Source organism: Gracilinanus agilis, chromosome 2, assembly GCF_016433145.1.
Source record: "Gracilinanus agilis isolate LMUSP501 chromosome 2, AgileGrace, whole genome shotgun sequence".
Taxonomy (NCBI): domain Eukaryota; kingdom Metazoa; phylum Chordata; class Mammalia; order Didelphimorphia; family Didelphidae; genus Gracilinanus; species Gracilinanus agilis.
In genome coordinates, this window is record NC_058131.1 from 49,480,000 (window position 1) to 49,608,923 (window position 128,924).

General features: G+C 39.8%; 3 protein-coding genes across 5 annotated transcripts; 1 reads left to right on the plus strand and 2 right to left on the minus strand.

Moving 5' to 3' along the window:
- Positions 1-13,666: 13,666 nt before the first annotated feature.
- SPATA33 (spermatogenesis associated 33) lies at positions 13,667-42,860 on the minus strand. Its single transcript, XM_044659383.1, has 3 exons — positions 42,803-42,860; positions 17,634-17,711; positions 13,667-13,890 (listed from the first exon to the last, which is right to left on the minus strand). Exons 1-3 carry the CDS (start codon positions 42,858-42,860, stop codon positions 13,667-13,669), a joined length of 360 nt encoding a protein of 119 aa, XP_044515318.1.
- A 431-nt stretch (positions 42,861-43,291) lies between these two features.
- Positions 43,292-66,132, plus strand: CHMP1A (charged multivesicular body protein 1A). Its single transcript, XM_044660522.1, has 7 exons — positions 43,292-43,371; positions 46,811-46,830; positions 55,804-55,881; positions 56,568-56,714; positions 61,354-61,482; positions 63,018-63,205; positions 64,155-66,132. Exons 1-7 carry the CDS (start codon positions 43,365-43,367, stop codon positions 64,174-64,176), a joined length of 591 nt encoding a protein of 196 aa, XP_044516457.1. The 5' UTR covers positions 43,292-43,364; the 3' UTR covers positions 64,177-66,132.
- A 3,662-nt stretch (positions 66,133-69,794) lies between these two features.
- On the minus strand, positions 69,795-113,830 carry DPEP1 (dipeptidase 1). 3 transcript variants are annotated; one of them, XM_044663164.1, is made up of 11 exons: positions 113,793-113,830; positions 82,573-82,759; positions 75,049-75,181; positions 73,878-74,010; positions 73,435-73,585; positions 72,782-72,851; positions 72,382-72,558; positions 71,285-71,369; positions 71,119-71,194; positions 70,394-70,529; positions 69,795-70,294 (listed from the first exon to the last, which is right to left on the minus strand). In XM_044663164.1, the coding sequence occupies exons 2-11, from the start codon at positions 82,671-82,673 to the stop codon at positions 70,130-70,132; spliced, it is 1,227 nt and encodes a 408-aa protein (XP_044519099.1). In that variant the 5' UTR covers positions 82,674-82,759; positions 113,793-113,830; the 3' UTR covers positions 69,795-70,129. The 3 variants fall into 3 exon arrangements, with proteins under 3 accessions (XP_044519099.1, XP_044519097.1, XP_044519098.1); XM_044663162.1 differs by lacking the exon at positions 113,793-113,830 and adding an exon at positions 91,524-91,611; XM_044663163.1 differs by lacking the exon at positions 113,793-113,830 and adding an exon at positions 91,529-91,599.
- Positions 113,831-128,924: the final 15,094 nt, after the last annotated feature.

Consider the following 128,924-nt stretch of genomic DNA (forward strand, 5'->3'; position numbering starts at 1 on the left):
CATGGACCCCCAGTCAGGATTACACAAGATCTGGCAGCCTTGGAATATGATATTCTGGAAGGCAAGAGAACTAGGTCTACAACCAAGAATCATCTACCCATCAAAACAAACTATATACTTTCAGGAGAAAGTATAAGCATTTAATAAAATAAAAAATTTCCAAGCATTCCTGAAGAAAAGACGAGAATTAAACAGAAAATATGATCTCCAAATACAAAATTCAAGAGAACCATAAAATGATAAATAATAAGAAAAAAATTAAGGCTTCAATAAGGTCAGATTGATTATACTCCTTTAGGAAAAAATGATATCTGTAACTTTTTTTTTTAAACCCTTGTACTTCGGTGTATTGTCTCATAGGTGGAAGAGTGGTAAGGGTGGGCAATGGGGGTCAAGTGACTTGCCCAGGGTCACACAGCTGGGAAGTGGCTGAGGCCGGGTTTGAACCTAGGACCTCCTGTCTCTACGCCTGACTCTCACTCCACTGAGCTACCCAGCTGCCCCCTCTGTAACTCTTAAAATTGTTTTCATTATCATAGCAGACAGATGAAATACACATAGGCAGAGAGTGTGATATTAAGCTGTTTAGTATGATATTTAAAAAATATTAAGGGGAAAAATAGAATTGTTCTAAGAGAAATGCAAAGGAAGAGGTAAAATGGGGTAAATTACACCACATAAATAGGTGCATGTGTGGGTGAGGGGAAGATAAGGGTGGTAACAGGTAATACTTAAACCTTACTCAGTGGAATTGGTTCAGAGAGGGAAGAACAGTCAGATTTATTGGGGCACAGTATCCCATCTTTCCCCATAGGGAAGCAGAAAGGGAATAAGGAAGGATTGTGTGGGGAGGGGAATAGAATAAGGGAGGGAAAAGTTGGGAGGGGGTGATTAAAAAACCTTAAAGAGAAGTAGAAGGGGAATAAGTAGAGAGGGGGTAGGGAGGGGAGTAAAATAAAGGATGGAAGAGAAGGAAGTGATTAAAAGTAAAAAGCTGGTGTGGAGGGAAATAGTGAAAGAAGAAAGGGCAGGATTAAAAGAGGAAATCAAAACAACAGGGAATACTCAGATGGTAATCATAACTGTGAATGGGATGAACTTGCGCATAAAATGTAAGGGGAAGCAGAGTGGATTAAAAATCAAAATCCAACCATATGTTGCTTAAAAGAAACACACATTTACACAGGGTAAAGGTAAGAGACTGGAGCAGAATTTATTGGCCATCAACTGAGAAAAAGAAGACAGGAGTAGCAATCATGGTCTCTGACAAAACTAAAGCAAAAATAAATCTGATTAAGAGAGATAAAGAAGGTAATTACATCCTGATAAAAGGCAGAATAGACAATGAAAAAATATCAATACTCAACATATAAACACCAAATGGTATAGTATCTAGATTTTTAAACAAGAAACTATTGGAGCTTAAGGAGGAAAATAGATAGTAAAACTATACTAGTGGGAGACCTCAACCTTTCCGTATCAGATCTAGATAAATTGATCCAAAAAATAAATAAGAAAGAAGTAAGAGAAGTGAATGAAATGTTAGAAAAATTAGAGTTAATAGATATCTGGGAAAAAGTGAATAGTGATAAAAAGGAATATACTTTTTTTTAGCAACAAATGGTACATATGCAAAGGTTGACCATGTACTAGGGGATAAAAATATTACAAACAAATGCAGAAAAGCAGAAATAATAAATGCAACTTTTCCAGATCATAATGCAATAAAAATATAATTAGTAAGGGTTCACAGAGAGGCAAATTAAAAATTAATTAGAAATTAAATAATTTAATTCTCTAAAACTGGTGGGTTAAAGAAAAAATCATAGAAACAATGACTGATTTCATTGAAGAGAATGACAATGAGGAAACAACATATCCAAATTTATGGGATACAGGCAAAGCAGTACTTGGAAAAATGTATATCCCTAAGTATTTGTATTTAAAAAAAGAGAGAGAGAAAGAGATCAACAAATTGGAAATGTAACTAAAAAAACTAGAAAAAAGGACAAATTAAAAATCCTCAGATAAAGAACAAATTGGAAATTCTAAAATTCAAAGGAGAAATTAATAAAATTGAAAGTAAAAAAACTATTGAACTAATAAATAAGACTAGGAGCTAGTGTTTTGGAAAAACCAAATAAAATAGATAAAGTATTGGTTAATAAATAAAAAAAGAAAGAAGAGAATCAAATTAACAGTATCATGAATGAAAAAGGTAATCTCACCTCTAATCAGGAAGAAATTAAGGCAATTATTAAGAGCTATTTTTGCCCAATTATATGACAATAAATATGGCATTCTAGGTGAAATGGATGAATATTTACAAAATTATAAACTGAGTAGATTAACAAAAGAGGAAATAGAATACTTAAATAATCCCATATTAGAAAAAGAAATTGAACAAGCCATCAAGGAACTCCCTAAGGAAAAATCCTCAGGGCCAGATGGATTCACAAATGAATTCTTTCAAACATTTAAAGAACAACTAATCCCAATACTATAAAACTATTTGATGAAATAAGCAAAGAAGGAGTCTTACCATACTCTTTTTATGACACAAATGTACTGATTCCCAAGCCAAGAAGACCAAAAACAGAGAAAGAAAACTATAGACCAATTTCTTTAATGAATATAGATGCCAAAATCTTAAATAGAATACTAGCTAAAGGTTTACAGCAAGTTATCACAAGGATTATTCACTGTGACCTGGAGGGGTTTATGCCAGGAATACAAGGATGGTTCAATATTAGGAAGACCATCCACATAATTGACCATATCAATAGCCAAACCAACAGAAATCACATGATTATCTCAATAGATACAGAAAAAGCCTTTGACAAAATACAATACTCATTCCTATTGACAATACTATAAAGATAGGAAGAGAAGGGCCTTTCCTCAAAATAATAAACAGTATTTATTTATTTTTAAATCTTATTTATTTGAAAAATTAATTAATTAATTACGTTAGAAGATTTTCCCATGGTTATATGATTTATGTTCTTTCCCTCCCCTCTTCCCTCCCACCTTGCAGAGCCAACAAACAATTCCACTGTGTTATATATGTGTCATTATTCAAAACCCATTTCCATATTATTAATATTTGTAAAAGAGCCATTTAAAGTCAAAATCCCCAATCTTATACCTATTAAACCATGTGGTTAATCACATGTTTTTCTTCTGTGTTTCTATTCCCACAGTTCTTTCTCTAGATGTGGATTGCATTCTTTCTCATAGGTTGCTCTGGATTTTCCTGGATCATTGCATTGCTGCTAGTAGAGAAGTCCATCACATTTGATTGTTCCATAATGTATCAGTTTCCATGTACAATATTCTCCTTTCTACAATATTCTACTCCTTTCACTCTGCACCAATTCCTGGAGGTTGTTCTAGTTCACATAGAAATCCTCCAGTTCATCATTCCTTTCAGAGTAATAGTATTCTATCACCATCAGACACCACAACTTGTTCAGCCATTCCCCAATTGATTGACACCCCTACATTTTCCAATTTTTTTCTACCACAAAAGCATGGCTATAAATTAAATTAAAAAAATTTTTTTTAAATATTTTTGTGCAAGTATTTTTCACTATTATCTCTTTGGGGTACAAACCCAGCAGTGGTATGGCTGGATCAAAGGGCAGGCAATCTTTTAAAGACCTTTGGGCATAATTCCAAATTGCCTTCCAGAATTGTTGGATCAATTCACAACTCCACCAGCAATGTACTAGTGTCCCAATTTTGCCACATCCCCTCCAATATTTATTATTTTCCTTTACTGTTATATTGGCCAATCTGCTAGATGTGAGGTGGTACAGAATTGTTTTGATTTGCATTTCTCTAATTATCAGAGATTTAGAACACTTTTTCATGTGCTTATTGATAGTTTTTATTTCTTTATCTGAAAGCTGCCTATTCATGTCCCTTGAGCATTTGTCAATTGGGGAATGGCCTGATCTTTTGTACAATTGACTTAGCTCCTTATAAATTTGAGAAATTAGACCTTTGCCAGAAGTTTTTGTTATATTTTTTCCCAATTTGTTGCTTCCCTTCTAATTTTGGTTGCATTGGTTTTGTTTGTACAAACCCTTTTTAATTTAATGTATTCAAAATTATTCATTTTTACATTTTAGAATATTCTCTATCTCTTGCTTGGTCTTAAATTCTTTCATTTCCCATAGATCTGACAGGTATATTATTCTATGTTCACTGAATTTACTTATCATTTCCCTCTTTATATTTAAGTCATTTACCCATCATGAATTTATCTGGTATAGGATGTGAGATGTTGATCTAAACCTAATCTCTCCTATACTGTTTTCCAATTTTCCTAGCAGTTTTTGTCAAATAGTGAGTTCTTGTCCCAAAAGCTGGGATCTTTGGGTTTATCAAATACTATCTTGCCGAGGACATTTACCTCAAGTCTATTCCATAGATCCACACTTCTGTTTCTTAGCTAGTACCATATTGTTTTGATGACCCCTGCTTTATAGTACAGGTTAAGATCTGGTATTGCTAGGCTTCCATCCTTCACATTTTTTTCATTCATTCCCTTGATATTCTTGATCTTTTGTTCTTCCAGATGAACTTTTGTTATAATTTTTTCTAATTCTATAAAAAGGTTTCTTGGTAGTTTGATAGGTATGACATTGAATATGTAAATTAATTTGGGTAGGATTGTCATTTTTATTATATTAGCTCATCCCACCCATGAGCAATTAATGTTTTTCCGATTATTTAGATCTAGTTTTAATTGTGTGGAAAGTGTTTTATAGTTGTGTTCATATAATTCCTGTGTTTATCTTGGCAAATAGATACCTAAATATTTTATATTGTCTAGGGTGATTTTAAATGGAGTTTCTCTTTCTAACTCTTGCTGCTGAGTTGTGTTGGAAATATATAGAAATGCTGACGATTTATATAGATTTATTTTGTATCCCGCAACTTTGTTAAAGTTATTGATTATTTCCAATAGCATTTTAGTTGATTTTCTAGGATTCATATTGTTTGAAAAGAGTGATAGTTTACTTTCCTCATTGCCTACTTTAATACCTTCAATTTATTTTTCTTCTCTAATTGCTACTTCTAGCATTTCTAGTATGATATTAAATAATAGAGGTGATAATGGACATCCTTGCTTCACTCCTGATCTTATTTTTTTATTTTTATTATTTTTAGCAAAGGCCCATCTATTTCTATACTTTCTAGTGTTTTCAATAGGAATGGGTGTTGTATTTTGTCAAAGGCTTTTTCTGTACCTTTTGAGATAATCATGTGATTTCTGTTGGTTTGGTTATTGATATGGTCAATTTTATGAATGATTTTCCTAATATTAAACCATCCTTGAATTCTTAGTATAAATCTCACCTGGCCATAGTGAATAATCCTTGTGATAACTTGCTGTAATCTTTTAGCTAGTATTTTATTTAAGATTTTTGCATCTATGTTCATTAAGGAGATTGGTTTGTAGTTTCTTTTTATTTCTGTTTTTTGGTCTTCCTGGCTTGGGAATCAGTACCATATTTGTATCATAAAAGGAATTTGGTAAAACACCTTTGCTTATTTCATCAAATAGTTTGTATAGTATTGGGAATTAGTTGTTCTTTAAATGTTTGAAAGAATTCACTTGTGAATCCATCTGGCCCTGGAGATTTTTTCTTAGGGAGTTCTTTATGGTTTGTTCAATTTCTTGTTTTTTTTTTTGTTTGTTTTTGTTTTTTTTTATATGGGATTATTTAAGTATTCTATTTCCTCTTTTGTTAATCTAGTCAGTTTATAATTTTGTAAATATTCATCCATTTCACCTAGATTGCCTTTTTATTGTCATATAATTGGGTGAAATAGTGCTTAATAATTACCTTAATTTCTTCTTCATTAGAGGTGAGATCACCCTTTTCGTCTTTGATACTGTTAATTTAATTTTCTTCTTTCCTTTTTTATTAGATTAATCAGTACTTTATCTATTTTATTTGTTTTTTCAAGTATCAGCTCCTAGTCTTATTTATTAGTTCAATAGTTATTTCACTTTCAATTTTATTAATTTCTACTTTTATTTTTAGGATTTTTCATTTTAGTTTTTATCTGGGGATTTTTAATTTGTTCTCTTTCTAGTTTTTAAGTTTCATGCCCAATTCACTGATCTCTTTCCTCTCTGCTTTGTTGATATAGGTACTTAGAGATATAAATGTTCCCCTGAGTACTGCTTTGGCTACATCCCATAGATTTTGATATGTTGTCTTCCCATTGTCATTCTCTTCAGTGAAATCAGTAATTGTTTCTTTGATTTGTTCTTTTGCCCATGAGTTTTGAAGAATTAGATGATTTAGTTTCTAATTAATTTTAAATTTGCCTTTCTATAAAGCCTTATTAATTATGATTTTTATTATATTATGATCTGAAAAAATTGCATTTATTATTTCCACTTTCCTACATTTGTTTGCAATGTTTTTATGCCCTAGTGCATGGTCAGTCTTTGTATATGCACCATGTGTTGCTGAAAAAAAGGTATATTCCATTTTATCCCTATTTATTTTTCTCTAGATATCTATTAGTTCTAATTTCTCTAACATTTAAATTCACTTCCCTTACTTCTTTCTCATTTATTTTTTGGATTGATTTATCTAGTTCTGATAGGGGACAGCTGAAGTCCCCCACTAGTATGGTTTTACTATCTATTTCCTTCTTGAGCTCCATTAGCTTCTCCTTTAGAAATCTGGATGCTATATCATTTGGTGCATATATACTGAGTACTGATACTTCTTCATCATTTATACTGACTTCCATCAAGATGTAATTACCTTCCTTATGTCTTTTTTTTAATTTTTTTTAAATTTTAAACCCTTAACTTCTGTGTATTGACTTATAGGTGGAAGAGTGGTAAGGGTAAGCAATGGGGGTCAAGTGACTTGCCCAGGGTCACACAGCTGGGAAGTGTCTGAGGCCGGATTTGAACCTAGGACCTCCCGTCTCTAGGCCTGGCTCTCAATCCACTGAGCTACCCAGCTGCCCCCTCCTTATCTCTTTTTAATCTTTGCTTTAGCTTTGTCTGAGATCATAATTGCTACTCTCGTCTTCTTCATCTTGGTTGCAGCCCAGTAAAATCTACTGTATCCTCTTACCTGTACCCTGGGTCCTTCTTTTTTAAATTTTAAATTTTTATTTTTTATCAATTGTGTTTCTTGTAGATAACATATGGTAGGATTCTGGTTTTTAATCCATTCTGCTATTTGTTTCTTTTTTATGTGTGAGCTCATCCCATTTACATTCATAGTTATGATTACTGTCTGTGTATTCTCCTCCATTTTGACTTCCTCCTTTAATTCTACCTTTTCTCTTGTCCCTCTTACCCTCTCCTCCAACTTTTGCTTTTAGTCAGTCTCCCTCCTTTCCCCTCCCTAATGTTACTCTCTTCCCATCTCCTCCCTTCTTATTATTTCCCTCTTAAACAACCCCCCAACCTCTCCCTCTTTAGTATTGCTCCCCTCTCCATCAGCCCATTTATTACCCTTCTACTTCTCTATAGGACATGATACAGTTCTCTGCCCCAATGGATCTGATTGTTCTTCCCTCTCTGAGCCAATTCCAATGAGTGCAACATTTAAGTATTACCTGTTGCCAACCTCTTCCTCCCTTCCATTTTATTTGTCTTCTCCCCTTCTTCCCCCATGCACTTCTTTTTTGAAACATATATTTACCCCATTTTATTTTTCCATTTCCCTTTTTTATCCCTAGTTTTATATATATATATATATGTGTATATATATATATGTATATATATATATTGCTATATCATCCTATACAGTTTGTCACTGTACCCTCTAAGTATACTTCTTCTAGCTATTCCAATGATAATAACAATTTTTAAGAGTTACCAATATCATCTTTTCATAAAGAAATACAAATCATTTGGCCTTACTGAGTCCCTTAACTTTTTTTTTTCTTTCTTGATTACCTTTTGGTGATTCTCTTGAGTTCTGTATTTGGGCATCACATTTTCTATTTAAGTCTGGTCTTTTATTCAGGAATGCTTGGAAATCTCCTATTTTATTAAATGACCATACTTTTCCCTGTAAGAATATAGTCAATTTTTCTGGGTAGTTGATTCTTGGTTGTAGACCTAGTTCTCTTGCTTTCTAGAATATCATATTCCATTCCTTCTGATCCTTCAGTGTGGATGCAGCCAGGTCCTGTGTAATCCTGACTGTGGCTCCATGATATCTGAATTGTTTCTTTTTAGCAGTTTGTAGTATCTTTTCCTTGGTCTGGAAGTCCTTGATCTTGGCTATAACATTCCTGGGAGTTGTCAATTGCAGATTTAATGCAGAAGGTGATCTGTGGATCCTTTCACTCTGTATTTTAATCTCTTATTCAAGGATATCAGGGCATTTTTCTTGGATAATTTCTTGTAGAATGACATCCAGGATTTTTCTTTGGTCGTGATTTTCAGATAGTCCAATAATTTTAAATCATCTCTTGTGGATATATTTTCCAGGTCAGTTTTATCAATGAGGTGTTTCATATTTTCCTCAAATTTTTTCATTCTTTTGCTTTTGTTTTATAGGTTCTTGCTGCCTTCTAAAGTCATTTGCTTTGTTCAATTCTAATTTTTAAAGACTGAATTTCATCCCTAACTTTTGGTTCCTCCTTTTCCTTTTGATCTATTTTTCTTTGTAGGCCATTGTTTTTATATTTTCCTTTCTTTGCCTTGGTTTTGAGCTGGTCAATTCTGGCTTTAAGACACTATTTTCTTATTTTATTTCATGTGCCTCTGTTTCCAGATGACTGATTTTGATTTTCAAGTTTCTTTCCCAATTTTCTTCAACCTCTATTAATTGTTTTATGAATTGTTTTTTGAGTTCTTCCAGAGCTTGAGTTCAATTTGCTGAAGTTTCTAAGGTTTTTCTTGCTGTTCCTTGGTCCTTCTCTGTTCCATTTGTTCTTTTTTTCATTACCTGAACAGAAGCTGACAATCATAATTTCTTTCTTTCTTTTTCTGTTGTTTACTCATATTTTTTCCTTCTTTCCCCCCTCCTAATTGGCTGTATTCTTATTCCTCTGTTTGCTGGAACTGTGAGTTTGGGTTTTTCTGCCTTGAAGGGGCTTCTTCTCTGCTCTGCCTCTGATAATCTAGATTATACAGATTGAGCTGACCTATTGTATTAATGTGTCCTGAGGCCAAATCTTCCTCAGCTGCCAGCAGAAGTTGAAGGTGAAGTTGAAGGTGTGGAGGCTAAAGGTAGTTACCTCTTCTTTACTCCTCTCTCTTCCAATCCTCTCTCTGCCAGCCACAGGGTCAGAGCCCTGAGCTTCCCATGTGGTACCAAGGTACTCTGTTGTGGTTCTTGCCTTTGCCCTAGGATCCTATAGTCAGCTGAAGTCTTACTGTGGGTCTCAGGGAAGTAGGTGATGTAGGGGTGTTGAATCTTTCCCTCATAGCCAAGAATTCAACTTTATTTGTGTAACTTTCAGGTTGAATCAAGTAGGAGAGATCTGTGGCTCTGTCTTATTGTTGAGTTTTGATTTCTGTCTATTTTGAAGCACTTATTTTGCTTTTGGTGTGGAAGGAAAGTCACAGAGGACTTGACTTCTGCTGCTTCTAAGCCTCCATATTGACTCTGCCCAACCTAAACAATATTTATTTAACACTATCATCAAATATCATCTGTAATGGGGACAAGTAAGAAGCCTTCCCAATAAGATCAGGAGTGAAGCAAGAATTCCCATTATCACCACTATTATTTAACATCATACTAGAAATGCTAGTGGTAGCAATTAGAGAAAAAAATAAATTGAAGGGATTAAAGTAGTATTATTTTGGCGGTTTGTTCAGTTGTATATTGAAGATATAATAGCCTATTATTAGTCTATAAACAGATTTATTTGTTGGGAGTTGATGGTTGACAGTTTGTGGACCAGTAATTAAAAAGACTTGACTAGAGATAAATCTTCTATAAAAACCTGTTTATTATATTTACTTCTGTAGGAATAGTGATAGGAAAAGGAAATTGGAGATGTTGAAATAAGAAGTTTAATAATTGTAATTCCCTAACTCTAAAATTATCTTAATTAAACCAACCCCCAAAATTTATCCCATGAGGGATTTCTTTGTGATCACTAAGAGTGATTCCTCTTATTCTGCTCTATCTAACTAAATCCCCAAATATCCATCTTTTTATCCTATACTAAATATAACCTTATAAACAGAGAGGAATCAGTCAGATTTCTTTTCCTGATGCTCAGATGAAAAAAAAGAGTCTTCACAAACTTTTTCCACTTAGACAAGCTTATTATTTTTACAAGGTTATTATTTTTACACTTGACAATATAAAATATTTGGGAAACTCAGGAATTATATGAACACAACTACAAAACACTTTTCACACAAATAAAACTAGACCTAAACATTTGGAAAAACATTAATTGTTCACGGGTAGGAGGAGCTAATATAATAAAAATGACAATTCTACCTAAACTAATTTACTTATTCAGTGCCCTACTTATCAAACTACCCAAAACCTTTTTTATAGAATTAGAAAAAATTACAACAAAATTTGTCTGGAATAACAAAAGATCAAGAATATCAAGGGAAATAATGAAAAGAAAATGTGAAGGATGAGTGCCTAGCAGTACCGGATCTTAAACTGTACCATAAAGCCAAAACAATATGGTACTGGCTAAGAGACAGAAGGGTGAATCAACGGAACAAACTAGGGGTAAATGATCTCAGCAAGCTAATGTTTGATAAGCCCAAATATCCCAGTTTTTGGAACAATAACGTACTATGACAAAAACTGCTGGGAAAATTGGAAAACAGTATGGGAGAGATTAGGTTTAGATCAACATCTCACATCTTTTATCAAGATAAATTCAAAATGGGTAGGTGACTTAAATATAAAGAGTGAAATCATAAATAAATTAGGTGAACATAAAATCATACACTTTTCAGATCTTTGGGAAAGGAAGGAATTTAAGACCAAGAAAGAGATAGAGAACATTACAAAATGTAAAATGAATAATTTTGATTACATTAAATTAAAAAGGGTTTGTACAAACAAAGCCAATGCACCCAAAATGAGAAGGGAAGCAACAAATTGAGGGAAAATTTTTATAACAAAATTCTCTGATCAGGGTCTAATTTCCCAAATATATAAGGTACTAAGTCAAATGTACAAGAAATTAAGCCATTTCCCAATCGACAAATGGTCAAATGATATGAATAAGCATTTTTCAGATGAAGAAATCAAAACTATCAATAATCCCATCGAAAAGTGTTCTAAATCCCTCCTGATTAGAGAAATGCAAATCAAAATAACTCTGAGGTACTACCTCACACCTAGCAGATTGGCCAATATGACAGTAAAGGAAAATAATAAATATTAGAGGGGATGTGGCAAAACTGTGACACTCATACATTGCTGATAAGAGTTGTGAATTGATCCAACCATTCTGGAAGGCAATTTGGAATTATACCCAAAGGGCTTTAAAGGAATGCATATACTTTGATCCAGCAATACAACTACTAGGTTTGTACCCCAAAGAGATAATGAAAAATGGTTATACAAAAATATTCATAGCCACACTCTTTGTGGTGGAAAAAATTGGAAAATTAGGGGATGTCCCTCAATTGGCAAATGCCTAAACAAACTGTGGCATATAATGGTGATTGCAATAAGGAATGATAAACTGTTTGATTTCCAAACAGATTTATTTTTGGAAACATGGTAAGAGGGGAAGATTAAGGAATTAGGTTTCCCTAGCTCTAAAAGGTCTAGCTAATTTCCCCCTTCTAGAATCTGACATATTTTTAAATAAAATAAGATTTAGTTTTATCCACATGGAGATTTCTTCGTTTGCTTCCACACTCCCTAAATCCCTACTCTTTCTGTCTAAATTCCTCGGGCTATCTGACTACCTGACACTATTAGTCCTCCCGGATTACTTTTATAGGATAAACAGGTCTTCTGAGTAGCTTCAGGATGAACCCTTTATGTTAGGGTTCAACCCTAGTAGGGTTAGTCCTAAGTTGGCTTCAAGCCTTTCCACCACAGGCAGTTGTACAGGTTTGCCGGTCACAGATCTTCAGAACAGTTGGGAACATGTTCTGTATGTAGGAAACACTGTTGAATCTCAAGCAATGAAGGGTTTCTCCAGACAGGAACACCAGAGTTGTTCAGGCGGTAAGAAACCAAAACCTTCTCAGCTTTACAGAGATAGAGAGGAAGTTCCAGCTCCAGAACCGTCCCAGCAACAGGAAGTCTAAGAGACTCCCACTAACTGCTGGTGTCCATCTTTATCTCTTCCCTGCATTCCAGAATTCAACATCACCAGTTCCACAGCATGCAATTGGGTCCAGCAAACCTCTCTTTGCAAAATCTCTCTCTTTCATCTGTTTGCAACCCATTCCTCTTCTTCCCTTTTAACAGTACAAACTTAAGACTTTCCACTTATTCTCATAAATGAGTTAATATTAGCACATAATTTGGGCACATTACCTCTCCTTTTATGCTAAAATTCAAGTATTAACATTTAAAAAATAAAGAGAAACTTTTACTTTCTGTCTTAGAATCAATACTAAGTATCAGTTCCAAGGCAGAAGAGCCATAAGGACTCTGCAATTGGGGTAAAGTGACTTGCCCAGGGTCACACAACTGGGGAGTATATGAGGTCAGATTTGAACTCAGGACTTCCTGTCTGCAGGTCTTGCTTTCTACCCAATGAGTCATCTAGCTACCCCTAAAATATTACTATTTTAATTACTAAGTAAAAATAGTTAATTCATATATTTTTATTTATTTATTTTTAATTCACATAATTTTAAAGGATCCTTTATATAGTAATATTTATGAGATTATAAATACCTATGTTCAGATCGAGTAATTTCTACCAAATAAACTGCAACTATTATCTCTAACAGTTTAATCTAACCTTGATTGAAGGAAAAACTTTCATCTCTTTTTCCCTGAAATTTCACTTGGATTGTCAATAGGATTATATATAATTTGTATATACATATATGTATTGTATATCTATACACATACATGTACATATATACACCACAAACACTTACAGATATGTACAGTTTTGCTTGTCTTGCCCTTGAGTGGTTTCCTAAGTGCAATTTCTGGCTTGAATTGACCTAGTAAAAATAACTGTCCATGATTACATCCTGCTAACGGTATCTAAAGTTCCTACACTGGGGGCAGCTGGGTAGCTCAGTGGATTGAGAGCCAAGCCTAGAGACTGGAGGTCCTGGGTTCAAATCTGGCATCAGACACTTCCCAGTTGTGTGACCCTGGGCAAGTCACTTGACCCCCATTGCCTACCCTTACCGCTCTTCTGCCTTGGAGCCAATACACAGTATTGACTCCAAGATGGAAGGTAAGGGTTTTAAAAAAAAAAAGTACATTGAAAGGCTTATTAACTTATTGTTATAAGTTTAGAGCACTCTGATCTCCCTGTATAGCCTCATTACCAATCTATCCACTTTCAACATTCATTTCTTTATTTAACAAAGCTTCCCAGTTCACTTCTCAGGGAGTCATTCCTGCCCTTTTCCAAACTGTATGTGATGCTGGGAAAAGCAAGACTGGGGTGGCTTGCAAGAGGAGAAGCAGTGGCTGCTGTCACCAGTTTCCAAGGAAGGCATTGGTGTTTCAGTGGACCATTATTTAGGTTTCGGAGGTTCTTTTCGAAGGTATGCATCAATTGTGCTGGGGTTCCTGTGGCGGTAGTAGGGACCGTAGTCTATCTGATCCTTAATGGTTCTTTGTATATCTTGTCCTAATGCTCCATCGTGTAACCTCTCGTTGGAAGCTCGAGTAACGACAATGTGGGGAACGATAAATTTGTTCTCGTCTTCCTCTGGATTTCTTGACTCAGAAGCCATTTCTAAAAGGAGGAAAATGGGGGAAATCCAAGCATTACTCCAACAGAAAGCTCCAATCTGATGTAATAAAGTCACTATACCATCTTAATAACTGTCTTTGCTTTAAGCTAGTTGTGTGTATTGGTCAACTGTTGAGCTAATGCATCTAGGGAGAGGTCTCTCATAAGCTTGGACCTAAAGGTTATCTTGAAATTGGGGTAGTCACTCCTCACACACATATAACCTACAAACCTGTGAGCACTAAACTGGGAAGGAAGCCAGATGAGATGCTACAGTACTATGTTTTTTATCACTAAATTGTTTTACTTTTTATTTTTAAATAATGTTATATTCCCCCAATTACATGTAAAAACAATTTAACTTTAAAAAAAAATTTAAGTTCCAAATTGTCTCACTTCTTCTGACTTTCCTTCTCTCCCTCTCTCCCTCCCCTCTCCTCTCCCTGAGACAGTAAGCAATCTGATATAGATTTTACAAGGGCAATCATATAAAACAAAAAATTGTTTAACTTTAAAAATAATAACTGGTAAGGACTGATTGAGGTTTCTAAGTTGATGAGGCTTCTGCTTCAGTGTACCTGTTCATAGTGGTGGGGTTCCTGTGCCTAATAACTAAATGAAAATTACTAAAATTGTTTGACAGGTTAGCCATGTTTTCCCTCTTCCAAGCCTTTGATCACCTTGCTCCTCTCATCAGGAATGCCCTCCCCCTTCTTCTCCATCTCCCAACCTTCTCCTCATTCTTGAAAATATAACTGAAATGCCAACTCCTTTACCAGGAAGATTTCCTGGATCTCCCCAATTGGTAACAATGCCACCATCTCAAAGAGCACTTTGCTTTGTTCTTTTCTAAATGCACATGATAGATGGAGTCAAAGGAATCCGGTTCAAATCTTGCCTCTGACATTTCCTCTTTGGGTGACCTTGGTCATTTAAACTCCCTGAGAGTGAGGGGGCTAGATTAAATGGCTTCTCAGATGAGATCTAGGAGCCTATCTATGGAATAGAGTCAAATTAATAAGAATATAAGGCATTTCCTAATGGACAAATGGTCAAAGGACATGAATAGGCATTCCTCAGATGAAGAATTAAAACTATCTTTGGATAGAAGAAAAAATGTTCCAAATCACTCTTAATTAGAAAAAATCAAATTAAAATAACTCTGAGGTACCACCACACACTTTTTAGCCTGGAAAAGTTGACAAAAAAGGAAAATGATAATTGTTGGAGAGGATGTGGGAAAACTGAGATACTAATATATTGTTGCTGGAGCTTTGAACTGATACAACCATTCTGGGGAGAATTTAGAACCATAGCCAAAGAATCATCAAATTTTCTTTTGATCCAGCAATTCCACACTAGGTCTGTATCCCAGAAAGGCCAAAAGTTGGAAAAAAAGGACCTCCTTGTACAAAAATATTTATTGCAGCCCTTTTTGTGGTGGCAAAGAATTGTAAACTGAAGGAATGTTCGTTAATTGGAGAATGGCTGAACAAGATGTAGTATATGATTACAATGCTATAAAAAATGATTAACAGATCACAAAAAAAACCCTGGAAGACTTATATGAAGCAATGCAGTGAAATGAGTAGAACCAGGAGAATGCTGTATATAGTGTAAGATTAAAATCGTGAGACTGGCTGCGAACTTTATTATTTTACTAATCAGAAAGGAGTAGGGGGGAAGGGTAAAGGGGAGAGAGAGAGAGACAGAGAAACAGAGAGAGAGAGAGACAGAGAGAGAGGAAGAGAGAGAGAGAGAGAGGAGGTAGATAACTTAGAAAAAGTTTTACCCTAATCAGCTTCCCCATTTGGCTGCTTGTCCTGTAGCAGCTCCTGCCAGCACCAAGAGGGAAGAAGAAACAAGCAGCATGCTTCCTGGTTCACCACTGTTTTACTCTCCTGACTACTCCCTCCATGCTGGCATTGCATGCTGATGACTGATGTAAGGGTGCTGGAGACATTTAGGATGATGCCAGCTGCCTAGCTTAGGTTGGCAAAAGCTGTTTAGGCTGCAGTCAGGGAATGCCAGGCAGTGGTGGATGCTGGGAAGGTGGGCACAGCTATTTTTCCTTACACAATCCCCACTTCTGATTCTCTTCATTTGGTTTACCAGGAGATTAATGTGTCAGGTCTCCCCAATGAATCATTCCACATATGGAATCTATACATTTAAGATTTTCTCACTAGGGGGTATAAAACATTGCACTGACATAGAGGGAATTATGACAGTCTTGATAATAAAAGGGAAAGGGAAAGAAAAAAAGAAAAAAAAAGATTATTAGGAGCAAGAAAAAAAAAGATTATTAGGAGCACTGACAAAAAGCCAATTAAGGGGCATTCCCCTTTGGCATAAGAGTTTACAATCAGAATAAATGTAGGTTCAACCCCCTTCAGTTAAGTTCATTACATCCAAAAGTTTACTTTGGAACTCTTGATGTAGTGTGTGATTTCTGCAAACATCCTTATAATATCTTCAGAAAATCCTCTTTCCTGGTCCAGGGTGCTGGCGATTTTCTTTTCTTAAAATTACTTTAAAAGATCTTAAACTTTGGAATTTAGGATAATTATACAATTCCCCCTCTCCCTCCTCAGGAGGGTATTGAGCAACACTACAATTGCTCCAGGATGCATGTGTAGAAGTGGAATCTAGAAATCCCCAAACTTGTAGCCTAGCGTGATCTAATGACCCTCCAGTTTAGTTAGTTTGAAGGTGAAGACCTCAAGTTTGACTTTGTCACATGAATTTCTCCCTAGGGAAAAGCCCAACTTCACTAGTCTCAGACTAACAATAGATCTTAAAGTAGTTTAAGTAGAGATGGCTTAACTCTTAAAAAATCTAAACTCAGATTTTAAGTATCTCTTTTTGTCCCAGTGGTTTCTCCCCTTAGGCCAAAGTCCTTTACCAAAGTAGCTTAGCCCTTTGACTGGATCTTTCCATTTTGTATCCTTGTTGTAAAGGGTCAGTCTCTCACTATTGTTCCTATCTGGGACTCCTCATTTTCTTTATTATCATTGTAAAGTCAATCAACTATACTCTCCTATCCTCAGTTCCCCAGTTCCCCTAAAAGGGTTTTTAAGTTCCCCAAATTCTTTTGTTTCTCAGAATTGTCCAATCTTGCACAGTTGGCATTCCCAGAAGTTCAGTGACCAGAGTTGTCAGAGTCTGGGACTCTGTGTGGGTTTATAGTGCACAACTCTGTGAGGAGGCCTAATTTAGCATTGAACTCCTATCCATAATTAAAGAGTGGTTTTTCCTGACTATTTCTGTGTTTTTTTCCAGCTTAACACATGGCTAAGTTATGAATCAATTCTCAAAAATACAAACAAAAAAAATAGGAGAGAAAAAAATTAGATAAAAATATCAAATCCTATGTGTATAAAAATTATGAGTAAAAATTAAGATTATAATAGGTCCTTGATTCACCAGCAAGGCCAAATTGAGGTAGTTTATATCCTACAAGCATGCAGGACAGTTGCAACAATATTGCACTTACCCATTGTTAGCTAGGACTAAAGAAAATTGCCATACTACAAGAGAAAAAAAGGAACAAAAGCTTGAGGTAAAAGGGAAATATGATTCCCTTCTCTGATTTTTCCTTTAATCACAGGGCCAGGGAAACCAAAGTGAAAGCTAAGCAGAGGTACTTGTATAACTAGAGGCAGGAAAGTCCAGTGTCTGGGTTTGCTAAAACTACTTCCCTAAATCCCTGGGACAAGCCCCTCTGCTTTGGTATAGATCCTCACCAACCCCACAGGGATCATTGATCTCCCTGACCTTGTGCTTCTTTGCATTGTGCAGTAGCTTATCAGTAGTCCTTTCTTCTGCAATCAGACACAAAGATAACTAATTAAAGTCCCATAATATTTAACAACCAATGGCAGGTTTCCATAGTCTAAAGCTTTTGAGTATGCAATGTTATTATGGCTAAAATGTATTGCAAACTTATCTTTCAAAATCAAAATATCAATACTGATTATATATACTAAAGTTAAAAAAATTAAAAACAATAAAATTCCAATTAGGATGAAAGAAAAAAAATCAGAAAGAAAATCATATTTCACATCCCATTAAACAATGAGTTGGCCAAATAGAGGCACAACAAAAGGATTTCTCACAGCTATGAACCACAGTGTGAGTGTACATAATTTTTTCTCCTGGTAAAAGCTTGATATAATCTTTGCTCCAATAGAATTGACTAATGCCAATTCTAAACAGTATCACAATTTCCAAGATTAGAAAAGCCCAATTGGTTATAGTAGCAAACAAACCAGTTCCCTGTAACCATAAGAGGTTCTACAATGTACCATCAGATATCACATGAGGCTCTACATCGATTTGCTGAGTGTCATTTAAAATCCTTTGAAGCTCATGGATATTTGTCACAATTTCACCAGATCTATTTATATAAGAGCATCAAGATTGATTAATAAGGGCACATGCACTCCCAATGTGGTTGTAAGCATGTCAAGAGCCAGCTGGTCTTGTATAACTGAGCTAAGGAGTCAGTCTACTCTCATAGGAAAGAGATAGCCTTAGACATTCTGGAGATGGCTTGAACTGTGTCTTGAGTCCATCTTTCAACCTCAGCCAAGATATTTCTAATAGTCTATCACTGCCATCATTCCAAAATTTGGCAGAAGTGCCCAGAAAAACCTCTGTACTGCTGATGAGGATGCTACTGAATTTAGTCTTGATCTCTTGGTTTTAGAATGCCACCAAGAACCTAGATTCCTGGCCATGGACTTGTCTACTTGGCTAACATAGTGGTCATGCACAGATACTGGTGGAGTCACATAAGCCAAATCACAGGTACCATCTACTCTTGGAGAAGGGTAGAGTAAGCTGAAGAGTTACAAATAGAACTGTCTAGGGGGTGCCAAGCCCCATGGGAAATCCATCTTCAGCTGGGATGAGACCATGACAGTTGTAAAAGATGTCCATTGCATTTCTTAGCTTTACCTACTAGGGAATGGAATGATGAGGTTGCACTTCACCTTGTCACCCATATATCTACTACTTAAAGGACCCTTACCTCTTTTCACACACAAATCAAAGGTAGGCACATGATCAATCAGAGGTAATGGTGCTCCTAAGTATCTGAAAACCACTTCTGAAGACTTGTTAAAATCAACTGAGATTTTCAGTTCCTTAAATTTCTCAAAGATCAAAAGGAGCAAAAGGAGCAAAAGGCTTTTTAGGTAACATGTGATCTTCCTGTGGTGCAAGCTGTGGTAAAGCCTCATTCCTATGGATAGGAATTGTTGCCCATGACAAAACAGAGTTCTTATGGATCTGGTGTCAGACCCAGCAAGCATAAGGACCAGTGGCTTTGCCTTGGAAAAGAGTTTGTCCAACTTGACTGTGGGCTTTTATAACAGTATTATCCCTAGTCCAATCATAGGAAGAGGGTGCAAATGAAGATAATATAACAGAACTTATGGCTAATAACCAAAACATTATAACTAATAAAAGTAGCATTGTGTAACAGAATATCTTAGATTAGATTAATATTTTATAGCTTCCAGTGAGAGAATCTTAAATGTATAGATTCCATATGTGGAATGATTCATTGGGGAGACCTGACACATTAATCTCCTGGTAAACCAAATGAAGAGATTTAATATGCTGGCCTCCCAGAGGATCAGAAGTGGGGATTGTGCAAGGAAAAATAGCTGTGCCCACCTTCCCAGCATCCACCACTGCCTGGCATTCCCTGACTACAGCCTAAACAGCTGTTGCCAATGTAGGCTAGGCATCTGGCATCATCCTAAATGTCTCCAGCACCCTGACATCAGTCATCAGGAGAGTCAGGAGGGAGGAGTCAGGAGAGTATAACAGTGGTGAACCAGGAAGCATGCTGCTTGTTTCTTCTTCCCTGTTGGTGCTGGCAGGAGTTGCTGTAGGACAAGCAGCCAAATGGGGAGGCTGATTAGGGTAAAACTTTTCCAAGTTATCTACCTCCTCTATCTCTCCTTTTCACCCTTCTCCCTTATTCCTTTCTGATTAATAAAAAATAAAATTTGCATCCAGTCTCATAATTTTAAGTAATGTCAACATTACTTAAAATTATGTAATGTCAACAGTAATGTCAACAAAGTACTACGCATTAACTGTGAATGACTTTACTATTATCAACACCACAAGAATCCACTACAACTCCAAGAAATTCATGATGAAAAAGGCTCACTATCACCATAAGAGGAACTGATGTTGTCTTAATGTAGACTGAAGCATACTATTCTCACTTTATTTCCTTTATGAATTTTCCTCTATTATAAGCCATCTGTGTCGTCTTTTACAACAAGATGAACATATGATAGCACATATATAATCATATTACCTTTCACCTAGGGGAGGAATGAGGGATGGGAGGGATGGAGGTAACATTGATCACAAAATATCAGAAAAGGGTTATTATATCTACATGTACCCTGGAAAAAACCCTAACAAAAAAAAAACTCACACTATCTGCAAAGTTCAATAAAGCAAAGTACAATAATACAAATAAAATAAAATATATGCCTTCCACCCTAGTCATATCTTTCCTGATTTAAATAGGCTGCCCCCCCAATCCCTCCTTTAAATGTTCTTACCAGGTCTTGCTCCCCTTCTCAAGCTTCCAGCAGGGAATGCATCACTTGCACTGGTGTTAGATGTCCCTCTTCCTGTGCTTGTCCTTGAAATGTCTTTGAAAGGAAACAAATGAATACATAATCGGAAGATAGATAAATAATTGGATCAAGGGCAATGAGTAGTTTGCTTCTTCTGGTCACTGAGAGCCACCATAGAGAAGCCAATCAAGGCAGAGATAAAAGAAATGGGTTATTTCTTTTCATAAACACATGGCTATTTGTATGGAAACCGTGTATGAAAAAAAAATGGTAAGCCATTAGTAGAGAGGGCAGTAATGAGTACAAGTTACAGAGTAGCATTAGAGATAGGCTTTGATATAAAGAAACCTTCCTAACAACCAAAACCTACATAAAAAGGATGGATAACTAGCTATCAGGTAAATTAAAGTGGGGATTCTTGTCTAGCTATGGGTTCAATTAGCTGACTTTCCAACTCTGAGATACTGCTTCCTGCAGGAAAGAACATGGTTTTGTCCACAGAACCGAGAGTTCCTATTTCATTAACTTGCACAGAGACCTCTAGTAGGTGACTCCTCCTTTGATACTGAGAAAAATTGAGAGAATTGAGAGGATTAGGACACCAAGTGGTAAATTAAGGGAACTGAGTAAACCATACTGACTCCATCTTATGACAATTCTAGAGTTAATTCAGTTCCCTTTCTATTTAGTTATGGGTCTAGTCCAAATTCTGTCCTGTGGGAAAACTTTATTCAGTTGTGGGAATTGGGAAAAAATCTTTTTGCATTATTTGAATCTGACCCTGTGTGGCTAGGAAATTGAACCACATGTACCTGCTGTTTAGAAATCCTTGATGAAGGATCTAGATTATTGTGACCAAAAATGTGGTCTGATTCAAAGATGGCTGCAAGGAGTTCTTTCATAATTGTACATCTCAAGCAACCCATATGTCTCATCAGAAAACTGGCTTCATTATTGATCAGTTAGCATTCCATGTTCCTTTGACTGTTTATAGATACTTAGGGAGGAGTGGAATGCATCTTTTCCTGAATTCAGAGAACTGCATGTTCACTCACTGGGCCCCCCACCCACTTGGAAATTACATAATCTTTCTTCCAATTAGAAATCAGACTACCTAATGTTGTATTTTTCCTTTTAATTAATTGGTTTTATTTGATGAATGGTTTTTAATGTATAAAAGTCTGTCTCAGGGGCCTGATCCCAATTTGTTGGGCAATTGCCATGCATTACTTCATAAATCCATATGCTCAGAAGATCGAACCTTTGTTTATTACTCAGTCATTTTATCAGCCACAAAGCCAAATAAAAACACTTTTGCTATCCATTATCTGCCATTCTTTAAAAATACAAATTGTAAATGAATTTTATAAGCCTAAAAGGATTACATGAATGTTATTATTACAAATATTATTTTTTGCCTGATGATTTCATTGATTTGGGAAACTGTCCATGTGAGAACTTCCTCTAACTGAGGCAGATGAGTGACTTTTCCCTAACATATTTTTAGAGAGTGACTTGGTCTGTGAAACATTAAGTAGATTGATTATGGCTATACAGAAGGAGTCAGAAGTAGGACATGGACCCAGGAGCTCCTGACTGCAAGATTAACCTTCTATTCACTTTGCTACATTGTCATGATTGGAGAAAGTTTTGGAGTAGATTTGCTCCTAATTCTCAATTCTCATCAAGGCAATTCAACAAACATTTATTAATTGTATGTAGGAAGCTGCCCTAAGTCCTGGGGATACAAGGACAAAAATGAAAGGAACTTACATTCTAGGGGAGGCATACAGTGTGGACACAGATAAATCAAATCATTCGAGGAGAGAGAGAACAATCACCCACAGAGGCTTGGAAAAGGCTTCAGGGAGGATTCGAATCTTGAAATGAGCTATGAAGGAAGCCAAGGAGGTAGTATAGTGAATGTATTCCAAGCATGTAGGATGCCAGTGTGCGGCATCTGGAAGATATTGCATCTGGAAACATCAAGTAGGCTCACTTGGCTGGAATGTGGGAGGTGTGAAGGACAGTCATATGAAATATCTTGAAGACTGAAGCCATACTATGATGAGTTTTTTCTTAATTAACAAAACATTTTAAAACCCTTACCTTCTGTCTTAGAATTGATACTAAGTATTGATTCCAAGGCAGAAGAGTGGTAAGGGCTAGGCAATTGGAGCGAAATGACTTGCCTGCAGACACCCAGTTAAGGAAGTGTTGTGGCCAATTTTGAACCCAAAATACCTCCTCAGGTCTGGCTCTCTATCCATTGAGCCACCTAGCCACCCCTCCACCAAAGCTTTTTATATGGGGTAATGACATGGTTGGAACTGTGCTAAAGGAAGATTATTTTAGCAGTTAGGTAAAGACTGAATTAAAGGGGAGGGGTCAGGAAGCTTGAGTAAACTAAGAGACTATTATAAAATAGGCGAGTGAGCTCAAATTTGAATGGTGGTTATGTGAGTGAAGAGAAAGCTACTGATGTGGGGGGATGTTGTGGAAATGGAATTGATAGGCCTTGGCACCTAATTAAATTGGGGAATAAAGAGTCATAGGTAATTCTAAGGTGATTAGAGGGCTGATTCATTGTGAGGGGATTGTCTTGGCCAGAAGTGCCAGTTTTTTAAGTAAGACAAAAGTCTATATTATCTCTACTCTCTAATCTTTAGTTTCTTTTTACTTGTTTCTTCACTGCTGCTTATGAACATGCTGATGTCTTCTCCATTTGTAAAAGATCTTCCCTTGATCTGACCATACATACTATTTCTCTCTTTCCCTTCTCAGAAAAAATCCTTGAAAAGTCAGTCCATCTACATTTCCTATCCTCTCACTTGTTTGCAACCTCACTGGAGGCTGGTTTCTGACCTCATCATTCAAGGAAAATTTGCTCTCTCTCCAAAGTCCATGTTATTGCACCCTACCCCAATCAATAAATTCAATTGGCTCCCTCAGTTGGCTCTGGGATCAAACACAAAATCCTCTTTTTGGCCTTCAAGTTAACTTTATAATCTCACCTCTCCCTTCCTACCTTTCCATATATGCCTTATACTTTACTACCTGACATTTGGAGTCAAAGGACATGCAAGGCTTTGTTATCACCCATGTGACCTGGAGTAAGTCAGTGTGACTACTCTTTGATCCAGTGTTTCTGGCTTCCTGGCCATCTCTTGTCCCATGCCTGCAATGTTCTTCCACCTCATCAATGCCTACTGGCTTCCTTTAAATTCCAAAAAAATTCCATCTTCTTTGGGAGCCTTTCCTATCCCCTCAATTCTAGTGTATTCTGTTATTTCCTATTTATTCTGATCATGACTTGTTTGTACATGCTTGCTTGTTGTCTTCCCTACTAGACTGTGAGCTGCTTAAGGGAAGGAACTATCATTTGCTTTTCCTTCTGTCCCCAGTGATTAAGACAGTGCTTGGCACCTGGTAGGTGCTTAATAGATGTTTATCCACTATGATCCTAGTACTGACTTTAATACATAATTCTTCTCTGTCATTTAACTACATGTAATCATTATATGACCAAAAGCAAGTAATCCCCTTGCCCCAAACTCCAGTTTTTGCCCAAGTGGAAAAACATTCCCAGTATTGCTCTATTTAGCAATCATTTGGTCCAACTCTTTCATTTTCAAGATAAGAAAAACTAAGGTTCAGAGAAAGCTAAGTGACTTGCTCCCGGTCACATAGGTGGTAACAAAGCCTTGCATGTCCTTTGACTCCAAATCCCATGTTATTTCTTGTCCTGTTGCCTGACTGCTTTCTGCAAAATAGAGGAACTCCATACTGCAAGAACTATAAGGACCTGTAGCCCTCTTCATACATGCCTGAAGAATGTCATTGTTGAAGGCCATCCTATTAGAATATTAAGGAAAAGTATCAAACGGCCTTATGACTTGGAGGCATCACAATTTATTCAGTTGTTTCAGGGATGAGTCATAATCAAGGACATAGGTATGTGATTAGGAGTGAAAAATAATGGATGGACAGTTTGAGTGGGGTTTTTTTGAAACCAGATTTTATTGTATTATGTTAGGAAGCTTTTAGTGATGAACTCCCTCTAGACAGTCAGATGGGATAGTGGATAGAGTACTGAACTTAGAGTCAAGAAATTTGAGTTGGAATCCTTCATCCTATTACTTGGCTAGCTGTATGACCCAGTGGGTGAATATGGAGGAGCTAAGAAGTTGTGTTCTGTCCAGGTTTATACGGCTAATATGTGTCACAGATAGGACTTGGCCAGATCACTATGCCTTTCTTTCAATGAAACATTAAAAGATTATGAGGAAGGCTTCCCATCTGTAAATGCTCTATGGAAAATTAATGGAAGGATATGGATTGCAATCTGCATTAGCAGTGCACACATAAGTCAGATCACAGATTCTTCCCAGGATCCCTATATATTGGAGATTTTGGCTTTTCAACATTGGTCTTTTCAGTAGTATTAACAGAAAGAGCAAGCATAATAATATAATGTGTTCATTTAAATGAACTCTAACAATATGCTGATTCCCATGTTATCTTTTTGATGAAATGGGAAGTTTCCCTGATAGAACTGCAAGGGCAACTTGTCATTGGTTAGTTGGGTTGACCACACCATTGATGGCCCTTGAAGCAAGGGAGAACTTACCCCACAGAGATCCTGAGCCCAGGAGGGTGGAATATGACCACCAAGGCAAGAAAGGCCACTGGGGCCCTTTAGAGAAGTGTGTTGCTTTGGCCATGTGTTCCCTATGAGTGGGGATGAAATTAAATGTGAAACTCTCAGAGTAATGTTTGGTTTATAATCCCAATATTTTTAGGACCTCCAGCAAGAGTTAGGGGTTTAGAATAAAACCATGCCACCCCACCCCCATTTCTATATTTTAAAACCTTGTGTGTGTATAAGTGGAAAATTTTGTTCCTTTGAACTACATTCCCCAGAATTCCTTTAGTATTTTCCAAAATTCCTTTTAATCTCTCTACCACATTGCATGGTCATGTTTTGTATATAGTAGATTGTAAACTCCACCTCTCTCTCTCTTTCTCTTTTTCTGCATGCTTGGCTGGGAAAGCTGACTTTTTACTCTAGCTTTTTATTTCCTTTTTACTTCAAGTTGTTATTAATAAATTTTATTAAATATAATACTTGGAGCATTTGAATATTAATTTTACTTCTCGTAGGTGGCTTATCTACTCTTGAGGCAAGCTTCTGGGCAAGTCCAGGAAGTAGTGATAACAAGAAGCATAGGAGGAAAAAGCCCCCACAGGTTTGATAAGCTAGCAGGGAGGAAAGGTTTTGGAAGAAAGTAACTCATTTGGTATATTTCACTTACTGAACCCTGAGATAAAATCACATGCTCAAAGACTGTAAACATCAAAGCCCCCTCCTGACAAGAGGTTGGACAGGGGATTGGGGGGGGGATCTTGCATCAATATTATTATAAAAAGTCTGTTCTTACATGCAGGTGTTGAATTTTGGCAGTGGAGTAATTCTGTCATGCAATTGTGTGATGCTAGGTGAGCATCTGCTATGCATTTGCTGTCTAGAGCCAGGGGATGTCCCTTTTAAGAAGCTCCAATAAACTTGCTTTTACTTCAGTCCTAGACTCCAGAAATTATTGGGTGAGTGGGGGGGGGTCCACTGTTTGAGACCTCCGTGCCACACAGTTGGGGGGCTGTTCTGGGATTCTGAAACAATACAGAGCTTCAGTTTCCCCTTTTTAGCACAGTTTAAGACATACATTAGCCAGAGTTTTATGGCTGCTGGCCAGAAAGGGGGGAATTGGGAGCTGTTTGCTTTCTTTCAAGCCTGGAAGGGAGTTTTGGAGGCTAAAGTAAAACCAGTGAAAGATTTGGGAATCTAGATTTGGGCTGCAACAGCATTTGTAAGTATGAATGGGCTAACAGAAGGGGTAGGAAATAAGTCTTGTCTTTTGAAAATTTCTCTATATGTGTGTGGGGTGTGATGCAGCCTCCAGCTGTGGAAAGAGTTGAGGGGGGCCCTCAGTTTTCAGTACTCTGGGAGGGGCCTGGCCAGAAAATGGTGAAGCGAGTGTTACATGTATACAAGAGATCCAGAAAAGCAGGAAGAAGCAAGAAAAAGCCTTTTTGAATAGATAGCCCTAGGGCAGTGATGGCAAACCTTTTAGAGATATAGTGACCAAAATGCAACCATAACCCACTTATCTATCTCAAAGTACCAAAAAGGCAATTTAACCTGAATACTGGGGGTTTAGTTTAGAAAAAAAACACACAAACTTATACATTAACATCTTTGTTTTAAAAAAAAAAAGCACAACAGAACTTTCAATGATACAAACAACTTTTTATTGAAAGATAAAAGTTTGCATTTGGCATGAACAATTGTTTGAATGAAACAATGTTTGAACAATTAATATGATTTTTGCTGTTATATTTAGCTAACCTTGACTTATACTTTGTAAGTTTGAGAGCAACACTTACAACATTCAAGTCATCTGTTAGTTTGTTTCTGGTATTAGATTTGATATAATTCAAAGCTGAAAACAACCGCTCACAATCATAAGATGATCTAAACAAAGTAAGGAAAACAATCCCAGGTGCTTTCATTGACTTAAAATTATTTGGCAGAGAATCCCACACTTTAAGGCTTTCATTTTCAGAACTGTGTTGTTCTTTGCCATCCCTTCTATCTTCTCAAGTGTTTCACACAGGTCATAGAACTTATTTTTCCAGATAGCGCTTTCTTGAAATTCCAATAGCTTCATTTCTAGATTTCCTAAATCTAACCCACATAAGCAGGAAAGATCAAGTTCTTCAAATTTGGCTTTATCTGGAGAAGTAAGAAAACACAGGGTTGTCTCCATCTTAACAGAAAAAATAAGAAAATACAGGGTTGTCTCCATCTTAACGGAAATGTAAAAAATTCTTACTAAAATTCACCTTTGCAACTGCTACAATGCTAGAAAATTCCTTGTAGATTTGCTGATGGCTTCTAGGAATGTCTGCAAATGTGGTAATTTTTTCTAAATGCATTTTTAGATTTGGAAAATATTTCAGCTGCCCATTTCAAGGTCTCTTTCAAAAACCTGCAGTTTTCTATCAAATGTTTTGATATCACAAAACATCGTTTTTGCTATTCTCTCTGCACCTGGGAGTTGTTTGTTCAGTACATTGAAGTGTAGGATAAAATCTGTAAAAAACATGAGTTTGGTAAACCAGATTACATCAGTGAGCTGTGGATATTCCTGCTCTTTTTCATTCATAAACAGCCTAATTTCATCCAAGCAGGCTACAAATCTCTCCAGGACTTACATGAGCCATGATATAATTCACCATTTTTGTGACATCTTTGAGAACATTGTCAAATATTTTGTTGCCTTCTCTGGCACAACAAGCTTCTTGATGTATAATACAATGGAACTGAAAGACTTGATGTTTTGTTTCTTTAACTAAGAACTGTATGAAACCAGATGTTGCCCCCACCATAGAAGATGCTGCATCACTAGTAATTGAAACCACTTTTTCTGGTCTGGTGTTTTTTTGCTTCTTTTTACATTGTGAGCTCCTCAGGGGCAGGGAGCAGTTAAAAAAGTGAAATATAAATACTGTCAATAATAGTAATACTGTTCAAGATTGCATGTATTTTTAAAATTAAGCCAGCAATATCTTACTTGGATGGTTGCATCATGGTGTATTTCATGAACACTCACAGCTATGTGAAATTCTGCATACACTTCTTTCCAATAGGATTAGAAAAGAAATTCTGTGGTTTAACCTTTAAGATCATATAAAAATCAGTATTGTGTGATGTTCTTATAGATAAGCCTCTAGTGGGCAACAAGGCAGGGCCAGTGGCACGTACAGGGCTAGCACCACAAAACCTGTGCTGTTGCCTAAGCTCTGCTCCCCTCCAGCTATGTGCCATGCTGTGAGCTATGCTCCCCTCCAACCTAGCTCCTCTTCAATCTTACCATGGGAATCACCTTCACCACAGACTCAACAAGTTATAGTCCAAGTAGTACCCTCATGCAGCATATGAGCAGCCCACATTACCCCACATAGGGGAGGGAGGAAACACTCCCATTGGGCTGCTGGGCTGAGGGGCAGGTGATGTGGAAAGAGGGAAGAGAGCAGCCCAGCCACATCTCCCTCTGGCTTTCTAGTAAGGAACTCTGACGAACTCTGTGCCAGGTCCACGGCATGCTGGGTCCACAGCACGCTGGGTCCACAGCACGTGTGCCCACAGAGAGGTCTCTGTGTGCCTTCTGTGGCACGTGTGCCATAGGTTTGCCATCACAGCCCTAGGGTATCTTAGGCTTGTTAATAAGGAGGTGAAATTGAAAAACCCTGACTGAGTGGTTTTCTCCCAGGTATCAGACTCATCTGAGAGCAGCCTGTGGAGCATGTCTATGCAGCTTTCCTCTGTTTGTAGAACTGCTTGAGTACAGCTGACCTGTTACTGGCAGGAGAACCTCATTCTCTCGAGGCATTTTGGGTCGATAGGAAACCCATGTGGCATTTGCAGTTTGAGGCAGCTATTTGCCAATGGAGGAGTGGCAGGAATTTTCAGGTTTAAATAGACATTCTGATCTTAGAGACAACCAAAGATTGATATGGGAAAGATGAGTCAGAGACACTCAAGTAAGAAACATAGTGGAGAAGATAAAAAAGTAGATGAGATCCCATGAGAGAACCCTTTAGGGATCAGATTACATGCCTGGGAGGATTCACCTAAATTTGGAAATTTTGATAGATAATTTTTATAAAATACTGTTGTTTGAAGTATAACATGATGCCCCTAGATAAGAATGATGATGAAATGTTCTGGCTCAGATTTGAGTCCTCAGAGGATAGAGTATGTAGATTGTTGAACTTTTATGTGAATGCAAAATAGCCTAGAGATGAAAGATGTGTGTATGCTACCCTCTGGCTGCCTGAAGTGGAAACATTTGTTTTAAAAAACTAACAAGAGAAGGAAGATTTAGGATTGTGTAGGGAGGACAAGAAGGTATAGGATCCACTTGAAATTCTTCCTATTCCATATATGCTTCCTTCTCCCCCTTCTATTCCTCAGGCATTGCCACCTGCTATTTCACAAGCACACTCCTACTTGAGGAGAATATACTATACCTGCCCCCCCCCACTGCTCCTTATGGATCCCTAAGTCAGGAGCAGAGGACCAGAGAAACTCACCCCTAAGTGGGGTAGTAAAGCAATACCCAATGAGGGAGGTCCCACTAGGACAGGGGTTGGATGTGTTAATGCTCCCCTGAGTGGTTATAAAGTGAAAAATTCTAAGAAAGAAATAAGAAACCTGTTGGAAGACCTGGTTGGGCTGGCAGAGGAATTTAACCAATTTTTGGTTATGTATACATGGACCAAAATAATGCCAGTTTTGGAGCTCCTCTTCTCAGAGGAAGAGTAGGGCCATATAAGATGAGCTACTATGAGGGCCTGGGACCATGAACATCCCATAGCTTAAAGTTACCCAAGAGGTGGACAGGAATTCCCTCTCCAGGATCACAATGATCCAGTCTATCAGGAGAATATTATTCAGGGCATGAGAACAGATGTGCCCCTGAATCAGAACCTGAATGAGGTGTTTGAAGCCAAACAGGAGAAAAATGAAACCCTGACTGAATTTTTTAACTCTGGCTTAGATGTGACTGCTAATCTCTGGCCAAATTAGCAGAAAGCTCAATTAAGTGGAAGATTGGGTGAATGAGCCATTAGATGTGCTCTTATAGCAAGCCCAAGAGGTATTTGTGACAGTGAAAGGAAAGAGGAGCTACAGCAGGAAGGACAGACTAGGATTGGAATGATTGTAAGAAAGGATGGAGCAATAAATTTGGAAGGCCTCCAGAGACCATATGTGTCCCTCTTATATGCTATAGCTATGGAAAAGTAGGCCACTTGTGAAAAGATTGTCCTAAACAACAGAAAGAGCAGAAGATTCTCTCTCTCAGAGACTGAAAACTCAAGGATAGAGACTGAAGACTCAAGGAGTCAGAGGCTTTTTGATGACTCCTACCTGGAACCCTTGATAACATTGAAAGTAGAAGATAGGTAGTAGAGACCACACTCCTGATAGATACAGGGGCAGCTAGGTCATCCCTTACTGTACTACCCCAAGGGGTTAAGCTTTGTAAAGTGAAATTTATTGTGATTGGGATAAAGGGAGAGAATTTTCTTGTCCCCATCACCCAACCAATAGTAGTGCAATATGAGGAAGAGAAAATATCGGATATCAATTAAAATGTAATATCAATTACAATTTGCAGAGAAGGAATCTCCAGATCTCATAAAGTGGGACTCAGAGGGAGAGGAGAAATTATCAGGGATAAAGAGGGCTTTACAGTCCAGCTCAAGGATACAAAGGTATGAAGCCAGTTTGTTAGAGAAAGATGATGTAGCTCTGACATCAGATTCTAATTTGAACCCTGCAATGTTTTTGTGGGGGAGTAGGAATAAGAATCCCAAGGAAACAGAACATGATTGCATGGAAGTAATAGATTGCCAGACTAAAGTGAGAGATTTGCAAAAATCCTCCCTACCTGGGGAAGTGACCTTATTTATAGATGAGTTCTCATGAGTGTCAGATGGAAAAAGGAATGAATATGGAATAGCTGATGAAAATGAAGAGGCTCTAATGAATATAGGCTGCCTTCCAAAGGCCTGGTCAACCCAAACCTGTGAATTATATGCATTCAACCAGACTCCAACAATGCTAGGAGAGAGTTCTGATTTCTAGCAGAAAGAAACAAATGGGCTCATGCAGAGTGACTGAATCAAGTGTTAAACTTGCTTGAGGGCAGAACAGCTGGCAGGAATCAGCCAAGCCACTGCCAGAACAATGATCAAAGTTTTGTTTTAACACTTTATGCCTAGATATGGTCTTACTGAGAATATTGATTCTGATGAGACTCATTTTGCATCCAAGATGTTGCAGGGATTAGCAAAAGCTTTAGAAACTGACTGGGATTTTAAGCAAGAGCTGGAAAAGTAGCTCACCAAATTGATGCTGGAAACTCAGTTAACCCTGGACCAAATGTCTTTCTTTGGCCTTACTGAAGATAAGGACAAAGCCCTGAAGAGATATTAGGTGTCCTCTTATGCTGAAAATACAACTATGAGAACTACACTCAAGTGGATGGACTAGAAGAATCTTGTTCCCGGAAACACTGATGAAACATGTTTCGAAGTTTATTTAACTGTTGTCTTTTTTGGTGACTGTATTATCATGTGTACACATAAGAAAGGGGTGGAGTTGGGAAGAAGCCTCTATGTGATTGATGGGGTACTCTGTCTTTCACTCCCTCATTATTCCAGAACATGAGGGAATCAAAAACAAGAGAATGAGTTAAGAGATCCAAAAAGGAGGCACTTCAGTGTGAATTTTGAGTTTCTTGAACTCTTAAGATAGTTTAACAAAATGAAAAGGGATTTTGCCCTATGCTTTAGAGAAGACAGAGGCAGGTAAGACCTGTCAGATGTTTCCGCCTTTCTTTTCTGTTGGCCACAGAGAGGGGGTGGAAAGGAGAATAAGTTTGATCTCACAAGTGGATTTTTTTAAATGGTGTTAATTTCAAGGTTGATGTATATGTGGTTTTGGAAAATCACAAATGATTCTGAAATGTGCTCCTGGAACCAAGTGAAATGAATATAAAGGTAATTTCAGTGTTGAAAATTGACTGCAAGAGTTTATAAGATTCCAGAAGTTTTATTCTGTGCCAATTTAGTAGTGAGAAGTCTGTTCTCACTGAGACTTAAAATAAACAATAGTTAAAATGATGTGAATTTTGGGGCATAATGAGAATGGTTTTATTTGAGTAAACTGAAATTGAGATTATAATGTTTTTCTTAATCAATGTAATGGGTAGCCAGCCTGATTGGCAGAAAGTTTTGCTTTAAGAAGCAAATCAAAAGCAAACTCATAATAACTGCCAGCTGTTGTTTAATGAAGTGTAATGGTATATAAGAACTTAATACTAGCTTCTTGGAAAATGTGATGAAATACTAAGATTCTGTATAATCTAAAATTTTGTGCTCATAAGTGAGAATGGGTAAATGTTATTTTAGTATATGTACTGCAGAAGTAAGCACCAAGAACAAATGCAATAAACATTGGGAAGAAGTTTTAAATTTCTAAATTTTAAATGGAACCATTATCAAGAGTTTGGAATACTGTTAAATGATATATTGTGATATATAAATTGTTGACAAAATATGTACTTTGGGCAAGAATGATTCTATTTAGATTAAAACATGTGTTTAAATGCAACTTGTTAGAATGCGATTGTGTTGAATCACAAATGATATATGAATTTGTACTGTAGACTAAATCAAGGTTCAAAGTGAATTAGATGAGACAAATGTGCTAAAGATATCTTATGTAAATAATGCAATTTGTAGAAAGATTGATAATCTGGGTTCCTTTGAGTCACTAATAGCAGGTAAAAATTATACCTGATAGCATGGAACTTATTTGAATAGTGATGGGCAAAGCAAGTCACAGAAGGGGAAGAGGAGTATGGGAATTAGTGTAATAAAGGAACAAGGTGTAGGAGACTTTGACCAGAATATGGGGCATCTTTCTGAGGTCCAGAGGAAGATATGTGTATAATATAAGTAGATATGTAAATTGTCAGTAGGAACATAGTGAACTTGATTCTGTTTTGGGGCAGAGGCTTTGAAGGGAAAAAAGAGTAAATGTTTTGAGACTAGTAAGTTTAAACAATTAACTATTTTTCCCGCTACCAAGTGGGGGAGGGTAAACATTATGACCCTGAGTATTTTCAGAGAAGTGAATAAACTGTAATAGGTGGGGATAAAATCTTTTCAGTTAGATATGTTATAGAGTGACAAATCCTGAGATTATGAATTTGGTCAAGACTGATCTTGATGGCAATGGTCAAGGGATAGTTAAAGCAGGATATAATTGCAAAGGCAAATTTCTTGTTATGACCATGTTAGAAATCCACAGGATTAAACAGTACTGAAATCTTCAATAAAAGAATTGATTTGGGGTTTAGAGGCTACATTCACGAAGTAGGAAACAAGCTTAATTGAGCTCTCTCAAAAAAAGGCCCACTCTCAGCTCTCAAAATTCACATTGCAAGCAATTCTGTTATCTACATAATGCACAGCAGGAAAAGGATAGTATAGATAAGATATATTGCAGAGGATGCTCAATGAGGTCCATGCTACATCATACTTTCCAGGAAACCCATATGTCTATTGTGACACATTTTTAGGATTGTGAAATTTAGGAACATCCTGGATCAACAGTTTTGACTTATCTTTGTGGAAATGGATCTTGTAACTTTGAGTAAACCATTGTAATGCACATATGCTGTATTTACTAAGCTAATAGGTTGATTTGCAGATAAATGTTGGTGCTGAGAGCCCTAAGATTAGAGAAGCTTCAAAACTCCTTCTGAGAATTTGTCTGGTGTGTCATTCTGTGCCTTTTTATTTCCTTTCCCTCTCTTTTCTATATTTTGAATTTGAGGGCTTCCCTTACAGGTTAAGAACCCAAGTGCTTATATGTTGCTTGGGCTGCAACAATCGAGTAAGAAGAGTCTTTGGTGAAGGAAAAATAAGATATATGAAGAATGAAGAATAAACAGAATTGGCATTTACTGTATGGAGAAGTTAAGAACATTTTATTTTGTAAACTTGTAAGGCTTTAGGAAGTCATTAGAGTAAGACAAAAAGCTTGTTTGGATTATGGAATTTCAGGAAAATGGAATTGGATCACTGAGAAAGTGAATTTTCTGAGTTGTAATGGGGAAGATTTGTCACGTAAGGTAAAAAGGCTCTTGGATCTTAACTGATATTATTGTGTGCTTGGAATTCATATATGACTGTCTGATGACTGATTCATCATTCAAGAGAAGAGCTATGAGACACTCAGAGGATAAGTGAAAGCCCTTTTGAGGAGCTGGGAGAGGTGATCTCAATCTGAAACTGAGATAGGACCCTTCTGACTTGATAAGGCCTACTGGATTCTGATGGTCCCTGAGTAAAACAACTATGGCATGAGCCAGTGATAGCTCTGGCCTGTACATGAAGTCAGACAGTGTCAAGCCACTCACTCTGTGTCCTCTTAAGGTGTAGAACTCAGGGAAGCAGTGAGGACAGTTATGACTTTCCCCCCCTACTTTTCCTTTTATGACAAATTCATATAATCAACATAAAAGGCAAATTGTGAAATGAAAGTTTCCATTTCTCAAACAACAAAATAGATTGGTATTTGAAAGTTTAGAATTTATCATGTACTAGTATTAGTTAAGGTTTTATTAATCAAGGTCCTGTAGAAATAGTTAGAGAAGGGGACACCTCCAGTTTTAATTAACCATGATTGAAGCTTGAATCTTAGATTTAGGATTAGGCCCAGGAATTTATTTCTCTTACAGAACCTGGGGTAGAGAAATTTATATGCAAAAGTATTGTGACTTATGTGTTTATAAATATTGTTGAAATTTGCCTTGCAAAAGATTTTTAGCAGGAACGCCTACAGGATTTCTGTAAACAACCTGGTGCAGAGGGAGCAAGTTTCCTGAGAAGATTCACTCCTTGAAGATGACTTCTGAAGATGAAGTGTGTTTATTTATATCTAATCAATGTTACTAATTGTTGTTGTAGAAAGTGAAACTTTGAAATTTAAAGAGGGGGGATTATGTGAGATAAGATTAAGTGTGTCATTCTCAAAGTAATATTTGGCTTATAATCCCAATATTTTTAGGACCCCAGTGAGAGTTAGGGGCTTAGAATAAAACTGCACCCTCTTCCCATCTATTTCTATATTTCGAAAGCTTGGGTGGCCTATTTACTCTGGAGGCAAACTTCTGGGAACAAGTCCAGGAAGTAGTGATAATAAGCAGCACAAGAGAACAAAAGCTTCTACAGGTTTGATAAGTTAGCAGGGAGGAAGAGTGTAACTCTTTTCTTCTATATATTTTACTTATTGCACCTTGAAATTAAATCACATGTTCAAAAACTGTAAATATCACAGCCCCCTCCTAACAAGAGATTGGAAGAGAGAGAGGGGAAGGAATCTAGCATTAATATTATTATAAAAAGTCTGTTCTTACATGCAGGTATTGCATTTTGCCATTGGAGCAATTCTGCCATGCATTTTGCTAGCAGAGCATCTGCTATGCATTTGCTATCCAGGGCCAGGGGATGTCTCTTTTAAGAAGGTACAATAAACTTGGTGTCTTTTACTTCAGTCCTGGAATCCAAAAATTTTTGGTGAGTGGGGGTCTATTGTTTGAGACCTCCATTCCACACACCTACATAAGAACCTTACTGCCAACATACTTTATGTCCACTCTTTCCACTGAGTGGGACAAAGGTATGTCTGTCTCAGCCCCAACTTGCACCCTAGTAGTTTCAGGACTCAATTTAAACTTAGTATTACTACCCCTTAGAATAAAACTGCTCTCCTTTCTTCCAATAAAACCTCCATCTATTTTCAGAGACCTTGGGTGGCTAGCTTATCTGGCAGACTTCAGTCTGAGAACAAATCCGGAAAGGATAACAAGGTGGCTGGCAAGCTCCGGGAAGGGACAAAGATACAATTAGGAATTCAAGAACTCAGCAACTTTCTTAAAAGATACCATGTTCCCTTGCAAATGTATCTCCTTGCCTATTTAACTGGTACAGCCTGGAAAATCTTGAGTTTGGTACGTTAGCAGGGAGATGGAGGAAAGAAACTTTTGTTGAGGGTTCAATCGTGTGCTTAATGTCTGTAACATCACGGGAATCTTGCGTCAGGATTATTATAAAAAGTCTGTTTTACACATAGACATTTGCACTTGTCACTAGGGCATTTTTTGCCACCACACTTGCTGCTAGGGCATCTGCCATGCATTTGCTATCAAGAGCCAGGGGATGTCCCCTTTTTAAAACGACAATAAACTTGCTATCTTTTACTTCAGTCCTGGACTCTGGACATTATTAATGAGTGGGGGTCCATTGTTCAAGACCCCCGACCCACTCACCATCGGCTGTGACTCCTGGGAGGATGTGCCTCAGGATTATGGATCGATGTGTTGTCACTACTATTTCCACTATGCCACCTTCGTAAGTGTCTTTGCTTTAAGCTAATTGCATGTATTGGCGGACTGCTAATGCACTAGGGAGGGGGTTACTCAGAAGCTTGGACGCATAAAATACCTTGAAATTGGGAGAGTCTATCCTCATACACACGACCTATACACGTGTGAGTGCCAAGTTGGAGGAAACCAGATGGGATATTGTATGTTTTCATCAGATAAATTGTTTAACTTTAAAATAAGAATAAATGCTAAGGATCAAGAGGAATACATGTAGGAATCTGTCATACATGTAAAATCTATAACAAGTTCCTTGCTATCTCAGGGATGGGGGCAGAATTCAACTCAAAAATTTTTTTTAAATGAAGATAAAAATTGTTTTTACAGGTAATTGAGGAAATTATACATGAGAATTTGCTGGCATTATATAATCCTTTGCAAGTTATTTTCTCCTTAGGAACTAAATGGTGCCTTGGGGTGTGGGTATAAGCTAAAGACTTTCTACTCATTCTTATAACTGAGTTCAGATTAGGACATAATTGGGTCATATTACTCCTTTAATGCTAAAATTCAAGTTTTAATATTTAACTAATGATGACTAACTCAAATTATTTAAAAGGATATTTTATTATAATAATATTTACTATATTCAGATTTTTACCAACTAAATCACAACCATCATTTTTAACAGCTTAATCTAATTTTGGTTTAAGGAGAAACTTTTAACTTTTTTTTTAACTTTCACTTGGATTGTCAAGAAGATTATATATATTTGTGTGTGTGTGTATATATGTGGATATGTATGCATATATATATGTATATATATATAAAATGTATACACACATACATAGTTTTGCTTGTCTTGCCCTTGAGGGATTTCCTTAAGAGATATCTGGCTAGTAAATCTAGCAAACTTCCCTTGAGGGATATCTGCTTGGCATGGTAGAAAACTGCTTTTGTCTCCCATGGATACTGCTTTTGTCTAATGTTCCCTGTTTGGATTTCCAAAATAATAGTGGCATGGCTCAATTGCCTCAATGATAAGAGGGAAATAGGGTTACCTTTGAAGAATCAATAGACCATTCAGCCATCCCTTGAGGATTTCCCAAAACTGAAACTGCTTCTCAGACTTAGAACTACATGGATTAGGTGGCTCCATACTAGGACAACACACATAAACTGAGCCATTTAAAAAAGTTATATAACTTTTATATAAAAAAAGGTAGCTCAGTGGATAGAGAGCCAGGCCTGGAGACTAGAGATCCTGGGTTCAAATCTAGTCTTAGGCACTTCCTATCTGTGTGACCCTGGGTTAGTCACTTAACCCCCATTGCCTAGGCTGTAATGCTCTTCTGCCTTAGAACCAATACACAGACCTGATTCTAAGATCGAAGGTAAGGGTTAAAAAAAAATGGTATATGGTAGTTTCTCAAACTAATTTTTTTTCATATAAAATCCTCCCTTCTCCCCAAACATATCAGAATAATTAATGCATCATTTCTAAATCAAGAATCTGGTTACAGGTATACTTACCACTGGGATTTTTTCCCCCTCAAAAATATATCAAAAGATTTTTTAACTTATTGGTATAAGTTTAGAGCACCCTGATCTCCCTGTACAGTCTTGTTACCAATCTATCCACTTTCAAAATTCATTTCTTTATTTAGGTGTTTATTTTAAACAAAGCTTCCCAGTTCACTTCTCAGGGAGTTATTCCTGCATTCCTCCAAACTGCATGTGATGGAAAAGTGAGGCTGAGGTGGCTAGCCAAAGATGAAGGGGAGAAGCTGCAACCAGATTCCAAGGAAGGCAATGGTGTCCCTGCAGACCACTAGAAGACTTTGTTGGGGGGTCTCTTCACTGGTGCAGATGATTTTCCAGGACTTGAGTAAGGCACAGAGGTATGTTCGTATATGGGGCAAAAGTCAGTTTTGTCCTTTATGGTCCTTTGCAAATCTCGATTACTGAGAATTGAATCCTTGGAAGCTCGAGTAACGATGATTTTGGGAACAGGTCTTGGCTCGGGCTCCTTTGACATAGATGCCTTTTCTAGAGAGGAGTGGGGGAAATCCAAGTATTACTGAAAAAAACAGAAAGCTCCCTTCCCCTGTTACCAATGATTCTAATGACAAAAGTATTTGACATGTTTGACACTAAAAGTGTAGCCACACATTCCCTCTTCCAAGCCTTTGATTACTCTGTTCCTCTCATCAGGAATGCCCTCCCCCTCCTTCTCCATCTCCTAAACTTTTCCTCATTCTTGAAAATATAACTGAAATGCCAACTCCTCCAGGAAGATTTCCTGGATCTCCCCAATTGGTAACAACCCCCCATTTCAAAGAGCACTTTGCTTTGTTCTTTCCTAAATGCCCAGGAGAGATGGAGCACTGGCGCTGGAGTCAAAGGAATCAAGTTCAAATCTTGCCTCTGATACTTCCTCTTTGGGTGACCTTGGTCATTTAAACTCCCTCAGGGCGAGGGGGGCTAGACTACTTGGCTTCTCAGATGAGATCTAGGAGCCTGTCTATGGACTATTCTTTTGAGTAACAGAGGAAGCAGGGTCTGTGTCTGTACATGGTTTTTGGGGCTGTTTCTTTTTCAGACTTCTCACTCAGTTGACCCAGTGAACAATGAAATGTCCAGGGGGTGGTGTGGCTTGTTTCTTTTCCTTTCCTCCATTAGGCACCAAATATTTACCAAGCACCTACTGTGTATATGGAGCATAGTGATTAGTAAACAGGTCTGAAAGTAGCAACTCTGCACTTAGCAAGTGATCTCAAAGGCAATCTCCCTTCACTTTGGGGGCATGGGTGGGGCAGATATCCTGGGACATCATGGGGCATGGGGAGTTAGGTAAGGCAGGCAACAACTTGCCAAGTAGGTGGCCACTTGGGGGAAGGAGCTGACACTTGGAAGGATCTTATTGTAGCCGTGCAGGTTCTAAATTCAGTTTTTCTCTGTTGCTGAAGGACTGAAAGTACTAGGATGCCTCTCTAAACCTGGATGTTCTGAAGAAAGCCTTGGTGGAGCTCCCCTAGTTATAACCTTGTTAAACAAATGGGAAAAACCAGACTCTACCCCAAATTAAAAATAACAACCACTACCACCACCACCAGGTACGAATATTCCAAAGTTAATCTGAGGGGAAGTCCGATAAGAATAAAACACAATGAACAAAATGACTTTTAACATTTATGTTTCTGCAATAATTGGTAAATTCCTCTTAGGATCACAGACTCATAGCCAAAAGGGCCCTTCTCAGGGGTCATCTAGCTCAATCCCTTCATTTTACAAAATAAGGAATCTGAGATCCAGGAAGGTTCTGAGCTATGGTTGCAGAGAATGGGATTTAAACTCAGGGCCTCTGACCTCCAGAGCCAGGGCAATTTCTTTCTTCCTTTGAAAAACAAAATCCTTCTTCTTGGCAACTTTATCATCAACAAACACAAACATTTCAATATAAAAAAAAGAACAAAAAAGAGGATTGTACATGAAATTGTGAATTTCTGTTATGTTGCTTTTTAAAAAAGAAACATACCCATGTATACCTTATTAAGTTTGATAAAGTAGTATGATTATTCTATTTGGTCCTCCTTCTTTTACTTCTGCTCGTTTAAAAAAAGTTTTATTGTTGTCCTTTTGTACTATCACTTAACAAATGTATACAAAAGAGCAAAACTAACTCACACATTGGGCCTGCTTGAGAAGGCGTTCTCATTCTGTACCTAGTCAGTCCAGCAATATTCTTTCCTTTGCTCTATGTCACTCCTTCCTTTTGGGTCACCTTCCACTCTGGATTTGTTTACTCCTTTCTCATGTGGCACTTGTTGAGAAAGGATTTGTGTTCAAAAGAGAAATTGGTACTGGATATAGAGATTTGGCAGTCTGCTATGCTGAGATAATCTGAGTCTAAAGAAGTTGATGACATGTACAAGAAAGAGAGTGGGGAAAGAGAGAAAGAAAGAAAGAGAGAGACAGGTGGACAGACAGATAGAGACACAGAGAGAGCACTACTAGATTTTTAGCCTGGGCAAGATGGGAGATTGGGTCTCAGGAAAAAAAAAATAAAGTGGTGGGAAACGGAAATAAGGAGCAAAAATAAGCCCCCCTCCCTTTTACTGTGCCAGGGAATGAGGTAGCCCTAGTCTTACACATGAGGGGAGTAGGAATGGATGTGGTGTCTTTCATAAGGAGCCAAGTTTTGGTAGCATAAGAAGATGTAAAAAGGATAAGAGGAAAAAGATTTAAGATGAAGGGAAATATGTTCATAGGTTACTGGGGGTTCTAGAGGGTCCAATGACCATTTTCACCAATGTAAAACATCTGATGCCTGCATTCTTTCTTTCTGTACCCATGGTAATCCCCCTATTTCAGGATCTTATCCTTTTACACCTCTAGTCTCCTTCAATCTTGGCCAAGTAATATTCTTAGGTATCTCTCTGATCATGCTACTTTTCTACTCAGAAAACCTTTAAAGACTCTCCACTTTTCATTGAATAAGAGAGAAATGCCTTATCCTGGCAGTCATGGTCTATCATCTGATTCCTTTTAAGTCTTATTATGTTCTCATCATGAACTCATCTGTTTCTGAGTCCTTGTTTAAACCATCCCCTAGAACACATTATACTTTACTGTCTCATTTCTATCTGCTGAAGTCCCTTCCTTTAAGGGCAGTTAGTTGGCACAGTGTCTGGCACTTGTTCCTCCACTTTCCCTTCAAGGTTCAATTCTAATGCTACTTCTTTGGGGAAAATTCCCATATCTTGCCAATAAAAATGATCTACATATTTCTCCTCAAAATATTTTTAGTTCATTTTCTGGAGATCTACTGTGTATTTTTCATCACACTCCCCACAAAATAATGATCATTTGCATAAATGTCTTCTGCTACCAACCCACACACTAATTAGATTGTAGAGTTCTTGTCAACAGGATTGAGGTCATTTTTATCTTTGAAGTCCCCAAGACCTTCCATCTTAGTTGCTTTATCAAAATTTGTTGAAATGAAATTTAAAATGTATGCCTTCTACCCCAGTCACATCCTTCTTGATTTAAACAGATCCCCCTTTGGGATGTTTCCTACCAGCGATGTTCATATTCTGTGAAGATTTCAGAGATGTTTTCAAACGCCCTTGAGTGCCTTCAAATTTGGGGGTACTTTTCTCCAAGCTTTTCTTCGGAAGATTTTCTGGGCTTTTGCCCTTACCCTGATCCTGGGTATTCTTAACTGTAGAGGAATTTGTCTTTGAATTAGTAGCTGGAAACAAGTTAATAATATGTAGATAAATAGCCCAGGTGCTCTTGTTCCTCATACATACTACTCCATCCATGGAGATGCTGTTTCTATTCTTTTTGTAATTACATTTTAAATTTGTTTCTCCTTTCTACTTCTCCACACTGGGGAAAGCTGGCTCTGCCTTATAACAAATATGTGATCAAGGAAAACAAATTCCCATTTAAAAAATTTTCCCCCATGCCTTCAATCCTCTTCTCTTGAGCCTCCTGGTTTCCCTGGCCTCCTTTAAGATTCAGGTCTCATTTTCTCTCTCTCAATCTCTCTTTTTCTATTTTTTTTTTTTTAAGCCCTTACCTTCTTCCTTAGAATCAATGAGTTTTGGTTCCAAGGGAGAAGAGTGGTAAACTAGGCAAATGGTTAAATGACTTGCCCAGGGTCACAAGGGCTAGGCAGAGTCTGAGTCAAGACTCATTTCTAACTTCACTTTCTGAGGGAGGTCTTTCCAAGACATCCCTCCCTCCTCCCCCCCAGTGCTTTTCCTCTCCCTAAATTTTCTCTCTAATGTAGGGTAGCTGGGAGGTACAGTGGATACAATGTCAGGCCTGGTGTCAGTTAGACCTGGGTTCAAATCTGGCCTCAGACACTTACTAGCTGTGTGACTGGGCAGGTTACCCTGGTGCCTCAGTTTCCTCATCTGTCAAATGAGCCGGAGAAGGGAATAGCAAATCACTCTAGAATCTCTGCCGAGAAAACCCCAAATGGGACCACAGTCAGCCAGGCCTGAACAACATACAAAAAATATTATGCCTATGTTATACCTGTATTTTGTATGTATAGTTATTTGTGTTTTGTCTCCTCCATTTGAATGTGAGCGCCTTAGGGGCAGGGAACATAAATATATTGTGTCCGTAGGACCTGCTTATTGAGAGCAGCTGGGGCGGGGGCATCCCCTAGGGATGAAGGGGCGAGGAGGCGGGGGATTCTTTTTACCTGACTTTGTTTTGCTTTTGTTAAGTCCCATAAGTGGGTTCATCCATTACCCCTCACCAAGCGCACTCCTTCTGTGTCCTCGTCTTCTTCCCCACCACCCACTCCCATGGCCTGCCAAGATCAGGTCCAGTGTGACTCACAAATGAGTCAAGGCATCATAATCATAGAGGGCGGAAAGGGGGGCTGGGGGAGGGGGCGGGTATCCGGAGGGTCAACAGTCCCAGCCGGGTCGTATTGGGTTGCTCCAGGATCATCCGATACAGCGGCGAGCCAAATTGAAGAATTCGCCCACCTCTTCTTAGCCCCGCCCCTTGGAATTGACTCTGGAGGCAGAGCGGGGCACACCCTGGTCACGTGGCTCTGAATGATCTTCTGGAGACGGCGGAGGGATGGGGCCGAAGCGAAGAGGTTGGGCCAGGCAAGTCCTGCGCCTTCCTCTCGCGAGAAGAGAGGAGGGGCAACAGGAAGGACATTCCCGGAAGTAGAGTCTGGGGTGCCGCGGGTCGGCCGAGGTCCCCGACATTGGACGCTGACAACCCCTTATCCATTCTTCTACCCCCTTCGGCCTCAGCCCTGCGGTTTCTGAGGCGCCGGCGCTCCGGCCCGTTCGCCATGGACGGTAAGAGGCCGCCTTTAGCCCGGGCCCGCTGCTAATGAAGTTTGACGTTGGTGGGCGGGGAAGCAGCCTCCATGTCCTCTCGGACCTAGCTCTGGGCCAGGTCTTCCCGTCAGATTTCCAAGGTTCCCCTCCACGGGGGAGGGCCAGTGATGAGAAGGGAAGGGGAGTGGCGGAGCTCTTTTTGCGCCGTCTTCGCCCAGTTCAGCTGACTTGTCTGGGTTCTCACCACTTCGATTGTAAGCTTCTTGAGGGCAGGGTCTGAAGCTTCCGCCCAGCGTCCCGTACCCAGTAGGCACCTAATCAGTGCCAATTGGTTGACTGTAGGCAGTGAGTCGCCCTTAGTGTTGTTTCTACCCCTTTCCCCAATTGTCGTCTTGGGGAAACTATGGGATCAGAGGTCGGGGATGTTAGAGAACCTTGCTCTAAACTAGATGAATCATGGGGATGTTTGTAATTCTACAGCTCCACTAATGAGGCATTTTCCCACCCCTTGAAATAGTGTTCCCTAGTTAGGGACATGAGATCCCTTTCATCTTATCTCCATCTGTGCAAATCCCCAGTGTAGGGGATTTGTAGGGTGGACTTTTGGGGAAGTTATAGAATTATATGCAGCAGAAATTTATTAGATGCCTGCGGTGTAGGGTCTAGTTGGGTCTCTACCTGAGCAGCTAACTCTTGTTATTTTTCTATTAAAACCCTTACCTTCCACTTTATAGTCAATACTATGTATTAGTTCTAAGACAGAATAGGGTTAGACATTAAAGGTTAAGCTACTTGCCCAGGGTCACATAGCTAGGAAGTGTCTAAGGCCAGATTTGAACCCATACAACATCTTTAATAAATAGACCCACCAGGCTTTTATTATAGGGCAGTGATGGCAAACCTTTTAGGGACTGAGTGCCATGTCTTGCCCTCCTCCTTATCCCAGACAGGGGAAGGAAAAAACCCTCCCATTGGGCTGCTGAGCAGAGGATTGAGTGAAGTGAGGAATGTTCTCAGGCCCATGGAGAGGGGGAGGGGAAAATCTCTCTCGTGTCCCTCTGGCTTTCTAGTAATGAACTCTGGCAGGGGACTAGGGACCTACCCATAGAGAAGGCTCTTTGTGTCATAGGTTCACCGTCACTGTTATAGGGGAAAGATATAGTTCATATAATACAGTTCCTGCTTCATGAAGTTTATAGTTTAGTGTCATTTAAAGACATTTTATTGTCATTCAGTTTCCCCTGACTGACTCCACTTAGTTTTCTTAGTAGATATACTGGAATGGTTGGCCATTTCTTTTTCTAGCTTATTTTGCAGATGAGAAAACTGAGGCAAACGGTTAAATGACTTCCAGGGTCACATAGTTAAGTTCTTTGAGGCCAGATTTGAACTCAAGAAAATGAACTTTATGACTTCAGCAATCTATATACACTGTGCTACCTAGTGTCCCTTTCTAAAGACGTAAACATAGCAGATGGGTGTTATACATAAAAAGTGAGCATGAAAAATTAGCTAGTGTTAAGGAATCACAGAATATCAGAGTTGGAAGGGATTTCAGCAGTTACCTATTTCAACTCATGACTGAACAGGAATCCTTTTTACAACATCCCTAATAACTTTTTTGGTAATGGAAGCCTTCCTTTAAAAAAGATAGAAAGCTATTTTTGCCAAAATGCTCAGAGGCTGGAATACGAGAACTTTTTTTTTTTTTTTTTTGTCACTCCCAGAAAAAGACTCCATTGCTGTCTAGATTCCTAAATGTCTTAGAAAGATACTAGAGAGTCACATAGCAATGCCTGTTAATAATGCCTCATGTTGACTCAGTTTTGTTTTAGCTTTTAAAATTTATGTTAATTTTAAAAACCCAACAAAAATGCTTATCTTTCATCTTGGAATCAATACTGTGTGCTGGTTTCAAGCCAGAAGAGCAGTAAGGGCTAGGCTAAGAAGTATCTGAAGTCGTATTGGAAGAGGACCTCCTCTCTCTAGGCGTAGCCCTATCCACTGAGCCACCTAGGTGCCCCTCATATTAATAACATTTTAAACTCATTTTAATTTCTGTATAGAGCCTTCTATCTCTAGAGCCACTTCTTTAGCAAAGAATAAAAAAGCATGAGGAAAGAAAGCAGTATAATTTTTTTTAAAAAACCTTTACCTTCTGTCTTAGAATCAATACTGTGTTTTGGTCCTAAGGCAGAGGAATGGTAAGGGCTAGGCAATGGGAGTTAAGTGACTTGCCCAGGTTCACACAGCTAGGATGTGTCTGAGGCCAGGTTTGAACCTAGGACCTCCCATCTCTAGGCTTGGCTCTCAATCCACTGAGCTACCCAGCTGCCCCCACCAATTGAGTCTTACAGTGTTTGTAAGTGTTAAACATCTGTAAAACCTGTGTTTCCCCCACCTGCTTCCCAAAAGAAGGGAAAGGAAGGTGCATTATCTCTTGAGGGTAGGGTCATGATTTACAGTTTCATAGTATTTACATTTATAGTTCACAGTATTATCATGACCAAACCCAGTTTTACTCAACAGTAGTAATTCCCTCTGAGGTGAAATGTCTTTCTCCTCCAACAGAATTTTCTCTAGTGTTATGGATCTCTTTTGTTATTACTGTTGTAGTCTGGGTGTAGTGTTGATTAGACCAGTTTATATATATCTGTGGCAGTTGAAGGCCTAGGGCAACAATTATTTTATAGATAGCAGAAGCACTTCTGCCAGCACTGTTTGGGAAATTTGAGTTCCATTGATAAATTATTTATACTTTCTAAAGTTTTTTCCTGATATGCTAAACAGGAAAAACCCTGTAGTTAATATTTCCTGTCTGAATGTCTTTTCAAGTTACTTATGCATCTCTTTGCAGAAGTGGTGAAATATGCTTGGAGCAGAATAGCTAGGGGGAAAAAACAACAACAAAACCCTATAATACTTTCAAAGCATTCTCTTTCAGCTCTCTATAGAATTGGAACTTTCTGATACCATAAACATTATCACTCTGCTTTTCCTTTCAACTTCCTTTGACTGGAAAAAGTTTGAAAGGAAAATCCAAAGCCCTCGAGATATACTCAGCATTTTCTGTTAACTAACTGTAGAAGAGTAGGAAAATCCTGATAATGTAGTTCTTCAGAATGCCCCATAAGACAGAACACCTGATGTGGTGCTTAATACCTTTGTGACCTGTGATCAGTAATTTCACACCTCTGGGTTTTTCATCTCTAAGGGGGGAGGTCATTTAATGAACTAAATGATTTCTGTAAAGTTTCTTCTAGTTATAACTTTGGAATTCTTTTTAGCATATTTATTGATTGACTAATCTTGTTTTAGCTCTGTTAGCACCAGTAAGCATCCATTGGAGATAGAAACCTGTTTGTAATATTTTGATTTAATCTCTTCTAAAATCTGTTTGTGATATTTCAATTAAATCACTTCTAAAATCTTTAAATCATATGTTTTCTCTTTACAGATACTCTGTTCCAGTTGAAGGTATGTACTAAAAGGACTTTGCCCTCTTAACTTTGTCCTAGTAATTATTAGTAAGTGATGCTTCATAATGCAAGTGTCACCTACTTGTAACACAGATAAGTTTGTGTGATGCTCTGGCAAAATCAAACTGTTATGCTGCTGACAAGACTGAAGGAAGGGATTCTTTCTTTGTTGGCTTGATGGCTTTATTCCTTTTCTTGTTTGGAGCTGAGCAAAAAGCAGATCAGCTTCACTCACCCAGAAAAGATTGAGCATCTTATCTTTAAGAAACACAACTTGAATGCCATACTTAGCCTTTCGTTTGGCTCTCAGCTTCTAAAAGGCAGCCTCAAATCCATTAATATCACATTTCAAAGAGAGATTTTATGACAGCTGAGGCTTTCTTTCCCCTGGAAGTTTGGCTTTCTTAGCTAAACTACTTATATTTACTTTAAGTCGCTCCCTGATTATATACCTATCAGGCCACCTAGAGATCATCTCCATCTTATATTACCTTTGTTCTTTTGAGCTAAAACTTACTGGAGCTATCACTACATTTGCATACCTAATCAGCCAAATACTCTCAGAAATACAATGTGATTTTTGGATTAGGGAGCAGATACAAGGAAAAAAAGGGAACAATAGCAGGACAGATCTCTCCTCTTTCTGTGTTCTCTTATCCAAGTATTTGCTGCCAATTAGTCCTGGATTCAAGCAGCTATTAAGTTAGTTTGGCTGCCCCCAGATTAATTAAAATTCTGAGATTACTTCAAGATTATTCAGGGTTAAGGGGCAGCTAGATGGCTCATTGGATATAGAGCCAGGCCTAGAGAATGATGTTCTGGATTCAGATCTGGCCTTAGATACTTCCTGTGTGATCCTGGGTGAATCACTTAATCTCACTCTTAGCACTCTTCTGCCTTAGAACTGATACTTGGTATTGATTCTAAGAGTTAAAAAAATAAAGATTGTTCAGGGTTAATGTTATTTTGTGTGATCAGTTGCTCGTCACCTTCAGAATGGATGAAGGATATATAGTTGGTCCAGATTTTATAGTTATTCACACACTTAAATAAAATAAGCAAGGCAAGATAAGACATCGTGTTAAATGCTTAGTATGCACTAGGCACTGTGATATAGAAACTAGTGTAAGATTATGTTTCTGGCCCCCTGGGATACTTTTGCAGCGAGGCCATGGGCCTTGAAACAAGATTTTGAGATACTAATTCAGAAGTTTTTTTAGTGTTGGAAACTATAGTCTAAAAGCATAAACACTAGAAGCCTTGAGGTTGATAATGGATCCTTTTAAAATATTTAGCATCCAAAAATAGGACCTTCAAAAAGGGTCACACAGAGAGTGGTCTTTGTACTCTAAGAGTACTGTAAGAGTTTAAATTTAGATTTTATGCTAAATATGATAGTTATAAAGTACTATTGTGGTTGCCAAATTTAAAATATTATAGTTTAAATCAAAGTGACTTTTAGCAGCTTTATTTACAAAGAGGTATAAACAGTGAAATTGGAAAAATTTAGCTAAAGAGACAGATTTTAACAAGCCTACCAGCCTTCTCAGGTGAAGTGAGGTTCATGTAGGAGCTTCCTCATGTCCCTTGGTCCCTTTTCCCCATGTGGATTTCCTGGTAATCCTCAGCCAGAAGTCCCGGTGTTGTCTTCAGCCAGAGTTCTACCAATGCAGCCTTCTCCAGAGCCAAGGCAGGAATCTCAGCCACTTACCCAGCAAGCCCACATAGGATCCAGGGAAAAAGTCTCCTCCAAGCCAAGGCAGGGATCTCCAAAAGCCAGGAAGGGAATGAATGCTAGACCATGTTGGTCTTTTTTTATATCCCTTTTTCCCATGTCACTTCCTGTCACTCCTTCACAGAAGCCAATGACAGTCTTTCAATTTGCCTAGCACTGCCCGGGGGAGGGGGGCAGTGGCCTTAAGAGTTGTCACTTGCTAGAGTAAGTGACTGGTGAACTCTCATACTTAATGTTCTTGATTTGATTAGCTAAAAAAAAAAAGACAAGGGGAGAGTTAATCCTAGCTTCACAATATCCCCCCTGTGATTCTTTGGGAGGCTAGTCTCCCCAATGAATCATTTAACATAACTAGCCTTATACCTTTAAAGATCTTCTAGTTAAAGATGCATACAATATTGCACTTTCTAAGAGGAAACTACAATAGTTGGAGATAAGAGGGAAATAGAAGAGAGAGTACAAAACCAATGTTTGTAGGCGCATTGACAAAAAGCCAAATAGAGGGCTATCCCCTTTGGCATAAGAATTTACATTCAGAATAAATGTGTTAAACCCTCTTCAGTTCAATCAATTATATCCCAAAGTTCATTCTGGATCTTCTGATGCAGTGTAGGTTTCTTTGTCACTTTCTTCAAACAGTTCGCTTTCTTGATTCAAGGAGTTAGAGAGCTTCTTTTCCTGAAATTTCTCTCAAAAAGTTTTTAAATTTTGGATTTTATGAAAATTATACAGTACCCTTTAAATTGAAGCAATGTAGGGAGTGGGAAGAGCCTGGGACTTAAAACCTTGAGGCCTGAGCTCTGTTCTCAGCTCTGCCACTAAGTTGGTATTACTTTAGGGGAAATATTTTACTTTTTTGATCTTCACTTTCCCCATTTCTTAAATGAAGGAGTTGTATGAGATAATTTCTAAGGAACTTTCTTCTTCTAATCTATGAAGAGCTAATGGCTTGCTTTGTTACAAGGTGAGATTAGAGAGGAAATACTCTTATGTAGCACTGGAATCCTAAACAAGTCTTACTTTGTTTCTCCTTTCTTATCATCCAACATTTTCACTGGTGAAATCTGTTTAAAATGAACATCAAATATAGTTGTTTTTTTTAAACCCTTACCTTCCATCTTGGAGTCAATACTGTGTATCAGCTCCAAGGCAGAAGAGTGGTAAGGATAGGCAATGGGGGTCAAGTGACTTGCCCAGGACCACACAGCTGGGAAGTGTCTGAGGCCATATTTGAACCTTGGACCTCTTGTCTCTAGGTCTGGCTCTCAATCCACTGAGCTATCCAGCTGCTCCCTATAGTTTTATCAACAGAGGACCAAGAGCATGATAAAAAAACAGAAAACAAAGTGTTGCAGGGGGAATGAAATAGTTGGAGGGAGAATGTTGCAAAAGGGCAAGTTGCCTTCTGAAGGCAGTGTGTGGAAGGGTGGTTTGTTGCTAAGCAACCAGCCATGGATAGCACCATTAAATTTGTCTTTGGTGATAATGGATGGAAATTGTGGGTTGTGTATGTATTCTGAAGGTGGAGTTTATTGATTTTTGTGAGCCTCAGATCTTTTATTTTTTTAACCATCAGCTTGGCAGTGTCTGGAACTTGATGTTATCTTAAGTCCCTGCCCACTTGCTCTTATCCTTTGCAAATAGTTCAAGTTCTAGGAAGGGGCAGTGCCACAGAGAAGGATCTGCATAGAAGTTCTTCGATCATCATTTTTGTATGTTGACAGCCCCTGTTAAGGTATCAGAAAGTATTAATGTAAAACCCTGGCAGGTGTTGGCTATTTTAAGAAGTACTTAGGGGGCAGCTAGGTGGTTCAGTGGATTGAAAGCCAGGCCTAGAGAATAGGGGGTTCTGGGTTCAAATTTGTCTTCATATACTTCCTAGCTATGTGACCCCCTAGGCAGGTCACTTAAGCCCCTTGCCTATTTCTTATTGATCTTTTGCCTTGGAACCAGTACACAATATTGATTTTAAGATGGAAAGTTAAGGTGTTTTTTTTTTTTAAAACACTTATCTTCCATAAAGAACAATTTACAGTGATTAATTTTGATCAACTTCTATACTGTTAATTGGGGAAGTAATTGAAAACAAGGAAATTCACATTCTTATTTAATAAGACTAGCATAGATTATTTACAGAGGTGGCTAAACCTGTGATATTGGTAATTGGCAATCAAGATAGTTTTGAATACCATTTTAATTTTTCCCCACTGTATCCAAAGATCTCACTTCATTCTTATTTTTTTTAAAATTATGTGAAAAGAGAATAATTGATATTACTTCTAATTTCTACTATATTGATTCTGTTCTGTAGTTGATCCTATTCCCCATTTTATCAAGTCACATTTCTCAGTTCTGGAGTTAAACTCATGAAACCTGTTGCCCCTCCTAGCTAGTTTAAAGGCATAGTTGACGAGAAATATTATCACGCATGCATTTAGCTTCTGGGATATCTGCTTGTTGTGGTTCCATTCCTTCCCAAAGGATAAATCTTCTGATCTTGCCTCTCTTTGTACAATTAGGGGTAGAGAGCAAACTGAGTGATTCTGGTCTCCTACCCAAGATTGTAAGAGGCAGGTAAGTCCCATAAAACAATTGGCATTCCTTAATTGTCAGAGACGGGTATGATTAAGCCAACCCCCCAGTATAGCTAATTGTAATGTTTCTTAGCTGCCCATACCCTCTCCTTTTCTGAATGCCAATAAAGAGAATTTCCCTTTCCTGCCTTTCTCATTGAGGTCACTGGCGGCCTTACTGAGGTGACCAGTCTAACGTTTGTTAGCAGTTATTAACAGTCACTGTTAATAAACTGATTATGCTTGGAAAACATACCTTAGTTTACATTTATTGCTTTTACTAGCCACAATTATTTATTAATTTTTTAAGACCCTTTCCCTCTGTTCTAGTAATAATTCTAAGATACAAGGGTTAGACAGGGTTAAGTGATTTGCCTGGTATCTCACAGCTAAGAAGTGTTTGAGGCCAAATTAGAACTCAAATCCTGACTCCAGGCCTTGATACCCTTATCACTGTGCTTCTTAGCTTCCACAAATTCTTTTCTTTTCAATTTTTTATCTAGATTCTCTCCCTCCCACCCACACCTCCCAGTCCAGAAAAGGCAAATGATATGATATCAATTATACATGTAAAATCATTCAAAATGTTTCCATATTATGAAAATAAATGAATGAATAAATAAATAAAGTGAAGAAAGAACTTTATACTTCTATTTACCCTTAGAGTTCATCAGTTCTCTCTGGAGGTAGATAGTAATTTTTTAAATCATGAAACATTTGTATTTGTATTAGATTAGTGTTATTAATCAGAATAGCCAAGTGTCACAGTTGATCATTACAACATTGCTGTTAATGTGCACAGTGATTTCCCAGTTCATTTTGCATCAGTTTTGGTAGGTCTTATCATTTTTTTCTGAAACATCCCCTTGTTGTTATTATACCATAATAGTACTTTATCACAATCATATGCCATTTCCCAATTGCTGAGCATCCCCTGAATTTCCATTTCTTTGCAATCACAATAGGAGCGGTTATAAATATTTTTGTGCCTTTCTCTTTCTCTTCCTCTCTCTCCTTTTCTTCCCCCCCCCCCCCCCCCCGCCCCTCTGTAGAAGAGTGAGGAGGGATAGGCATTTGGTGTTAAGTGATTTATCCAGCTATCACATAGCTAGGAAGTGTTGGAGGTGAGATTTGAGCCCAGGTCTTTCAGACTCTAGACCTTGCACTCTATCCACTATGCTACCTAACTGCCCCTATTATTTTTTTCATAATTTTCATACTTTCATAATTTTTCATACTCATTTTTTGGCCAGTTTTTCCTCCAAGATGGTGTTATCCTGGAAGAGTTATGGTCACTGTTCTCTTGGTCTGTGTTCACCCAGAATGGGCCCCAGGCTCACTGTAGCCACAAGTACTATTTCTCCTCTCTGCCATAGAATAACGACTCAGAACTGATTATTGGCAATAGAATTGTCAGTTAGGTGTCAGTTGCACCTGTGCCAGCAAAGGGACCTTTATAATCTCTTTCTGACCAGTTATCCCATTCTCTTACCATCTTTGGGGAGAGAAGTTGCTACTTTAAAGTGTTGTTGGTGCTCCTGCTGTGCTCCAGGTCTGCACCCACCCCTAGTGTTACAGATCTCTCCTGTAGACTGCCTAAGTTGTCTTAGGAAGGAAAAATGTCTTCCTCTTACATTTTTTTTTGGGGGGGGGGGCTCTGCCACTTCAAAATTTGACTTGAGGTGTTATTTTAAAGTTGTATGGAGGAGAATGTTGGCAGAGTTCAGCTGGGACCTGGCCTGTACTCTGCCATCTTAGCTTTACCCTCACAGTCTTCTAGTATTTGAAGAGCTCTCAAATTGAAGGTAATGACTAAGCTGATCTTTGCCTCCTCTGACAACAGAACCATAGGAAATAGATTAAAGTGGTATCTTGGGTTGCTTGTTTTGTTTGCTAGTGAGTGGAGATTGTTAAATTTTGAGTTTCTATGAGCAAGGATTTTGGAACATTTTTAAAAATTGGTTAGAATTTCTTTTGGCCTTAGATGGTGGCATGTAGCATTACTTGACTTCCTCCTGGCTACCTAGCTCATTTCTCACTTCATTCTTCATTGAAAAAATGGAGACCATTTGCTAAAAGCACTGTTCTTCCCATTAAATAATTCCTTGATAAGTTCCTCGATAAGTTTCTCCTTCATTTCAGTGTCTGATGAAGAGGTGGTTCTTGTCAGAGTCAGCTCCTCTACAGCTTTGATCTACATGCCTCTTTCAGTCTTCTCAAGCAGATAGTCCCCATGACTATTCTCACTCTTTCTACTTTTCATTTTTTCCTTTTCTAACAGATTATTTCTTACTGTCTACAAAGATGCTTAATTCTCTTTCATCCTTTAAAAACCATCATTAGGCCCTCACATTCTTTTTTTTTTTTTTTTTTAAATTAAACCCTTACCTTCTGTCTTAGAATCAATACTAGGTATTGATTCTAAGGCAGAAGAATTGTGAGGACTAGGCAATGGGGGTTAAGTGACTTGCCCGGGTCATACAGCTAGGAAGTGTCTGAGGCCAGATTTGAACCCAGGGCCTCCCATATCTGGGCCTGATTCTCAATCCACTGAGCCACCCAACTGCCTCCAAGCCTTCTCATTCTTGAAAGGTCTTGTCCTATATCTCTCAGTCAAATGCCTTGGAAAAAAACTACTCTTTTCAAGCATTTCATTTCTCTCTTCTGAATTCTGCAGTCTGGATTTTGACTTCATCACTCAACTCTTTTCTCCAAAGCTACCAGTGATTTCTTAATGGCCGGATCTAAATGTCTTTCTTAATCATCATTCTTTCTGACCTTTTTGCAGTATGTTACCCTATCTCCTTTTGGATCCACAGTACTCATTTTTTATCTCCTTTTGGATCCACAGTACTCATTTTTTATCTCCTTTTGGATCCACAGTACTCATTTTTTCATGACATTTTCTCTCATTCTTTTTCCTGCTTGGCTAACCCTTCCTAGTCTTTTTTGCTGAATCGTTGTTTATATCATGTGCTCCTAACTGGGTATATTCCTAAATCCTGTTTTGGGCTTTCTCTATACACTCTCATTTTGTGACCTCATTTATTTTTAAACCCTTACCTTCCGTCTTGGAGTCAATACCATGTATTGGCTCCAAGGTAGAAGAGTGGTAAGGGCTAGGCAATGGGGGTCAAGTGACTTGCCCAGGGTCACACAGCTGGGACGTGCCTGAGGCCAGATTTGATCCTAGGACCTCCCATCTCTAGACCTGGCTCTCAATCCACTGAGCTACCCAGCTGCCCCCATTTTGTTATCTCTTTACAAATGACTTCCAGATCTCCATGTCCAACCCTCTCCTCAGCATCTATCCGCCCCCCCCAGCTGTTTGTTGTACATCACTAATTGCCTTTTGGATATTTTGAACTAGATTGTTTCATAAACTCAGCGCACCTAAAACTGAATTCTGTTTTTTCTCCTAAACAACCCCCCCCCCTTCTGAACTTCATTTTTTTGACTTGTCATCGAGGTTTGCAGCCCCAGTGCCATCCTTGATTCCTCATATTCATTTATCCCCTAGATGCATTCAGTTGCCATATTTCATCAATGTCTTTCTCTTCACTCAGACAGCTACCCCCTTAAGGGTTTAGGCCTTTATTCCTCTTTTCTTGACTATTACAGTAGCATCCTAATTGGTCTTCCTGCTTCTTGTCTTTTGCTATTCAGATCTCTTCTACATATAGCTGTCCAAATGATTTTCCTAAGGCACAGATTTGATCATGCCACTCCTTTCCCTACTTAATACATTCCAATGACTCTATTACCTCTAGGATCATAGAACAACTATAACACTGGCATTTTAAAACTTCACAACGTGGTTCCATCCTACACCAAGATGAAGAGCTCTTGGATAGAATGTGGCCTTCATTTATTCTGTTTTGAAAATAGAAAACCCCTTTATAGTTTTAGAAAATTTTAATGTGAATTGCTTCTTATAACTTTTTCCTTTTGCAATTGAGAGTTAAGTTTGAGAGTTTATGGATAGAATACATTGAAGAAAACTGTAGATTATTCTGATTTTCCAAACAATAGAAGTTCTTTATTTACTTTTATGTTCTGAGAGATTCTGTCTTTGCATGTGTTTTAAAACCCTTACCTTTGTTCTTAGACTCTATACTGTGTATTGGTTCCAAGGCAGAAGAGCAGTAAGGATTAGGTAATGGGGGTTAAGTGACTTACTTGCCCAGGGTCACCCAGCTGGAAATTATCTGAGGCTGAATTGGAAATCAGGACCTTCTGTCTTCAAGTCTGGCTCTCTATCCATTGAGCTACCTCTCTGCCCCTGTCATTGCATATTCTTCCAAGATAAGAACAGGAAGTCAGACCTCAGACCTCTCTGGTGACGTAGCTTGGAGAAGGGGTTGTGACTAATGGTTTAAAAGAGAAAATGTAGAAGTAAGGCTCCTGGTAACCTGTCTAACATCAAGATAGAAAGAAGAATCACAACCTATAGGCATCTTGTCTCTTCTTATATAGTATCTATCACATGGTGGCAACTGAGAAATGTTAGGTAGCAAGGTCCATCCCCAGAGGCAGCTAACAATACAGAGTACCTTAGGGTCACAACTAATGAGTACTAGTTCTTTGGATGCATTTATCTGGAGTGAAGGGAGACTTAGAACCTGACTTAGTTACTGCTAAGTATATTTTTATTTCTTTTTAGTTCACAGCAAAACAGTTGGAGAAGTTGGCCAAGAAGGCTGAGAAGGACTCTAAAACTGAGCAAGCCAAAGTCAAGAAGGTAGGTGACTATTAGTCCTACTGAATTCAGTGACTCTAAGTTCAAAAACAAACAACTGTCTGGTCTCATATGGTAAAGCTCATCCTGAACATATAGAGGACAATAATCTTATCTCCTTGCCTGCTTATCTTCTTGTCTGTCTATCTGTCTGCCCATCTATTTATTAAATTCATTAAGCACTTTCTAAATGTCAAGCATTGTGCTAAAAATTTTGATGAGCACTCCCCCCCTCCACCCCCCCCCCTTTTCTTTCTCTTCAATGTCTTCCTGCCTCTCCCTCTTTTTGGTTAGGATTTATGATTTATGTGAGTTTGGGCAAACCTCAAAAGACTATATAAATGTGAGTTATTTGTCGGGGCACTCAGTTTATTTACCGTCTTATAGTATTGGATGGCTTTAGGTTAACATGGGGAGGAGGCCCAGGGACTGAGAAATGCAGAATTAATAGGAAGGAATGTATCCAAAGAAATTTACATGGTGAAATCTTTAGAGATCCGGAATTTTTAAAAACTTAACTAGAAGATTTGTTTAGTTTATAGCATGGATCTATGAAAGGGGAGGATTCTATCTTTTGAAAATAACATTTGGGAAGAAAAAGATTGAGATTGAAGGAAGTTAGAAGAACATTTTGTAAAATACAAATCCATCCAGTTGCTTTTAGTTAACATTTCTGTTTGTCACTGCAGGCTCTTCAGCAGAAAAATGTGGAGTGTGCTCGGGTCTATGCCGAGAATGCAATCCGTAAAAAGAACGAGGGCTTGAACTGGCTTCGAATGTCTTCCCGTGTGGATGCAGTAGCCTCCAAGGTCCAGACTGCCGTGACCATGAAGGGGGTAAATGACTGCCATTTTCTGGATGCTGGGCTTCTATTAATGTAACATTAGCTATTATCAAACCATTTGTTTACTCTAGACCTCTTTGCATTAATTTGTTCATATATAAAATTTCTTTAGCAACTACTCTATACAAGGCATTGTGTTAAATGCTAGCATGTGGGCTATAAAAATTACATGGGATGTGTAGCTTTATTGAAGTCCTGACATGTCTTTAATGCCTCCAGGCCTAATTATTTTTTTAATTAATAATTTTTATTTTTTAGAAAAGTTATCATGGTTACATGATTCATGTTCTTACTTTCCCCTTCACCCCCCCCCCCCCAATAGTTTTAACACGTGTCATTGATCAAGACTTATTTCCAAATTGTTGATAGTTGCATAGGTGTGGTAGTTTGGGGTCTACATCCCCAATCATGTCCGCCTCAACCCATGTGTTCAAGCAGATGTTTTTCTTTTGTGTTTCCACTCCTGTAGTTCTTCCTCTGAATGTGGGTAGTGTTATTTTCCATAAATCCCTCCAGATTCTCCTGGGTAATTGCATTGCTGCTAGTACAGAAGTCCATTACATTTGATTTTACCACAGTGTATCCCTCTCTATGTACAATGTTCTTTTGGCTCTGCACCTTTCACTCTGCATCAATTCCTGGAGGTCTTTCCAGTTCACATGGAATTCCTCCAGTTTATCATTCCTTTCAGCACAATAATATTCCATCACCAGCATATACCACAATTTGTTCAGCCATTCCCCAATTGAAGGGCATCCCCTCATTTTCCAGTTTTTTGCCACCACAAAAAATGCGGCTATAAATATTTTTGTACAAGTCTGTTTATCTATGATCTCTTTGGGTACAAACCCAACAATGGTATGGCTGGATCAAAGGGCAGGCATTCTTTTATAGCCCTTTGGGCATAGTTCCAAATTGCCAGCCAGAATGGTTGGATCAGTTCACAACTCCACCAGCAATGCATTAATGTCCCAATTTGGCCCATCCCCTCCAACATTCATTACTCTCCCCTACTATCATTTTAGCCAATCTGCTAGATGTGAGGTGATACCTCAGAGTTGTTTTGATTTGCATTTCTCTAATTTTATTAGAGATTTAAAGCACTTTCTTATGTGCTTATTGATACTTTTGATTTCTTTATCTGAAAATTGCCTATTCATGTCCCTTGCCCATTTATTGATTGGGGAATGGCTTGATTTTTTATACAATTGATTTAACTCCTTGTATATTTGAGTAATTAGACCCCTGTCATAGAGTTTTTTGTTATAAAGATTTTTTCCCAATTTGTCATTTCCCTTCTGATTTTGGTTGCATTGTTTTTGTTTGTACAAAAGCTTTTTAATTTAGTATAATCAGTCATCCCATTCACATTCAATTATAATTATCAGTTGTGTATTCCCCAACATTTTGGTATCCTCTCTTAGTTCTACCCCTTCTTCTTAGGCTATTTCCTTTTAAACCAGTGATTTGTTTTAAACCAGTAACCCTTGTTGTCCCCTCCCTTGTTATTCCCCCTCTTTTTATTTTTAAGGTCTAATGAATTCCCTCCCTTCTCTTCCCCTCCCTTTTTTGACCTCCCCACTCCTCTGCTCCCCTTGGTTTATCCCTTCTGACTTTCTCAGTAGGGTTAGATAGAGTTCTATATCTCAATGGATATAGCTACTCTTCCCTCTCAGGGTTAATTCCACTGAGAATAAGGTTTAAATATTACCTTTTAATGCTCTCTTCCTCTCCTTCTTATAATAGTACCTATCCCCTCCCCTTCCCATGCCCTCTTTGTGTGTAATAGACTATCCTATTTTTCTTATTCATTCAAGTTTCTCTTGGTGTCCTCCTCTTTCCCACCCACTCCCTTATCATCTTAGACCATTTAGTACTCCAACCTCTCCCTGTGAATAATTCTTCTAATTACTATAATAGTGGATACTATAATAGTGAATAGAGTTCACTACAGAGAATTACACATAACATTTCTCCATATAGGAATACAAATAATTAGATCTTATTGAAGGCCTTTAAAGAAGCAAATTTAAAATTAAGAGTTTTTCTTTCTTTCCCCTTTGTTTCTTATTTACCTTTTCATGTTTCTCTTGGTTTTTGTGGTTGGATATCGAAGTTTCTATTTAGTCCTGGTATTTTCTGTGCAAATACTTGGAAATCTTCTATCTTTCTGAATGCCCAAACTTTTCCCCTGGAAGTATATAGTCAGGTTTGTTTTTTTTTTAAACCCTTGTACTTTGGTGTATTGTCTCATAGGTGGAAGAGTGGTAAGGGTGGGCAATGGGGGTCAAGTGACTTGCCCAGGGTCACATAGCTGGGAAGTGGCTGAGGCCGGGTTTGAACCTGGGACCTCCTGTAAGTATATATAGTCAGTTTTGATGGGTAGGTGATCCTTGGTTGTAGACCCAGTTCTCTTGCCTTTCTGAATATCATATTCCAAGCCTTGTAGTTTTGTAGTGTGGAGGCTGCCAGATCCTGTGTGATCCTGATTGGTGCTCCTTGATATCTGAATTGTCTCTTTCTGGCTTCTTGTAAAATATTTTTCTTTTACTTGGTAGCTCTTGAATTTGGCTATTATATTCCTGGGGGTTGTCTTTTCAAGGTTTAGTGTAGAGGGCGATCTACGGATCCTTTCAATGTCTATATTGCCCTCTTGTTGTTGAACTTCAGGACAATTTTGCTGAATAATTTCCTTTAGTATGGAGTCCAAATTTCTATTAATTTCTGCTTTTTCAGGAAGACCAATGATTCTCATATTATCTCTTCTAGACCTGTTTTCTTGATCTGTCAATTTCTCAGTGAGATATTTCATGTTTCCTTCTATTTTATCAGTCTTTTGACTTTGCTTTATTTGTTCTTGTTGTCTTGAGAGATCATTGGCTTCTACTTGCCCAAATCTTGTCTTTAGAGACTGGTTTTCTGCTATATTCTTTTGATTTCCCTTTTCGATTTGGTCTATCCTGTTTTCCAGCTGTTTGATTTTGGTCTCCAATTTGCTTATCAATTCTTTTGATTTGGGGGCATCTTTTTCTAATTGCCCAATTCTAGCCGTTAGAGACTGGTTTTTGGCTATAATCTTTTGGTTTTCCTTTTGAATCTGGTCTATTTGGTTCTTCAAGGCTTCCAGCTGGTCATTTCTGGTCTTCAATTTACTTATCAATTCATTTGATTTCTGAGCCTCACTTTCTAATTGTGAAATTCTGCTTTTTAAACTGTTATTTTCTTGCCAGTTCTCTACCATCTTTCTCATAATCTCACATTTGAACTCTTCAATAGCTTGTGACCAGTTTTCATTTTTTGGGGAAGGTTTGGATATGATTGCTTGTTTGTTCTCCTCTGCTGTTTGCTCTGTTGTCTGGATCTTTTCTGTGTAAAAGTTGCCAAGTGTTAAGGATTTCTTCTTGATCTTTCTCTTCTGGGGTTCTTGTCTCTGGCTTGCCATTGTTAGCTCAGTGCCTTCTCAGCTTTATCCTCATGCCTAGGGTCTATCTGCGCTCTTTAGGCTCCTGAGGTCTCAGGTCTAGTTGTTCTCAGGGTCAAGCCTCCTGGTGGTCCCCTTGCTTGTTCCTGTGCCTGAAGCTCCTTTAACAGTCTCAGGGTGCTGCTTCCATAGTCATGCACTCCTCTGCACTGGGTCCCCTCTCAAGGTCTGAGTCTGCGCTCGGGATCTGTGTCTGCAGCTGCGATTGCACCTGCGCCCAGGGTCTGTGTTCAAAGTCCGCGCGTTCTTTAGCCTCTTGGGGTCTTAAGTCTTGCTGCTCTCAGGAACAGGCCCTGGTGGTCCCAAGTAGCCGTCAAGGACTTAATGGATGCTCCAAACTTGCTCTAACTCTTGTGCGCTGGCTTTGGCCCTGTAGGTGGTGTGTGTGGGGGAGGGGGTTGCTCAGCTCGCATTTTAGTAGAGCTATTTCACCCCCTTATAGCATGGAAATGCCTGATCCCATGTGCCTTCAATGCTGCACTCTGTTGTGGGTCACCCCCTCATAGCATGGAAATGCCTGATCCCATGTGCCTTCAATGCTGCACTCTGTTGTGGGGTCCCTTCCTTCGTCTGGATTTGTTTTTATGTCCCCTCGAGGAGTCCTATATGTGTGGGTTAGGAGAGGTCAAGCAGTTGCTTTTTACTCTGCCGCCATCTTAACCCGGAAGTCCTCCAGGCCTAATTATTAAGGCTGGAGATCTTCTGGATACAGGAATGTTCGTGCTCCTCTAGGTGCAAGGGTTCATATCAGCTCCAAATCTCTTTTAACTGTGTTAGATCCCTATGGAGATAGGAAGGACTCAGTTCTTCCCTTTGATTCAGTGAATGCTACACTAGCAAGTTTAGAAAATCAGTTTTTTCCCCATTTCATGGTGTGTTTTTTTTATTTTTTTAACCCTTACCTTCTGTCTTGGAGTCAATACTGTGTATTGGTTCCAAAGTAGAAGAGTGGTAAGGATGGGCAATGGGGGTCAAGTGACTTGCCCAGGGTCACACACCTGGGAAGTGTCTGAGGCTGGATTTGAACCTAGGACCTCCCATCTCTAGGCCTGGCTCTCCATCCACTGAGCTACCCAGCTGCCCCCTCCATTTCATAGTTTTAATCTTTTCCTTTCTCTCACATCCTCATCTCCCCCACTCCCTATCTTAGGTGACTAAGAACATGGCTCAGGTGACTAAGGCCCTGGACAAAGCTCTCAATACCATGGACTTGCAGAAGGTGTCTGCTGTAATGGACAAGTTTGAGCAGCAGGTTCAGAATCTGGATGTTCATACTTCGGTAGGTAACTTTTGCTGCATTCAAATGTGTGTCTGTGGGTGGTTGTTGATGGAGGCAGCCCTGTGGAGAGTGGATAGGGGTGAGCATTGTGAAAACAGCAAACTACAGTGATTTAGCAAGCGTTTAGTTAAGCAGGAGGCCCTAGATTACAGAGGCAAAAACAAAAGACATGCCCTTAAGGAGCTTACTCCCAAAAAAAATTTTTATTAATGTAATACAGTGATTTTCTGCTAGGACCCTATCATGGTGTATCTCCCTTTCCTCCCTAAGTGTGACTACCATGGACTACCATTCTTTGTAACAAAGAAAAACCACCAAACAAAACTGAATGGATACAGTGGCCCTTGGTGTGTGCAATGGCTAACATCTATTGGCACTTTGTGACTTTTGTTGTGCCTATTACTCTTTTGGGCTCACTTTCTTCTGCGGAGCTCACATTCTGCAGAGGGTCATGCTATGTGTATTGTTAAAGGGATTTTCTTAATCTCTCCCTCTGCCTCTTTAAGAGGCAAGAGAGCAGGATTTCTAAGTAGAGCAGAACTGACAGGGGTCAGTGAGCCAGAGCTGAAGATTCTGTTACCAAGGAGATGACGGGAAAGATAAGGAAGGAACAATGGTAGTTGGGGCCCTTTTGCCTCTGGATCTCGAGAGAGCAGGAGGTCTATTTCTGCTACTGGCAGTTAACTATTGACAGTTGAGTGGTAGAAATGAGTTTGAATTGGATGGCTTTTAAGGTCCAGATTCTATGCCCTCAGTGTAATAGAATCCTTTCTGTTTTTGCTAGTGAGGAAAATTAATATTTTGTCATATTATTTAATATCCAACATCTTTCTGTGAATCCATCTATTTCCTCAGATTGCCTTCAGAGAAATGGGGAAGGTGCAACGCATCTGCTTGGGCAGGGATGAGACCCCTTCCTTGCTTTTGTTTGCCCCAAATATAGAAGCCAGATGGAGCTGGCCCTTTCCTAGAGGAGGATTCTTGTATTCTTTCCTCTTCTGACCAAAATTGGGGGGTGACCTGGTTTACAAAGGAGGGAAGATCAAGCCAGTAAAATCCTGATGGAAATGGCCTATGTTTTTCTGGCCAAGATTGTTGGAGGCAGCTGGGTCTCTTGGGGCAGCAAGCATCCCTTAAGTGTTAGAGGTATGATCTGAAATCTGAAAGCCAGGCCACACTTTCCCTAGCTGCAGATGGGATTTGGCATCTTTGCCAATCTTGAAGAATAGGGAGGAGTTGAGAACTATTGACCCTCCTCATTAAAATGTCCTTTAATCAAGATTGCCTTATGTTTGCTAGGTGAAGTCCAAAAGGTTTTCTAGTTAGGCCAGTCAGAAGGAAGACACACATTGGGTTAAAAAGTCCAACGAGCCCTCTCTCCAGATCTTTTGACACAAATGGAGACAGACTATCAGACCCATTTACTAACATGATTGGTGCCCTGTTAATAAATGATACCTTACTTGGAGAGCTCTGCCTATTTGTCCTTTGTTAAATTTTGCTTGAGACACCATTTGATTTTCCCCATTCTTTAGGTAATGGAGGACTCGATGAGCTCAGCTACCACACTGACCACACCTCAGGAACAGGTGGATAGCCTTATTGTGCAGATTGCTGAGGAAAATGGCCTGGAGGTCATGGACCAGCTTAGTCAACTTCCTGAAGGGGCATCTGCTGTCGGAGAGAGCTCTGTGAGGAGCCAGGAAGACCAACTATCTCGAAGGTATGTTTCCCCAATTTTCTCGATCTCTTTCCCTTCCTTATCCCTGTCCCAACTTCTTGTAGATTCAGGAAATTTTTTGTGGTATCATTTAATTATTCATTTGGGCAGCAAGATACTGGAGTTGTGCTCTCTTTGGAGAATGTGCCTTGGGTTCAATTCCCTGGCTATGGATAAATTAGAAGACCACTTGGAATGTCTTAGTGCTCAGGTATCAGAAGACTTCCACAAGATCATGGCTTGTTTAACTATCTTGGTGAAGGACCATTAGCTACAGAATAGAAATGGAAAGTATTTGCAGAGGCAGATCATTGACTCTGTGTTAAACAACTCAGGCATATATGAAAGGGATAAGATGTAGTTCTCCATCCACCTCCCCCCTGTGCAGTACAGCAGGAAAAATACAAGCTTCTATTATCCTTTGGTGTTATTAAGATCCTTTGATATTACTCGTTGTAAGTAGCCTAGATGGGAGAATGCTAGAGTAATTAGATAAAGCTTCCAGAACGAGGGGAAGTAGACTTCTTAACCTATGAGGATATCGTACCCATGCTATTTTATAGTATCTTTGAGCCCCGTGATCTTGAATTTACAGAACTAAATGATAGCTGAACATTTACCCTTAGAGAACTTGGTTCTCGACTCCATCCTTTTCTCTACTTTGCCTTTTCTTTCTGCCTTCACCTGCATATATCAAACAGGAGCAGAATTCAGGGGGACAGGCCAAAGTATAAGCCATTCATTGTATTTCCAGTCATTATATTTCCAGTCATTAGATAAACCCACTTTGCCAGATTCCTGCTCCTAGTTTATCTGCTTACCTCTTTCCAATCCAGTTGCCTGGTCATTATTTCCTAAAATGAGCTTAGGATCTGTGAAATTAAGGTGTTGGTTGCAAACATATTTCTGTTTGATGGGTCTTTATATAAAGAGGAACCTCCTTTTTCCCCAGGTTGGCGGCCTTGCGGAATTAAACTATACCTCAGCCTGATGGACTGCTTTCCCTGCACTGATCACGCACTGGAAAGGAGTGGGAGGGAAGCTGTGTCCTCCATTCCCCCTACCCTTCCACAGCCTCTGCAAAGACAAGCAGCCAACAACTGTTCCACTGTTACCCTTTGCCCTACCAATCTCCGATGGCATTGGAATTTCCCCTTTCCTCTGGGTGTGGATCCATGTGTGGGGCGCGAACTCATATCATCCGTTTGTACCTTGTCTCTATGCCTCTGGACCCCCCCCCCCCCAAGTGTTGACAGGGAAGAAGAAGCCACTGCATCACTTCAGCTTTTGTGTTATCGGCTGTGCTCTTGGTGGAGGTCAGGCAGTGCTGCCTGGATTCTGACATCTCCAAAGGAATCTGCTTCTTTTCTGTACATTTAAAAGAATATTGACTTGATTTTAATGCAACACTACTTGGTTATCTTAGGGATTTTAGGTGGTTAGGCTCTTAGGTAATTGCTTCATTTCCAGTATATTGCATGTCTGGGTCCTATTTCCATATAATATTGAACCAGCCCTTTTAGGGTTAGAGGTGAGGTACCTTTTTCCAAGGCTAAGTGCAGCCAGCAGATTTCCTTTTGCAGATGTCTGGTTAAATAGCAAAGGGACTCTGTAGAGGAGTCTGTTTGAGATCTAAGATCCCACCTTCTTGGGCAGTGACTTTATACATGCACATCAAGGGGGTTCCCTGAGTCTTGTGACTGAGTGGTGGTTGTGTGAGCCTCAGTGATTCTCTGTCACCTTTGGTGATATAGGTTGGCCATTTTTGTGAGTCTGGCTGTGTGCAGATCACATTCCCCCTCTCAGCGAGTGGCCTTTAAGGAAGGAATTCTCCTAGTGTTAAAGGTGTAGACTGCCTAGCCCACACCAGACTTGCCAAGGGGCTTGAGTTTTCTCAGTTACTTGTTCATCTGCTTCATGAAATGGAGTCCTTCAGTGAACAGCTGGGTCAGCATTTGAGGGAGAGCAGCTGATTTCTGTGCTTTTAGAAAGTGGTCTATTCTTGGAGTGGGGAGCAGGTTGGAGGAAACAGGTGAATGGTGGGTAATCCCTAATAGACAAGGTATCCCAGAAATCTCAGTGTTGTTTTAAGCTGTTGAGCTTAGTTCAGTCCATTTTGCCAGGTTCCTGCCCCAATTGGAATCCAGAATCTTTAAGCTATTAAGGCTTAAGATGGCACTAGGACATTTGGAACACCTTATATATAAGCCTTACTAATTCCTGAGTGACACTTGCCTCAGGAGTTCTTATGTAGTCCCTGAAGATTCTGGGGTGTTTAATTGTTTTTTAATCTCCTTTCATTTTCCTAGAGAGAAGTGTTATGGTTTACATTTCAACTCTGCCAAAAATTGAGTTATTAGATTGATTCATAATTAGAATCTCTGCCCTAGGATCAGTAGCTAATAATAATGTGTTTGCATGGCCCCATTCCTCCTCAAGAAAACCTAGGAAATCTCATGAGCTGAGGGAATGTCAATATTCCCTCAGCCTGGGTGCCTCAGGAGAATATTGTCATTTATCTGTGGGAGTTTCATAATGCCTTCCTCTTATTTGTGCCAGTTTATTTCTTTTTCCTTTCATTGCAAATAATGATTCTTGGTCCCCACACTGGCAGTTCCTCCAAGCCCTATTTGCTGATGAAGTGACACAACTTAGGACACAGTAGACTTGGACATTAGTTCCCAGCTGTGATGAGATTTTAGAGACAACTGAACCATTGGGGCACTTGATTTATTGTTCTCCCCCAAATAGCTCTTTGTAGGCCTGTAGAAAAAATATGATCCCAGAGTAGTTTTCCATATGCTTGAAACTTACTCCATTTTCTTGAAGCTTCAGGGGTTTTTTTGTTTGGTTTTTCTTGTCATTGTGGAGGGAGCAGGCAGTTTGTGATAACTCCTTTTAGCATTCCCTCCTTCCCACGCAAAAAAACCCCAACACACACACACACACACACACACACACACACACACACACACATACACACTCAGTAAGGTTGGTACCTGGAGATATCACCTGATGCCTATACATAGGCAGCTTTTCCCCTCCAGTGCAGTCTTCATCAAGATTCACCATAGATAGGTCCCAAATTGTCTGTGCTGCATAGTAAGGGAATTGTATATATTTTTTTATGAGTTGTGTATAGATGTGTTTGAATATTTTTACTTTTGACCTTTTACCTTTGATCCTTGTGGCCTTGGAAGCATCTGGGTTCAGTGTAAATAAAAAGGCCCCTTTAAATATTTCTTTTAAAGCTTGCAGAGCCTTGAGTGAGAGAGGCTCAAGATCCTTCTCTGTTGGATGGGAGCATATGTCATTTATTGGAAACCAGACATTTCAGGTTTGCTTCCTGAGGTGGACTGCCTGTTTTTCCCACCGTTGAACTTTGGTCTTGGATGAAGACAATCAAGAGCTCAGTAATCTACTCAGTATTGCTCACTTTTTGGAGTGAGCAATTTGGGAGCACCTTCCATGGACCCTGCAGCCCTCAGGAATGAAACATAAAGTATCACAGAGAGAATTATAATGGCTAAAAGGGCAGTGTCAAAAGTGTGATTGAATTCTATCCTATTTCAGACCCATACAATCAGATGTCTTCTGAGTTTGCTGTCACTGAACAACTTGATGAGACAAGAACCCAGCCCCTGAGGATATATTGTGTGTTTTTAGGTTCATCAAAGGAACAGGCTAATTTGCCTTAAAAAAATCAGTACAATTAATTTCCTACAATGTCATTTTAAGTAAATATTCTTATCCCTGAATATTCAGCTTGTTGACTTGAGAAGGACCCTGGGTAGAGGTGTATGGCTGAGGAGGCAAGATGTAGGGTGCATGGGAAGGAAAAAGGGTTGAGCTACAGCCTAGTTGTCCAATTCCTCCCTTTGATTCCCTTTAACAGGCTGAAGGATTAAATAGGAACAGGAGATTTGTGATCTCTCATCTTCACAGATCCAGATCATCGCAACCTCTCCAACTCTTCCCCTTCTGGGCTGTTCTCGTCTTAGCCCTTCTGGGAGTACTCCCTTGTGCTGGAGGCTGTTCTCAATTTGTTCCTATCTTGAGGGTGCAGGAGAATCATGGAAGAGCAGAATGAGAATGTTCCAAAGGAAAGGAACATTTAGTTCCATCTTACCTATGGAGAAGCTTGAGGCAGCCTGATGGAGGAGACTGTAGGAACCATCTAACAACCCCAGTTTTCAGAAACTGAAGCCCAGGAAGGTGGAGTGAGTTCAGTGGCAGATTGGGACTGTAGATCACCTGCCCAGTAGGCAAGTACTTCCCAGAAGTGCCAAACAGTGAGTGAGACCTCCTGCCAAGGACTCCTTATCTTTTCTTCCTAGTACCCCCTGTTCTGCCTTCCCTTTTTTATAAAAAAAAAATGTAGATTATAGGAATTCCAAACTTTAGCCAAGTATTTCTCTTCTTTCAGTATAGTTATGGTCTGACTTTATTAGGGTATGGAGATGATTCGTTTTACACATTCCATGAGAACAGGACAATAACTTGGGGAAAGAGCATTGGATTTAGAGTGGAAGGACAAGGGTTTGACAAGTGTCTTGATAAAAGCTCTTATTACACTTATTCCCTGTGACTTTGGACAAGTAACTTCAATTCTGGGCCTCAATTTTCTGCAAAACGAAGGGGTTGGACTAGCTGAGTGGTGTGAGTTGATAATGAGAGAATGAGGAGGTGGGAGGAGGGGGCAGACATGGAAAGACTTTCAGATTCTTCTGAAATTTCAGTAGCCTCAGTGGGTTGAAGACACCTATATATGGCCTTTAAAAACAAGTGAGATTCTTCTAATCACTAGGTGTAACTACATCCTAAAGTCCTTTCCAGGTCAAGAACCTACCTAGGAACCAGGTGTTCTTCCAATGACAGAAGTTTGATGTGTTTTTTACCTTTTGCCCCACAAGAGGGTGCCCTTTCTCCACCAAGCAAGTTGTCCCTGTAGTTAGGAAACAAAATGCCCAGGATATTTTGAGCCCCGTGCCAGGAAAGTACCATGGACAGAATTGTGTGAAAAACCACCAGATAGAAAGCATATTGTTTTGCCCTTTTAACACTGGCCCTGCATATGCTTCCTGAAAGAATTAGATTCTCTGGAAGAGGATGCTTGAGGAAGGGGCCAGCATGTTGACAATTCCAGTTGGTCTTAAAACTATAGGAGATGCTAAAATACAGCCTAGGAAGGCTGGAACCCAAAGCCCTTGAGAATCAGACTGCTTTAGTACTCTGTTGCCAACCTTGTGCTCACGGGGAAGGAAACATGTCAGACAGTGAGGCCTTATCTGGTGAAGGCATGCTAGGATTTGAAAGAGGATCCGAGGCCTCCTGATGTCTTTTTCCTGAAGCTTCACAGCCTTTCATTGGTGTCATAGTACATATAAGTTTTTTGTTATTACATTTGGGGCCAACCCAAAATGGGAAGCTAAAAATATCTAGCCGTAATCCCTTGCCTGGGGTACCTGTTGCAAATGTCTGTAATACTTTTGAAAATGATCAGTACCCAAGTGTTGGTAACAACTGCTCCCTTAGATCTTTTGCCTTCTCTCACTGATTGGCCCAAGAATGTCCTTTTTGTTCTAGCAATGGAACTGAGCCATCCACGGCTTGATTGAGGATGAAGAACTAGACTTGAGGATTCTGAGATTCACTCTTCCTGGTGCTCTACCAATTCAGAGTGAGGTTCTTGAAAAGTCCCTTAATAGCTTTGTATCTATGACTCCCTCCCCTACCTTAGTATATCAACTTATGGATCCAGTTTGAGGATGGACTGAGAGTCAGCTTTCACATAGACTTGATTCTTCTCTTGATAGCATCCTAGAAGCCTAAAATGTTAGTGCTAGAAGTCTTGGAGACCAACCCTCTTATTTTATTATTTTATATTATTTTAAAGATAAGGGAGAGAAAGTCATTTGCCCAAGGTCAGCTATTTTAGTGGCAGTCAAGGGCTTGAAATCATCTATTTTCTAGCCTATAAAGGTGGTTATCAGAAGCTAATGAGCACAGGTGTTTAGGAACAGCATTTTGCTGCTGATTATTGCCTGGAGATTTTGAGGGCCCAAGTTTATAATAGCCCCTTTCCAACCCATATAGTTTTGGTGTAGTAGTGCTTTATAATTTTTTAAGCTCCCCCCCTTTGTTTTGTTTTGATCCTTATAACCTGTAGGTAGTCAGGACAGGCACTATCCCTACATAAGAGAGCAGGAAGATGAGACCCAGGTTTAATGGCTTATCCAAGTCATAAAGAGTAGATGAAAAACCTGGGTTTTGGACCCAGATTGCCTGATTTCCTAATCAATACTAGCCACTCCCCACCTCTACCCCCTCATTCATAAAGACTTCCTGGAAATTACAAAGTGCTTTATATAACAGCATATATCCTTAGAGCATTTTGGAGAGACTGAGGTTTGAGCTACATTTTCTAGGGGATTACTATTATTGCTAGGGGAGATTAACTGACTTGGTTGGGGCCATCTGGTCAAAAGAAAGCAAAGTTATTACTTCTGTCTTCTGACCTTTGGTCAAGTTGCTTTTACCTCTTCCTGCAGTTTAGTAGTGGTAGTGGTATGAAGAAGAGCACATGTTATAGTACTTCAAATGGCAGTGACTGCAGCTTTTATTGAATTTTCTTTTTGTCCAGTGTGTGTGTGTGTGTGTGTGTGTGTGTGTGTGTGTGTGTGTATTTACCAGCTGTCCATAGGTTAGAGTCTTCCCTTTGCTATATCTGAGGTAACAGCTGAGGAAGGAGCAGGTCTATGCTGATCACACATGGGATCATCCTCCTGTCTGTAGAAACATCCAGTGGAGTTTGGTTTGGAGATGGGGCTGGCCCCTCTTGGTGGTCTTGGGTTAGAGCCAGCCCTGAGGTCATCCTGACCCCTCCTGGCAGCTTGGGAATTGAGGGGTGGCAGTGGGCTAGAGAGGTCAGAGCAGCCACAGGTAAAGGAGAGGAAGAGTGATGACCACAGGTAGAGCTCCAGGCCGGTGCTGCTGGCTGTGGTCAGGATAGCCATAGGAGGTCCTGCAATGACTTTCCATCTCACTAAATTCGATGACGTTCTCATTAGGCAGAGTGTTATTACTGCTTGCCTGGAAGAAAAGTAGAAAGATGTAAAAGGCGTGTGGGGAAAGAGGGATTCAATATTTTTGCCAAAGGCTAGCCTTGTCCTTTATCTGCTCCCATCTTACCTGCTCCACCTCTCTAAAGACCCTTAGCAAGTTATCGGCCAAGGCGTTTTTCACTTCTGTTTCTGTCCATTTTCTCTTAAGAAGTTCAGCTATCAGGTCTGGGTAACCAGAAACATTCTGTAGTCCTGTGGGAAGACTGGGAGGAGAAATGACTACTTTGGGGGTGACGGGAGAATGGGAATGACTCTCAAGGCATGCTATCATTACCCTGCAGGCAGTTGATGCATATCCTTGCCATTTTCATATCTAAAGATTATGTAGGCCCAACTCTTAGAATCCCACTTTCTGGTTCCAGGAAAGGAGACAGTTTTACTTTGTTAGTCTCTCCCAGTTTCCTTGTAATCAGGCATATGTGTAGAAAAGCTTTGTTTGGAGGAAGATTGCTAAATTGCTGACAACAGGGATTGGACCTATGACTTTAATCTCATTAACATCTTGGCCTAACCAGCTGAGCTTCATGGCTACAAATAGTCCATGGAGAGAAAAGCAGTTCTATATCTTTTCTGCCTTGAATCTAGGCGTAGCTAGGTAGGTTCCTTTGGAGAGAAAGGAGGTCACAGTGGAGAAGAATAGTGGAGGTAAGATTGATATAGGTCAGGCAAGAAATGGAGAAGTGAGATGTATCCTGCTTTAAGCAAAGGCTCTGGCTACTGGAAGGCTTGGTCATTTGACCTTTTTCTGAAATTCTTTTTTCTGTGGGGTCAGGACAACTTTCTTTTTCTTACTTATCAACACCGTCGTAGTCCCCACCGAAGCCTACAGCTCCTGGACCAGCAATGTTCTTGATATAATCCAGGTGATCTGCCCAGGGAGAGGTAGGAGTGGGTCATTGGCACCTGGGGCCCACTCTGCCCCCCTTCTCTGGCCCTCAGAAACTATAGACACACTCACCTGCTACTTGAGACAGATTAGCTTCCTTTTGGCAGGAAACGTACTCGTTGTAGAAATTCACCATCACCAGACTTCTGGTCTTGTTCTATTCAGAAAGAGGTGCCTCTATGTATGTGTCCAGTTTTGAATTGTAGAAGGGCAGGTGTAGATTTTAGGGGAAGACCAGCATTTCTTAAGAGGTCTTCCTTTTTAGAGTATTTTGAATTTTATGGGATATTTTTACTTTAGAGTAGTCTGAATTTTCATCCTTTGGCCCCTGTAAGTCTCACTGATGACTGGTCAAAGAAAGGGCATCCTGGCTCCCCTAAGGGTAATTTTAAGCAAGCAATTTTAGCCACTCTGAACCTATTCATTTATCTGGTATTATGATAGGACTGTTGGGAAAATCAAATGAGATGGTGTGTAAAATGTACTCCAAAATACGAAGTAGCAGTATCTCCTAGTGGAAAGTGACTAGGGAATATTGGCTCATTTTTTTTTAAACCATTACCTTACATCTTAGAATCAATATTGTGTGTTGGTTTCATGGCAGAAGAGTGGTAAAGGGAGGCAATTGGGATTAAGTGACTTGCCTAGAGTCACATAGCTAGGAAGTGTCTGGTGCCAAATTTGAACCCAGGACTTCCCATCTCTAGGCTTTTAATCCACTGAGCCATCCAGCTGCTCCCAATATTAAACTTAGACATAGAGCAGGGAACCTGGGGTGGCTGGGCTGGCAGCATACTTTTCTGAAATTCCTAGTGTTCATAATATATTGTACTTTAAAGGTTTACAAAGCTCTGTCTCTAAGTAAAATGTTTGTGTGTGGCCCTTGAGTACAGTGAGGGAGTGTTGAGAGAAGGAGAAGAACAGACCTAGCCAGGGCTGGTAGAACTCACTAGAGAAATGAGGAAACAGGATGAGACATGGTAAGCAACTTGCCCAGTCACTTAGGCAGTTAGTGTCTTATGAGGGATTTGAACTCGTCTCCCTAACTCTAGGTTCCCTCTCTAACTCGCTCTATCATGTGGAGCAGGCTACAGAGAAGAATGTGGTGACTGGGTTTGGGTGGGGGTTCCACCTACCCATCACCCCTAGGGCCCTTTCCCACTTCTTACCACCAGCTGGAGGATGTGGTCCGGCACATTTCGTTTATGGTGACACAATGAATAGGCAGAAGAGTGGCTGAAAATGACAGGGGCTTGGGACAAGGACAGCACAGCCTCCATGGTGGCCACCGATACGTGGGACAGATCGATGATCACACCCAGGCGATTCATTTCTTTCACCACCTCCTGCAGAGGGAAGAGGTGGTCCTCGTTTCCTCTGATGCTCAGACTCGGGGAAGAGACTGAACCCACCGAAGCCCCAGGCTTTTCTGGTCCCCAGCCGGCCAGCTTCCTCACTTCAAGGGCCGACTCCGTGATCTCTTTGGCTCAAGATCTACCTCTTGGCCCTGCTGCACATCCCTTGCTCTGAGGAGAGTGCCCTTGCCCATCAGGTCCCGTTTTTGCTTACTTCTCCAAATTTCGATAGGCCATTGCTCTGGGGTTTGTCATCTCCTCTATCCACCAGCCAGTTGTCAGCCCTAAGACAGCAAAGAAAGTCCCAGAGGGCATAGATTGGCCCTTTTGGCTTCCCCGGAGCTTGGGGAGTCATTCTTGACCCTTATTTAACCAGCAAGCAAACTGACCTGCTGGTTAAACGCTTTGTTCAGGGTCACATAGCAAGAAGGTGGCAGAAGGCCTGTGAATCGTGTGAGGAGGGAGGCTAAGGGGAGCTTAAAGCCTGTGGAATGGCCCTGCACATTCCTTAGCTCCGTTTTGCTTCCAACCTCAAATCCTCTCCGTTCCTCCCCAAAGCCCAGCCAGGAGCCTGAGCCAAGGCAATCCCAGAAGACATGCAGGGCTCTATCCAACACCTGCTGTCCCTCTTCAGAATAGAGATCATGCGAATAGAACCAGCTTAGGACTGAGGATGAAAGGCAAAGCTAACTGTACATATTAGTTATAAGGGTCTTATTTTTATTTTTGTTCAGTGTATCAGAAGGGGAGGGGCAGGTAGGAGAGAAAGAAAAATTTTGTTAATTGAAAAAAATTAAATTGAAAAACGAATGGCAAGGAATTAGGACCAAAACATTGTCCCAGGGATCAGCGGGGCCAGTCTCTTACCAGGGTGTATTGCAGCTGTGGGTGAGGGTCATGTACCGCATGCCCAGGTGGTACAGTGCTCGGAGGACGCCTAGACTGCTGTCAATGGAGTGACCACCCTCTACGCCAATCAGACTGGCCACCTTCTTCTCCTTGAAGGCCTGCGTGATATCTGTAAGGGGGTAAATTGCAAAGGGGTCTTGTGGGGCCCAGTGAAGGTCCTTTTTACTGCCCACCCTGGATGATTCCAAGTGCCCCGTGGTTAGATGAAGCGATTTACCAGAGCCAAAGCTGGAGAGGGACACCCGCGTTCTCCACCCCCTGCCATGGTGGTATTTCCAGACGAGTTTATCAGCTTAGTTGGAGAGGCATTTCTTGTGTCTACACAAGGTAGAAGGGTGGCCCTTGAGGGTGGTGAGGGAGTGTTGGGAGGGAAGGGGCAGAATGGGGCTGGTAGAAGTCACCTGTGCTGCGGGTGGCACACAGAAAAGTCTCAGGATATAGCTTGCACATTCTGGAAATGAGGTCCATCTGCTCCAGGGTTCTCCTCACTGCATCTTTGTTCTGGGTCTCACAAGGGACATAAGCCGACCAGAACTGTAAGTCAAAGAAGAGAAGGTGTTGGCGAGCTATTGGGGGGTGGGGAACACCCAGTGGCTCCTCATTCCAGAGTGAGAGATAACTGTGGAGGAGGTCTAGGGAAGCTGGTGTGAGGAGGGTGAGGAGCTCCTGCCCTAGCCAGGTTCTTGCTGGATTTGGGGACACTGGATCTGAAGCATTACCTGTTCTGATCCAGGTCTCTGATCTAAGTAGGGTCTAGGGGCATTGTATTTCATCCCTAATAAGTGCCTCTGTTTGCATTACCGTCATGGGCAACACCAAATTTCTCTGGGCTCAGTCTTATCTTTAAAATAAAGGCGTTGGACTAGATCCCATGATTTTCCTGTGAACCAGGGCCATCCTTATTCCTAAGTGGTATAGTCAGTAGGGATGGAGACCCTGAATGATCTCCTAAATCCCAAAAGACTTCCACTACCCCAGCCACCCAGGCAGGCAAGAATATCTTTGTGACTGAAAAGCTCACCGTGTGATTTGTTCCTTAAGGGCCTTCTGGAGACATGTAGATTATAATTGAGTTAATAAGGCAATATGATGCCAGGGAGAAACAACACATTAGAAAAGATTGTTTTTCTGATTAAAATTCATACCCCTCTGTCTCAGAAATGGGACCCTGAGGGGGTGGATGAAGGGAAAGGGGGCCAGGAGGAGGTTCAAAAAGAGGCCAGAACATGGGGGCGGGAGGCCTTGCCGTGGAGGGCCGCTTGAGGATGTCTGGCACCTAGATCTCAGCAGATATCAAAAGGAGGGGAGCTGGAGGCTGGTCTCAGAACACTGAGAGTCCAACCAAGCCCAGTGTTGCCCAGGGCAGGGAGCCAGCAGCAGGCACAGGCAAGGCTTGGAAGGATGCTTAGGGAACTTGTCCCTACTGGACAGTGTCCTGCTTTTGAAAGCTGGTGACTGCTGTGGCAGCAGCCTCTATATCAATATTCTTCCCTATATTTCCAGTGGGATCTGTGTGCTGAGTATGTGACTGCCTTGGCCAAAGGCCAAAGGCCCAACTCTCCTTCCCCATACCTGGCCGCCCACAAAGCCAGCCTTCAGCTTGGGAATATTGGTGTGTGTGCCCTCCAGGAGGTTCAGGTCGGCATCCTTCCTCTGCAGCTGGCCATTGAACTTTTTCAGTATTTGCCATGGTAGATCATTGTGTCTGGAGAGGGAAAGAAGGTGCCAGGAGAAGGCAAAGAGAAGTAAACATCACTGTAGTATCATGGTGGGTCAGGAGTTCAACCCATGTTCTGAGAGAGAGCCCACTACCCTCACTCTTCCCACTGCCAACATTGTTGACAGTTATTTGGACTTTGTTTGAAGACCTCTAGTGGTCACTACTTCTTGGGGCCACCCATTCCACTAGTTGTATAATGAATTCCCAAGTTTTTACTTACATGGATCCCAAATCCTCATTTTTGTAACATTCGTCCCCCCCACTCCCCGCCACCGAGGCTATTGCCTTTGGTTCTGCCCTCTGGGATTGACTTTACAACAGGATTAATCCTTCTTGCACAGGGCATCCTTGAAGGCAGCTACTATGTTCCTATCTTGGGATATTTTCTTCTCCAGGACAAACATCCCCAGTTTCTTCAACTGACTCTCATACACGAGGCCTCAAGGTGGCACAGGGAGTAAGAGTGCCAGACTTGAAATCAAATTTAGGCCCCACTTTAGACACTTGCTCTGATGCCTCGACCCCTCTCACTCCCAGCTTCTCCAAGTGTAAAGATGGAGATAATCATGATTTTATTATGAGGCTTAAATGTTATTAAATTACATTTTAAAAATTAAAATTTTTTAAATTAAAATTTATTATGAGGCTTAAATGAGATAACAATGTACAGTGCTTTGAAAACCTTAGAATATTATATAAATGCTATTTAAATAAATTTTTTGAATTTGTTTTTTGAACTTTTATTTTTTAAACCCTTACCTTCTATCTTAGAATTAATACTGTGTATTGGTTCCAAGGCAGAAGAGTGGTAAGGGCTAGACAGTGGGGGTCAAGTGACTTGCCCAGGATCACACAGCTAGGAAGTGTCTGAGGCCAGTTTTGAACTCGGGACTTCCCATTTCTAGGCCTGGCTCTCAATCCACTGTGCTACCTAGCTGTCCCCTAGCTATTATTAATATATGATATGAGGCTCTTTATTAAACTAGTCACTGTCTAGACAAGGAGAGGTCATCCCCTCCACCTTCAGGCAAACCCTTCAACTCTTGGCCTCCATCTCTAGTAGGCACCAGAGCTGTATCCAGCCTTTCAGATCCCTTTCTACTCTGATCCAAAAGGACATCTCCTCAATGATACATGTAAAACCCAGTGGAATTGTGCATCAGCTAAGAGGGGGTTAGGGGGGCTGGGGTAGAGGGAAAGAACATGAAACATGTAACTATGGGAAAAAATTCAAAATAAAAATAAAAAATTAATTAAAAAAAAGGACATCTTCCTTGTGCATTTGGGACCTATTTGTAGCCCAGGAGTGTCTCCTCAGCCTCTCAACCATAAATATAATTCTCTGAATGAGGCTGGAGGGATGATTAACTCATTTTCCTCCATTAACATATGAACTCAAATGAGTTTGCTTGTAAGAATTTTGTACTTATAGGGGCCCCAGAAACAATTATGGAATACATATAAACATAGGATGAAACCGCTTTTCCTCCCCTTTCTACTCGTGTCACTTCAAACTAATTTTCATTACTGTCTGGTGCCTCAGCTAGCCAGTAACAAGGAGCACAACAAGAATGTTGGGGGCTGCTGATTCAGCTGAGGGAGAAGGTCCCAGGCAGTGGACTAAGGACCCCAAATGTTTCCCGCTGCCTCCCAGGATTGTCGGATGCTACTGAGTTTCTAGATTGTTGTTTTTATCTCCTTTGAACTCTCTCAAATAACTGGAATTGGGGAAGGGCTTATCAGTTGGGCTTGTGTCTCTAAAAGGGCAAGAGCCCCATGTGGTTATGCTTGAATGTTCAAATCACTCCATGGAGGAGTCACAGTTTAGGGAGGTCTGGATTGGGATAGGGGTCCCAGGGATTGAGGTTGAGGGAGAAGGTAGTGCTGGGGCTAGAGGCTGGGAGGGAGAAAAGATGCAGGGGTTGGGATAGAGGCATTGAAGATGATTTTCATTCCCCTCCTGGCTCTGCTTCTGATTCTTATGACTTCACCACCATGTGCTTTCTCCTGCTCCCTTGTCCTGCCAGCTGCAAGTATCCATTTATGTGTTGTTTTTCTCCATTAGAGTGTAAGTTCCTTGAGGGCAGGGGACTATATTTTTGCTTGTATTTGTGTCCTCACTGCTTAGTACCGTACTGGGCACATGTAAGTGCTTAAAAATGCCTCTTGCCTTGTCTTGCCTTGCCTTCCTTTCTCCCTGCCCCTAAAGGATGAGTAATTCCCAAAGCTCTCTTTTAGAGCCTTTCCCCTTCTCCCTTAACACTTTCTCCCTTGGTCCTTTAATTCATTCAGATCATGTCCAAATATATATGTTCAGTCTTGATCTATTCCCTGAACTCCAGGTCTGTATCTATAACTATTTCCTGGACGTCCCACAGGCATCTCAAACTGAAAGTGCCCTCAATGGAACTCACCTCTTCCCCTAAACTCTCACTTCCTCCAGACTGCCCTTTTTTTTTTAAAGACTCAAAATTTCAAGGTCCTGTTTGAGTCTTTACTTTCCCTCCCCTCCGTCTCCAAGCCCCCAGAGCTATCCATTGACAAATCCTGCTGATGCATCCTCTCCCATTCCTCTCTTGTCTTCACTTTCATTGCCTCTTGCCTGGATCATTGCTCTAGGTTCCTAACTGACTTCATGCCTCCAGTCTCCTCTCCAATGCATCATCTACAGAGACACCAAAAGAATATTCCTAAAATACAAAGGTCTGACCAAGCTTAAAAAACTTTGGTGCCCCTCTGCTGCTTCTAGGATAATATGTAGACTCCTCCATTTAGCATTTAAGGCCCTCCACAATCTGATTCTGACCTACCTTTTCAGCTTTTTTTTTCACCCTAGTATAATTTATACACCATACATTTAAGACATGGAGCAGCTACATGGCTCAATGGATTGAGAGCCAGGCCTAGAGATGGGAGGTCTTGGGTTCAAATCTGGAATCAGACACTTCCTAGCTCTATGACTCTGAGCAAGTCACTTAGCCCCCATTACCTAGTCCTTACCACTCTTTTGTCTTGGAACCAATACTCAGTATTGATTCTAAGACAGAAGGTAAGGGTTTAAAAAAAACAAATCAACTAGCTTTTGGCCAAACTTGACATGCCATCTCCCACTTCTCTATATTTGCACAATCCTAGAATGTTCTCCTTCAGCTTCATCTCTCAGGTGAGCCTTCTCTCTTTTTGTCTCTCTGTGTCTGTGTCTGTGTCTGTCTCTGTCTGTCTCTCTGTGCCTCTGTCTTTATCTCTGTCTCTCTCTCTGTCTGTCTCTCTCTGTCTGTCTCTCTCTGTCTCTATCTCTCTCTCTGTCTCTGTCTCTCTCTCTCTCAGCAAACAAGGTTAAGTGACTTGCCTTGCCTAGGGTCACACAGCTAGTAAGTGTCTGAGGCTGGATTTGAACCCTGGAAGATGAGCTTTCCTGACTCCAAGCCTGGTACATTCTTCACTGTGCCATCTAGCTGCCCTGCTTCTTATTCTCATTTAATATTAAGCTCGTGTCCCAACTCCACTATACTGCGTTCCCTACCCCTTCCCTCTTATTCCTGCCCAAAGCATTTTTTTCTCTTTCCTCAGATGTCCCTAGAGCACTTGGTCTGCTCTAACCTCTTTGTCCTTATCAGACATTACCTTATAATATGCTTATCTGTTTACATGCCAGTGGAATGTGACCTCCTAGAAAGCAGAGACTATGCCATTTTTCATCTTCATATCTCAGGTGCCTATTACTCTGCCTGGTACATTGTAGGTGATTTAATAAATGTTTGTCAAATTTTAATTCATAGCTTTAGTAGTGGGCCAGTGGTAAGCAGGAGTGATCCTTTGTTTAGAGTAGAAAAGCTAACAGCCTTCTGCAGCTGCTGAAAAGGATGCTGGGTTCAGCCTCAGGAGTAGTCGTTCTCCTTTACTGGAAAGAAGCCAATATATGGCCATTTACTGCATGAGTTTTGTCCAGGAGATAGAAGCACAAGAGAAGAATATAATAGCATAGAGGTGGATTAGGATGTGGTTAGATCAGGTAGTTCTAGACTGAAGGGCTTTCTCAAAGACGAGGGCAGTCAGCAGGAACCTTGCCACAGCTGAGAAAAGTTATTCACAATTGTTCATACAGTATTCCTACAGCAGTATTCCATTACAATTGTATAAGTTAATCAGCCATTCCCCAGTTGATGGGCATCCCCTCACTTTCCAATTCTTTGCCATTTGGCTTTTAAAGCCCTTTATCACCTGGATCCCTCCTACCTTTCTAGCCTTCCAACCCCTTACATATTCCTCCTGCTCCATCTTCCATTCTACAGTTCAGTGACTCCTTGTGGTTCCTTGATTATGACCATTTCCCAACTCCAAGCATCGCACTGGCTGTCCCCATGCCTGGAATGCTCTTCCTCCTTGTCACTGACTCCTGGCTTTTCTTAGCTTTCTTCATGCCTCAGTGAAAGTCTCTCCTACAAGAAGTCTTTCCCAAATTCTTTTAATGCTTATGCCTTTCCTTTGTTGCTTATCTTCAATTTACCCTATACATACTTTGTTTGCATGTGGTTCTTTCTGTGTTTTCTCTCCATACTGTGTTTGCATAGAGTCCTTTCTATGTTTTCCCTCCTATTAGATTACAAGCTCCTTAAAAGCATTGGACTATTTTTTGCTTTTCTTTGTATCCCCAGGATTCAGCATAGTGTCTGGCACATGAAAGGTGCCTAATGAACATTTCTTGACTTGAATTCTCTTTGTCTATAATCTTTCACTGATTCTTATGTATTGGCTCCTTTTCAGTTCCCTACAAATGGAACCAAGTCTGAGCCAATCTCTTTTCTCTCTCTCTCTCTCTCTCTCTCTCTCTCTCTCTCTCTCTCTCTCTCTCTCTCTCTCTTAAAACCCTTACCTTCCATTTTGGAGTCAATACTATGTATTGGTTCCAAGGTGGAAGAGTGGTAAGGGTAGGCAATGGGGGTCAAGTGACTTGCTCAGGGTCACCCAGCTATAGGAAGTGTCTGAGGCCAGATTTGAACCTAGGACCTCCCGTTTCTAGGCCTGGCTCTCAATCCACTGAGCTACCCAGCTGCCCCTGAGCCATCTCTTAAAAAACAACAGTGCTTGACTCTGCCATCTCCCCAAACTAGCAACCCATATCTCTTCACTCTTTTAACAGTCAAATTCCTAGAAAGTTTTCTCCATATTTCATCACCTTCTGTTCCCTTCTCACATCCTTCCAACCTGGCTTCAGACCCTACTACTCCATTAAAATAGCTTTCTCTGGGGGTAGCTAGTTGGCTCAAAGGATTGAGAGCCAGACCCACAGACAGAGGAGGCCCTAGGTTCAAATCAGGTCTTAAGCACTTCCTCTCTTATCTTGGGTAAGCCACTTAACCTCCATTGCCTAGCCCTTACCACACTTCTGCCTTGGAACCAATACACAGTAGTGATTCTAAGATGGAAAGTAAGGGTTAAAAAAAAATTGCTCTCTGAGGTTACCAATGACCTCAACTGTTCTTATGGCCTTTTCTTAGTTGTCTTCCTACCTGACTTATTTGTAACTTTTCATATTCCTTTTCTTCCTCTGGGATACTTTCACAGAATCACAGAATTTGAAAGTTAGAAGGGACCTCAGTGGCCATACGTGGCCAACCTATACAAGCCACAGAGATGTTTCTTCCTAGGGGTGAATTTATCTTCTCCTTTGTGAAGTTTCCTATCTTTTGGGTCATCTCCTTCCCATATGAATGATTATTCCTTCCTAGTCTTTGCCATGTTATCATCTGTCTCTTAAGAATTAACTGTGGGTATTTCCTAAGGCTCTTTTATAGGCTCTCCTCTACTCTCTCTAGCCTTGTTCCTTCTCCTAAATTCAGTTCTAGCAGGGCCTCTTGGATCTCCCCAAAAGAATATCCTATCTTTGACTTCAACATGTTCAAAACAGACTATCTTCTTCTCCAAAACCAGTTCTCCTCTAATTTTACTTATTTCTGACAATAGCATCCACCATCCTTCTAGTCACTTGGATGCAAAAATTCTCAGTCTTCTTTGGCCCTGCTCTCTCTCTCTTTCTTTTAAAAAAACCCTTACTTTCCATCTTAAAATCAATACCATGTATTGATTCTAAGGCAGAAGAGCAATAAGGGCTAGGCAGGAGGAATTAAGTCACTTGCCCAGAGTCCCACAGCTAGGAAGTGCCTGAAGTCAGGTTTGAACCCAGGACCTCCCATCATTAGACCTGACTCTCAATTCTTTGAGCCAATTAGCTGCCTCCTCTGCCTTTTCTCTATTACACTATTTCTAAGAAATTAGTTTCCAAATCTTGTCAATTCCATCTCCACAGCATCTCTCCCACTGGGCCCTTCTCTCTAGTCACAGAATCCCTACCTTAGTACAAGTCTTTATTGCCTGTCACCTGGACGATTACAAGAGTCTACTTCAAGTCTCTCCCTTCTCTAATTCATTTTTCATGAAGCTACCAAAATAATTTTCCTAAGGGAAGCGAGCAAAGTTCTGAGCTAATCTTTGTAAAGCACTTTGCAAATACTTAAGCACTATAAAATGCTAATTGTTATTATTAGTATTAAGCAGTATCAGAGGAGGGCTTTGAATCCAGATCTTCTGACTCCAAAATCAGAGGAGAAGGCAAAACTCTTTGTAAGCTTCAAAGCACAATATTAGTATCTATAAGTTATTACTATTCCTATTAGTTATTATCATCCCTAGTATGATTCACACACTCTTCTTTCCAATCAAATTGGAGTACTATTTTCCAAATAAGGCATCCCTTCTTTAATTTCCATGTCTTGGAAGAGGCTGGTTCTTCATGCCTGGAATTCACTCCCACCTCTTCCTCTTAACCTCTTACAATCCTTGGTTGTCTTCTGGCTTATCTCAGGGACCACTTTTTACCACAAAACAATCTTTCCATATTTGCTGCACCCTTCTCCCAAATGGTTTGTACTCTTGCCCCCCTTCAAATTACCTTGTATTTACTATTTATGATATTCAGTACTCCCAGGAAAATGTAAACTTGAGAGCAAGGACTATTTCCTTTTGGTCTTTGTACCTCCAATAATCTAGCACAATACCTAGAACACAGTAGGTACTTAATAAATTCTTGTTGAATGAACCAGAAATTGAGTAGCTTGACTGGGGCTTCATGTACTAAGGTGCCAAGATCTTGGAGACTGACTACTCTGACCCCATTTAAAGTTGGAAAAAGAGAAATCTAGACAGGAAGCAGCATTGGGCAAAGGGGTCAACTGATACTAGAAGGATATCCAGACTCCCTGAGTGTTTACTACATATCTCTTAAGATTTGGTGACTCTGTGCCATCTCCCTCTCTCTGATCCTGAATGGTCCTTAGAGCTGGAGGAGAGGAGCCCGTTTCATGGGCAGAGCTACTTACCCATCGATTAAGGGTGTCTGGCTCATGATTCTTATTGCTTCATCCCTGAATAGGTCTGCAGTGCAGAGTGCCAGACAGGACCAAAACCACCAATTCCGCATTGTGCTATGGTTTCCCTTCTTGAGACTGGCTGGAGGCTCTTGAAACTAGCCAAGTCACTCCCCTCCTGCCCTGGGCTTGTCCTTCCCTGTGGGGAGTAGATGAAGTATTAAAACAATTATATTTTTGTTCCAGGTGATAGTGATCAAGCATGCCCTTTGACCAAGAAAGTGTAAAGTTACATATGATTAATGTAGGTACTTTTTATTGCTTCACTCTTTGGACTGAAAACAGGCCAGAGCCTTTGGTAGGTTAATAGGGCTGGGCCAATGATGGACTTGAAATGCAAACTGGATTCTAAATGGAGTAGGTGACCATTCAGGTTGTGATTGAACATGCGTGCGCACCTGTGTGTGTGTGTGTGTGTGTGTGTGTGTGTGTGTGTCTGTAAAATTGGTTTTACCTATAGTTGTGTAGAGAAAAGCCTAGAAAAAAAGCCAGGAAAGAGGTAAAAGAAAAAAATGTATCAGAGAAGGAAATCTCTGAAATCATGTAGAGTTCTACCATTCTGATAACCCTTAGGTAAATTACTCTTTTTATGAAACAGGAGCATTCCAAAGGAAAAAAGGGATTGAATTTAAAGTTTTAGTAAAAAAAGGAAATAAATCAGCCACCATGGGCATGCTAGAGGACAGGACAGGGTGGTATGTTGGAAAGAATCATGGATTTGAATTTGTACTCTTTCTGTTTACTCTGTGATCCTGGAAAAGTCACTTAATTTCCCTGAGTTTCAATTTCCTTATCTATAAAATAGCCTCTAGGGAAAAACAATTTTAACCTTTCTTGTGTTCTGAACCTTTTTGGTAGCCTTGTGAAGCCTAGGGACCCTTCCTCAGAACTGTGTTCTCAAAGGCACAAAATAAAATATTTAAGATTACAAAGAAAACCAATCATATTGTAATACATTTATAAAAATATTTTTTAAAAAGTTCATGAACCCCAGTAGAGGGAGGGATGAAACGATTCTTAAAAGCCTAGCTAAAACCAGACAGGAAAGGCAGACCTTTTAGGGAGTAAACAATTTATCATTTGAGAGACTAAGGAAGGATTCCCTGACTTAAAAAACAAACAAACTTTGACTACCACCACCATCACCAATTAATTGGCCTAGACGTGCAATTCTACCATTAGAAAGTAATTCTGAGATTCTGAAAAGGGATCTCTAGACTTCACCAGACTACCAAAGAGGTTCAGGACACAAAAATGGCTAAATCTTTGGATTAGAATTTCCTTGGATTTGATTTTGGTTCTCTACAAGATATTCCTCTTCCATTAGTCACTCCTGTGGGAGATTGTGGGTAGCCAGAGGGCATAGTAGGACACTAAATACCTATAACAGGGTTTAGGGGTGAGTAGAACCAAGATGAAAGGTTTGCCTAAAAAGTGAGCATCTGGGAGATGGCCAGAGATCAATGTTGCAAAGTGTTAGTGCTATCATGAGTTTAAAAAGTTTTTATTTTCAATTCTGAATTTTCTCTGCCTCTCAGTTCCTCCCCCACTCACTGAGAAGGCAAGAAATATGATACCCATTATACATAGGAAATCATGCAAATCATATTTCCACATTAGCCATGTTGTGGGTGGGGAGAGGTAAGAAAAAGAAAGCGAAAAATTTTTTTGATTATATTCAAAATTCATTAGTTCTTTCTGGAGGTGAATAACATCTTTCATCATGAATCCTTTAGAATAGTATTGAACAGAGTAGCTAGGTGTTTCATAACTGATCATCCTTACAATGTTTCTATTATTATATGCAGTGTCCTCCTGGTTTTGCTCACTTCACTTTGTATCAGTTCATATAAGTCTTCCCAGGTTTTTCCAAAACCATCCCCTTCATCATTTCTTACATTATAATAGCATTCCATCAAAATTATATACTCTAACTTGTCTAGTTATTCCCCAACTGACAGGCATCCCCCTACTTTCTGACCAGCTAGTTGTGTCATTTGAAATTATTGTAAGCCCTGAAAGACTACGTCTCCCAGGACTCTCTCTGCTATAACTTCCCCTTGCTCGCTCTATGCTGGAAGCTCTGATTTCCACCCTGAGACCCTGATCTCTCTCGGAGCCTTTTTTCCTTTCTTCCTACCTCTTAGTTTTCTCTAGACCTTTCCCTTTCTAATTAAAATAAAACCTAGCTATTCAAACCCTAAAGTTGCTCTCTGATCATTCATTTGAAGGGCTCTGGTAAATTACCCCCCGCCTGGGCTGGGGACCACTATCTCTTCCTTTCCCTTCCTCTCTCCTTTCTCCCATCCATCCTATGTTCATCCCTTCACTTTCACGCACATAGTACAGGATATGAGGGGAGGGTGTAGACTCAGGACCCAAGAACAAGCATATAGGGAATGAGAGAAAAAAAGAGGAGCCAGCTTCCTCCCTTTCCCCAAGTTCCCTTGCTGATCTCAGTTGCACTGTCAGGAGAGCAACCTGGGTTTTCAGTGAGAGAGTGAGAAAGGGTAATTTGTCAGAGATAGGAATTAGATATGGAAAGCATCATCTTCTCTAATCTCTGCATTTTATAAATAAGGAAACTGGGGTCCAGAGAGTGTGGGAGGCCAATACAAGAAACAGAGTCTCAAATAGATATTTTGATCTGGACCCCATCAAAAGATCAATACAGCCTGGCAAGGCCCTTACTTTGACCTTTTCTGCTCCAAATCAGAGCCAGACAAGATGGGTTTTCTAAGATAAAAATCCAAGACTCCTTTTTTGACTCCTTTTCTTATCCACACCTTTTCTTATTGGAAAAACATTATAGTCTTGTTCTTAGCAAATCAACAATCAAGAGGTTAACGATTTCTCTCGGTTAAAATACAGCTGCTTGGGCTCAAAACTGATTCTAGACAGTCAAGGTCAAAATTAGATAAAACCTCAATCTAGCAGGGGCTCTCCACCCCAGAAAAGTATTTCCAGACTTAGCTTATTGATAATAAGGCAGCTAGAATTCAGCCTTGGATCTTGTTCTATTCAAGGCTGTCTCTCTCTTGAAGCAACTGAGGCTCTTTTGACATGACATAATTTGTATTTTCTACACAACTGTGAAGTTTTCTTTGTGCCTTTGTGTGAAATGGGGTTTGAATTCTGTATATATTAAACTTGTGACTCAATGGCACTTTGGAGAAGCAGCCATGAGCTGACAGACAAGATCTTCTCATCTCCCACTTTTTTCTTTTTCTTTTTTTTTTTTTTTAAACCCTTACCTTCCGTCTTGGAGTCAATACTGTGTATTGGCTCCAAGGCAGAAGAGTGGTAAGGGTGGGCAATGGGGGTCAAGTGACTTGCCCAGGGTCACACAGCTGAGAAGTGTCTGAGGCCGGATTTGAACCTAGGACCTCCTGTCTCTAGGCCTGGCTTTCAATCCACTGAGCTACCCAGCTGCCCCCGCCACTTTTTTCTTTATCACCTAAGCTGTCCCTTATCAGAATCCAGGAGCAGTTGGATAGCTTTCAACAAGAGAGATTAAAGGAATTTAGATTCAAACCAAGTCTTCTCACTTCAAATCTAGTGCCCTTAATGCTACTCTAAAGCCAGAGACTTCTGGAAATACCATTACTAGGTTTGTATCCCAAAGAGATCATAAAAAACAGTTGTACAAAAATATTCATAGCTGCGCTTTTTGTGGTGGCAAAAAAATTGGAAAATGAGGGGGTGTCCCTTGATTGGGGAATGACTGAATAGATTGTGATATATGACTGTGATGGAATACTATTGTGCAATAAGGAAGGATGAACTGCTTGATTTCTGTATGAACTAGAAAGACCTCCATGAACTGATGTGGAGTGAAATGAGCAGAACCAGGAGAACATTGTACACAGAAACTGAAACATTATGGAACAATCAAATGTAATGGACTTCTCTACTAGCAGCAATGCAATGATCCAGGACAATCCCAAGGGACTTAAGAGGAAGAATGTTATCCACATCCAGAGAAAGAACTGTGGGAGTAGAAATGTAGAAAAAAATATGATTTATCATTTGTTTAAATAGGTATACAATTTGGGGGTTTGGTTTTAAAAGACTATTCTATTACAAAAATGAATATCGAAATAGGTATTTAGTGATAATACATGTATAACCCAGTGGAATTGCTTGTCAGCTCCAGGAATGGGGAGGGAAGAAGGGAGGGAGAGAATATGAATCATGCATTCATGGGAAAATATTTTAAAATAAACTAATTAAAAAAAATAAAGCTGGAGACTTTCTTATCCAGAGAACAATGCCTTTTTCTTTTCAGAGTGACAGCTCTTATCTATACTGATGTTAATAAATGATAATATAACATGCTGTTGCCCCATAACATGCCAGATATATTTATATCATATCAGGAACCTTCCTTGTTCTCCATTATACTCTCCCTATCCCAGGAATCTAAACTTCATTCCCCATGCCCAATTGCCTGCCTCTTTATTCTTGTCCTCCTTAACCTTCTCCCCCAGCATCTCATTCCAGGTCTACCTAACCCTTCCATTGTGGTCTCTGAAATGCCTTCTCCATTATTAATAAACTCAATTTCATCTGAATTCTTTTTTCTTTCTCACCCCCTCCATCTTCTGGCCCTCACTGTAACTTGATTCCTTCTTGCTGCCACAACATCCTTGGCCTCTCTTTCTAGAACTGGTTGCACATTTACTCATACCTTTTAATTCACTGGTTGGCATGCTCCTTTCTCTACCACCTCTAAGTGAGGTTCACAATTATTCTTTGAGAAAAACAACCTTTGAAAACCTTAAGTTCACAATCTTTCCTTGAGAAAAACATAAATTGACCTAAAACGACCCCTGTCTTGTTACAGACAAGCCAATGAAGGGTCAAGTAACTCATCCAAAGATAAATTATAGGCCAATGATAGAGCCAGGATCTGACTTTAGACAAATATTTGTGTTTCATCAACTTAGTTGTATTTCCAGTCTAGAAAACTCTATGTCTGAGCCAAGAAGCTAATAGTGTAGCTTGTGGCTAGTCCTCTGATTCTGCAAGCCTAATATACAATATGCTCCCGTAAATAAATACAACCCTTCTGTGTTCTCAAGATAATTTCTTAGGATCCTGCTAACCATTTATAAAGACAATGGATCACCATTTCTGTTTATCAATCTCTCAACCCACATCTCTACCCATGGAGGAAACAATGAAAACCAAGTCAATATCTGTCCCCATTAAGCACAAACTCCAACACAGAATCAGATTCTCAGAAGTAGATGGGACCAATTAAATCCCAATTTATTCCCACAAAAAAATTAGCCCTTCAATTATTCATTGCAGAATCAACCATCTAACCTCTGCTTAAAGATGCCTAAATGAAGGAAAAACTACTTTTCCTCCCTGAGATCTCAAATTCATTTCATTTTAAATGCAGCTAGGTGAAGCCATAGTACACAGAGCACTGGGTCTGGAGTCAGGAAGACCAGAATCCAAATCTGACCTCAGATATGTGTGACCTTGAACAAGGCACTTTTTTTTTTTTAAATTTTAAACCCTTAACTTCTGTGTATTGACTTATAGGTGGAAGATTGGTAAGGGTAGGCAATGGGGGTCAAGTGACTTGCCCAGGGTCACACAGCTGGGAAGTGTCTGAGGCCGGATTTGAACCTAGGACCTCCCGTCTCTAGGCCTGGCTCTCAATCCACTGAGCTACCCAGCTGCCCCTAAGGACAAGGCACTTTTAACCTCTGCCTATCTCAGTTTCCTCATCTGTAAAATGGGGATGATAATGGTATCTACTTTCCAGGGTCATTTGAGAAGATCAAATAAGAGAATGTTCATAAAGTATTTTTGCAAACCTTTTGCTATAGAAATGCTAGTTATTATTATTGTTATTATTATTAATTATCCTTCAGCTCCTTCTAACTGGAACCCCAAAAAAGATTAGGGTTTCTAAGCTAAATTGATAGTGTAGAGATTATAAACTTTAAAATGAACAGTAGAGCACAGAAAAGGGCCTTTAAAATCAACTCTCATTTATTAGCAAAATTCTTTAGAAGGAGAAATTAAGCTATGGTTAGGCACAAACCTCTTGACTATATATCTTCAGAATATGTATATAATTGCTTCAAAAACAATCCCTGAGCTCATGTAGCTTATATTCCAAGGGTAGAATTCACTAATAATGGACATAAATATTGCACTGTACAGTTTGCAAAATATTTGATGTTTATCTGAGGCTCACAGCAACATTATGGGGTAGGTTGTATAGGTACAAGCCATCTTTTACACCCAACGAAACTGAAATACAGAGGAATTGAGTCATCAGCCTATTCTAGCTTCAAATGTAAAGTCCCTCTCTCCTATTCCCATCACTAGCTACTGCCTTTTAGACATATTGTCTTATTGTGGAGGTTGTTGTTTAGTCATTTCAGTTGTGTCCAACTCTTTATGACTCCATTTGGGGTTTTCTTGGCAAAGATACTAAAGTGGTTTGCCATTTTTTTCTTCAGATCATTTTATAGATGAGGAACTGAAGCAAACAGGGTTAAGTGACTTGTCCATAGTCATATAGCTAAGTGCCTGAGGCCAGATCTGAAATAAGGAAGATGAGCCTTCTTGATTTCAAGCCCAGCACTCTATCCATTATATCACCTACCTGCCATTCTGTCTTGTAGAGATCTCAAATTCAACGTAAGCAAAACAGAACTCATTACTTTTCCCTCTCCTCTTCCAAATTTCTGTTTTTGCTAACAAGGACAGAACTATCCTCCCAGTTACCTTGGCTCATCCTCAAACCTCACTCACATTCACCCCACATATACAATCTTCTGCCAAATCTTATTGTTTCTACCTTGACAATATCCTTTTTTCTTCCAGGATCAAATATAAAAGCTTGTTGTTGCTTAAATCTCTATACATTCTACCTTATACCACTCCCCACCTTTTCAGTCTTCTTACATCTTCCTCTCCTTACTCTATGATTCACCTCTCTTGGCTTTCTTGCCATTCCTCACACATGGCACATTCCAGCTCCTAATTCTGTGCCTTTCTTTGCTGCCTCCCATGCTTGGAATGCTCTTTCTTCTTACCTTTACATCCTGGCTTACTTAGTGTCTTTTAAGACTCAACTCAAATCTAACCATCTGCAGGAGTCCCTTCGACTTTCTTCTGAGATTATCTTCCATTCATCTTGTATCTATTTTGTATTGCACCCGAGCTTTTGCCAGTTATCCTGACTTTTGTCTTGCCACTGGACTTCAATAATTGGAAGAGAGTAAGACTGACCACTTAAATCCAATTCATGTGCAAATCATGATATCACCCTATGAAGTCATTGACCTTCTATGAAAATGAAAGATCAACAAAAATCTATCTTGGATGCACACAGTTGTTTATATGCTATCTCTTCCATTAGAATGTGAATTCCTTGCTGGGAGAGGTGGTAGTTTTGTCTTTCTTTGTATCCCTAGGGCTTAGCACAGTGCCTGGCACATGGTAAGCACTCAAAAATTAAGTTTCTCTCACATCTCCTGTTCATGGATCTTATGTTCCAGCTGTATTAAACCATACCCCCATCCCCAAAACATGTATTGCTGTCATTTTCCTGCATTAAGACTTGAGCTTTGAGCTTTCTTTATTTATCTCCACCTGATAACAAACTGTACCTTCCTGCTTCAAGATTATCTTATCTTTAGATCCTTTAGATTAACATATCTCTATGAGAGAACTCTCCCCTTGATAAGTGCTACCTTACCTTTAAAACTAACATCTAGAGAAAGAATGGTTGGAGAAGAAATGAAAAAGAGAACATATGATTTATCACTTGTTTATATGGGTATATGACATGGGGTTTTGATTTTAAAAGATTGCTCTATTTCAAAAATGAATAATATAGAAATAGGTTTTTGAGTGATAATACATGTATAACCAAGTGGAATTGCTTGTCAGCTCTGGGAGAGGGGAGGAAAAAAAGGGGAGGAAAAGAACATATATTGTGTAAACATGGGAAAATATTATAAATTAATTAATTTTAAAAATAAATAAATAAGAAGAAAGTCCTCATATACACCAACATATTCATAGCAGCACTTTTTGTGATATCAAAGAATTGGAAACAGAGTAGTTGTTCATTGTACAGGGAATGGCTAAATAGATTATGGTATATGAATGTAATGGAATATTACTATGCTATAAGAAATGACAAATGTGAGGGAAAATCTATATGAACTGATGCAGAATGAAGTAAGCAGAGCCAAGAATATAATACGCACAATTTTTTGTAACGATATAGATGTAAAGAACAACCAGAAAAAAAATTAAATGTTGCAAAATTATAAACAAAAAGCAAAGCTCCAAAAAAGACATAGGAGAAAGCTTCCCCACGCTACCCACTTACTGAGGTAAAAAGTCCAAAACTATGATACATTGTGCATATTTTTAGACTTCTACAATACATTTATCAATTTTACTGATTTCTTTTCTTTTTTTCTTTTAAATATTATCTGTTGGATGGTATTGCTCTCTGAGAGGGGAAGGAGAAGGGTGGATCATGGGTCTGGAGGCAGAAAGACCTGTGTTGAAATTAAACTTCAGGTTCTTACTAACTGTGTGACCATGGGCAAGCCACTTAATCCTGTTTGTCTCAGTTTCCTTATCTATAAAATGAGCTAGAGACGAAAATGGCAAACTATTCCAGAATCTTTGCCAAGAGAACCCCAAAAAGGGGTCATGAAAAGTCAAATGTCTGAAAAACAACTTCCTGTATTTGAATGTGAGCTTCTGGAAGGCAGATACTATTTTTTCCTTTGCTTGCATTTTTATCTCTAGCTCTTATCCAAAAAAATTATTATATGGAAAAAATTCAAAGACCTCATTAAAATTTCTTTAAAAAAAAACACCAAAAGACTTTAGGCTAGATGACTCACAGTACCAGAGAAGAACTCCAAGCTGTTCCTTAGTGCATATGGTTCCCTGTTGCTCTGATCTTTCTAGCACGAACAAGGACAAGATCTGTAGGTCTATTTGTCTCTAAGACTGTTTCAGCATTTCTTTCTGGAATTAACTTGCCAATGCATGTGATTTCCTGAAATGGCTACTCTGGTAACCTTTGTCCTCACTGCTTTGCTTAGCCTGGCATCTTTGGTAAAGCAGAGGTTACAAGAATATAAGACTTGACATATTTGTCTTAAATGTCAAGATAGGTAAACATAGATGCCACATTTTAGGAAGGATATTAATAAGCTGAAGATTGTCCATAGGATACTAGCAAGAATGGCAAGGGACCTAAGTGGCTAGTAAAGAGCCCACCAGACAAGTGGTTCAGCACATAGAGTCCTAGACAGAGTCAAAAAGACTTGAGTTCCAATGTAACCTCAGACATTTACTGGTTATGTGACCTTGGGCAAGTCACTTAACTCTGTCTGCCTCAATTTCCTCAACTGAAAATTGTGATAATAATAACCATCTACCTCCCAAGGTTGTAAGGATTAAAAGAGATAATATTTGTAAAGCACTTAGCACCATGCCTGGTTCATAAGAGCTCAATAAATGCTTGTTTCCTTCCTTCCTCGCTTCTTCCTTCCTTCCTCGCTTCTTCCTTCCATCCTTCCTTCCTTCCTTCCTTCCTTCCTTCCTTCCTTCCTTCCTTCCTTCCTTCCTTCCTTCCTTCCTTCCTTCCTTCCTTCTTCCTATGGGAAATAGTAAAAAAAACAACAACCTGATAATTTTGAGCCTAGAAAAGAGAAGACCTAAAGAAGACAAACAGCTGTCTTAAGTATTTGAATGGTTCTCTCCTGGAAGAGACATTAGACTTGGTTCCTACCCCATCCCCCCAAGGGCAGAAGCAGAAGCAGTGGGTGAAAATTGTAAAGAGATCATCAGTTTAGGCTTGTTATCATGAAAAAATGTCCTAACAAAGCTGACCAAAAGGAAGCCATAGAAGGTAGTGGGATTTCCCCTTCCTGGAGGTCTTTAGGAAAAGGCTAGATTGCCATTCCTTAGGGATAGTGTGGAAGGGATTCTGGCTTAGGTGGGTGACTGCTGAGGTTGCTCCCAATTCAGATATTTTGTGATTCAGTGACATGGCAGCCCAGAAATGGTGGGATTAGTTTTTGGCAGGTGAGATATTCTGCCTTCTTCAGTATTCCATTCTCTCCTTGCTCTTGTCCTTGCAAACACTGCACTGTCTCTGGCAAAACCTTTAAATCATTGCTCACTGGCCCACTCCTTTATTTGTCTGTCTTATATGTTGTATATCTTCAATTTTTTTTCTGCATCTGAATAAGCAAGCTATCAACCACTTAGCTGGATGAATAAAAGATTACTAGAAAGCTTCTGATGTAACTATCTCTTCAAGGACTTATTGTGGAGAGGTGAAAGGAATGAGAGGGACCTGTGGGTGGCATTGTACAAGAGCCTGGCCTATAAAGTATAGCAAAGCTGTTTCTCTCTCTCTCTCTCTCTCTCTGTCTCTCTGTCTCTCTCTCTCTCTCTCTCTCTCTCTCTCTCTCTCTCTCTCTCTCCTTCTCTCTCCTTCTCTCTCTGTCTCTCTGTCTCTCTCTGTCTCTGTCTCTCTCTGACTCTGTCTCTCTGACTCTCTGTCTCTCTGTCTCTGTCTCTCTGTCTCTCCCTTTCCCTTTTCCTTTTCCTCTTCTTCTCTCCCCCACCCCTCTCTCCTTTGATTTCATCAGTGTAGGGAACTCCTGGTGCGTGACTCTTTCCACTCTTTGAACTCACATAAGTCAACAAGCTCTTATTAAGCACTTGCTTTATGCTAGTTACTGTGCTAAGTGCTGGAGATAAAAATATAAGCAAAAAGAAAGATAGTGCCTTCCCTCCAGGAGCTTACATTCAAATGCAGGAAGTTGTTTTTCAGGCATCTGAGACTTCATGACCCCTTTTAGGGATTTTCTTGGCAAAGATACTGGAATGGTTTGCCATTTTCTTCTCCAACTCATTTTACAGAGGAAGAAACTGAGACAAACAGGATTAAGCAACTTGCCCAGGGTTATACAACTAGCAAGTGTCTGAGGTCTAATTCCAACTCAGGCCTTCCTGCCTTCAGACCCGTGATTCACTGCACCACCTGGCTGTGCCTCTAGAGCAGGAGACAATACATAAAAGAGGTCAGAGAAAGATGAAAGAGGTAATAGTGAGGAGAAGTATCTGCTGAGGTAAGGTATCAAGGCCCATGGAATCAGAAGCAGAGCCAGGAGAGGAAAGAAGGAGATTGTCCTGAGCTCTTCCTCAGAATTGGGGTTCTAGGAGGAACAGGTTTAGGGAGTTGCCTGGGACACTGAGAAATTAGGTAATTTCCCCATGGTCACGTAGTTAGAATGTATTGGAGGCAAGACTTGAATCTAGCTTTCCTTGAATCTAAGAGTGACTCTATCCACTCCATTCTACCAACTTTCTTTTAATCTTGGTCTTTATTAATTATTTTTTAAAATACTGATAGATTTGTTTCCAAGAACAGTAATAAGGTTTACTAAAGGGTTTCTCCTAACAGCAACCTTCTGAAAGATATAGTATAATTTTCCTCATTTTACAGCTGAGGAAATTGAGGCTCAGAGAGAGGGCTTGCACAGCTATCAAACAATTTTTATTAAGCACTTGCTATGTATCAGGTACTGTGCCACTATACTAAGAAAGGAATAAAAATTCCTGACTTTAAAGAACTGACACTCTAATGGGGGAGAAATCATGTAAATAATTAGGGATATACAAAATAGACAGAGTGAATGGAAATTAATCTGAGAGGGGAAGACACTATAAGCTAGGTGATCAGGAAAGGCAATATTTGAGCTGAGGCAGAAAATTCCAAGTATGGGGGAAAGTCAAATAAGGTGTAAGAAGCCTGAAAAGATAGGAAGAGGAGAAGTTATGAAGATGGATTGGACTAGGAAGACCCTTAAGATAGGGAGCCCAATTAGAAGGCAGTAGTCCAGGAGACAGATGATTAGGGCCTGAAAGAACTATGGTGGTACTTGTGTGAGTGGTAAGGAGTTAGATACAGGAGGTATCATGAAGGGAGAAAGCAAGATGTGGCAACAGGTTGGATATAGGATGTGAGTTAGAGAGAGGAGTCCAGAAGGGCACCCAGGTTTCAAGCCTAGATTATTGAGAAGATGGTGTCCTTGACAGGAATAGGGAAATTTGGAAAAAGGTAGTATTTATGGAGTAAAGATAATGAGTTCAATTTTGGATATGAGATGCTTTTAAGACATTTAGTTAGAGATATCCAAAAAGCAGTTGGTAATGTAGGAATAGAACTCAAAAAGAGAGAGACTTTGTTGTTATTGTTCAGTTTTCAGTCATGCCCAGTTCTTCATGATCCCTTTTGGAGTTTTCTTGCCTCAAAGCCACCCTCAGGCCCTGTAGCAGTGCTGACCAAACCTGGCTGGAACCAGGTTTGAGGGAGCTTTCCCTGTGACTTCAGTACTGCTCTTTTGGGCCCTGCCTGGCTTAGGTCAATTAGAATAGTGTAGTTAAGTCCTTCCCTGCCCCCTGTGGTTTGCCCCTCAGGTTTTCAAGTGTAGAATCCCCTATCCCATCCTTTACTTAGTTACCCTCAGCTGGGTGTCCATTGGGCCAACTGCCATTCTTGTGTCTGATAAAACAGTGAACCCTGGTCTTCCTGTCCTGGTTGGTCCTGTCTCTCCTTCAACCCAGTATGTACCCACAAACCATTTAGGTTATATTTTAACATCCCTGGTGCCTCACTTTTACAGGCTGGATAAATAAATATGAGAATTATCTGCAAAAAGATGATAATTAAACCACCAGGAATTGAGAGCATCCGGTGAGAGAGTACAGAGGGGGAAATAATACATGTATATGTACATAAAACATATGCAAAACAGATAAAAGATAACCTTGAGATAAGAAGGAAGTATCAGCTGGAGAGATATGAAAAAAACCTCAAGCAAAAGGTGGCACTTGAGCCTGGTCTTGAAGAATATTAATATTTCTAACATTCCAAGGGGGAGAGGAACACTTAAATGGCTAATATGGCTAGAAAGTAGGGAGGGGAGAAATGGATAATAAGGCTGAAAAGGGAGGTTGAGAGCTGCTTCAAAAAAACCACTGCAGCAGTCCTATACAGGATAGTTTGGAGTAGTGAGAGATTTGAGCCAGGAGACCAATTAAGAGACTATTTCAATGGTCCAGGGAAAAGGTGATAAGGGCCTGAATTCAGATAGCAACTCTGCGAGTGGGAAGAAGGGGACTATTTGAGAAATATTGTGGATGTAGAAGCATCAAGAATTGGTAATGATTGCATATGGGAGATGAGTGAGAGTGAGGATTTGGGCATGGCATCCAGGTTTCAAACCTCAGATTATTACCTCAACACTTGGAAGAAGGATAGATTTGAATAAATGAGTGAAACAAATGAAAGACAATGGATTCTGTCATGGGCATGTTGCATTTGCAGAGCCTATAGGATATACAGCTCAAAATATATAATGAGATGGCAAGTAGGTGGCTCATTGGATAGAGAGCCAAGTCTGGTGATGGGAGGTCTTTGGTTCAAATATGGTCTTAGATATTTCCTAGCTCTGTGACCCATTGCAAGTCACTTAACCCCAATTGCATAGCTCTTATCATTCTTTGGAACCAATATTTAGTTTCAGTTATAAGACAGAAGGCAAAGGTTAAAAAAAAAGAAATAGGGCAGCTGGGTAGCTCAGTGGAGTGAGAGTCGGGCCTGGAGACGGGAGGTCCTAGGTTCAAACCATGCCTCAGCCACTTCCCAGCTGTGTGACCCTGGGCAAGTCACTTGACCCCCCATTGCCCACCCTTACCAATCTTCCACCTATGAGACAATACACCGAAGTACAAGGGTTTAAAAAAAAAAAAGAAATATCTAACAGGTATGTAGTGATTTTTGAAATGGAATTCACAAGAGAGGCTGGGGCTGGAAATAGATCTGGAAATGGTATGCATAGAATGGACAGGGATAGCCATGGGAGCTAATGAGTTATGAACAGAAGAGAGAACCTACAATAGTCTAAGTCATAACCACAGCAAAGGTACATGATATGGATGATGATCCAAGCAAGGAGCGTAGGGATCAGTAGTTAGCCAGATAGTAGAAAAACCAAGAAATAGCGATTTAAAGAAAACCCAGAGAGGGGCTTCAGACAACTGCTCAGAGATGGGTGCAAGACTCTTGTTGTTTTTCACATATGGAGATCCAGGTTGCTGTTCTGGGTCATGGTCTCAGGGCAGGGAGAAGCACATATCAGCACTTGTGACTAGCTGCAGGAGAGCAGGGGATCCTGGTCATAGTTCAAAGGTGGAAAACAGAGCTTGTGGTTGCTCACAGACCAGAGCACAGGACAGTAGAGTATTAAACACCACTCTTTTTTCATCATACCACCTTGGAAGAACTGAAAACTTATAGATCTCTAGAGCTACCTCTGCAGGCAGATGCATAAAGAATCTGAATCTTGGAACAGTGGTCCCTTCACCACAGGAAGAGAGCCCAATTTTAATAGCTTTTTAAATTAAAAGAAACAAAAAAAGCTGGAAAATAAGCAAGCAACAACAAAAAAATAAACTAGACATAGGAAGTTATTTTGGTGACAGGGAAAACCAAAAGAAAGACTCAGAAGAAGACAACAAGATCAATACTACTTCTTCAAGGCCTAAGAGAAAAATAGGAAGTGTTCTCAAACCCCCAAATAAGTAATAGAGGAACTCAAAAGGGATTTTAAAAAATCAAAAGAGAGGGAGAAGAAAAAATGGGGAAAAAAACAATACAGGAAAATCATGAAAAGAGTCAACATTTTGGTAAAGGAGGCACAAAATTACTGAAGAAAATAATACCTTAAATAAAAAGAATAGGACAATTGGTAAAAGAGGCAAAGAAATCCAATGAAGAGAAGGACTCTTTTAAAGGCAGAATTGGTAATATGGAAAAAAGCTCACTGAAGAAAAGAACTCTTTAAAAAGTAGAATTGGCCAAATGGAAAAGGAGGTACAAAACCTTACCTAAGAAAATCATGTCTTAAAAATTAGAATTGGGCAAATGGAAGCTAGTGACTCCATGAAACATCAAGAAACAATCAAAGTCGGGGCAGCTGGGTAGCTCAGTGCATTGAGATCCAGGCCTAGAGACGGGAGGTCCTAGGTTCAAATCCGGCCTCAGACACTTTCCAGCTGTGTGACCCTGGGCAAGTCACTTGACCCCCATTGTCTACCCTTACCAATCTTCCACCTATAAGTCAATACACAGAAGTTAAGGGTTTAAAATTAAAAAAAAAAAGAAACAATCAAAGTCAAAAGAATAAAAAAATAGCAGAAAATATAAAATATTTCAACAAAAAAAAGCTGACCTGGAAAATAAATCCCAGAGAGATAATATGAGAATTATTGGACTTCCTAAAAGACATGGTCCAAAAAAGAGCTTAGACATCATCTTTCAAAAAACTATCAAGGAAAATTGTTCATATATTCTAGAATCATAGGGCAAAATAGAAATTGAAAGAAACCACCTCCTGAAAGAGAATAACTCCCTAGGAATATGATAGCCAAATTCCTGAACTCCCAGATCAAGGAGAAAATATTATAAGCAGACAAAAATAAACAATTCAGATCTCATGGAGCCACAGGATAACACAAGACTTAGCAGCTTCTACATTGATATTCCAGAGGGTAAAGGAGCTAAGACTTTGACCAAAAATCACTCACCTAGCAAAACTGAGCATAATCCTGCAGGGGTAGGGGTGGAGGGTGGGGTGGGGTAAGAAATGAGTATTCAGTGAAATAGAGAACTTTCAAACATTCCTAATGAAAAGACCAGAGTTGAATGGAAAATTTGACTCTCAAATACAAGACTCAAGAGAATCATAAAAAGGTAAACAGGAGAGAGAAACCAAAAGTTAAACTATTTACATACTGACATGGGAAGATGATTCTTGAAACCCCTAAAAACTTTATCATTATTAGAGCAGTAAGAAGTAGTATACATAGTGGGCAAGGGTGTGAGTTGAATGTGATGGGATGATATCTAAAAAAATAAAATTTTATGGGATGAGAAAGAGGAATGCATTGGGAGAAAGGGAAAGAGAGAAATAGAATGGGATAAATTATCACACATAAAAGAGGCATGAAACAGCTTTCTAAGATGGGGAGATGAGGAAAAGAGCACTTGAATCTCACTCTCATCAGAATTGGCTTAAAGAGGGAAGAATATACACAAGCAAATGGGTATAGAAATCTATCTTATCCTACAGGAAAGTAGAAGGGAAAGGGGTCAAGAGAAGGGGGAGGTGCTATGTTGGTCAGAAACTAAACATTTTTGAGGATGGAAAAATGAAAAGATAGAGAAAAAGATAAATGGCATGGAAATAGGATGGAGACTAATACACAGTGGTCATAAAGGTGAAAGAATTTTTACAAGTCTCTTTAATAAAGGTCTCATTTCTCAAATATATAGAGAAATGAGTTGAACATATAAGAATACAAGTCATTCCCCAATTGATAAATGGTCAAAGGATATGAACAGGCAGTTGACAGCAATACTGTATATGAATAATTGCAAATAACTTAGCTGTTCTCAGCAATACAATGATCCAAAACAATCTCAAAAGACTTACGATAAAAAAGTTTCATCTGCTTCCAGAGAAAGAACCGATAAGAGTCTGAATCCAGACCAAAACAAATTTTTTTCATTTTCTTTCTTTTTTTTTGTATGAATTTCCTTCCACAAAAGGATTAATAAAGAAAAATCTTTTACATGATTGCACATATAAAATCTATATCAGACTGTTTACCATCTCAGTTGGGGAGGAGGAAGAGAAAAGAGAAGGAGGGAGAGAAATTGAGACTCAAAATTCTTTTTAAAATGTTAGAAACTTCTTTTACATATAATTCAGGGGAAATAAAATAAAATTTAAAGAGAGAGAAAAAGAAAACTCAGACAGAACAGAGTATCTAAGAGGAGTAGGGGGATAATAGTGGCAAATATGACAGAGGTCAAGAAGATAAGGAATAAAAAAGGCCATTAGATTTATGACAATTAAGAGATCATTGATAACTTAGGAGAGAGCAGATTTGGTTGATAAGATCAGGAGTCATGTTGCAGAAAGTTAAGAAAAGAATAAGGAGATATTTGAAGGCCATGTTCATCATTGCTAGTGTCAGAGCCTGGACTAAACCCACATTTCTTGACCATAAATATGACATTCTTTCTAATTTACCACATTTGCCTCCTAATTCATTTTGGGTGTCCTAGTGCCTGATTACATAGTAATAACTTAGTAATTACATTATTACATAGTAAATACATAATTACAAGTAATTACATAGTAATAACATAAAATAAACTTAATGAACTGATTACATAGTAATAAGTTAATAAATGCTTGTTGATTTGACTTATACAAGATGGCTCTGTGTGTCCAGGTAGGTTGGTCTCCTGTAGGAATCACATGAATAATGATCAATGTGCAGGTGGAAAATTTGCCACACCTGAGCTACATTCCCAGCATCCTTTTAAGTACATCCTCATTTGATGTACAGAGGCTTGGGAGATAAATTTGGCTGAGACCTATGCTGTAGGGCTCTTTTTGGACTTTGCTTTGGTTAAAGTGTGGAGTATTTATTAAATTTTACTCCTACACCAAGATCACAAATTTCTTTTTGCTTTGGATATTCACAAGTTGAAATTCCTCCTCTTCTGCCTCATTGGAGTATGATAATAATGATAGTTTATATTTATATAACACTTTAAAGTTTGCAGTTCGCATTTAATACTACCCCCAACAACCTTGAGAGGTAGGTGTTACTATTATCTCCATTTTACAGGTGAAGAAACTGAGACTGAAAGGGAAAATGACTAGCCCAGGGTCACAGGGGCAAGTCGAAATAAGTGTTGGAACTCAGGTCTTAGTGATTCCAAGTCCAATGTTCTATCTATTTCCCCACCAAGCTGGGTCCATACTCCTTAGGACATAGAATTAATCTAGAGTTGGCAAGAGTTCTTTCATTGAAGAGCAAGCTCTGCATAGTTATGTCCATCAGGAATGTCTTTGAGGCTGGACATGATGATATCTGATTTATGTGAGAAGGTTGTAGCACTGGATGCTAAGAGGCCATGTTTATACAATGGTAACAGAAAAGTCACCATTCTCTAAGGCTCAGTATTTTCATCTGTTAAATGGGGATCATAACACCCACCCCTAGTATCACCATCCTGGATGAGTTTCCAAGGGAAGTAGGAATGGCATTTATGAGAATAGATGGGAAAAACAGCTCAACCAGACCAAGTACAGACTAAAAGAGTCCTGTATTGGAGGCATCCATTTTTAAGACATTGAAGCATCAATTACCATGGTATACAACAGAAGGGACCCAACTCCTGATATGGGATGAGAAGTGGGGGAAGGACAAAACTCAGACTTTATTACAACCAGAAAAAGATAACTGAAAGCATATCAAAGAATACTGGTGCATAGAACTATTTTCCTGTCTACATAAAGTTTTTAGAAGATGCAGTAAAGCCATCCTAAATTGATGGGAAAAGTTAAGCTTTCCCAACCCATATTACACAGCAGAGCACATTTTTTACCGTCAAAATTGGTAGAAAAGTACAAGATCCCACTGGGCTTCTTGTTCATTCAATCTAAAAAGCGTTTGATATGGTAGATCAAAATGTCTTCATGGCTCTCATCCAACAAAGTGTCTTCCATGCATATGTCAGAACCATAAAAAATGTAAAATTATACCTATATAGCTACGGAGATGACCTTGTTTAAAAGTTGAACCACTCTTCGATCATTTATATCAAGCAAGTTATAAAGGATATGTTTGCCAAAGGTGTTCACCACTGTTTTAGAATAGAACTAGGGTGGAGTCTTAAGTCATAAAGGCATTCTCTAGAGATGGAGAGGTCCTCCAGATTGTCCCTGTTTGCAGATAACATTGTGCTGACCTAGCCTCCTTGTTACTTCTCAAACATCATTATATTCATTATATAACATTCATTATATAACTCCTGATCCACTGGTTGTCCCCTAAAGCTGGAATGTTTTCCCATCCTACCTCTGCCAAATGGCTTCCTTCAAAACTCATCTAAAATCTCTCCTTCAAAAGGATTTTACCAACTCCCTTAATGCTAGTCCATTTCCCCTGAGAGTGCCCTCAATTTATCCTGCCTATAGCTTGTCTGTACAGCGTTTTTACCTATTGTCCCCTCCACCATACTGGGAGCTCTTTGAAGGCATTTTTTTATTTTGCTTTTTTTTTTATACCCAGTGCTTATCACAATGCCCAGCAAATAGTAGGTATTTAATAAATTCTTGTTAATTTGATTTGACTGATTATATAAAAACTTAGACATGGCAGAGCCTCTCATATGAGATTCATAATTACTCCATAGAGTTTAACCTCACTATCTGCATAAGAAAATCCAAGTGAAGGAAGAATTCAGTGTGATATACAACTTAAGAGAATTTGTAAATTATTGTCTAGGACACTGTGAATGTACAATGAGTTGCTCTCCTGCTTCTATTGGACCACTCCTTCTTAATCTCTTTTGCTGGATCTTTATCAAGTCATACTAGGGGACTACCCATGACTGTCCCCTGGTGCTCTGTCCTGGGTCCTCTTCTCTCCTTCCTCTATTTCTCTTGGTGATTTCATCATACTCGAAGGAAACCATTTGGCAGAGGCATGATGGGAGAACATTCCAGCCATAGGGGACAAACAGCAAGGAGTACAATGTTCAATGTATAACAAAGAAGCCAGGAAGGTATAATTTGCAAACAGGGGCATCCAGAGGACTTCATCATCTCTAGAGAATACTTTATTTGACTTGGACTCCTGGTTCTATTCCATGTCAGTGGTGAATACTGTTAGCAAATGTGTCTTTTATAACTTGCTTGATGTTCAATTATCATCTTTATGCAGATAACTCCAGATTTACTTGTCCAGCCTTAGTCTCTCTCCAGACCTACAGTATTCTATTTTCATCTGCTAATTGAATAGTATATACTCTAGACATCTTAAACTGGATATGTCCCAAAACAAACTCATCTTCTCCCCAAAACCTTCCTTACTTTCTAACTTCTCTGTTATTAGCAAGGACTCTCCCAGTCACCCAGACTCCCAACCTAAGTGTGATCCTTAACTTCTCACTCTCTCTCAACCCCTTTCCTTCACATTTTATCAGCTGTCAAATCCTGTAATTTCTACCTTCTTCTTATGTCTCATATACCTCCTTCTCTCCTCTGACACTGGCATCATTCAGGGGTAGGCTGTCATCCTCTTATATCTAAACGAGTGGAATAGCCTGTTGGTTGGTCTGCCCAGCTTAATTCTCTACCCACTCCAGCCCATCTTCCATTTAGTTGTCAAATTCATCTTCTTAAATCTTAGTTTTGGTCATATCTCCCTCTATTCAATAAACTCCAGTGGCTCCATATTACTTTCAGTATCAAATATAAAACCTTCTGTTTAGCTTTTAAAACCCCAAAACCAATCACCTTCCTACCTTTCCAATCCTATTCATTACACCCTACCTCCCCATATTCTTTGATTTAATGATGCTAGCCTCCTGGCTGCTCCACAACCAAGACACTATATCTCTCGATTGAACATTTTCTCTGGCTGTGCCCTATATGGCTGGAGCACTCTCCCTCCTCATCTCTGCCTACTGGCTTCTCCTCAGCTACCTTCTGCAAATAGCCTTTCCCAAACTTCCTTAATCTTAGTGCCTTCCCTCTGAGACTATCCCTAATTTATACTTTTCAAATCTAATTTTTTTAAACTTTTACCTTCTGTCTTAGAATCCATACTAAGTATCAGTTCCGAGATAGAAGAGTGGTAAGGCAATGGGGATTAAATGACTTGCTCAAGGTCAGACAGCCAGGAAGTATCTGAGGCCAGGTCCTTTGGACTTGAGGCCTAGCTCTCAATCCACTGAGCCATCTACCTGTCTCCTACATATCACATTTGTAAATAGTTGTTTGCATACCATCTCCCCATTAGACTGTGAACTCCTTGAGAGGGATTTTAAAAATTTGTTTATTGTTTTTCTTTGTATACTCAGTGCTTGGCACAGTGCCTGGGACATGCTGCACCCTTAATAAATGCTTGTGGGTTTGTTTGTTTTTTAATAAATGCTTATTGATTGACTATCTGAGCTGAGTTCAGAATGAGTAAGAAGAGGAGAATACATTGGATTTTCTTTGGGGAAATGTATAGTTCTTTTAATGATCTATAAGACAAAAGATCCATTTTTTTGTTTATAACTCTTACCTTTTGCCTTAAAATCAATGCTGTGTATAGCATAAGAACAAAAAGGGCTAGGCAATGGGGATTAAATGACTTGCCCAGGGTCACATGGCTGGGAAGTATCTTGGGCCACATTTGAACCCAAGACTTCCCATCTCTAGGCCTAGCTCTCAATCTCAATATTCTTCTAGTGATGCTATATGACTGAGATAATTTATTTAGTCAAAAAGCAATTTTGTGTCAGTTAATGTGCCAAGTGGTAGATTAAAAAAAAGCAAGATAATCCACGTCCTGAAGGAGTTCACGTTCCAGTGGACAAAATAACAACTACAACTTGTATTTAAGACATACAGAGGGTAGATGGGAGGTAATTGGAGGGAAAGCACTGATCAAGGGCCTCGTGGAAATGGGATTTGAGCTGATCCTAGAAGGAAATCAGGAAAACAAAGAGGTATAAGTGAGGAGGGAGAACATTCCAGGCAAAAACAGAGAGAGGGTGAGGAGAGGAGATGTTACTAGAAAGGAACAGCAAGTTCTAGATCATAGCAAATGTGGAAGGGAGAAAAGCATTAAGAAGTACTGAAGATAGGAAGGGACCAGGTGGCAGAGAGCTTTAAATGCAGGAAGACTGTGGGGACATTATAGACAGAGCACTGGGCCTGGAGTCAGGAGGACTGAGGTTCAAATATCACCTCAGACACCAGTGATTGGACAAGTCAATTAACCTTTTTATTCCTCAGTTTCCTGTCAGGGATGTGGCTGAAGAGTCCAACCTGATGCAAATGAGACAGAGAGATTGAATAATATAAGGAGGCTTTATTATGGGAAAGGAAGTAAGGGAGGAGGAAGGGAGAGCAAGGGGGGAGCCCACAAACCTTCAGATGGCTAGAGGTCTTCACCTGGGTAGAGATGGGGGTAATCTTTTATAGCGTGGTGGTCTGGGATGAAGTAACCTACATTGCCTCAATTGGTCAAAGTTGGGTACTTGTGTCCAGATGATTGGATAGCCCTAAGGGGATTGACTTTGGGGTTGGGGGCTTTTGGTTCCCAGGCTTGTATAGTCCTTAGTATAGTACAATCAGTATAAGTCCAGAACATCAATCCATCATGGATTTGTCATGTCACAGCATGGGAACTAACAGTGCCCTATGAAGTAGAACTACTTGCTTCGTTCTGTAGTTATAGCAGGTGCAGGGGAAGGGGGTGCTAGTCTCATTGGAGATTGGAGAAAGGGGGACTTTGGTCCCAGGATATATCACTTCTTTAACTGTACAACGAGGATAATAATAGCACCTATCTTATAGGGTTGTTATGAGGATTGATTGAGATATTTGGAAAGCACTTAGCATGGAACCTCATACATAGAAGTGTCAGAAGCAAATTTCTCTCTCCGTTATGTCACCTTTTTTTTAACAACATCTCTCAGTGACCTTAAGGTCAAAGACAACTGAGTAAATTCAGGTATAGATAAGCCCTCAGAGAAAGGAAGTTAAAGAATCAAGAAACCAAAAAGACAGGAAACTGATTCCACAGGCACTGCCCCCTGGGTGGCCCAGGAAAATTAAGAAACTATGGTTAGTTCCTGAGATGTGATGTGTGAGAGCTAGTGGGTGAAGAAAAGAGCTTATAAGTGGAGACCAGGAAGTCTTTGGGGTCTTCTGACTGGAGTGTGAAGAGCCAAAGGAACCCTTGTCAGAGTTTTAATAAAGTTATTAAACTACTATCAGTCTCATAATTTTAACTATTACAGAAGGCACTAACTAAATGCTTATTCTTCCCTTCCCTTTGTTTCCCCTTTGTACTTGATCCTGGAGATAATAGGGAGCCACAAGAGTTGAATGAGCAATGGGGCTTTTAAACCTATTCTTTAGGAAAGTTATCTCAGCAGCTGTGGGAGGATAGATTGGAATGAGGAGAGACTTACGGCACGAAGAACAATTAGAAGGAAATTGCAGGAATAGGTGAGGATTGTTGAATGTCTCTCAAAGTGTCTGGCTATGGAGTGAAGAGAAGGAGCTGTATACAAAAAATGTTATGAGAAATTGAAGTTGTCACAAGAGACATGGCAACAGATTGGATATATGAGGTGAGTGAAAGTAAGTAGTAGAGGTTGTGTGAAGTGTGAATCAGACTTTCTTTGTCTAGCATCAGCAACTTTTAAATTGATCAACCAAAACTGAAAACACCCCTACTTAACACTTTGTAAGCCATCAAATAAGAGAATTCACAAGTCATGTACTTGGAGAGCTTCACCCTTTTAACCCAATCAATTAGAAACATGTGAATCCTATGATAAGAGTTGACACCTTCAGAGGCTTATTATCAGAGCTGACACTTTCAGAGGATGAGAGGTGTGAATCCCACAGACATTGCTCCCTTGGGCAGTGCTAGGCAATTTGGAAGCTGTAATTGACCCCTGTGAAGAGGGGAAGGGACAAAAAGGACTATGAAAGTCCTGATCTTCTTTGGTTGTCTTTGGTAGTCATTTTCAACAGGTGACTTGCCTTTTGGAGGTAACTTGGGACTTGGACTGCCTCTTGGGTGAGTGAGTAGAGCTGGCCTTCCTTTCCTGGTGTCTGGAGAGAGATTTGTTTCAGAGAGGCTTTCCCTTCTTGGAGGAGGCCGTGTGGGTGGAACTCCGGGTCCTCCAGATGAGGGTTAACAAGCCCTACCAGGCTGAACCAAGCACCAGAACAATATTTAGTGTGATAGGGTAGATGCCTTCTCTACCCTCTTTTTATATTTCTCTACTTTCACTCTTTATACTGTTTTTGTAAATAAAAGCTATTAAAAATCATTTTGACTTGAGCTATAATATTTTAAATTGGAAACCTCAAGATTATTTTAGAATCCTCACATATTTAGTCAAACCCTTAATTTAATTCCTTACAGTTGGCACCAAGATTTTAAATCTGTATTACTGGGGAGAGGCAGTTTGGGAAAGGGGAGGGTTTAGGGGTAAAGAAGATGAATTCTATTTTGGACACATTGAGTTGGAGATGCCTTCCAGGACAATCAGTTTGAAATATCCAAAAGGCAGTTCATGATGTGGGACTATAGCTCAGGAGAGAGATTAAAGCTGGATAGATAGATCTAGGAACCATCTTCAGAGATGATCATTGAATTTATGGGAGTTGACCAGATTGCCAACTGAGAGTATAGAGAGAAAAGGGAGGAGGGCCCTAGTCAGAGCTTTGGACAACTATGATGAGTGAATATGATCTTTATTTTTCATTTAATAATTTTTATTTTTTAGAAAAGTTAACATGGTTACATGAGTGAATATGATCTTGATGAGTATTCAGCAAAGGAGAAATAAGAAGCTTTTGGACAAGTAGGAGAAGCACCAGGAGAAAGTGATATCAGGATCACTTTGAAAGGAGATAACATCCAGGATTCTATAGTTATCCACAGTGTCAAAGCCTAGAGAATTCAAAAAGGATGAGGACTGAGGAAACACCAGATATGGCAAGTAAGAGATAATTGGAAATACTGATAAGAGCAAAACTATTTTTAAATAGTTTAAAATAGTTTAAATTTAAAATAGTTTAAAATAAAATAAAAACAGTTTTTAATCTCTTATCTTCCATCTTAGAGCCAATATTGTGTAATGGTTCCAAGGCAGAAGAGCCATAAGGGCTAGGCAATAGGAGTTAAGTGATTTGCCCAGGGTCGCACAGCTAGGAAGTATCTGAGGGTAGATTGAACCTAAGACCTCTCATCTGTAAGTCTGGCTCTATACACTGATCCACTTAGCTGTTCCCATACGTTTTTTTAAAGGGGAAAAATATTGATGACAGTAGTTTCAGTTGAATGAGGTCAAAAGTCAGATTACTAGGGATCATTTGAAGAAGTAAAGTAGAGGAACCCCATGGAAAAAGAGAAGTGTAAGTTAACTCTAAGCAGGCTGCAGTGCATTTTACACAAGGAATTATGAAGGAGGAACAGTATCAAGGATGCCATCAAGGAAATGAGTGGCTAAAATAGGAGGGATAGAGCTTGGGATGCTGGATTGGTTCCTTCAAGCTATCAGGAAGAACTCAGGGAAAGCCCTTGGTCCATGAGAGAACCCAAACAAGAGCTCCCCAGGTGGGCAGGGTATCACTGGAAGGAGTGCCCACCTAGATGAGACCCACCAAAGCACTGGCATATTCCACTTACCTCACAGGGCTGTTGTGAGACTCAAATAATGTATCCAGAGTCCTTTCTAATCCTCAAAGTTTTATATAATTAAAATAATTATTATTATCTGAATATCTGTCATCATCACCGAAAATCCTACCCTAATTTCTTGCCATGACATAGAGGTTGCTCTGGGTTTTTGAAGGCTACACCAACTAAGCATGAACACTGGCCATCTAGAAAGACTTTAGTCTCAGGGTAGACCTTCCTGAGGTCTAGCCTAGTTATGTATGGAGAAGCTTATCATCAGCTGACTGTCTACTAGTTAATGCTTCAGTTTCCTCATTACCCCTAAAATAGGAATTATAACATCTTCCTTAAGTAGAGAGTAGTTAGGTGGTATAATAGATAGAACACTAGGCATGAAATCAGGAAGACTCATCTTCATGAGTTCAAATCCAGCCTCAAATGCTTACTAGACATTTCACTCTACCTCAATTTCCTCATCTGTAAAAAGAGCTAAGAAGGAAATAGTAAACCACTCTAGTATCTTTGCCAAGGAAACCCCAAATGGGGTTATGGGAAGTCAGATATGATTGAAATGACTGAACAACAACATTTTATTTATTCCTTGTTGTGAAGATCAAATGAGATAATATATGTATAACATGTATAATACAGTTTTGCAAACACTAAAGCTCTTTATGTGTTAATCATTATTTTTATTTTTAAAATAATAATTAATATTTGGCCATAGCAACCTATAAAGAGAAGTAATATGGTTTGAAATTGATTTTTGATTATTGATTAATAGTTAGGAGTTTTATTAATAATAGCATTAACTATTGTAGCCAAGTTTTCAAGGCTTAGATTCAGAGAATTTTGTCTAGGCCTTGTGGTCACAAATACGTCTCAATAAGCTTGCAAAACAACCACACCATTTGAGGGAGATAAAGAAGACAGATGAATGATTCAACGTGCTCATAAGATGCTTTTATAGGACTGGGTTTTGCTGATACAGGGAATGGTAGATTAAGAACTTTCCAAAGAATGTTCTAGGAGGATGATGATTAACTCTGGGCCTCTCTGTTACCCTGGACTCTGGAAGACCCCTTCCTAGCCGGTTTGTGTGGGGTTATCTGTCACAAAGCTTTCTAGAGGATATTGACTAACTCTATGTTTTCTCTATTACTCTGCTTTTTGGAGACCCCTTTGCCAGACAATGTGATTATGGACCACTCATAGTCTTAGTTTAGTTTGCATCACTGGACCTTACTCAGCCACTAAGCTGTATAAAAGATACTCTGATTGAATGGGGGTAGGGAGCCCTCTAGTCCCTGAGGTACCCTTGACCTGTATTATTGATAACTGCTTAGACGTTTTGTGCCTCAGTTTCTCTTTATTGTATTTTTATCTTGACACTAGTTTAGTAGAAAGAATATTGAAGCAGGATCTAGATATTACTTTCCTGTTTCTACTTGCTTCACTTTGACTCACTTCCCATAGGTTTTCACACTCCTCCCTCTATGATTTACAATCATCATTTGTTATGGTGCAGCTTCTCTTGCATTACATTCATGTACCATGATTTACCGCTGCCCCACACTGCTCTAATATATTGGAGCTTTTTTTTTTTTTTTTTTTTTTAGGAGCCTTTCCTTCTATCAGTGATCTTCTCAAGTTATTGGAATTTCTGGCTCCAAAGGCATGGTTATTTTAGTCACTTTTTTGGCATCATTCCAAACTTTCCTCTGGAATAATTGTATCCCTCACAGCTCTGCCAAAAGCATATCAGTGTGCCTGTCTTTCTACAACCCTGCCATCGCTGACTATCCTCAACTTTTATCATTTTGTCAAATTTCTGGCTATGAGGTAAAATTTCAAAGTTGTTTTAATTCACATTTCTCTAATTATTAGTTATTTGGAATGATCTTTTGTATGGTTCCCCTGACACTTTTAAGTGTGTGGCCAGGAAATAAGTCACTTTTCTTTGTGCTAATTTCCTTACCTTTAAAATGAGGAGTAAGCATACCTGTAGTAAGGTAGCTAGGTGGTACAGTGGATAGAGTCCCAGGCCTGCATTCAGGAAAACTTATCTTCCTGAGTTCAATCTGACCCGAGACACATACTAACTGGGTGACCCTAGGTAAGACACTTAACCCTGTGCCTCAGTTTTGTCATCTGTAAAATGAAGTGGAGAAGGAAATGTCAAACCACTCCAGTATCTTTGCCAAGAAAACCCCAAATGGGATCACAGTCAGACATGACTAAAAAATGACTGAACAACAACATATACCTGTAATACTTACTTTGTAGGACTGTTACAATGACCCAACAGGAATATATAAAAAGCATTTTTTTTTTATTTTAAACCCTTAACTTCTGTGTATTGACTTATAGGTGGAAGAGTGGTAAGGGTAGGCAATGGGGGTCAAGTGACTTGCCCAGGGTCACACAGCTGGGAAGTGTCTGAGGCCAGATTTGAACCTAGGACCTCCCGTCTCTAGGCCTGGCTCTCAATCCACTGAGCTACCCAGCTGCCCCCATATAAAAAGCATTTTGAAAGTCTGTAAGTGCTATATAAAATTGGCTATGATGATGATGACATATATTCTGGCATAATGGATCAAGGCGTATCATTGCAGTCAGTAAGACCTGTGTTTTAGTCTTGCTTCTGACATATAGTAACTATTTACCCAACCTTTTAATGCATCTGGAAACTTCTCAAGATTATATGCTATAAAGAAGTGGCCAATCTGTATCAGTAGAAGGAGTTTCTACTTTGAGCCTTCCCACATCTGACAAAATCATAGGTTTAGACAGAAAAAATTGTGAAACCAAGGAAAATTTTTTAATTGTTCTCAGGGCTGTTTACTTCTACACAGATGCTGGCAGAGGGGATGGAAAGGAGGCAGACAGTGCTAAGAATCACAGTTTTTTAGTCTGTTTATAAATAATTTAGTTTTTGGTACTCTACATAGGACATTTTTATCCAATGATGAGTAAGTTGACCTACAGCTGAAAGAATTGAATCATATACATCATGACATTCTTATAAATGAAACCAGTCAACATAAGAAAGTTATAGCTTATGGGAGAATGGCTCACAAGCTTTCTTTGCAGAGATGAATAAAGGAGTTGGCCAAGTTAGGTTTTGGTATATCCCAAAATAATAAAAAACATCAGGTCATGGGATACTTGGTCATCTTGTCTTGAGTAAGCAAAATGACCATAATGGAAACATTAGACATTAAATGGCCAACACATCTGGGGCAGAGGAATGAAATGAACAACTTTGACAAGACTATCCAAATTAAATCAACATGTCTTAATTCTCTGAACACCAATCTATTCCCCAGCCTGCTATCATCACAGTTTGTTTCTGTTTGGGGTGCCTCAATGCACTTTTCCTTCATTCTAAGCCAGGACTTAGTCAAATACTCTTGGAATATTGCCCCTTGGCTGTGTACTGTGACCCATGCTAGGTTCCAGTTAAAGCACCCAGAAGAGCGTCTCACCCAAGTTATTCTATGGGGATGAACTCACAGGCTTTCCAGTTAAACCCAGAAATTGATTCAGACAGTATCAAAGGATCATAAATATGGATCTGTATGAGACCTTAGAAGTTTTCTAGCTCAACTTATTTATTTTACAGATCAATAAACTGAGGTCCAGAGATGCAAAACAAATTTGCTCACGGTTACAAGGCTAATGAGTAGTAAGTACAGCCAGGCTTGAAACTAGGTCTTCTGACTCCAAATCTATTTGATCACGATTGTTATCTGTTGAATTTTCCCAAGTTCTTCTGGCTCCTATTATTCCAAATATGGAATTATTACATGAAAAGAATGCAGGGGCATGTAAGGTCACTGATTTGGCTAAAGTTTCCTGATAAACCCCAGAAAACCTCAGACATAGCACATCATTCAATCAAAGATAGCCAGAGCCTGTCAGAAGCAAAATGGTGTGGGACAGATTCATCACCTTTTCCTTCCCAAGAATCTCTTGATACTGACTATTGGTACATAAAATATGGCAATTATTTCACTCCCCAACTCCAATGTCTCTAAATAATTCCATATGATTCTAGAATTTGAGGACTGGAAGGGAATTCAACCCATACCATACCTAACATAACTGAGAAATAGTTGTCTAGACTCTGAACAAGGTCCCAGGAGTCAAAATGACTTCAAGATTCCGTTGCATAGTATCCTGCTCTCATTGTGAATCAGATCAACTCACTCTCAGGAAGGCAAAAGTGAGTGAGGACAGTTTACTCTGGTTGTAGAGAGGCAACATGGGGCTGGCCTAGACCTTAGAAAGACTTGAATTTGAATCCCACCTCAAGCACTTAGTAGCTGTGTAACCCTGAATCAGTCCCTTCCTATCTCTGGGCCTCAGCTTCCTTATTGTAAAATGAGAGAATTGGATTAAATGACCACTGAGAGGACTCTTCGCTGGCTCAGGGGATAGAAAGTCAAGCCTTTACTGTTCTTCTGCCTTGAAACTGGTGAATTCTTTTTAAAAAAACCCTTACCTTCTGCTTTAGAATCAGTACTGTGTTTTGATTCTAAGGCAGAAGAACGATAAGGGCTAAGCCGGTGATGACAAACCTACGATACGTGTGTCAGCAGTATGCAGCCACATGCCGAGGATGAAACATTTGTTGTAGTGTAGTGTAGACACTCTGCACCATAGATGGCAATTCTACCTATATTAATTCACCTATTTTGGTTTATTAAATACAGTTGTAATTATACATTTTTGTTATTCAAACTATAAATATCATGAAATTGTGGTTTTTTTCTTGAAGTGACACACCATCTGAGTTATGCTCTTTTTTTGGCTAATTTTGACACACCAAGCTCAAAAGGTTGCCTATCACTGAGCTAAGCAATAGGGGTTAAGTTCAGGGTCACACAGCTAGGAAGTATCTGAGGCCAGATTTGAACCTAGGACCTCCTGCCTCTAGGCCTGGCTCTCAATCCACTGAGCCACCCAGCTGCCCCCAAAACTGATCAATTCTAAGAGAGAAGCTAAGAGTTAAAAAAAATAACCTCTGAGGTCCCTTCTACTCCTAAGTCTAAGATTTGTGATGTGGGATGACAATATTGAAATGGATAAACTTCAAAATGCTGTATAAATGTGAGCTATTATTATTGTTATCCTTCCCAGGAAGAATTGTACTTTAGAAAAGGATCCATATGTTAATCCTTAGGATTGAATTCTTTGTGAAGTAATTTCAGGTAAAAAACAAAAGGTAATTTTCAGGTGATATAGTAATGCTGGCATCAGCCTTCATACAAATAGGAACCGTTAAGGGAGATGTTTGGACAGATGGGTAGTATTGGGGCCCTTTAAATGAGGAAGGAAAAGCTGGCCCTGGAGCCAAAAAGCAAAGAATTTCTTGAGTCTTATGAAAGGAACCTCCGTAACTGAAAGGCTCCTCATTCTCCCCTGCCATTCCCAGAAAACAAAGCACTTGGGGGGGTGGGGGAGAGAGACTGAGACAGAGACAGAGGAGAGAAAGGGAGGGAGGGAGAAGAAAGAAAGTGAGGGAGAGGGAGAAAGAGAGGGAGAGAAAGAGAGAGAGAAGAGAAGACAAGAGGAGAGAGAGAGAGAGAGAGAGAGAGAGAAAGAGAGAAAGAGAGAGAGAGAGAGAGAGAGAGAGAGAAAGGGAGAGAGAGAGAGAAAGGGAGAGAGAGAGAGAGAGAGAGAGAGAGAGAGAGAAAGGGAGAGAGAGAGAGAAAGGGAGAGAGAGAGAGATAGAGATAGAGATAGAGATAAAGAAACCAGAAGAGCAAGTGAAAAGCCATTGGTTGGCTAGTTACCTGACTGCAAGTCTTGGAGACAAAGCTGCTGCTAAGTTGACTCAAGCCAGATGTAGTGCCTCTAACTGAATACTTGAGTTTTGAGTGCTGTCCCCCTCTTTCTTGGGGAGGCTCCACCCTCTAGGACTCGCATTCCAAAGGGTCTGACTCTGGCTCCATTTGTTTCTGTTTTTCCCAAGTATGTTCCAAGTCATAAAGGCCCCAGTGGCCTCCCACCATGAAAAAGGAAGCCAGCCACCTGGGGCTAATTTCCCTTAAGCTGGGGTGAAACTCTAACAAAGAATTGCAACAACCTCAGGATCCTAGAATGAGGAGGATTGGGGCCCAGAGAAAGATTACAGAGGTGAGATGAGGACACTGAGCCCCTAAAGGTAAAGTGACTTTCCTAAGGTCACCATGCTGCTTGTAAGTAGACTCTTAGCTTAGGTTTCCCTCTCCTTTGGCATACATAGTCTCTCTTAAGAATAACCTAATTCAATCTAAGGGTGATTTGAGTTCTTCCTTTTAGGCAATACTTGATTTTACAGATGAGGATCTGCAGTCAGATGGAAACTTAGATGTTATCTACTCCAAACTCCTCATTTTACAAATTAGGAGACTGAGGCTGAGAGAGTGGAGGTGACTTGACCAAAGAAGTAGCAGAGAACCCATGTTCTGGGACTTCAAATACAGGATATTTTTCAGTACCCCAAGTTGCCTCTAAGCCTTCAAATCTTACTGAGAAATGACGGAGATTTTAAATACTTAGTTGGGCCAGGAGGAAAAGATTCTCTTTTTGGAGGGGAGAAGGGTATAAAGGAGTTTGGGCATCCTTCAGGTGTCACTCAGGGGCTCCTGACATTGGGTTCTCTTAATCTCTGTCCTAGCATGTACTCAAAGTGGGCAAGGGTCTGTTCTGACTTCACATAATTGTGGAGTGACTGAAAGATGCCAGGCTTTAATAACTTTTTGTCTGAGGGGGCCTTCTGTGTTTGTTTCCCTTTCTAGTACTTTTTATCTTCTGTCTTAGAATCAATACTATGAGTTCTAAGTCAGAAGAGCGATAAGGACTAGGCAACTGGGGATAAGTGACTTGCCCAGGGTTAGCCAGCTAGGAAATTCCAACCTAGGACCTCCTGTCTCCTAGATACTTCTTCTAGTGCTTTCCAATGCCTAAAGCTGAGAAGACTTCCAAGAACTGATCCTGAGCAGAGTAAGCAAACAAGATATGCAGTACTTTTCGGAATGTAAAACCAAGTCCACCACTTCATCATTATAATGATGACCAAATGCTGCCTCCTTCCTTTCACCAGAGCTGGCCAATGAAATCCACATGTCACATATGTTGTCAGATGCAGTTGCTATATGGGCTGGTTTTTAAACTTTTTTTCTCCACTACCAGGGGAAGCCCTCTGAGTGGAAGGGGTGTGGTTAGATCCAGAAATAACAGAGAATGAAAACCAAAGGCACCAACCAAAAGAGACAAAAGGCTGCGTCTTTGCCCAGACTTGGAGTAGATATTGGTGTGGATTTGAGGGTCACAACTACTACTCTGGTGCTGAGATCAGTGACTAGGTGACCTAGGGAGCTAGAAGCTGATATGGATTCTTCTCTGTCAAACTTAATTACATCTTTGACAAAGCTGGGGGTGGAGGTGGGGGTGGGGGAGGAATTATCTTGGCACTCCTTAGTCCAATCTCTAAGGAACTTCAATCATAGTTTGGATTCTTATAGATCTATTTCTCTAATTTCCTCTCTTTATGGGTCCTCCTGATTTTCAGAATTGGATCTCCAGAGCCCAAATTTAGATCTGGAAGAGACAACAATAGAACATGAGCTCCTTGAGAGTAGGGACTATCTTGTCTTTACACAATCTGGCCTCAGATACTTACTAGCTAAATCACTTCATCTTGTTTGCCTCAGTTTCCTCATCTGTAAAATGAACTAGAGAAGAAAATGGCAAACCAGTCCAGCATCTCTGCCAAGGGAACCCCAAATGGGCTCACAAAGAGTCGGACATGACTGAAATGACTGAAACAACTGAACAACAACCAAGCAATACATAGCACACAGTAGACGCTTAATCAGTGCTCACTGAATTACATTGGATCCTGCCATTCCACAGATAGGGAAACTGAGGCCCAGAAGGATGGTGACTTGTGAGGTCTTTGAAGGTATCTTAATAGAATTGTCTTGAAATCTGACAGTTGAAAGGAAGCTTAAAAAATCATCAAGGCCAGCTAGAAACCATACAGAAATTTCTGGTATGCCCTGGAGAGAAAAAAGTTCTCCTTAATGGAGGGAGCAGGTTGTTGGCATTAATAAATCTCCTTTCAGTTCTTTGAGAAGTGGAAAAGATATCTGGACTGGGGGTCAGGAATCTTGGGTTTTAGTTTCAACTTTGGGTTCATATCTTATGATTTAGAACTGGAGAGAACCTTAGAGATCAGACAGTCCAATCCCTTCATTTTGTGAAAAAAGAAACTCAGGTCCAGTTGGGACCTATTCTAGGTCACTTATCACATGACTAATTCATTGATTTCCTCATCTGTGAAACAGGAATAATGTTATTAATGGACTACTAGGAGTAGATAGCTTGTTACAACTAAAACGAGTGCTGTGTTTTGAGATAGTGCTGGTTTTCAATCCTGACACATTGCTACTCACTCTTTATATGACCTGGAGGAAGCAAGATCACTTCCATGGACTCCAGCGTGTTTATCTGTAAAATAATAACAATATATATATTGAACTTTTAAAAAACCCTTGTGTTCTATCTTAGAATCAATACTAAGCATTGGTTCCAAGGTAGAAGAGTGGTGAGGGCTAGGCATTTGGGGTTAAGTGACTTGACTAGGATCACACAGCTAGAAAGTATCTGAAGTCAGATTTGAACCCAAGATCTCCCATCTGATCTGATTCTCTCTCCACTGAGCCACCTAGCTGTAGCCCTATATGGAGCTTTAAAGTTTACAAAACACTTTTACATGCCATAGGGGTTGAACTGAATCATCTCTAAGATTCCTTCCAGCTCTCAATCCTTATAAGTCCACAAGTCCAAACTATCAGAGGATGCAGAGATTGTTGTAAACACAGGGGTCATTAAGGGGTCCAGATGATGCCCAGAATAACAAAATTTAAATGGAAGGAGCTGTGAGTCTTTCTTCTGGATCAAGGACCTCCTCCTTGATCCTTTCCTCTTGGCCCATTGACTCAGGTTCAAGCATTTTTAGAACTGGAAGGACCTCAGAGGACATCCTGTCCTGCTCTTTCATTTCCCAGATGAAGAAAACAAGGATGGGAGTGGTTCAATAATTTGCCCACGGTCACATAGATAGTTAGTGACTATTGAACCCAAGTCTTCTGACTCCAGATCTTCTAGATCTTCCTCAGCACCACATTGGCAATTTACAAGAGATGTCTGGCAGGGTCGGAGTTCCTGGCAAAGCCAGAGAGCCAAGAGTAGTGGGGGCAGGTTGGAAGATTGCAATTTGAGAACTTTTTAGCACTGTGGAGAATCAAGATGACTGAGGGCTCATAAGATTGCAAGATTGCCTGCTAAACTCAAGCTGGGGAGAGAGAGAAGCTGAGACAGGCTCAGAGAAGCCCTTTCTGACCCAGTGGGATTTGCCTGTGTGATGTGGCAGCTCCCTGTAACCTTGTGTTCCCGGGTATGCCTGTTGAGTCCGCCTCCCTGGCAGGAGACCAGGGGGCCTCTCTGATGAGGGAAAGTGGAAGGGGCTGATAGGAGGAGTGTAGGATCCCTCCAAGGTCCTAAAACGACCACTGTCCAAAATGTAAACCAGCTGCTTCTCTGGAATAGGGCGATTCCAAGGGATACAGGAGCCTGGTTCCCTGGTTCTCCTCTGGGCTGCTAGCACCCAAGCTTTCTTCTTCCTCTCCATGGCCCCTCTGTCATTGGTCAGAAGCACAACAGACGTGTGTTTGCATTACGCAGCACTGCTCCATCTTACAGGGGTGGACGGTATCCAGAATTGGGGATTGATTGTTATAGCAGAAGTCATAATAATAACTCACATTTATGTAGCTCTTTAAAACTTCCCAAAGCAATTTCTTCATGACAAATCCCATGAAGCAGGTAGCTCAAATACCACACCCATTTTGCAGATAAGGAAATTGAGTTTTGGAAAGGGTAAGCAACTTGTAGAGATCATGGGCTTGAAAATCTGAGGGCCTGGGTTTGAATCCCACTTTTGAGAGCTACTCTGTATGACCTCAAGGAAGTCATTCCAATTCCCTAGTCCTTGATTTTCTCCTCTACAAAATGGGGGGCTTGGACTATATGGTCTCCATTGCTTCTAGTTGTAAGATTTATGATTTTAAATGGAAAAAAAAGGACACGTTGGGTAGCAGAAGGAATGTTGCTTTGGACTCTAGGATATGGATTCAAATCCTAGCTTAGTTGCTTACTTCTTGTGTGACCCTGGGCACATTTATTTTCTTCTCTACACCAAGATTCCTAATCTATAAAATGAGGAGGTTGGGCGAGAACAGGAGGTCTTAATCCTTTTTTTGTCATGGACCAAACAGTAAAGCCTATGGACCCCTTCTTGGAATGTTTTAAAATGCATAAAGTACATAGGATTACAAAGAGAATTGTAATATAATTATCGAGGATGAGTAGTTACGTGGGTAAGCACTTATACCATTGGGTATGAGTGCTAGATTTGGAGTCATGAAGACCTGAGTTCAAATCCTGCTTCAGATGCTTGCAAACTGTATAGCCTTAGACAAATCACTCAAAGTAGTTGAGAGGGAAGAAGTTCACATTTCCAAAGCCTTCTAGAACTGTGGGTGATTTGAAGCGGCTCAGTCTCAGCTTTCCCATCTGTAAAATAGGGACAACCTCACTGAGTTTTTGAGAGGATCAAATGAGATTTATTATATTATTATTATTATTCCTATTGACTCCCAGAGGAGCATAGGGCCGCAACCATCTCACGCCAACGGACTCTGTTCTGGGCAACTTCCCCCAACTGGGCATATCTTTGCCAGGTCTGTTTTGGCCTTCCAACTTTCCTCCTCCCTGGTGGGTTCCATATTTTTTTTTCATAGCGTCCTGACTGATGGGATACTGAATTGTTTTTTCCCAGAGTCTGGTATTGGAGATCTTTTCAGGCCATCTGATGTTCAAGATTTGACGTAGGCATCTGTTAACAAAGACCTGGAGTTTGTTGGTTTTTGCCAGCACATGTCGTGGACTCTGTTGGAGAGCAATCTTCCAGACTAGGTGATTGTAGGTTTTGTTGGTTTATTGAGGTTGCAGTTTCTGTAGCAAATGAAATTTTTACAGGGTGAGGTTGCTAGCCTTGCACCCAACCCTCCTCCTTTTTCAGCCGGGCTTGGAACCGTCCATTATCAAATGAGATAATATATGTTATCTCATTGCTTTGCAAACATTAAAGTGGAATATTTATATATAAACTATGTAATGCCATATAAGTGCCCATTATCATTAAATATATATGTGTATATATATGTGTGTATGTATATATATATATATTTATTTTTATTTTTATTTTTTTAAGTTCATGGACTCTAGGTTAAAGTTGGTTGGCTGGTTGTCCTTTGTACTTGAGGATCAAAATGCCATCACTGGATAATGTCATTTGGCTCATATTTTGGATTTAAGTGAGGCAGAGTTATCCAAAGTTGGCAGCCTCACTCTCTTCCAGAGTTACTGAAGTTCAGATAAATATCAGGAGACTTTGTGATGCCCCAGGGTGCAGTGGATGACTGTAGAATCTTAAATGTCTAGTCGAGCTCTAAGCACTCCACTGTGCAGGCTTCATTCAGCCAACTTCATGACTGTTAGAATAAATTGTTCTCATCCACCTATTCCCCTGGATGGGGGAAGTCTTCACATGCTTGGGGTATATAGTCCCCTAATTCACTGACAGGTTTGAGGCCTATTGCTTCCCCTCAACCTAGTTTAGCCATCTGCTGAGAGGGTTTACCAGGTTGTGGCTGCTACAAGCTTCTTGGAGCCACAGGTGAGAGCTGGGTGAAAGGTACGCCCCAAAGGAGGAAAGCATCCCTGAAAAAGAGAGTATAGGCTGTTCAGAAAAGACTCGTAGCTCTGGTATGAGGGCTAGGATGAGAATCTTTGGACTAGAAAAGGCCTCTTCCAGTTGGAAATCCTCAGGTCTTAAGGGATCTTGGGATCTCAGAGATTATAAAGACAGAGTCACTTACTGCATGGCCATCATATCAGGCGTCCTTGTCATACTACCTAAGTAACAGGCCAGGGCCAGACAGGCATATTGGAGCTGCCACCCCTGGAATCCTGTAGGACAGCTTGGAGAAGGCTTTTCTTAAAAAAAAACAAAACAAAACAAATCAATCTTTCTAAAGCATAGGTCTAATCAAGTCATGCCCCTACTCAATATCTTCCAGTGGTTCCTTATTGCCTCCAGGATCAAATAGAAAATCCGCTGGCTTTTAAAACCTTTGGTAACCTGACCTCCTTCCATCTTTCAAACTTTTTCTACCTTCCTCTACTCCACACACTCAGTTATCAAGGGGCACCAGCCTCCTTGCTGTTCCTCACACAAGATGTACCCTCCATCTCCTCCTGACCCAGGGCGTTTTCACTGGCTATCTCTCATGCCTGGAGCTCTCCCCTTCTTCATTCTGTCTTCCTTCAAGTTTCAGCTCATCTCCTCTACAAGAGCCTTTCCTGGCCTCCCTTAATGCTGGTACCCTCCCTCTGAGTTTATCTCCAGTTTGCCCTGCAGAGATTTAATCCTACATAGTTGTTTGAGTGGCAAAAGGGAGCTCCTTGAGTCCTGGGGCTCCCTTTCTTTGTACCCCTAGAGTGTAGGCCAGTGCCTGGCTTATAATAGGGGCTTAGTAAATGCCTATTGACTGGATGATTTTCAAGAGTGGGTTAAGAGTGTATTAGACATAGAAGGGGCAGGGTGCTATTCAGGCCAGGGAAAACTAAAAGGAACACAGTAAAAGCAGCTTCAGTCAAAATGCAGACTCAGCACAACTTGGAAAAGAAAAAATGTCTTGAAGGAACTGCCCCAGGCAGAGTGAAGAAAGAAGGGAAAGGTTGGCCAATGTAATCAATGATACAATGAGTTTGTGGGGTGACTGCACTATGTATAGATACACATACCCATATACATACATAAATACGTGCATAGATAATGTATAACTATATGTATATGGGCAGTTAGGTAGCACAGCCCTGGAGTTCAAACCTGGCCTCAGCCGCTTCCAAGCTGTGGGACTCTGTTTGCCCCAGTTTCTCTATCTTTCAAGAGATCCGGAGAAGGAAATGGCAAACCACTCCAATATTTTTGCAAAGAAAACTCCAAATGGGGTCAGGAAGAACTGGGCATTACTGAAATGACTGAACAATAACAACATATGAACAAATACATATACATACACACAAATGTATCCCTTGGGTTTTCAAGTCCTAGGTTGAACCACTCTCCCTGACTGTTTCCTTGCTTCCCTTGTGTCAATTTTAATTAATATTAATAACTCCAGGTTCTTATTTTTCCACAGAGTTTTACTAATAATCACTTGAAGTAGAAAAAATAAAAAGAACAGAAGAATAAAGTCTAATATTCTAATCTAACTGATCACATGTATGGATTCTCTCACCTGGTTCCCAGCCAGGCTCCTCAACCATGTATGGGGAAGAAGAGGGGGGGGCAGTGCTGCTCTAAAACTTTTATCCTCCGTTCCCCCCTATACACACACACATCTATTCACTCAGCCTTCACACAGAATAAGCACACAAATGGGATGCTGGGTAAGATGAGCTGGTTTGGACAAGTCTTGGGGAGTAAATTTTATCTACACAACTGCTGAGCCACCAGGTCTATTTTCCTCTCTCCATTCTCCATTCTTTTGCCCTTGAGCAATCATCCACTTTGGTGAATGCTTGGCATCACTCTTGGAGAAAGAAAGTTTTTAGAGAAAAGTTTCAAGTTGAGATAGATAGTGAAGTCAGACTCTGAGGTCAGCACCAGAACAGTATCGAGGACACTCTTACCTTTATAGATCTTCAATCCTAATTGGAGAAGAGGTTGTTAGTTAAAACTGGCCCCTTGACCCTATCCCTTCTACCATCACAGATTAATTCCTTTGGGCGGGTAATTCGTCTTCAAACCTTACAAAAGCCTGACTATACCACTTGCATACTGACTGTACCTACCAGTTATATGGGTTGAGCTAATAGCCTTTTGTTCTCTTGAGCTAAGTAACATGGACTCTCTTGCTAATGGTTAAAAATGGTTGTTTATTGGGCAATGATAAATACAGGAACTATATGCCATTTCTATCACTTGCTACTGTGGGATCCTGGGTACTTAGGAGGTACAGTGGATAGATTGCCAGGTTTGGAGTCAGGAAGACATCTTCCTGAATTCAATTCTGGCCTCAGATTCTTACTAGCTGTGTGACTCTGGACAAGTCACTTTATCTTGTTTGTCTCAGTTTCCTCATCTGTAAAATGAACTGGAGAAGGAAATAGCTCATAATTGTGTTTCTTATGGAATTCTTGTGGTCTCTGGGAAGAACAATGGAAAATGTTTGCTTAGTTACTATATTCAAGTAGACAGTAACATAGAACATTTTTCCCAAATTATTCCAAAAAATACCTTTTGTTTGAAATTCACTGATGCTACTTTGTATACTTTTATCAGTCTTCTAACTTTGTACCTCCACTCCCATCTAACTTTTGACTTCTCAAAAATTATTATTATTTTTCCTAAAAGATTACAAAGTTTAACCTTTAACTAAAGGCAATACTTTGTGTCCAAATTTTAAAATTTCCATCCATAACACTAACAAAAATGCTTCGTTTAGTTGTATCTGATTTGTCATGACCCCTTTTGGGTTTTTCTTGGCAAAGATGCTGGAGTGGTTTGCCATTTCCTTCTCCAGCTCATTTTACTCATTTTACAGATTAGGAAACTGAGGCAAACAGGATTAAGTGACTTTCTCAGGGCCACACAGCCTGTAAGTATCTGAGGCCAGATTTGAACTCAGGAAGATGAGTCTTCCTGACTTGCCGAAAGAATAATGTGAAGTTGAGCTTTTTCTTCAACATCACCTGTCAGTGTAATTACTCCTGGTTCCCAGAACTCCTGAAGTCTAGGATATGCAGAAGCATTGATGTTGTTAAGGGTTTCACATCTGGCAGATGCCTAAGCTAGGACAATTCAACAATGAATGTGAGTCTAAGATTTTTATGACATAAGAAAAGAAAAATGAATTATGATTATTATTATGCCAATTAATTCACAGCACAGAAAGGCATGACCAAAGAAGGGGGGGTCCAACTACTATTACACTTGTATCATATCATGGGATAAAAGCACATAAAAGCTCAAAGCCTAGAAAGCAATGGCAGCCTGCCTGAAATGTTCTGTGCCAGGCATGGCTTCTGGAGCAGCATAGTTTTTTTCAGTTAAAATGTAAATGCCAAATAAAGGGGTGACAGGGAAGCCATCATTAATCATTTACACCTTAGTATAAACAATTTTTTCTTCCCAACAGAGTAGCCTTGGGAAACTCAGGCATACTAGGCTCCTGGGATTTGGAGGAAAATCCTGAAACAGATAATCTGGTGCCAGAGAAACTATGTGCTAGACTGGAGAGGGCAATGGAATAGAAGTTGGAGGAGGGTTTCAGTTGTTCTACAAATTGGAAATCTGGATTCTAGTTCCATCTCTGAATTTAATTTGCTATGTGATTTTAGACTAATCTCTTTCCCTCTCTGAGTCTGATTTTTCTTATCTATAAAATGGATGATCATTAAAATGTCTGACATGCAATGGTTAAGACAATATGAATGCCCTTTCTAGTCTCTGCCACTTCTATAAAACAGGGATTAAATTATTGAGCAGGAGAATATCTGACTCTGACCTTGGTCTCTGGTCTGGGCTTTTATCTTTGCTGAGTTGAGGATTCTAGGCAACTTCAAATTATCTTTAGAATAACCCAACACCACCCTTGGTGAAAGTTGTCGCCAAAGCTTACATGGCTGGATGATTCTCCCAGCCTTTTGTCTCATTCTTTGTCTTCTAGCCTCATCAGAATCCCAGACCAGTTCCAGGAACTGTCTTGAAACAAGTATTTCTGACCTTAGATGCCATCTTCAATTTGCCAGCCCATTCCTGGCTATAAATATATCTCCTGATTCTATACCAGGGAGAGCATATAAGGGATTCTTGTTAAGGCACAGGTTAGATAGGATTCAATTCAACAAGAACTTATTATTAAGCACCTACTATGTGCCAGGTCCTATGCTGTCCACCGGATATACAAAGAAAAAACTAAATAGTTCCTGCCCTCAATAATATATTAATTTATTTCATTGTACAGAAGAAAGAAGAATGGTTTGGGAGTCAGAGGACCTCTGTTTCAAATCCCATTTCCTTTATTTACTATTTATGTAACTATGAATAATTTCTTCATCTTTATAATGAAGGGTTTAAACTAGAGTCACTAAGGTCTCTTCAGACTCAAACTCTGTGATCTTATATATACAGCTAAAAAAAATATAAAATACATAAAAATACAAAGAAAGGGGCAGCCAAGTAGCTCCACGGATAAAGAGCCAAGGCTAGAGTCAAGGAAATGGGTTTGAAACCTGAAACAGAGAGGTTAATGGCTTTTATCCCTACCATCCCAAACATTGAGGAAGTTCCAAAGCTCTCAGAGTCCAAAAAAAGGGAGTTGGTTAAATTGGGTGCAATAGGAACTGAAAAAGGAAGGTAGAACTTCTGTAATGGAAGGGAGGTGTTGAATAAACCAATAATGAGAGAAATATTGAACATACTATATCAGGGGAGTCATTGAGGAGTAAAAGTTATGTGTGATATAGTCCTAAGAAGATATGGGTGTTTAGGAACCTATATTATGGCCAAACAGGTGTGTGAGGGATATTTGACCTGTAAGAAAATCAATAAAGGGACTATGAGGAAACAAATATCTGGAGGGAGAGTGCCTGGGTTACGACCATTCCAAAGCATTCAAGTGGACTTCTCTGAAATGCCAGCAGCGGGGAGATTGAAATATGTTATCGGTGATAGTGGATCACCTAACTGAATGGGTGAAAGCCTTTCCCATGGCTGTGGCAACAGTGTCTGGAGTTCCAAAATTATCCTAGAACAAATAATTCCTCATTACAGCCTGGTTGAAAATATAGATTCTGATAATGGGAGCCATTTTACCTCCAGAGTGTTGCAAAGGATAATGATCAGACTGGAAATAAAATGGAATTTCCATACTTCATGGTACCCACCCTCATCAAGTAAGATCAAAATGATGACTCAGATTCTGAAGGGGCAAATAATCAAGTTGATAGAAACCAAATTACCATGGACTAAATGTCTACCTATTGTATTATTAAGGATCAGAACTGCCCCTAGGAGAGATGTGGACATTTCCCCCTATGAGTTGTTATTTGGGAATCCAGGACCTCCCCATCTTTGAATCTAAGGATAAGTTTTTAAATAACTATATACTGGCTCTATCTTCTTCTTCCTCCTCTTCCTCCTCCTTTTTTTCCTTCACCATATCTTAGGAAAAAGGGATTGTTCACACAAACACCCCTCCTGGAGTTTGCAGTACACCATTTCAAGCCAGGAGATAGGGTGCTGGCCAAGTTTCTGAGAGGAGACTAAACTGACTCCTTCCTGGGAAGGACTGTATTAAGTGTTGCTAGCCACAGAAACTGCAGTAACGACTGCCAAAAAACACTTGGATCAAGGGGCCTAGGTCAGAGAAATCATTGCCACCACAGAAGACAGAGTGCCTACTCCTGATCCCATGAGGCAAAGTTTGAAAAAGATCTAAATGGACCAAAACATGAATTGGGCCTTGCTGGTATTGGGGTTAGTTTGGGGAATCCTGTTACTATTCCTAGTCTTCAATAATACTTGTCAACTGTCTGACGGGTGGGATCATTTTCTTTACAAGAGGAACTAATTTTAGTCAAGCAAAAACAATGAGGGAGTTAGGATCTTTAGTGGTCAGAATAATCTTAGTAACTTTCTTGAGAAAAATGGGGACCATAAGCCCTGGGAAATTAACAACCAATGTTATAGAGGGATTGGATTCACAGACCAAACAGATTGATGCTTGTCAAGTAATAGATTGTGAAGATTTAGAAAATCAAAGATGGCTAAGGGGAAAAAAATAAGTATTTTAAATAAAAATAAATATAATTTATAACATTTTTAATTATATATATAAATATAATTTAAAATATTTAAATAAATGTAATTTATAAAATAAGTATTTTAAATATAACAAAATAAAATAAGTATTTTAAATAAAAATAAGAACCAGTAAGGACACCACCACAGCCTCTCCATGTCCCTTCTGGAATGATGTATGATGGGTTACCCAGTATAAAGGACAGATTGCACCTCAATATCCAGGTTTGATTCTGTTAAATCTAAATTTAAGTTAAAATTAAATTTAAAATTAATTTTTAAAATTAAAATTGAAATTTAAATGAAAGTTAAAGCTAAATTAAACTCTGGTCCTTAATTTCCATAGAATTTATTAACATTTATTTGAATAAGAGAAAGCGGACAGATAGAGAGAAAGAAGCCTATTCTAAACTAGCCACATGGGTGCTCTCTACATGGTTCTCCTACTACCATCCTTTCACCACACCTGAGAAGATAGAGAGGCCCCATTTCCTGAAATTCCCTCTTTTATATCTTCTCCTTTACCCCAGACACATGACCTGATCCTTTCCAGGTTGTGTGCCTAGGTCACTGTCCCGTGACCCACGCTAGAGTGCAAGGACACAGGTCAGACCCAAATGCATGATCCTGGGAGGGGGTTCCCTTCACACAATCCCCCCATTGATTCTTTGGGAGACCAGCATACTAAATCTCCCCATTTAGGTTTTTTAGGAGATTAACATGTCAGGTCTCCCCATTGAATCATTCCACATATGTAACTTATACCTCTAAAGTTTCTCTTACTAGAGGTGTATAAAATATTGTATTTTACAAAGAGGGAATTACAACAATTTGGGGATAAGAGGGAAAGAAAGAAAAAGAGGAAAGAAAACAAAAAAATGATTGATAGACCCATTAACAAAAAGCCAATTAGGGGGTACTCCTCTTTGAGAGTTTACGTTCAGACTAAATGATAGGTTCAACCCCCTTCAGTTCAGTTCATTATATCCCAAAGTTCATTCTGGATCTCTTGATGTAGTGTGTGGTTTCTGTAGGCATTCTTGTAACATTTTCTCTAGAACATCCACTTTCTTGATTCGGGGTGTTGGTGATATTGTTTTCCTAAAATTACTTTAAAAGATTTTAAACTTTGGAATTGAAGATAATTATACAACCCCTCCTTAGGAGAGTGTTGGCCAATACTAGAATCATCCTGGGATACATGGCTGAGTTATGGGATATATGAATCAATTCTCAAAAGAAAATCAACCCCCCCCCCCCGGAAAAAAAAATCAAATAGAAGAGAAAATATATATGGATATATATGTGTATATATATCCAGGATTTAATTTTTAATATATTATATGCATTATATAATATAGGATTATTATATTATATATAATTATATATTGTGGAGATTAAAGTTAATATGCAAAATACCAAATATTATATTTATAAATATTTTATTAATAATAAACTAACAAAGAGACTAACTAATGTTATATTCAAATCCTGAGGAATGTTAGTCTCACCTTGATTGACAAGGGAGGCAGTTGGAGAGATTGGAATGATCCCGAATGCCGTGAACCAGGGGCAAAAGTCAGCTGGCCCGAGAGTATAAATACCTCTAACAGCCATCTAGAGGGGGTTCTCTCTCTGACTTTGGTCCCTAGATCTTTAGGTCTCTGAATCTTCCTAGATCTTTAGGGCTCTGTGTCCCTGGGTGGTGAAGGGAGGAAGGGAGGTCTGAAGAAGAAGAGGATTTGAATACTTCCTGAAGGCTGCAAAGGCTAGTACTTCACCAAAACTGATAATAAGAAAGCTGAGAGGAAATCACCAACACAGCTGCATCAAGGGCAGTCACTTCTCTGGTTTGGCAGTGGCCAAGCTGAGCCAGAAGGGTTATGAAGAACAATAGCTCCAGCTTTACTAAGACAATAGCTTCCAGCCCCGAGTGATTATATATTATAGATATTAGATTGACAGGGTCTCCAATCCCTTATCCATGTCCTGATTATCCTTTCCCTAATTATAGATCATAGATAAAGGTGTTTAATAAGTACTTTCCTGAGTGGTCTTTATATCACCACCCTTGGGGAGGGAGCAAACGCAGTCAGATAAATGTGATTCAAGGCTAATCAGAGCCCAATATTAATAACTGATCCAACCCCAGGTTGGACCTGAAAGGGTTACCCATCCACCTAACCCTTGGGGCTCCTTCCCTGGGCAACTGTTATTGAAAGAGGAAATTATAACAACTAGCAAGGGTGATTGGGCTTGGTTTTCCCCTATCACCAGCACCTAGGGAGAATACAAAGATACATCCACCTCACTGGTATCTATATCTCCTTTAGGACTTAGGACCCTCTTTCTTATGACACTAAAACAGGGGTCGGAAACGTATGGCTCTCGAGCCATATCTGGCTCCACCTCCCAACTGGCCAGTCCAGGCAGAGCCCCAGGATGTGCCCCAGGGGGCCCGTCAGCCCCATCTCCACCCCCACCCCCCGCCCCATATTCCATCCTCCTCCTTCCACAGGCATTTATGGCTCTCACGGCCAAAAAGGTTGCCGACTGTTGCTTAAAAGGTTACTAACCAGCCCACTCACCAGAGCCAAAGAGAAAGAGGTAGGAGTTATAGCCAAATATAAAACAATAAGGTGACCATGCAAACATGGAGACTCAGGAGAGATTAAAGGGAATTTGGGGAAAACTAAGGGACTTATGGGGGATGAAGCCCAACCCCCTGTGATCCTTTGGGAGACCAGTCTCCCCAATGGATCACACAAACATAATCAACATATAAATTGCAATAATTTGTGGAGAAAAGGGAGAAAAATAACAAAATCAATGATTGCTACATTAACAAAAAGCCAATTTGGGGGCAGTCCCCTTTGGCATAAAAAGTATACATTAAAAATAAATGCTTTCAACCCCCCCACCCAATGTTCAAATTCACATCCCA

Bases quoted from the DNA above. Each gene is read 5' to 3' on its own strand.
- SPATA33 (XM_044659383.1), bottom strand. From the start codon at position 42,860: ATGGGAGTGGGTGGTGGGGAAGAAGACGAGGACACAGAAGGAGTGCGC. The intron at 17,712-42,802 runs GTAATGGATGAA...GTCTGATTGCAG, and splicing joins AGGAGTGCGCTTGGTGAGGG to AAGAAAGGACTACTGATAAG. The intron at 13,891-17,633 runs GTGAGGATCTAT...TCCTCCTTTTAG, and splicing joins CAATGATCCCTGTGGGGTTG to AAATGGCTTCTGAGTCAAGA.
- CHMP1A (XM_044660522.1), top strand. The intron at 46,831-55,803 runs GTATGTACTAAA...ATTTCTTTTTAG, and splicing joins ATACTCTGTTCCAGTTGAAG to TTCACAGCAAAACAGTTGGA. The intron at 55,882-56,567 runs GTAGGTGACTAT...TTGTCACTGCAG, and splicing joins AGCAAGCCAAAGTCAAGAAG to GCTCTTCAGCAGAAAAATGT.
- DPEP1 (XM_044663164.1), bottom strand. From the start codon at position 82,673: ATGCGGAATTGGTGGTTTTGGTCCTGTCTGGCACTCTGCACTGCAGAC. The intron at 75,182-82,572 runs GTAAGTAGCTCT...TTCCCTCTCCAG, and splicing joins CAGACACCCTTAATCGATGG to ACACAATGATCTACCATGGC. The intron at 72,852-73,434 runs GTAAGAGACTGG...TTGCTGTCTTAG, and splicing joins CACAGCTGCAATACACCCTG to GGCTGACAACTGGCTGGTGG.